Source organism: Eupeodes corollae, chromosome 2 (assembly GCF_945859685.1).
Source record: "Eupeodes corollae chromosome 2, idEupCoro1.1, whole genome shotgun sequence".
Classification (NCBI taxonomy): domain Eukaryota; kingdom Metazoa; phylum Arthropoda; class Insecta; order Diptera; family Syrphidae; genus Eupeodes; species Eupeodes corollae.
In genome coordinates this window covers 82,932,702-83,076,880 of record NC_079148.1, presented here as the reverse complement: position 1 = coordinate 83,076,880, position 144,179 = coordinate 82,932,702, and the positions used below count along the sequence as shown (strand labels likewise).

At 36.9% G+C, this 144,179-nt stretch overlaps 5 protein-coding genes, 4 long non-coding RNA genes and 2 pseudogenes across 12 annotated transcripts; 7 read left to right on the top strand and 4 right to left on the bottom strand.

Moving 5' to 3' along the window:
• Nucleotides 1–4,163: 4,163 nt before the first annotated feature.
• On the bottom strand, nt 4,164–4,568 carry LOC129945087 (uncharacterized). The gene has a single exon (XM_056054746.1). It carries the CDS (start codon nt 4,566–4,568, stop codon nt 4,164–4,166), a length of 405 nt encoding a protein of 134 aa, XP_055910721.1.
• Nucleotides 4,569–37,978: 33,410 nt separating this feature from the next.
• Nucleotides 37,979–38,735, top strand: LOC129945086 (tyrosine--tRNA ligase, mitochondrial-like; annotated as a pseudogene).
• A 6,765-nt stretch (nt 38,736–45,500) lies between these two features.
• Nucleotides 45,501–125,083, top strand: LOC129945085 (tyrosine--tRNA ligase, mitochondrial-like; annotated as a pseudogene).
• Nucleotides 48,709–49,703, top strand: LOC129947989 (uncharacterized). The gene is made up of 3 exons (XM_056058791.1): nt 48,709–48,858; nt 49,043–49,410; nt 49,466–49,703. Exons 1-3 carry the CDS (start codon nt 48,828–48,830, stop codon nt 49,661–49,663), a joined length of 597 nt encoding a protein of 198 aa, XP_055914766.1. The 5' UTR covers nt 48,709–48,827; the 3' UTR covers nt 49,664–49,703.
• Nucleotides 50,456–51,312, top strand: LOC129947993 (uncharacterized). Its single transcript, XR_008781813.1, has 2 exons — nt 50,456–50,987; nt 51,047–51,312. It is a non-coding gene; the product is annotated as an uncharacterized LOC129947993 (long non-coding RNA).
• Nucleotides 52,354–54,763, bottom strand: LOC129947992 (uncharacterized). Of its 2 annotated transcripts, XR_008781812.1 has the most exons (5): nt 53,664–54,763; nt 53,323–53,607; nt 52,881–52,977; nt 52,733–52,826; nt 52,354–52,673 (listed from the first exon to the last, which is right to left on the bottom strand). It is a non-coding gene; the product is annotated as an uncharacterized LOC129947992 (long non-coding RNA). The 2 variants fall into 2 exon arrangements; XR_008781811.1 differs by having other exon boundaries at nt 53,323–54,763.
• LOC129947988 (D-aspartate oxidase) lies at nt 57,818–60,398 on the top strand. 3 transcript variants are annotated; one of them, XM_056058788.1, is made up of 6 exons: nt 57,818–57,859; nt 58,317–58,495; nt 58,548–58,757; nt 58,822–59,118; nt 59,990–60,183; nt 60,251–60,398. In XM_056058788.1, the coding sequence occupies exons 1-6, from the start codon at nt 57,833–57,835 to the stop codon at nt 60,367–60,369; spliced, it is 1,026 nt and encodes a 341-aa protein (XP_055914763.1). In that variant the 5' UTR covers nt 57,818–57,832; the 3' UTR covers nt 60,370–60,398. The 3 variants fall into 3 exon arrangements, with proteins under 3 accessions (XP_055914763.1, XP_055914765.1, XP_055914764.1); XM_056058790.1 differs by lacking the exon at nt 57,818–57,859 and adding an exon at nt 57,968–58,236; XM_056058789.1 differs by lacking the exon at nt 57,818–57,859 and adding an exon at nt 57,968–58,236 and having other exon boundaries at nt 58,302–58,495.
• On the bottom strand, nt 60,189–80,758 carry LOC129947987 (protein polybromo-1). Its single transcript, XM_056058787.1, is given in 19 exon segments — nt 60,189–60,611; nt 61,789–61,876; nt 61,937–62,052; nt 62,109–62,377; nt 62,439–62,837; nt 62,891–63,281; nt 63,348–63,514; nt 75,056–75,394; nt 75,458–75,856; nt 75,916–76,105; nt 76,166–76,327; nt 77,150–77,367; nt 77,487–77,619; nt 77,681–78,213; nt 78,311–78,370; nt 78,437–78,666; nt 79,267–79,468; nt 79,559–80,284; nt 80,460–80,758. Coding segments are annotated over 19 exon segments (4,971 nt in total). The 5' UTR covers nt 80,586–80,758; the 3' UTR covers nt 60,189–60,388.
• On the top strand, nt 113,049–117,217 carry LOC129947990 (uncharacterized). Its single transcript, XR_008781809.1, has 2 exons — nt 113,049–113,641; nt 113,726–117,217. It is a non-coding gene; the product is annotated as an uncharacterized LOC129947990 (long non-coding RNA).
• LOC129947991 (uncharacterized) lies at nt 122,967–123,744 on the top strand. Its single transcript, XR_008781810.1, has 3 exons — nt 122,967–123,178; nt 123,248–123,361; nt 123,426–123,744. It is a non-coding gene; the product is annotated as an uncharacterized LOC129947991 (long non-coding RNA).
• On the bottom strand, nt 124,722–131,697 carry LOC129945084 (nuclear transcription factor Y subunit beta-like). Its single transcript, XM_056054745.1, has 4 exons — nt 131,125–131,697; nt 130,883–131,046; nt 125,549–125,636; nt 124,722–124,763 (listed from the first exon to the last, which is right to left on the bottom strand). The coding sequence occupies exons 1-4, from the start codon at nt 131,695–131,697 to the stop codon at nt 124,722–124,724; spliced, it is 867 nt and encodes a 288-aa protein (XP_055910720.1).
• Between the last annotated feature and the right edge of the window lie 12,482 nt (nt 131,698–144,179).

Here is a 144,179-nt window from a genome sequence, read left to right as displayed (position 1 = left end):
CATTTTAAAAGCTCTTTTTTGAATACTATCCAAGAAGCTTAAATAAGTTACTGGAGTTATTTCCAAATAGGGGTTCAGGAATAGTGTAGTCTATGTACTTTGGTAAAGAACCAAAGAGGTTCAAAATGATGGAGTGCCCCACATTGTTGTTAGTCCATTGAGATGCGGTGTTGAGTCTTATCGCTGTACTCGCTGCCACTTGTTTACTGAAGATGTCGAGGGGTGTCAGATAGAGGAGAGTGTCTAATGCAGCTGAGGGTGTGGTTCTAAATGCCCCGCTTATGCAGAGACATGCAGTGCGTTGGACTCTGCTGAGTTTATTTATTTATTTATTTATTTGGTCTATAAGTACATGCTACTTTCTTAGACATAGCTTAAATTAAATAAAGAAAGAAAAACATTGCGTGCTAATAATAAACAATAGAATTAGGTATGTGAAGGGATCGCACCAGCGATCACTTAATTAATTGCCTCAAACCTCAAAACAATTAATAGAACATTCAACCTGCTTCGATGTTTAATATGCATATTCCCATCGCATTACATTTCATGCAGCTATAGCAAAACCAAAGCACAAACAATACAACACTCATATTTCCGTTGGCACACTCAGTGCATTGTGCATATAGCTAATAATAAATGGTCATATAGTTCAACTGGCACCTTCAGTGCACAAGCTATATAATATGACACCAAATATACAACAACACTTTCAGTGATTGAAGAAAAACAAACATAATTAAGGGTCGCTGACTTATGGTAGTAAAATATGCATCATAAGCAAGCTAGCCCAAAACTCTTCAAGTGCATGGCTATTATGCTGATGCTACATTTTATGGGAATTCTTATTGAATATCGAAGTATTGTTGAATATCAATACAGGCATTATTTTATTGACAAATTTTGTATAAAAAGAGAAGATGAAAATTAAAAGAGTCACTTCTTATTCTACATTCAAAGATTGTGTTTTACTTAAATTAGCAACTCGCTGGAGTCAAACTAATTTTTGATAGAATTATAGTGATATAGACGCCCTAAAGAGCTACTCGCTTTTGGGTCAAGGTTTACAAGGCTACTCGCCGGACCACGTCTGTATTACTAAGACTAAAAAAATAATTACTACAAGCGTTATCCAGCCACAGACTTTGCAGGTATATTATAAATAACGTTAATCAATTAGGTACATAAACAATGGTGTTCATTGTTCTTTTTTTGAACAATTCTTTAGAACAGTCAAGTTCGATTACATCGGCATATTTGTTAAAAAATTGGCACGCTTTAGTAACCGGTTCATTTAATCCGTAATTCGTCGAATGATGTGTGATGAAGAAAAATTGATTAGCTCTTGGCCTAAGACAACGAGCTGGTGTATGTTTTATAAACATTTCAACCAAAGGAGCACAATCAATGTGTCCTGTTATTACATCTCTAGCAAGTGCAATCAAGAAATAAATTCTCCTAGTTTCTAGAGGTTTTATATCGATTAACGCGCACCGATCTTTATAAGTTGGTAAGGTCAAAGTAAATTCAAGTTTACGAAGAGAATATTTTGTGAATCTTTTTTTAATTCTTTCAATTCTATTAGAAGCATTTTTGTAGTAAGGAGACCAAACTACACAGCAATATTCCAAAATTGGACGAACAAAGCTGACAAAAAGTGATTTAACAGTATAAGGACACTTAAACTCATAAGAATTTCTAAACAAAAATCCAAGCATAGAATTGCCTCTAGATACAATATAGTCAACATGCATTCTGAAATCAAGCCTGGAATCAAAAATAACTCCTAAATCCTTGTGATTGGAAACTCTTCGAAGTACGTTCTCAGATATAGAGTAGTTAAAGACTACTGGATTATAACATCTTGTAAATGTCATTATACAACATTTTTTGATATTTAAATCAAGGTCATTAAACATACACCATTTTGATATACAAGTTAAGTCTTTTTGAAGCTGCATACAATCAGAGAGCGAATTTACTGATCGATATATCTTAAAATCATCAGCAAAAGACAGGCAACTTGATTTTAAAACAACATTAGGTAAATCGTTAACAAAGAGTAAAAACAAGAGGGGGCCCAGATGACTACCTTGGGGTACTCCTGAATAATTAAAAATTAATTCCGATTTAATTCGACCAACTCTAACTGCTTGCACTCTGTTTTCTAGATAGCTTTTAACCCAATTTAACATCTGAGAGTGAAAACCCAAATATCTATATCCAGAGTATGCTAGGCTGTTTCTATAGATTTCCCTTTGCAGTAAGCATGCTGAGACATTGATAGTCTCTTATCAATGCTATTACGTATATGGATATCGATAAATCGTTCCAGAGTATTGAGAATGAATTATGATAGGCTAATAGGTATTAGGTCTTTAGGGTTGACACGCGAGCATTTTCCCCCTTGGGAATGAAAACCACCTTTACATCTCTCCATCGCTCAGATAAATAGACCAGATTTATACAACTTTTGAAGATCATCTCAATGATGGGCAAAGTTATATCAAGGGTATATTGTAGCTCAGCTGGTACGATTTGTAAGGTTTGAAACTATTCAGAGCCCATGCCAATTTTTCTTTTGTAATCAGACCTTGAGGAAAAATTAAGTTAATACCTGACCCAGGACTGTTTGTTGTATTAATGGATTGGGAGCTATCCGGAAATTGGGTGTCTAGTAGCAGGTTTAGCATTTATTCGCAAGAGTTAGTCCATGTACCATCTGAGTCTTTAAGACAACTAGGCATGGTTGGATTTGTCAAGAGAATCTTTCTTATTCTTGATGCCTCCGAGGATAATTCTATGGAGTTACAGAAGGATATTCATGAGGATTTTTTGGCTATTCTCAATTCTAGTTTATATTTTTTGAGGGATTCTTTATAGGCCTTCTGCAAACTTTCCTGAGTATATCTAGTTCAGCAGCCCACCAATATGGTTTCTTCTTTCCCCGCACTGTAGTGAGGGGGTAGGCAGTTTCCATGGCAGTTGAGTTCAAGAGCGCACAAGGGTGGATCCGAAAGTTCTGGTTTAATCAGTTTTTTTAGAGCCGCCCTATATTTTGGCCAATCTGTTTTTCTATAATTCTGGAATTAGATCGGTTTTGGGGTCCCATAAATAACTATGTATTGGATGTATCTATGATCGGCGAACGAGTTCTCCTTTGATACTCTCCAATTCAATATTTTATTTGAGAGATTTAAGGAGACAAAAGTCAGATCTAAAACTTCTTGTCGATTTTTAGTGACGAAGGTTGGTTCACTACCTATATTGCTTACTACCAGATTACTGGTTAGAATATAATAATATGAGACTCACCTCTGTTATTTACATCCGTACTATCCCATGGAGTATGGTGCGCAACTGATAATTAGGTTTGTTTTCTGTCTTGTTGATTCAGCGACCGTCTTCTCCAGAATGGTACCAGACAGTGGGTCCTGGTGGTGGTGGCCCAAATACTCTGATATCAGCCACTAGGTATGATTTTCTATTACCATACTGGCTGTGGTGACGTCTTTATCACTAAAATTAGAGAGTAAAAATACATTTAGATTACGTTTTACTAGTATGCAGGACCTTGGGTTACCTTTTCCTGTTACATATAGCACATAGTAGCCAGGAGCTCTCAATCCTCGAACCAGGGATTTCCCCTGACATCTTCTCCAGTTTTTTTCAGGCGGAGAAGAAGGGAGGCCGAAGCCGTTTTAGAGTGTTGGAGATTAATCTATAGTATTTGCAGTATTTTGGCTACAAATAGGCAGATCAACCTCCACCACTGTTAAATGCAGCTCATCCAGATCAGACGAATAGGAACCTAATAGTTCATTTTCTTTCTCACTGGGAAGAGCTTTGTCGTTTAAGTCACTGGTCTCCATTAGGGATAAACTTTTGACTTTTTCAGAAGAAGACTGTGCTGCGACAGAAGATAGCCCAGCAACATTCTCAACGACATCCAAGGATGGGAGAGTATGATAGCACTGGGACCCCTTACGTCTTGCGACACAGCTTCGGAAGAAGACTGTACTGCGACAGAAGAGGGCTCAGGTACATCATCATCAACATCCAAGGATGGGAAGGTGATAGCAGAAATGGGAACCCCTACGTCTTGCAACACAGCATTCGAAGGGGGTTGTGGAGGCTCGCATGAAGCGTCTTCCTAATCTTTTTTATAAACGTGGAGCGTGACTGACTCGATGCCGTATCTTATCTCGCACCAGAGAAGCCACAGAGTCTTTATTGATTACGATAATCGCACTTCGATAAAGACCCTTTGGCTCCTCCAGTTTCGCGACCTTCCAGCCGTGACAAGGGAGGTTCGGGTTGCTGATCCTGATCATTTCACTTATGTCATCTGGACAAGAGGGTTCTTTCGGGATCCATGCGTGAGCTCTCGGCCTGCAAGGAATATCTTCCTTTGCAACGATCTCGAGTTTTGCGCCTGGCCTGCCTTCGCCCAGCATGCCGACAGCAAGCGTAAAGAGATCACTCGACCTCTGATCGTTACAAGCGATGAGTTTGACATGACCTTGATGCCAACTTGTTACAGGTGGTGAACTCGGATGCTCTCTCATGACTTTGAGAAAACCAGCCGAGAGCCCCAGTTTCACCATCTGCCAACGGTCAGAGGTAATCGTGCCATCAATATTGCTCCTATCAATGACCACTACTATGATCTTTTTAGGTACATCTTTTAAGTACACCACTAAAAGGTTAAGTGAGAGGTACTCTAGCCATGTTGGGAGTGCTGGTGTTCTGCACTTTGGGCTTTTTAGGGACGGGAGTTTACTCCTCCAAAGACCTTTGTCGTTTTGACGTGGAATCGTAGCGACTAGTTTTATCTAGAATGGATTCAGCCCACTCCTGCCTCTTGCTCAGGATGGGATTACTTCCAATGTTGAACTAGGAGTTTTAGAATCCTCATCGCATAGTGTCGTTGTTTATTAGAGCTCCTAGGAGCATTCTGGAGAGTTTTACTCTCTTGAGTAGTGGAAAGATCATTATTCACGAACTTTCCACTACCGACCTGAGAAAGCGTTTTCGTCAGTGATACATCCTGTACCGCACTAGAAGATGTGCAGTGACTTGGCACAAGCCCTTCTCCGGTGTTTGGCACAGGAGTAACGACAGCCAACGTTGCCGCCGAACTGCCACCCGATGTAGATACAACCTGTACCACACACGAAGATGGGCAGTGACTTGGCACAATCCCTTCTCTGATGTTTGGCACAGGTGCAACGACAGCCAGCGTTGCCGCCGAACTGCCGCCCGGTGTAGCTGGAGTACCGGTACCGGTATGTATGCTTGAGCTCTTACTAATTTTTTCCAGTTTGAAAAACGTTTGGAGTCTATCTGTTCTTGATTGTGTACAGTATGATGAAACAAAATTGATGCTTTCAGTTCTTCCCGAGTTTCTTGAAGTTTTCACAAATTGAGTGGCCATTTGTTTTCGTCTTGCATTAGAAATGGTGGGCCTACAAACCATCGCGAAATTATATCAAAGTTGGGGATTTTTTCACATTTCGTGGCGTAGTCTGCTACGTTGTCTTTTAAAGATATATAGCGCCACTGATGAGTATCGGTTGTTTCCAGAATCTCGCTGACTCTGAATCCGACGTATTGCTTATAATTGCGATGATCAGACTGAATCCACGAGAGAACTGTTCTAAAAACTAGATGGTGTGATACTGCATGATGCTGTTCGCTAATCGTACATCGAGCCTTGTGGCGTCGAGTTCTAGCCTTGGTATGGAAGTTAATCGCAGAGGCGCAACTCGAGTTTTTGATGAAATTATTTTGCAATCAATAAGGTTACCTTTTGTTACTAGAATGAAGGCTACAGTGGCAAATGCATTGATGCTCGCGTCAACAAAAATATGAAGCTGGCATGTGTCGTGCTCACCATACATGATTTGCTTTAAATAGCATCTGGGAATATGTATTCGGTGAATGTTTTTTAGGTGATTGACCCAAACGCGCCACTTCTAGCATAGTTTCCCTTCAATCTTCTTATCCCAGCTCAGTTTGGAACGCCAAATCTCTTGCATTAAAATTTTGATATAAATTAATCAATTACCAATCAGGCCTAAGGGATCAAAAATGCTCATTATGACGCGAAGTATTTGCTTCTTCTTCTGAGTCTACGCTTTCAAGAAGACCGTCAACATAATGGCTGCGAAGGATGGAATCGACTGCTCTTGGATACTGTGCGGAAAATTCGAGTGCATGTTTATTCTTAAAAAACTGAGCACAGCTGGGAGAGCAACCGGCTCCAAACGTCAGTACCAGCATCACATAAATATCTGGAGTGGCATGTAAGTCATTGCTGAGAGTAGGCAAACAAGTTGATCAGGTCCTTTTAACATTACAGAGTTGAGTGACACGCCATTGACTTCGGCAGCAGCATCCCAGACTATCCGAGTCTTGCCCGGTTTATTTTGATTTGTTATAATAAGTATTGGAAGGTACCAAGTTCGAGGAAATTGATGTTCAAGTTCGTTTTTAGACAATTTTCGTATGTATCTCTTATTTTCATATTCTTTGATCTGATTTTTTATTTTATTGCCTAAGTCTGGGTTGCGTTTCAATTCTGTGCAAAGTAGTGGTGTCGTTTTAGGACCATTTGGAAGCTCTCTAAGAGTTTAATGTTTTCATACTTCCATAAAAGGCCTGTTGTAAATCGACAATCGTTTCTGATCGTAAGACTTTCAAGTATCTTGCAGGCACGTTCGTCATCTTGTGACCTTAGCAGCCCCTTTGGTTCCCCAACCCCAAAACTATCCAGAGAAAAGTAATTTTTTATCATGTTATGAAGGGTGTCGTCGCCGTCAAGTCTTGTCTTTGTTGCAACTGGATCTTCTTCGCCGCCTTCTACCACCTTCAGAGGAATTGCTAGCTTCAAATTACCCAGACCAATCAACAAGCGTGGAATAGACTTCTCGTAGGATTGAATTGGGTACCCGCACGCAGATAAGGGTACTTAGTGCTGAGTTCTTCGACATCCAAGGATTGTTGTGGCAAGTTAAGAGATTTCACTGTCCTAATGATTGGTATTTTAAATCTTTTATCTGTGGTGGGTGTTGCCTGTCTACTTTAAAAAGAGCGGTTGATTGATGCCTTTGAGATCCAATTCTTTTGCCAAGCAGTCTTCCATCTAGAAAGTCAAATGTTGCAATGTGCTTCTGTTCAGCATGAAGAACAACGCTGTAATTTATATTCTGAGTTGATCTGTGCGTGTTGCAGATGAAATTAACGTCGTCTATAGCGGGAGCTTGACTTGTTTCTGTCGTTTGCACTGTAATTGTTGATGTTCCTGTAACCATTGTGTCACTCGTGTTCTTGTGTAAGAAAGTATGATGTATATAAATACAACCCATCACACCACACAAAGTATTCAGTCTGCATCGAGATTGCGGATGAGATTTCAGCATGTACGGCAAAGTCTGTTTTGTTTTATTGCATTTCCTTTGTCGTTAGGGCTCATATTCTTAAATCTCTTGCATAGATCAACTCAGTAACAATCCTGAGAGCAAATTGTACAGCGTCTCTTGTCGGACATTGTTGTCTTTACATCTTCTCAGAATGTGCATTGAAGTGGTCTTTTTCTTTCTTGCGAATAGGTTTTCTCACATCTTGATTTAATGATATAGCAGGACTGATTTTAGATATATGTTATCTATTTACCTATTAGCCATTCGTCAAAGTCCAATAGGTATGATTTCATTCCTTCAATTGCTTTCGCCCAATCTAACATCAGCTGTGTCGGTAGTTTGCTCACAAGATCATCCAGGAGCTCTGCCTCGTGCAAATACTCCTGGAGATCACAGGCATCTATTGTCGAAATCAGATTTTATACAGCCAGGGAATACGATCTAATGGTCTCGACTTTTTCAAAGCGACCTTATTATGGCCTTTCGACAACCGTACATGATTCGCATTGTTATATGATGTTAGAAAATTATATGGCAACATAAATCTGTCACGCATTGTTTCAAGGACATGTCCTTTTAAACATTTTTGCAGCTTTAAGAGGTTTCTTCATTACTAAAACCACAGAGCCGTGTAATTCGATCGTAAGTACTGATGAAAAGAGGCCACTCTTCAGGGCTGCCATAGAAATTCGGCAAATCCCTTGACATTGAATGTCTGATTGCAAATTGAACATTATCGGGTTATGCGGACTCTTGCTGTTGATTTCTTGGATTTGCTTGATCCAGTGATGTTGATTTGGCAGGGTTGTGTGGCATGGTGGCGTTAGGAATATGGATGCCGGATGTTGATTTATTTGTGTTGTTATTTGCGCACTTTTCATTGTATTCACTGTAAGTGCTTTATGTTGTACATCATTCTGGTGTTGAATCCAATTTTCGACATCTTTCGGATCTTTATATGTTTCGGAGCACGCACTTTATTGACTTCCATTTACGAGCAAATCCAATTTCTTTCTTAGATATTCTTCATCTCTTTTCTTCTCTAGTTTGTTGTGGACGCCTTTCATTAACCGCATCCTCAATCCTAAGGTAATAAAATAAAAAGAATAGTTAAATAATAATCACATAAATTTCTTACTTACCCAAATGTAGTTAAACATTGTTTATGTTTTGTAAGTGATGCAGCTGTCACTTGCCTCATGCGGTGCGTTCCGGAAGAGATCGGGGTTTGGTGTATTGTCGTTTAAGTTGGTTGAATTGTTAAGTTGCATGTGAATGAAACTTTGTTTTATGTCCGTGTTTAGTTTTCAGTATTGACGGTTAATGCATGTCATTGCGGTGATTAGGTGATTCGTATTCATACGTTTTGTGGTTACTTTGTCATTATGTGTATGGATTTTTTTTTAAATGTTCTGGTTTTATGTGGTTCTGTGTTACAGGTCTCTCCGATTTCGACCGTGGAACACACCCTTAGTTCTTGGGACACTGATACCCCTATTCTGTTGGAAGTGTACTAATACCTACGTGGTTTTCCACTTTTTGAGTGTGATGATGTTGGTTGGGGGTATACACTGTATGGATGGGTGGATCGGATGATGTGGTCCTGTTAGAGATAGAATACATCATCCGAATATTTTTTTTGCAGGTGTGGATGGGATGATAATTTCAGCACTCCCTCATTTGGCCTTCTACCACACAGTGGATTAAAAAGTGAGTGATAGTGGTAAAGTAATATTCAAATATCTCAAAAAAGAAACAGTTGGATTTGTTTCAAATGCAAATATGTATAAAAATTAATTCCTTATAGGAAAGAAAAGGTGTACTAAAATAGTGTAAACTAAGGTGAATGTAAATTGGTGCCAACAATTTTGGATAAAAGAACCCAGCAAGTAACAAGTAAAGGTGGTGAATCTGTTAATTTAGAGAAGAATAGGAATTTACTTAGTATTTTTTTTTATAACAGTTTAATTCCCGGCGGCCCGAATTAAATTTTAAATAAAACAAAATTCAAAAAACTTTTGAAATTAAATAAAATTAAAAATTTTAAATTAAATAAAATTTGAAAACTGAAAAAAACCAAAGAAGAAAGGTTAAGTTAAAGAAAAAGGAATTACAAAGAAAGAAAATGTGACCAACAACATATACGAACATCTACATAGCATATATATTACCATACCTACCCGGTGGATCTTTTTGTGTTTGTGATTGTCCTATATATAAGTTTTTTTTTAATTTATCAAATTAATTCGTTAATCATTAATTAATCATCGGCGTGGAAGTTATTTTTTTTGGTTTATTTCCATAATCTTTTTTTTTGTATGTTTTTTTTTATTGTGAGGTGCGAAAAGAAACGGTTATTGTAAATTTCGTGTTCGGTCCCGTAAGTTTTTGTTGTATAGGGTCCTAAAAGATATCTCCTGAGAGCTCTTTAGGGGTAGGGAATTAGGCCTCCGTTAATCGATGGTATTCGCTTGATAATAAAATACCAAAAAGGGTACTTCTACGCAAAGGTAGAAACAAATAAAGACGTAGGACTACCCACCTGGCTTTTTTTGTTACCATTTTCTTTTTCTTGTTTTGATGTTAATTTATTGTATTTATAAATCTGATGATGATTACGCTGTCAATTAAATAAAATTAAACTTCCGACAGAAACGCCGGCAGTAGAGATGAAAAGTTTTTTTATGTTTCCCCCAAGCGAAACAATGAGAGCTTGAGTTTTATTTTTTCAGGGGTGGGTGGAATTAAGTTGACCTGAACCCGATCATCGACCAACAATATTGGGGGTATCCAACACTGGCCGCGGATACCTAAAGGTAGGGTGGGTAATGGCCTCACTGCACAATATCTGCAGTGCCCTGATGTGCTAATAGTCCGTCCGTATATGTTTCCTTCCTTTTCCTCATTGCTTGGCCTGATTTATGTTTTTGTCTGCAGGCGAGGTTGAGTTTCGGGGGCAAGATCCCCCCGTCCGACGAGCTGACGCCGTGCACCGCAAGCAGGCCACGTCAACAATCCCATCTAACCTATTCCAAATCTTCCTATCTCTTTTTCCTAATTCATCCTTATCCTACCCTTCCACTTCACGCGCCCAACGTCATTAAAGGGTGTTCCAACCTAGTTGGAACATTTTTTTGGCTAATTAGTTATGTTGTACTAGTTTCAGTTTTTTCTATGTTGTATTGTCTTAACCAAACTTGCTGTGGATTTTGAAACCTCGTATGTCTGCGTCAGGAAGGCCACAGGCGTACCTAGTCGTATCGCGTTAAGTGATTGAAAATTCACAGTGACCGCGGTTAATGAATGTAATGTTCTTTCTGAAATTACTGGAGTTTTTGCAAAGGGCGTATGTCTGCACCAGAAAGGCCACAGGTGAACCTAGGTGTATCGCGACGTTCCTTTGCGAAAGCTTGAGTAAGGTCAGTCAGTACATTTTTCGTTTTGTCTTTTAACTATTCCCATCCTAACTTTTTTTTCTTTTCCTTCTTTCTAATTTTTCAATTTTCTGTTCCTAGTGTTGTTTTCTACTTGGACGATTGAATGTGCGATACGTGTAGTCCGACATCATCGTTTCAAAATTTTTGTAAGTTTTATCCTGCCGTGTCATGTCTTCTAGCAAAATCCCTTGAGACTGTCTAGGATCGCGGGAACGGTAGGGGAAAACTTTGTCATTTAAATCGTTTGTGTTCTTAGTAGTTTTTCTATCCCATTATAGTCACATCAGCGATATCGTTAGTAGGGTCGTACCATGTCGCTCATAAGCTACCTAAAGCACCCCGTATGTTTATGGAAACCGAGAAATTAAATTTTCATTTGTGAGTAACCAAATCGCTTACATAAATTCTTTTGTTTTAATTACTAGCTTTATTACTTATTTTTCTTTGATATATATTTTTTTGGTACATTGGTGAGTTATTTTTCAAAGTTATTCTGATATTTTTTTGATTTGATTTTTCGTAAATTTATTACAAAATTATTGAAATTTTACATTTTTCTTAATTTTTTTTTCTTTTGTTTTCTTAGTTTGTTAAGTTTGTTTTTGATAATTTTTCTTACTTCGTAGAATTAATTTGTTTTCATTATAGAAGACTGATTTAATTTTTTTGGTAAGATATAAAAATATAAATATAACTTTACAAAGTTTTCTAAAATAGTTTTTTTAGAATTACATTTGTTAAAAGGTTATCTATTGTTTTTCGTTTTTCATTTTTCTATTATTATTATTTTTTTTCTAATCGTTTCTTATTATTTCGTGAGTTGTATAATTAACAAGTTTTTTTTTGAGTTTCTTATTTATTTACAGTGATACAGTTATAGTTTTTTGTAAGTTTAAGTAATACAGGTTTTGAGAAAGTCATTATTTGTTTACAATAATTTTCTTTGCTTTTTTCGTTTACATTATTTATTTACTAGTTTTCGTTATTTATTACAAATTTCTTTAGTTGTTTATCATTTTTTTTGTGGTTATTTATTAAACTTTTTGTTATTTATATATGTTTTTGTTCCAACATTAGGTTTTGTTTAGTTCAAGTTTACAATTTACAGTTTTTCTATCTTATTTATTTATTTTTGTATACAGTTTTCGATAAGTTTACATTTATTTTGTTTGATTAATTTATTTTTCTTAATTTAGTTTTTTTTTCAATTTATCTTTTTCATTTTTTTTTCTGATTCAGTTACGTTAAATTTACATTTTGGCTCATCGTTACACTATTTATTTTTTCGCACATTTTTTTGTTTTTTTAAGATTAGTTGTAAACATTTAAGTTGCAAATTCTAATAGGTGTTTTTCTAAATAGAGGAATTTTTTTTTTGTATTAGTGAAGAAATTCAGTTTCTTAGATAAAGTACTTATTTTTTTTGCAAACTCACCACTTTTGTTTTGTTGTTTTCGTATTTCTATTTTTTTTTATTGATCGTTGAACAAATAAACGATGGCTTATTCCAATAAAGAAGAGGAAGATCGCATAAACCGCCTTATAAGGAATGCTGAAATAAATCAACCAATATTAACAAGGTCGGCAAGTCAAGGTTTAGATCATACCTCTAGACAGCAGATGATGTATTCTCCTCTTATTTCTGATAGGCAAATCCGAGCTGAATCCAACCAACCAGCTAGGGCTAGTATTCCTCTGGCTCGCGACGAAACCTATAGCACGGTCGATTCAGTTTCTCCTCCCCAGTTTAGTGAACTTAGTGGAATGAGAGAGGAGAATGCGCTTAACAGGGAAAGTATCGGATCGATGAACGATACTGTGCGACCAGCGACAGGTTTTGTGCCTGATACTATCAATATCAGTCCAGGCAGTTGGCTCAGGTAGTTCTAGGGACATCTTAGAGAGCTTAGCTCAAAGACCACCTCCTTCTGTAATAAAACCAAAAGAAAAAAGATTATTACCGGAAGACATAAAAGCTTACATTAACTTGGCAATGGTAGAAGGTTTGTCTACTACCCGCCAAGTAATGCAAAGGGAAATGACCAATACCTTTAAGAGTGAAATCCAAAATCAACTTGGTGAATTCCTTAGGAATTTAAATATAGAGCCAAACAATCGTTCGTCTACCGATCAGATGTCTAGACCCGTGCCGGCGACCCAGCCACCAGTGCAGCAGTATCCTCCAGTTGATCCGGGTGGAAGCGCTTTTGTACCGGTTAATCAACCGAGTTGCCGAATACATGACCCGACGAGAAGACCTCAAGATAGGGGTAATCTTCCCGCTGGGTATGAGAAAATCCCGTCAGATCCTTATGTCAACTCTTATCCTATGCGAACTCCTAACCCATACGGCTACCAACCGGAGTACTATGGTCCAACTCAACATCCTAGACCCCAGGGTCCAATAAGATTGGATAGGTGGGGCTTGAAGTTCAATGGCCAACCAACGACTATGACCGCTGAGGATTTTGTTCTTCGGGTTGAGATCCAGCGGAACAAGCATAGATGTTCATGGGCAGAAGTGCTAAGAGATTTTCATCTACTTCTCTCAGGAAATGCTACCGAGTGGTACTGGCAGTTTCAGCGGACAAATCACCGTCATGACTGGCTAGCTTTGAAGGATGCCTTGCTGCGTCAGTATAGGAATACTTGCTCGGACTTCGAGATAATCCGAGACATCATGGATCGCAAGCAGCATTCCTGGGAGAGTAGTGAAAATTTCTTCATGGCCATAAACCGGATGAAATTCCAGTTAAGGGTCCCAATACCGGATGTAGAGATATTGCGAATTCTGAAAAGAAATCTCAATGAAAGGATAGGGAAATTAGTTTACCCACAGGCCATCTTTACCTCGGATCAGCTGAGGACTGCGTGCAAGGATGCGGAAGTGGCATTTCCGAGAAGGAATTGCCAAAAACCTTTGCCAAACCACCAGGCAAATATCCGGTTAACGAACTGGAATTGGAAGAGGAGTACCAACCGACTGATGAACAGGTAGCTGGTTATCAGTTTGGTACGGCTCGACTAGAAGTTGCGCCTCTCAAATACGCGGACAATACAAAATTAGAATGTTGGAAATGCAGAGTGCAGGGCCATATTTACTTTGATTGTGAGTCTGATGTGCGAAACTTGTTTTGCTACAAGTGTGGTCTAGAAGGCGTAATAACTTCACGTTGCCCACTATGCAATCAGGGAAACCGGTCACGGGACGCGATGGGTACGTAGGAATCGCGTGCCAATCCAAATCAGAACCCCCAATAGATTTAAAAAATTCCACCTCCGCTGATGGAGTGATAAAAACCCCTCCTTTGCAAAAGGGTGAGATAAAAATAAAAAATTTAAAACGAGAAGAAAAAGGAGATATTATAAAAAAGTAACTGAAATAAAGTTGTATGAAATCAAACCGTTACATGTCCGTCTTCAGGAATACGAGAAAGCTCGGGAAAGAATTTTTAACGGTGCAATTAGCACACCTCTGAAAATATTTTAAGGGCAAGGGCGAGATTCAAGGACCGTAAAGATACATCAAAGAAGATATCTTCCACGATTTCAAATTTAGAATCTGACCCTCGGCCTTATGCTAAAATTAAAATATGTTCGAAAGAGTTTTTAGGCTTACTAGACAGCGGTGCTAGTGTAAGCATATAAGGGAAAAATTGCGAACAGTTGATTGAACAACTTGGTTGTCCTATTACACCCTTTAGTTCCGGCGCAAGGATCGCTGACGGAAAAAGACAATCAATTGTGGGCAAAATTTCCATTAGAGTCACGTATAAGGATAAAGAAGAGATGATGACCTTCTTCCTCGTTCCCAGACTTTTGGAGAGTGTTCCAGTTAGCTCCGGGAATTATAAGTAGTATCTCGGTTGACAAACAATCGGATTCTCCAAATGCTCACCAGTTAACCTCGGATCAACAGGCCAGGCTGGATGCTGTCAAAGATAAATTTTTAAGTTTCGAGCGCGATGGTCTTGGAAAGACTACCATGATGGAGCATGTAATCGATACAGGAGATGCTCTCCTTGTGAAACAGCGTTACTACGCTGTCTTCCAGCGATACAAACATTGTTGTACGATGAATTGGATCAGATGCTGGAACTCGGTGTGATTGAGGAGAGTGAAAGTCCGTGGTGATCGCCAGTGGTTCTTTTACGGAAAACCGGCAAAAACCGACTGTGTTTGGATTCTCGTAAGGTGAACGCACTGACGAAGAAAAATGCCAACCCTCTTCCTCACATCGAAGGACTCACCAGCCGATTTCCCGACGCGATTTATATGAGTAGCATCGATCTTAAAGAGGCCTTTTGGCAAATTCCGCTGGAGAAACAGAGTAGAGAAAAGACTGCCTTGTACCAGTTCACTGTGATGCCGTTTGGGTTGTGCAATGCAGCTCAACGGTTGAGCCAGTTGATGGACAAGGTGATTCCTGCACGACTAAGGGAGCGCGTTTTTGTGTACCTCCATGACTTGCTTATCATGGCACCGGATTTTGATACCCATATCAGCGAAGTAGCCTAATGCTTACGTAAAGCCAATCTCACCATCAACATGAAGAAATCAAGGTTTTGCTTCAAAGAGTTAAAATACTTGGGCTTCATAGTTGGTGGTGGGAAATTTAAAACGGATCCGGCGAAAGTAGAGGCACTTGTGGATTTCCCGATCCCAAAAACCCCTAGGCAGATCCGTAGGCTACTTGGAATGGTAGGCTGGTATCGGAAGTTCATAAAAGACTTTTCAACTTTGACTGCTCCTTTGACTGACCTGTTGAAGAAGAGAAGCGAGAAGTTCTTCATGACGGATGAAGCTCTGATGGCATTCGAGAATCTGAAGAAAGCGTTGATCTCAGCGCCGGTTCTTTCGCGCCCGGAGTTCACAAAAAGATTTTATATCCAATGTGATGCTTCTGACGCCGGGATCGGTGCTGTACTGGTTCAGTTGGACGAGGAAGGAGAGGAGGTACCGATCGCGTTTTTCTCTCAAAAATTTAATAAAAGTCAGATAAACTACAGTGTCACCGAGAAGGAGTGTATGGCCGCGGTGATGGCTGTGAAGAAATTGAGGCCGTATGTCGAGGGTATGGACTTTACGATCATAACGGACCATTCCAGCCTCAAATGGCTAATGAGCATGAAGGACCTTAGTGGCAAGCTTGCCAGGTGAAGTCTTTCGTTACAGTCCTATACCTTCAACACCCAACACCGAAAAGGAAGTCAACACGTCGTACCGGATACTCTTTCTCGGGTACATGTGGATTCTCTGACTATCGAGGACGTTGCCCCGTTGATTGACTTGAAGTCAGCATAATTCCTCTCCGATGAATATTTAGACCTCATCGAGACGGTTAACAACAATAAACTTAAAATACGAAGACGGATATGTTTATAAAAAAGTTTTTAAAAAATTAGGCGAAGAAGAAATCTGGGAACATTCTTGGCTCCTTTGGGTACCATTCTTCTACTCTGAACGTCGAACTTGTCGAGTTGTAGAAGCTGAGTAAGGTCAATGATTATCGAGAATTTTCTCCAGATGAGTCTTGAAACTAAAGGACGTTTTTATCCCTCTACCTTCCCAAAATCATCATCCACTCCCACATAAACAAGTCATACCAGGCTACGTTTATGTCACCAAGTCCCATCCCACCTCCCACGTTTGTAATGGCGAAAAAGCTAGCAACGGTCCTATCTCCTATACTCCTTCTCACTCTAGGTAACCTAGCTGAATTGCTGTTACCGAATCCCAATCTTTTCCTTACACGTCAGAATGATGAATTAACGTCAACTGACTCCCCACCCTTTCTCTTCCTCCCCAACCACCTCTCATCAATATTGGGCTGGATCTAAGGTGTTAAACGACCCGTGCCGATGATCAGTCTGGCTGGGGACCAAATATGTACAAAACAAACAACAAAAACAAAAACACATGTGAGACCGATATCTCTTCAGGACCGGGCGGCAGCTTGGTGTCAAAGCCTGCTGCCGTATCTCTTGCTGCCAACACAGAGAAGGGAGTAGTGGCTAACCATGGACCCTCCTCTGCTGTTGGTAGCAACGAGAATAAAAAGGTAGCGATACCTAACTTCATTAGTGGCAGGGTTGTGAAAAATGGCCCTACCACTACTAGTGAGAATACTTCCAGAAATGGAAAACTCTCTAAAGGCCTTTATAGACAAAGGCGCTAGCGTCGAATGGGCCAAAAGCATACTTGCTTCAAAAAGATCCAATAAGGACTCTACGTCCAAGAGAGAAAAGTCTCTTGAGGGGGCCGTGCCGACACCAAAACGGCCTCGGGTGCACAACACTAGCACCCTCCTCAATGCAATCAAGAAACAAGCCAGTTTCAGTGACGTCGCGAAGGGCAAAATCATGTTTGCGGTCATTGACAGGAGTGATGGTGATGGCACAATATCGGCTGATCGTTGGCAGTTGGTCAAGGTTAAGCTCTCGGGTGGCTTTAAGAGCATTTTGAGAGAGCTTCCAGGACCACTTCCTTCCATAACCGATGGGGGTTGGCATCAAGCCCATGTCAAACTCATGGTTTGTGGCGACCAGAAATCTTGTGACCTTTACAATCTTGCTGTCAGCCGGTTAGGTGAAGTTTGGCCAGGTGCGAAGCTCGAGGTTGTCGCTGTGGAAGACATTCCTAGCAGACCTAGAGCCCGGATCTGGATACCGATCGAACCTGCTGGTATCGAGGACATTCTCGAATGGTTTCGAATCCATTAAAATTCGAATTTATAAAAAAGATGAGGTTAACGCGGAAAGCGGTCCACGGATGGATTGTAGGATCCGTTGTTCAAGGACTCAGGACTCCTGGATACTACACACTTTGTGTGACAGATAAAGGTGAACCTAGGTCTTGCATACTAGTGAAATACCACCGTAGCTAGGCTGGAAACAACCAAAGGAAGTTTCTGGCTGGTATCGGCGTATCTTGGGCATGACCACCTTGGCCCTCTCCCTGGAAAAACCCTGGAGAAAGTCGTAGCTGAAGCGGAAAGGCAAAGGACCCGCCTAATTATTGGGAGCGATGCTAACGCTCATCATACTGTATGGGGCAGTTCGAATATCAGATGTGAGTCTCTTTTTGATTATATTCTTGGTTCTAACCTCTTAGTAAGTAATGTTGGTAATGAACCAACCTTCATGACTAAAACTCGACAAGAAGTGTTAGACATAACTCTTGTCTCAGATAGTATACATATACACCATATGATCTTGGACTGAAAAGTATCCAAAGAACACTCGTTCTCTGATCATAGATATATACAGTTCAATATAAATGTGGATGATAACCCGAGTCCATTGACTTTTCGAAACTATCGGAAAACTGACTGGGCTTTATACAGGAACTCATTACAGAGTTTACTAGAACCTGGACTATCTAGTCCTTCCTCTAACGCTAAGCAACTTTACAACAAAGTCAATGACCTTATCTCAGCTATGAACAGATCGCTAGAAAATGCTTGTTCACTTATACGCATAAGAGGAAAGAGGAAACCACAATAGTGGACCTCAGAGCTTCACTCGCTCAGAAAGGAATGCAGGAAACTTTTCAACCGGGCCAAAGCTGCAAGACTAGCCTCTTATTAGGACTCCTACAAAGAATCCCTAAGAATCTACAAGAAGGCACTAAGGAAATCCAAGCGATCTTCTTGGCGATCCTTCTGTTGCATGATAGAAGAAACTTCTGAAGCCCTAGGTTACGGAAAATTCTTTCAACTAATCCAACTATGCCAAGCTGCTTGAAAAATACAGACGGCTCCTGGACAAATTCAAGTAATGAATCGCTGACACTCACTTTTCTGGTAGTTCTCTTACCGAAACTTGCAACAGTTTTATACGTTAAAGTTCAAATTCAACATATCCACAAGGTCTAATCACAAAGGATAAGCTACAATGGCCTCTCAACAGCTTCAAACCATTTAAAGCTGCAGGACCAGATGGTATAATACCAGTCGAATTACAAAAGGCTTCTGATATAATTGCACCAATCCTTGAGGCGATTTTTACCAGCTGTCTTTACCTGGTCCATGTTCCCTGGAGGAGAGGAGATACAAAATTCCATTTGTCAACTCTCCTTATATTAAAGGAATCCAATTAAAATTCTCAGACGAGGCTAAATACCTAGATCTTGTCTTAGACAAAAAACTAAATTGGAAACGCAACGTACAGGAAAGAGTCAAAAAAGCTACTGTAGCTCTCTTCTCTTGCAAAAAAGCTATTGGTAATAAATGGGGTTTACAGCCCAGAATCACGCATTGGCTATACACATCGGTAATCAGACCGATTTTAACGTACGATGTGGCAGTATGGTGGACTGCTTTAGAGAAAGGTATAAACAGGGATAAGTTAAATGAGTCAATCCACTTTTACATAGATGGCTCAAAAACCAAAGAAGGGGTTGGTGGTGGTGTGTACTCTGAACGACTGAAATTAAGTCTCTCATTCCGCCTTCCCAATCATTGTAGGCGGAACTTTTGGCGATTAAGGAAGTCTTGTCTTGGCTCAAAGAAAACGTGATATCAACATCTGATATCCGTATTTTTTCCGACAGCCAGGCCGCTATCAAATCTCTGGACTCTGTCTCTACAAACTCTATAACAGTCCATAACTGTCGAGCATCTCTAATGGAGATGGCGCAACAGTTTAATATTCACCTTTTCTGGGTGCCGGGCCATATAGACATCCTGGGTAAGGCAGATGAACTCGCCAGGAACGGTACAGTACAGCCTATGCTACCACGTTTGGCAAGTGCTGGCATACCAATCGCTACTTGTAAACTGCTGCTAATGCAAAACGCTGTGAGAAGGGCAGGCACGAGGTGGAACAACGTCACAACGTGTCAAGCCACAAGAAACATCTGGCCAACACTGGATTTAAAACGTTCAAGGTGCTTGCTCTCTCTCGCATATAAGCTCGATAATAGGTATCATAACCGGACACTGTCCAATAGGAAAGCACGCCTTGAGACTAGGCGTATTCTGAAATGACTTTTGCAGAAGCTGTATGGACGAGGAAGAGGAAGAAACGGTTCTTCATCTTCTCTGCACATGCCCTGCTCTAGCTCGGAAACGCAAGAATTACCTAGGAGAATTCTTCTTTAACGATCTAAACGATGTAAATCATATCAGTATAATCAGCCTCTCACGTTTCGTAAGGGACTCGAACTGGTTCCATTGAGCTTAGGAGGAAGCCTCATGATTCATGTGGTATCACAATGGGCCATTAAACTAGCCTAAGTGTGTCCGTTTCCATCTTGGATCTAACCTAACCTTGGGTACCATCAGGTTTAACCGAGGAAATTATAAAGAAGGTTCATGATCCTCCTAAATCCGCACATGGCGGCATAGCAAAAACCCTAGCTAAACTTAGAAATTATTTCTACTGGCCTAATATGACCGTGCATGTTCGTGAATACGTCTCCAATTGTAGTGTGTGTAAACAAAGTAAAGCGTCGAATGAAGTATCGCGTCCTCCTATGGTTACGTCATATTGTAGTAATCGTCCGTTTGAAAAAATATACATTGTTTGTCCAAATTTGTGTTATTGAAAACGTTACGAAAAGCATGTACTTCAAGCGTCATTAAATTTTTAAAAGAAGACGTCTTTAATATGTTTGGAGTACCCAATATCATCCATTCCGACAATGGAAAACAATTTGTATCCAAAAAATTCGAATCGATAATAACTAAATACGGTATAAGGCACTTTAAAACCGGTCACTATGCACCGCATTCGAACGCGTCGGAGAGGGTGAACCGCTCCTTGCTGGCTGCTATTCGATCGTACCTAAAAGACGATCGAAGGTATTGGGATATGCACCTTGTTGCGGTTAAATTTACCACAACAAGTTTCACTAGCCTATCTCATATCCTTTTTCCTTTTTTAACCGTCCTTCCGTCGTTGCGGCTCCAAAATATTTTAAGAGTTCAGTAGAATCCGGCTTTCCATCAGTCAGTGACCTGCTCTTATTGTATTTTGGAAAAGCAAACAAAATAGGTTTCAATTGCAATGCGGTTGTGTGACAGAGGGTTTACATATTCACTTTAGAAATTTGTGACGGGCGGTCACTAAATACACAATTGTGTGACGGATGAGTCACTATTACGGCCTATTGAGTGTGTGACAGTTGGTTCACACAAGGAAAAAACGAAAGTGTGCATCCTTTGTATAATTGGCACAACAACCTAAAATTAGTATGGCTTAATGCCCAACGTAAAGTGTCGGCATACTAAGTAAGGTCACCTTGCGATGTGTTTTTCCCTTTCCCTAAAATTGTCTGCACGAAAGTCTAAGGGTTTAAAGTCTAAATTTCAAACTATCGGATTCTGCCTCTTAATCTTGGTTGAAAACGCTTTCCTCAAGTTATTAAACTTGGCCGGTTTGGGCTGGGGAATTTTATTCGCGAACTTTCAAAAATTGTTCGTTTACTTTTTAGACCAATTGAACTGAACTCGTCCATTAAGCCAAGGTTGGTGTTCAAATCACCAATGTGAAAGAGACCACAAAGGTTTGACTGGTTTTGAATCGGCATGCACCTTAGCGAAAAAGCCGGGTGCCGCAATTAGACCGAAAGAGAAAACCAGATCATAACAAAAGGTCAGAGTAGGATGGCAAACTTGTCGTGGCCTTTTTGGATAAGGAAAGTTCGCCATGAATATGGCACTTTTTAGAGAAGCTAAGAAGAGTGAGGTTAAAAAAAGGAAGTAGTGAAACATTTTTGAGAAAAGAAAAAAAAAGAAAGAATCGTGTTAGTTTTGGCGTGGGATACAACTAAATTAAAATTATTGATAAAGAAACCAAACAAAATTTGTGAGGAAGGCGTTTTAAATAAGGAAGAGGCAGGATCGATTTTGTCAAATACAGAAAGCTAAGTATTTTTTTGTTGAGTGAGTTATGTGTTTTTTTTCTACCTTTACTTGTAATTTGTGGTTGGCTATACAGAACAAACATTTAACCCGATAGAGTTTCGATTGATTTCTTTGTCTCCCGAGATTGCGGGACCCGCGACTTTTGTTCTTTTGTTCTTTGGGAACTTTCCCAAGGTGACCGTTTCTTTGTGTCCTTTGTACACAACCAATTGTTCTCTTTTTCTTTTGTTCTTTCATTTTAAATTGTACAAATTTTTTTTGAAAAAATTCTGGGTTTTATCCCTATATTTATAAAGGTTTCCCAGATACAAAATAAAATATCTTAACCTTTCTAGGTGAAGAATTAATCTTGAAGTTTATTTTATTTTTTTGGGAAGTAAATTTTCGCTTTTTTTAATTATTTATCTTGATTGGTGATGGTAAGTACCATAATACTTCCTGGCGCCCATTTTCATTATTTTTTTGCTGCGTTAATGTGTAGTGCCTTTTATTAATTTAATAATTAATTTCGATTTTATTAATCGAGTTCGATTAGTAAAATCTACCTTTTCCAAACCCACCCCCAAACTGAGCTACTGGGTGACAGCACTGTTTTTGCTGTCGGTGGTAAAATTAGCAAACCAACCTTTTTGAAATTTGACATTTGTTGATTGTTTTCAATAAGTAGGTATCCACTCGTGCGCGCCACCTACCCATTGTTGTTTTATAAATCGTTTCGTTTTTCTTACAATTTTGTTTTGTTTAATTTGCGGATCATTTTTCAAACAGCATTTTATCAATTGCGAGTGATTATAGTGTTGTCTCGTTCATCTAATCTAAATCTGTTAGCGCAATTTATATAAATTTTTAGTAGTGTTGTATCGAATCAGTGCTGTCGCATCAGCATATTAACTAATATTTGAATAGTACTTTTATTAATACTTTTGAATATTTTGAATATTACTTTTGCAATAGGAAGCAATTTATTTTTCGTTTTGTTTTTTGTTATTTTTTTTAGTAAATATTCTTTTTCACTTTCGCTGACAAGGAGATTCGGGTTCAATTTTTGTTTCTTTCTTTTCGTTTAGTATTTTAAGATAGATTAGTTCTTTTTACTTTCGCTGAAATGGAAGTGAGTCAGGTTAATAGGTTATCTCAGGACGAGATAACCTATGAAATAGAATTTCGAGGTTTAACTGTGGGGACAGTGGAGTAGATGCGCAAAGCGCTCAGGGTAGCATTAAAGTTAGAGCGTAGAAATTCTTTTATTCCTCCCGCTTATCCGTTTACGTTTGAACAGGATTCGATTGCGGTAGAGACAAAATTGATAGAGATAGGCAAGTTGCTAGAAACTCCGCCGAAGTCGGAAACTTCAAAGGAGTATTTAAAAATAATTACAAAAGTTGAATGGGGATTACGTAGGATGGATAGGAGCATTCCAGAGAATGAGAATCAGGAAAAGGGAAAACAGGTTCTTAAAAATAAATTGGTAATGGCCATGACTGAGTTAAAAGGGGATGAGGAAGACGAGGAAGAGGAAGAAGATGAAAGCGATGATGAGGAAGAAAATAAAGATAGTAAACAAAAAGGAAAATCGGGTGGTAGAGTTAGTGATGTTGAAAAGGAGCTGAACCTCAGCAAAGTATGTCGAGTAGTACAGCTGCCGGTAAGTCGAAGAATTTGGGAGTGGCAGATGAGAATAGGGATAGAATTAGAGATAGTGAAAATCAGGTTAGCTCGGATAAGTTTTTCAATATAAACAAGTGGGACGTGAAATTCCCTGGGGAGCGCTGTGGTGCTTCAGTGCACGCGTTCTTAGAAAGGGTTGAAGAGATTCGTTCTGCTAGGGGGGTTTCGCAATCCCAACCTTTTAAGGCAGCTGTTGAGCTTTTCGTAGGGAAAGCTTTAATTTGGTTCAGGGCAGTTAGACCATCAGTTAGTTCATGGTCGCAACTCATTCGAGAGATGAAGTTGGAGTTCTTGCCACCGAACTATGATGATCAACTGTTGGATGAGATTAGGCGTCGCACACAGGGCAAAGATGAATCCATCGGAGTCTATGTGGCGACAATGCAAAATTTGTTTGGTAGGTTAACTGAACCAATATCGGAAAGTAGGAAGTTGTCAATGATTCAAAGAAACTTGACACCTTTCTACCAAACTCAGCTTGGTTTGGTTAAACCAAGTTGTGTGTCCGACTTGGTCGCATTAGGTATGAACTTAGAAGCAGTTAGGGCAAATGCGGAATCGTATCTTCCACCACCTAGTGTTAGGGATAATAGGAATCTGCTAGAACCGGATCTAGCATATGTAGGTGTAGAAACTCCAATGGTTTCGGTTATTGTAGGGAATGACCAACCAAAAATCAGACCAGTTCTGGGAATCAAAACTCTTCGCTGAGATGCTATAATTGTAATGGATTAGGCCATTTTTCAAATAGGTGTACAGCTCCTAAGCGTTGTTTTGGTTGTGGGCAGTTAGGGGTGAAGAGACAAAATTGTCGTCGCTGCTCGGGAAACGGGCAACGGGCTCTTGCGTTAGCAGGTCGGGAAGTCCGCAGGAATTGAACAGGTTGCCTGCTGAGAACCAGCCGGCAGATCAAATTCATCTAGGTTTTACTTTGGAGGCAAACGGTAGTGATAGGAGACGATTTTTATGTATTAGAATTTATGGTACTAGATTTTTAGGTTTATTAGATTCAGGAGCTTCTAGAACCATAATAGGTAGAGATGCGTGGAACATTCTCCAAAACTTAGGTCTTTCTTTGAAAACGGATGGTGTTCACTGCGTTCGTTTAGCAGATGGAACAGGTGTAAGAGTGCTAGGGACTGTATCTCTTCCAATAGTTGTTGAGGATAGGGCAATCTTAGTTGACTGTATCGTCATACTCAATTTTAGATAGGCTTCGAGGGGCTAGGTTCTTGTCTTCGCTAGACATTAAATCAGCATATTTGCAGATTCCTATGGAAGAGGAATCAAAGCCATATACTGCCTTCACTGTACCTAGTAGGCTTCTTTTGCAGTTTAGGAGAATGCCTTTCGGTCTTCACAATTTGCCTGCGACTTGGCAGAGGTTTATCGACACAGTTTTGGGTGCCGACCTCGAACCATACGTTTTCGTCTATTTAGACGACATCATCATCATTACAGAAAATTTCGAAAAACATCTTGAAATTCTGAATGAGGTGATGAAAAGGTAAAGTTAAGCCGGATTAAAGGTTAGTAGGGAAAAATGGAACTTTTGCATGCCGTCACTTAAATTTTTAGGGTACATAGTGGATCGAAATGGTTTACACGTAGATTCCAGCACCGAGGAATGTTGGTCGTTTTGTACCAAATTTCGCTGAATTGCTTAGGCCGTTATCAGATTTATTAAAAACGAATAGTAAGTTCACTTGGACTCAAGAATGCGAGGATAGTTTAAGAAAGGCAAAAGAGTGTTTGGTGACAGCACCTATACTCACTTGCCCAGATTTTAAACGACCTTTTGTCGTTCAAACAGACGCGTCAGATTTCGGTATCGGTGCAGTTCTTTCACAGAACTTTGAGGAGGGAGAAAAGGTTGTCTGTTACCTTAGTAGGTCTTTAAATAGAAATGAAAGGAATTACTCTACGACGAAGAAAGAATGTTTAGCTGTATTGTGGGCTATTGAGAAGTTGCGGCCGTATATCGAAGGTGTTCGGTTTACGGTTGTGACCGATCACTATTTATTGGTATGGCTTAACAATCCTAAAGATCCACAGGGTAGGTTAGCTCGTTGGGCAATAAGGCTCCAACAATTTGATTTCGAGATCATTCATCGCAAGGGCAAGGAGCATTTAGTTCCAGATATGCTCTCTCGGGGAGTGCCGTAGTTGGGTGGTATCTCAGACGAGGATTTAGACCCTTGGATTAGAAAAATGATCTTAGCAATCAATTCTAATCCGCTTAGGTATCCGGCCTGGATAGTTGAACAAGGTCAGTTGTTCAAACTGGTGAAGGCAAATCATGTGATGAAAACAGTCAGGAAAACAGTCAGGAAAACAGTCAGGAATGGAACAGAGTCTTAGGGAAAAACGAAAGGTTAGGGATTTTACAGGAATACCATGATGGCCTTCTAGCGGGACATATGGGAGTTAGGAAAACTTTTTCTCAAATTGGAGCAAAGTTTTACTGGCCAAAGATGAGGGCCGATATAACCAAATACGTTAGGAACTGTAAAGTTTGCCAACAGGTAAAACCGGTGAATGAGAAACCAGCTGGGTTGCTGACTGAGAGGGTAGGAATCAAGGCACCGTGGGAAATGATTTGTGTTGATTTGGTAGGTCCACTTCCTAAATCGAGTAGGGGTTTTATTTATATCCTGACGGTGGTAGATTATTTTACTAAGTTTCCACTTCTGTTCGCTTTAAGGTCGGCCACTGCAAAGGCCATAGTTAGGGAACTTGAAGATAACGTTTTCCTTTTATTTGGCGTACCAAAAGTGATCGTGTGTGACAACGGTCCCCAGTTTCGATCTAAGGAACTGGAAACGCTTTGCCAGGTGTACGGGTCACAATTAAAATTCACAGCCCACTATCATCCGCAGGCGAATCCTGCAGAAAGAATAAATCAAATAATTAAGACGACGTTGAGGGCTTACGTCGCTGAAAACCACAGAATGTGGGATTCACAGTTGAGTAAGGTGGCGTGTGCTGTACGCACTTCGTAACACGAGGTTTTGGGAGTTTCGCCGTATTATGCGAACTTTGGTAGGGATATGGTAACTTCAGGTCGAGAAGTACCATTAGTTGAGGAGGTTTCGGGGAATGTTCAGGATCTGAGAAAAGATCGCTGAGCGTTTTAAGGAACTTAGGTTAGATATTGGGAAAAAACTGGGAGTAGCATCCAAGAGAGCTGCTCAGGCCTACAATCTCCGGCGGCGTGATGTTCAATATCACCCCGGCGATCTTGTATGGAGTAGAAACTTTTCGTTGTCGGATGCCGCGAATTATTATGCTGCCAAATTAGCACCGAAGTTTGTCGGTCCGTTTGAAGTTAAAAAGCGTGTGTCACCTTGGACATACGTGTTAAAAGATAGTAAAGGTAAAGAACGCGGAACATGGCACGTTAAAGATTTGAAACCGTATGCCGATGCATCCGAGGTTTGATAAGTAAAGTAGCTTATTTTTTTTGTTGTTATTGTGAATCATTTTGTATGTAACATTTTTTTTATTTGATTTTTTTGGATGGAAAATCCCTTATCGTGTTTCCATTACCTTGGCAGCCTTTAGAAAATGTGTTACAAAACTGTAAGCACGTTTCCTAGGATGTAAGGGTGGGATTTGTTGCGGTAAAATTTACCACAACAAGTTTACTAGCCTATCTCATATCCTTTTTCCTTTTTTAACCATCCTTCCGTCGTTGCGGCTCCAAAATATTTTAAGAGTTCAGTAGAATCCGCCTTTCCATCAGTCAGTGACCTGCTCTCATTGTATTTTGGAAAAGCAAACAAAATAGGTTTCAATTGTAATGCGGTTGTGTGACAGAGGGCTTACATATTCACTTTAGAAATTTGTGACGGGCAGTCACTAAATACACAATTGTGTGACGGATGAGTCATGATTACGGCCTATTGAGTGTGTGACAGTTGGTTTACACAAGGAAAAAACGAAAGTGTGCATCCTTTGTATAATTGGCACAACAACCTAAAATTAGTATGGCTTAATGCCCAACGTAAAGTGTCGGCATACTAAGTAAGGTCACCTTGCGATGTGTTTTTCCCTTTCCCTAAAATTGTCTGCACGAAAGTCTAAGGGTTTAAAGTCTAAATTTCAAACTATCGGATTCTGCCTCTTAATCTTGGTTGAAAACGCTTTAATCAAGTTATTAAACTGGGCCGGTTTGGGCTGGGGAATTTTATTCGCGAACTTTCAAAAATTGTTCGTTTACTTTTTAGACCAATTGAACTGAACTCGTCCATTAAGCCAAGGTTGGTGTTCAAATCACCAATGTGAAAGAGACCACAAAGGTTTGACTGGTTTTGAATCGGCATGCACCTTAGCGAAAAAGCCGGGTGCCGCAATTAGACCGAAAGAGAAAACCAGATCATAACAAAAGGTCAGAGTAGGATGGCAAACTTGTCGTGGCCTTTTTGGATGAGGAAAGTTCGCCATGAATATGGCACTTTTTAGAGAAGCTAAGAAGAGTGAGGTTAAAAAAAGGAAGTAGTGAAAAATTTTTGAGAAAAGAAAAAAAAAAAAAAGAATCGTGTTAGTTTTGGTGTGGAATACAACTAAATTAAAATTATTGATAAAGAAACCAAACAAAATTTGTGAGGAAGGCGTTTTAAATAAGGAAGAGGCAGGATCAATTTTGTCAAATACAGAAAGCTAAGTATTTTTTTGTTGAGTGAATTTTGTGTTTTTTTTCTACCTTTACTTGTAATTTGTGGTTGGGTATACAGAACCAACATTTAACCCGATAGAGTTTTGATTGATTTCTTTGTCTCCCGAGATTGCGGGACCCGCGACTTTTGTTCTTTTGTTCTTCGGACACTTTCCCAAGGTGACCGTTTCTTTGTGTCCTTTGTACACAACCAATTGTTCTCTTTTTCTTTTGTTCTTTCATTTTAAATTGTACAAATTTTTTTTGGAAAAATTCTGGGTTTTATCCCTATATTTATAAAGGTTTCCCAGATACAAAATAAAATATCTTAACCTTTCTAGGTGAAGAATTAATCTTGAAGTTTATTTTATTTTTTTGGGAAGTAAATTTTCGCTTTTATTAATTATTTATCTTGATTGGTGATGGTAAGTACCATAATACTTCCTGGCGCCCATTTTCATTATTTTTTGCTACGCCCCTGTGTAGTGCCTTTTATTAATTTAATAATTAATTTCGATTTTATTAATCGAGTTCGATTAATAAAATCTACCTTTTCCAAACCCACCCCCAAACTGAGCTACTGGGTGACAGCACTGTTTTTGCTGTCAATAAGTAGGTATCCACTCGTGCGCGCCTACCTACCCATTGTTGTTTTATAAATCGTTTCGTTTTTCTTACAATTTTGTTTTGTTTAATTTGCGGATCATTTTTCCGCCAACATAGAATAATAATAATAATAATTTGGGTTTGTTAATTTTACAACAACCTTAGCGACATCGCGTGTGCGTTAAGAAGCGCGGTTCTTAGCTCTACCGGCGGCGTATCACCGTATTATGCATTATTCGGCACTAACATGATGACACACGGTAGCAGTTATGAACTTGCCAAGAAGTTGCATGCGCAGGACGACAGCGAGCTGTTAACTCTTCCCCGACAAGGTCGATTGCAGTGCATACGAAATCAAATTCGCGAATACAAAATTAAAGCCAACGATAAATCGTCAAAAATTTATAATGTCCGTACTAAAAACATTCAATTTTCACCCGGACAAGAGGTGTATAGGAAAAATTTTGTGATGAGCAATTCGTCGAAAGGTTTATCAAAGAAACTCTCACCCAAGTATATTAAATGCCGCGTAGTTAAACGAATAGGAAATCAAATGTATGAGTTAGAAAACTTAACCGGAAAAAGACTTGGAATAGTCTTAGAAAGTTTTGATGTACTTGATAGATTTAAATTAATAAATAAATAGATAGAATATATCTCGCAAGAATTTTAAAACAATAAGTAGAATGCTTCAAAAACACGTTTGTTTGTTTGTTTTAAATACAAGCCGTAGTTATCATTGTTGCTATTCGTATCGTTTCTGTTTGTTATTTGTTAATTTATTAAATTATCCGTAAGTATAACTTATTATATTTATTTAGCAACAGTTCGAAAAAGAAAATACCGAAATACACTATAACAAAAACCACAAGTACCTGGAACTGTTTAATAAACAAGGATATTTTAAGTATATGTGTATTTATTATATTCATTGCATGCCTTATGTTCTAAATGTTACTTAATGTTAAATGTTCTTATTTATTTATTAATATTTTAACTTATTTTATTAAACATCTGTGATAAAATGGTTCAACCATCCCAATTCTGATATTTTTACTTATTTTATTAATTTTACTAAGCCTAATAGCTTTAAAATTTTTCTTTATCTGTGATAAAATGGTTTAACCATCCCATCTGTGATACTTTTACTAACTTTATTAATCCCACTAAGCCTGATAGCTTTAAATTTTTTTATCTGTGATATTTATATTTTCTTTTTTATTTTAGCTTAAGTAACTTATCTTTTAAAACTTGTGATACTTAATTTACTCATTTTACTAACTTAAATACTATCCCCAATGATTGAAAACTACGATCTGTGATATTTACAAAAGTTACTGATTTTAATAATTTATCTACTATTTATTTATTTATTAACTTAGTAACTTATTTATTAATTTATTAATTTTTGTGTTTAACTAGAATCTAATCAATCAAAATAAGCTTATAAAAACAAAAAGATCACTCACCAACAATCACTTGAATGGTGAATGGGTACTGTAACGTAGAAATTCGTAGTGGTGGCGGATAGAGATGGGGGACATCAATAATAAGTGTTGATTGATTGCATAGCAGGATTCCTGAAAAACAAAATACATTTAAATTAGTAGGTACTCCCAATTAAATAAACATTGTTTTTTGTATACACTTTTTGCTTAATAGATGACATACTAGCTCGGTTTTTTCTCGCCAATCTCGGACGAACTCCTCCGATCCACATATCTAGAAGTGTACCTCCCAGCAGCCTTAACTTTGGTACACCAGACGCTCCAGCAGATAGGGGTTTCGACAAAAATCCTGAAAAAGTAATGCTAATTGTTAAATGTGTAGATAGTTATGTATATATGTGTAATTTCAGGTGTCTAGTTGAATAAATACTAATTATAAATAAAATGTAATTCGTTTTTCCCTTCACTAACGTCGAGGTAGGTCGGCAACCTACGCTGGTTATTGTTAGGGTCATTGACCTTCCCAAGGTATGGAAAAATAACTATAGAAAGAAAAAACAAAATGGAAGCCGACTTATCTTTATAAGTTTAATACTAACCTCTACTAAATGGTAGGACAATAGTTTGCCCGGCCTAAATCGTGGGTTTTTCCCAACAATTATCCAAAAGCTCCCTTAATCTAGGAAAGGAAAAGCAAACAAATAAGATCCAATAAAACTAATTGTGCTTTTCAAAAAACTCACCCATCTCAGCATCCCTTGTACCTCCCGTGCTTTGCCGTCATCCGAATCCCCTTCCATTTCCCAGGCATCCAGAATCCTTGTTTTTTGCAGCTGTCACTTGCCTCATTGTTGGTCTCCATGGAAATTCTCCATAACTCAGTGGAGAGAAATTCCATGGGAAAGCAATGGGTGCGTTCCGGAAGAGATCTGGTTTTGGTGTATTGTCGTTTAAGTTGGTTGAATTGTTAAGTTGCATGTGAATGAAACTTTGTTTTATGTCCGTGTTTAGTTTTCAGTATTGACGGTTAATGCATGTCATTGCGGTGATTAGGTGATTCGTATTCATACGTTTTGTGGTTACTTTGTCATTATGTGTATGGATTTTTTTTAAATGTTCTGGTTTCATGTGGTTCTGTGTTACAGGTCTCTCCGATTTCGACCGTGGAACACACCCTTAGTTCTTGGGACACTGATACCCCTATTCTGTTGGAAGTGTACTAATACCTACGTGGTTTCCCACTATTTGAGTGTGATGATGTTGGTTGGGGGTATACACTGTATGGATGGGTGGATCGGATGATGTGTTCCTGTTAGAGATAGATAGTTCATCCGAATATTTTTTTTTGCCGGTGTGGGTGGGATGATAATTTCAGCACTCCCTCATTTGGCCATCTACCACACAGTGGATTAAAAAGTGAGTGATAGTGGTAAAGTAATATTCAAATATCTCAAAAAAGAAACAGTTGGACCATCAGATTGCTGATATAGTAAGTTTTTTTCATTTATTTGTTTCAAATGCAAATATGTATAAAAATTAATACCTTATAGGAAAGAAAAGGTGTACTAAAATAGTGTAAACTAAGGTGAATGTAAATTGGTGCCAACAATTCTGGATAAAAGAACCCAGCAAGTAACAAGTAAAGGTGGTTAGTCTGTTAATTTAGCGAAGAATAGGAATTTACTTAATATTTTTTTAATAATAGTTTAATTCCCAGCGGCCCGAATTAAATCATGGAGAGCGGGGCAGCCGCCCAAAAAAAAATTTGAAATTAAATAAAATTCAAAAAAATTTTGAAATTAAATAAAATTAAAAATTTGAAATTAAATAAAATTTGAAAACTGAAAAAAAAACCAAAGAAGAAAAATTTGAAATTAAAGGAAATTTTAAAAAAAAAAAACTTGAAAGACAAGAAAATTTAAAAGTAAACAAAATTGAAGGAGAAAAAAAATCAAGGTTAAGTAAAAGAAAAAGGAATTACAAAGAAAGAAAACCTACATATCATATATATTACCATACCTACCCGGTGGATCTTTTTGTGTTTGTGATTGTCCTATATATAAGTTTTTTTTTTAATTTATCAAATTAATTCGTTAATCATTCATTAATTCGTGGAAGTTATTTTTTTTGGTTTATTTCCATAATCTTTTTTTGTATATTTTTTTTATTGTGAGGTGCGAAAAGAAACGGTTGGTGTAAGTTTCGTGTTCGGTCCCGTAAGTTTTTGTTGTATAGGGTCCTGAAAAATACCTCCTGAGAGTTCTTTAGGGGTAGGGAATTAGGGCTCCGTTAATTGATGGTATTCGCTTACTAATAAAATACCAAAAAGGGTACTTCAACGCAAAGGTAGAAACAAATAAAGACGTAGGACTACCAACCTGGCTTTTTTTTGTTACCATTTTCTTTTTCTTGTTTTGATGTTAATTTTTTTGTTAATGTATTGTATTTATAAATCTGATGAAACCAAGCGAAACAATGAGAGCTTGAGTTTTATTTTTTCAGATGTGTCAAGGGTAACGGAGTAGACGTGGAGTTAAGATGACCTGAACCCGATCATCAACCAACAATATTGGGGTTATCCAACACTGGGCGCGGATACCTAAAGGTAGGATGGGTAATGGCCTCACTGCACAACATCCCTGATGTGCCAATAGTCTGTCCGTATATGTTTTCTTCTTTTTCCTCATTGCTTGGCCTGATATATGTTTTTGTCTGCAGGCGAAGTTGAGTTTCGGGGGCAAGATCCCCCCCGTCCGACGAGCTGACGCCGTGCACCGCAAGCAGGCCGCGTCCCCCGGATCTCAACAATCCCACCTAACCTATTCAAAATCTTCCTATCTCTATTTCCTACCTCATCCTTATCCTTCCCTTCCACTTCACCCACCTCCACACCTCCTCTTGCCTTGCAACAAGTTCTCTAGCTTCTTCAAGGATCTGTAATTATATTTGTCGGCGATTTGTTGATGACGTCTTCTTGAAACGTACGAATCTGCCTTCTTTACGTCTTCTTGAAACGTACGAATCTGCCTTCTTTTGGTTTAGACATTGCGCGCAGCTCCAATCTTCTTCTTCAATGGCCGCAGTCACGTTGACACAATTGAAATGGTACCATTGTAAACATTCGTCGCACTAAACCATTTCTTGCGTGTTGTCTAGGTCGCAAAATTTGCATCTATCATCTTCTTTGGCGTTGTCGATTCTATGACCCCCTAGTCGTTTACTTCTCCTTATTAATGGAGTTTCGTCAGAAGACATCTTTATCTTTTACTTATAATGTAAAAGAAATTTGTAGAATTGTTGTTCTTCCATATTATTGTAACAACGTGTTGCTTATTCCAAAAAAAAAATTAAGTTAAATTTGTCCGTTTCGAATTATTTGTATTTAAAGTAGAAATTTTCTTCGCAATTCTTGGGTTAGTTGGTCTTCTCTCGATGACTGCTGAAAAACGTTTGCCTGAAATTTAAATTTTTCGTTTCTTCTTGTTTTTGCAGTTGGTATTGCTATGGCTTGGATTTTATATCTTACGTTTTGTATTGGTATGACATTGAAGTTTGTATCTTGAAAGTTGTCAGTCGAAGATATAAGTCACAGTGATGCCCATAGAGGAAATATATTATCTAGAGTCCCGACTTAATAGGTTTGCTCTCTTTCGGTCTACAAGCTAAATTGAGAGGATTTTGTCCATAAGGATAAGCATGTGTTAGTTGTCCCGTGCATTTCTTATGAGACCAAGCCATTATGAATGTAGTTGTTATTTCCCCGCGGGTGAAAAAACTATAAGGTGAACTCAGCCGTTCAAAAAAGAGATCCATTGAATTTAAAAATTGAAAAATTAATGCAATATTTTAAGAAAAATAAATTTTGCAACTTCTTTTTAGTGAAAACTGTGCTAAAAATAATAATTGACTGCTTTTGGCAAACAAATTCTATGATTTTTATGAAAAGTTTCGCTAAAAACAGAAAAAATCATGCCGAAAGTATAGCCGCACCCTAGAACTGCAATGCGAACGTGGCCCAATTTGAGTTGTTTCCAGTTTTGACAGATCAAGAACGAGGTGAGTATTTTGACAACAATAATTAAAAGGAAAACAAAATACAATTTCTGCGATTTAAATAATTCAAAACAAAATACAAAAGTCAAAACTAATAAAAACAAAGTTGTTAATAGTACTCCTTATTAACAATTTCATACAAAATGATCCAAAGTCAACTATTTCATCGAACTAAAACGTGCCTTCATCATATCCAAAGAAGTATTTCCCAACGTAACCTATTGGCTCTAGCTGATAGAGGATTCTTTCAGGATCACTTTCCAGACAACGCTGGGTAAGTTGTATATTGTTTTGTATGTTTATAAAAACTACAAGAAATCGTAATGAACTATATTCTGTTCTTCTTAAAACTGTTGTCCGGAAATGACAAAACTTTTCACAAGTAAACATCAAACGATCTTACTTACTTACTTAAGGTGGCGCTACAGTCCGGGGCGGACCTGGGCCTCAACCAACAAGCGTCTCCAGCCAGCTCGGTCCCTAGCTAGCTGTCTCCAGTTTCATACGCCAAGTTGGTTGAGGTCCTCTCCCACCTGGGTGCGCCACCTGATTCGCGGTCTTCCTCTACTGCGCCATCCCTCGGGATTGGATTCGAAGACCTTCCGGGCTGGAGCGTTGATGTCCATCCGCTCTACATGACCTAGCCATCTAAGCCGTTGGACTTTAATTCTGCTAACTAGGTCAGTGTCGCTGCACAGCCCGTACAGTGCGTCGTTATATCTTCTCCTCCATTCTCCATCTATGCGTACGGGACCAAAAATCACCCGAAGAATTTTTCTCTCGAAGCATCCTTAGACGCTCTCATCTTTCTTTGACAGAGAACCGGGATGATGAGTGTCTTATAGATGGTGATTTTACATACTCGAGAGAGGACTTTACTTCTCAATTGCCTTCTAAGTCCAAAGAAGCAGTGAATTGCAAGAGTTATTCTTCGTTTGATTTCAGCGCTGGTGTCGTTGTCTGCATTAATAGCGATGCCTAGGTAGACAAAATCATTAACTACCTCAAAGTTATAGCTGTCCATGGTGACGTTTTGTCCAAGACGTCGTCGTTCAGTGTCCTTTTTTGATGACAGCATATACTTGGTCTTGCCCTCATTGACCACTAAACCCATCTTCTTCGCTTCCGTCGCAATGCTCAAAAACGCTCCACTGACATCACGCTTTGATTTTCCAATTATGTCAATATCATCTGCGTATCCGAGTAATTGGATGGATTTTCGGAAGATTGTGCCTCTAGTGTTGACGGTTGAGTTTTGCACAATTCTTTCCAAAACGATGTTGAAGAAGTCGCATGACAGTGCATCGCCTTGTCTAAAACCTTTTTTGACATCAAATGCATCGGTAAGATCTTTTCCGACCTTGATAGAGCAGCGTGCATTCTCCATCGTCATTCTGCACAAACGGATAAGTTTGATAGGGATGCCAAAACTAGAAATTGCTCGGTAGAGCTCTTCCCTATAGATGCTGTCATACGCGGCTTTAAAATCGATAAAGAGATGGTGGGTATCGATTTGAAGCTCCTGGGTTTTTTCCAAGATCTGCCGTAGTGTGAATATTTGGTCGATAGTGGACTTTCCTGGTCTGAAGCCACACTGATAAGGACCAATCAGGTTGTTGACGAATGGCTTCAGACGTTCACATAATACGGCAGAGAGGATCTTATACGCAATGTTAAGGAGACTGATGCCTCTGTAGTTGGTGCAGTTTAGAGGGTCTCCTTTCTTATGTATCGGGCACACTATGCTGAGATTTCACTCATCGGGCATGCTTTCTTCCGACCATATTTTGCAGATGAGTTGGTGCATGCTCCTTACCAAGTCATCGCCTGCTGCTTTGAATAGTTCGGCGGTGATGCCGTCAGCTCCAGCAGCTTTGTTTGACTTAAATTTAGATATAGCAATCTTCACTTCGTCAAGGTCGGGTAGGTGGAATTGTTGATCTGCGTCGCCGAGGTTGAGTGGTTCTATCTCCCTTACAGCGGAATTCGGTTCTTCATCGCCGTTATATAATTTGGAGAAGTGATCTTTCCATATTCTCAGCATCGACTGTGGTTCTACTACGATGTTCCCTTGATCGTCTTTACAGGCTTCGGTTCGTGGCTGGTACCCTTGGGAGGTTTTTTTTACCTTTTGGTAAAATTTACGAACCTCATTCCTGTTGTGAAATCCCTCTATCTCCTCGATCGCGCGCTTCTCATGCTCTCTTTTTTTCCGTCTAAGAAGCCGGTGTTCCTCTCTCCTCTTCTGCTCGTAGAGCTCGCGAGCAGCTCTAGTCCTTTTGTGCAGCGCCGTTTTGTATGCCTCTTGTTTCGCTGCGTGAGCTTGCTGGCATTCGTCGTCAAACCAGGGGTTTCGCTGTGGTGGCCGTGTGAAACCTAGCACTTCAGAGGCGGCATCTCTGATGGCTGCAACGCAATGTTGCCACTGGTTTTCAACACTTATTAGAGACTCGATCGGAAAAGGACATGGCAGTCTCTTGCGATTGTAGCCGTCTAACGTCGAATCTTCTCACAGTACTTCCTTGTTTTGGCTTGGATCGGGATATCCGTAGCCGTACCTTGGCTACAACGAGGTAGTGGTCCGAGTCAATGTTGGTCTCTCGGAATGTTCGGATATCCTGGATACTGGAGAAGTATCGTGCGTCGATCGCAATGTGGTCAATCTGGTTGACGGTTGATTGATCAGGAGATTTCCATGTCCCCTTGTGGATATTGAGATGCGTGAACTGCGTACTAGCTACCAGAACGTCTCGCCCCGCAGCAAAATCGACCAGCCTGAATCTGTTGTCGGAGGTGGTGTCGTACAGGCTGTATCTCCCGATTATGCCACCAAAGATGTCTTCTCTTCCTAGCTTGGCATTAAAATCTCCTAAGACAATTTTAATGTCATAGCCAGGGCACTGCTCATATGTTTTGTCTAAGAGCTCGAAGAATATGTCTTTGGTGTCTTCATCTTTCTCCTCTGTTGGGGCATGCGCGCATATTAGGCTTATGTTGGCGAATTTAGCCTTGATGCGGATTGTCGTGATGCGCTCGCTCACACTATTGAAACTCAAGACTTTTTGCCTGAGCCTAGTTCCAACAACAAATCCACACCCAAATAGACGCTGTCTTTGTTCTCGATAGCAGTCTCCGTAGTAGATATCGCAGTCTTTAAGTTTGAGTTTGCCCGGTCCATCCCATCGCACTTCTTGGATGGCTGTAATATCTGCCTTGCAGCAGTTTAGGGCTTCCGCTAATTGTTCGGCTGCACGTGGTCTGTTAAGGGACCTAACATTCCACGTACATATCCGAAGTTCGTTGTCCTTATTTCGTTTGCGTGGGTTTTCAACAGTGAATCCGTCCGTATCCGAGGCTTGTTGTTGCTTCGAAACTATGATGTTTTTACGTGGCCAGGAAGTCACCCCGACGGCACAACCCCCAACCTGGAGGGCCAGATCCTTAGTATAACTCCAAGGAAGGGGAGCCGGATGAACCGCTCCTTATAGGCCTGGGCTCCGAATATGTCGAAGAAGCCCTATAAGGTGTTCACTAAGTAGTTCGACCTTACTGGAACTGTAGACGCCACCGTTGATTCTATCTCGAGAATTCGTCCGCTGCCGCCTGGATAAGGAGAGGTGCCTTAGTGGAAACACCTCTCCCCTTCTCTCTCGTTTGCTGCCCCCAACAACTTTCCACTGGGGTTGGAACCCAATCTCCAGTTGAGGTACTAGGCACCCGATGTTCACCGCGGGGAGGTGAGAGTAGGAGTTGATAGACACAGGTGGGTTTTGAGAAAAACCTGTGGACGCTTGTGTCATCTTGAATGCACATGTCTACCATTTGAACATCAAACGATCTAAGCCGGCTTTGATCCAACTGCCGATAGTCTGCACTTTGGTAATCTCATGGTAATAATGGGACTTCTGCATTGTCAACAAGAAGGACACAATCCAATTGCGTTAGTTGGAAGAGCTACGGTTCGGCGATCCTAATGGAAAAAAAAAACAGAACGAAACCAACTAGGGTCGTCGGTCATTGAGACAAATTAATTGGCTATAGAAAAACAGCTTAATAGAATATTCAAGAATCATAAGGATGTACTTTGGGATACTAGTAAAAACAAAAGTTACATATCTCTTATTAGGTAACTATAATAGAAACCTAATGCGCTTTAAAAACTCAATCGATTTGATAATTTTTCTTTCAGAGTCGTCAACAATGCATCATGGTACGAAAATCTAAATGTAGTGGACTTTGTTGCCAATATGGGAAGACACTTTCGAACGGGATCAATGCTCTCAATATCGTCAGTCCAGTCGCGACTTGAGAGTGCAGCTGGAATGAGCTTTACCGAATTCACATATCAAATTTTCCAAGTTTATGACTGGTTGCATTTGCTTCAGAAATTCGATTGTCGCTCCAAATGGGAGGCAGTGACCAAATAGGCAACTTAATGACTGGCCAGGAATCATCAGCAGAGTAGAAAAAAAGAAATCAGTATTTGGAATGACACTGCCTCTTGTTACCAACGAAGAAGGAGAAAAGTTTGGAAAATCTGCTGGAAATTCCTTTATTATTAAAGTAAAGTAAATCATAAATAATGTCGAATAAAAATAATCCTAGTCAGCAAAGAAACAGTAGAATATACAATATATACAAAATTACACTATAGCAACAAGTTGTTTGCAAAAAAGAAATAATAAATTCGTTTTTTTTTATTGTATTAAGCTGAATTGTAAGGACTTAAGTCGTTTCGTAATTGGAGTTAAGTCATGACTCAAGCTAGAATTAAACAATCAACTTAAAGGGCCAACGCGTTGACTTTGTGACGTCATAAAATTTATTTAAGTAATCACGTTACAAAAATGATATTTTAATTTTAAGGAATTTAATTAAGGAATAAAGATCAAAAAAATTTAACATTGGATAAGTACACATCAAATTTCAAATCAAAATTAGATTAATTTTTTATTTCTATGTAACTAAATCTTTGTTTTATTGATTTATTTGTATGGTGCTAACATCAAATCAACTAAAAACAAATTTTAAATAAGTGACCATTAAAGCTGTTATTTGAACATGAACACTGAAAAAAATATCGTTCATAATATCAATAAACAGCGTTTATTGACTTGTTTTTCATTGGCTCAATACATTTTTTCTTGATATTACAAAAAATTTTGGATTACAAAATTGTTTTCTTCAATAAACGATTTACTGTTTTAAGTAATCGCCGTTTATTGAAAATGGAAATTTAAAAATCAATTAACTATTGCTCCTACATTGAGCCAAACAATATGTTTATAAAAAGACATTTTTCACTTTAATAAATGCGTTTATTGCCTCAATAACCTATTTTTAAAGGTCAATAAACTTTTGTATTAATATTATATGTGTTTTTTTTATTTTCACAATAAACTCATACATTGCTCCAAGGAACCGTTTGTTGGGACAATAGTTTTTACTTTCTTGACATTGATAAACGCGTTTATTGGCGCAAAAAAAAACATTTTTAAATTCCAATAAACTTTTTTATTGAAATGAACCATTTTTAACTGTCGCAATAATCTCATACGTTGCACTAACGAACCATTTTATTGGGAAAATAATTTTAAATATCTTTCCATTTATAAATGCGTACAAAAACTGTCAATTTAATTTTTCTCATAATTTTACCAGATGTCAAAAACGATATTTTTCGTTACATAAAATTGTTTTGGGGATAAAATCATTTTTAGTTCATATAATTTTCGAGGTGAAAAATATTTTGTTTTTTAGTTTTTTTTTTATTTATAAGAAAATGTTAATTGGATTTTTTCCAAAAAATATATTTGTTTGGTATCGTTCGTGAGATATTTAGGGTTTACCAAAATATTTGCCTTTTTTTCAAATTGCTATGTCAAAAAAAATACCCACTCAATTTTCTTGAGAGAACTTTCTGCATTATTATCTGTATAACAAAATTTATTTCAAGTCCATATCTCTACTGGTTCTTGAGCTGTGGACGACTAAAAAACGTCGCGAACGCACACACGCAAGCACAGACAACTCTCTAAAAATCTTTTATTTCGACTCTAGGGACCTTGAAACGTCGAGAAATGTCAACATTTTAAATTTGACAAATCGGTCCCATTACAATAATTTTCTATGTTAGGTTAAGAATGTTCGCACTATTATTTCAAAAAATCAAATGGGGTGGCGCAACAGTCCGTTGTGAACCAGGGCCTAGTGACTTACAACTCTCAACCATTCCTGTGTGCGAGTACTGTTGTCAGGAATGGAAGGGACCTACAATTTAAGGCCGAATCCGAACGGCTAGTTTGAGAAAGCACTTTTTCATGACAAGAATTACTCTTGAAGGATTTGTCAATTCCTCGCAAGAGGCAGTACCCGCGAAAATTGTTTTTTTAAATTAAGGGATTGAACCCAAGACCCCTTGCATGACAGTCCAACGCACTAACCATCATGCTACGGGTACTACTCGCACTATTATTTGCATGGTTTAAAAATATTTGTCTCATTTGAAAATGATTCGAAAAAATAGGGAAAACCTTAATTTTTCTAATTGGCAACCACAAAAAGTTTATATTCTAATTTTTATTCTATTTTTTGTATTGTGTGCTTTTTTTAAATGATTGCATTGCCAATCAACCAATCAAAAAAAAAAAAAAAAAACAATTATACAAAATATAAATACAAAATTATAACAAAAATGTATTTTCATTGACTCCCTCGAACTTTCACTGAATTTGTATACATTCTTCTCTATCTTCTGTTTTTTTAATAATCTTTAAATTTATTATTTTATACTGGAATTCTTACTCATTTTTGCCCCCACCCCAATGCATTCCACATGCAAAACATGTGGAACGAATTGTTTAGGAAGACGTAAAAAGATGTCAGGTCGAGGGTTAATCTTCATGATAGTACTATTCAAATATACATCCAGAGAAAGGAGATTTGTGTTTCGATTTCATACATTCAAATGGCAGATCTTTGTCAGACAAAATTTTTTCGATGGGTTGCAATCACATTTTTTTCAATGACAAATATTTACAATGATAGCTTTTAAAACGGAATTGAGGATTTCAATAATAAAAACTAACTAAGTTACCTAAAGAAAATTCTCATGAATAGTCATCAAGAGTGCATCTATACTCTCTGATCTACAGTCGAAGATATAAGTCACAGTGATGCCCATAGAGGAAATATATTATCTAGAGTCCCGACTTAATAGGTTTGCTCTCTTTCGGTCTACAAGCTAAATTGAGAGGATTTTGTCCATAAGGATAAGCATGTGTTAGTTGTCCCGTGCATTTCTTATGAGACCAAGCCATTATGAATGTAGTTGTTATTTCCCCGCGGGTGAAAAAACTATAAGGTGAACTCAGCCGTTCAAAAAAGAGATCCATTGAATTTAAAAATTGAAAAATTAATGCAATATTTTAAGAAAAATAAATTTTGCAACTTCTTTTTAGTGAAAACTGTGCTAAAAATAATAATTGACTGCTTTTGGCAAACAAATTCTATGATTTTTATGAAAAGTTTCGCTAAAAACAGAAAAAATCATGCCGAAAGTATAGCCGCACCCTAGAACTGCAATGCGAACGTGGCCCAATTTGAGTTGTTTCCAGTTTTGACAGATCAAGAACGAGGTGAGTATTTTGACAACAATAATTAAAAGGAAAACAAAATACAATTTCTGCGATTTAAATAATTCAAAACAAAATACAAAAGTCAAAACTAATAAAAACAAAGTTGTTAATAGTACTCCTTATTAACAATTTCATACAAAATGATCCAAAGTCAACTATTTCATCGATCTAAAACGTGCCTTCATCATATCCAAAGAAGTATTTCCCAACGTAACCTATTGGCTCTAGCTGATAGAGGATTCTTTCAGGATCACTTTCCAGACAACGCTGGGTAAGTTGTATATTGTTTTGTATGTTTATAAAAACTACAAGAAATCGTAATGAACTATATTCTGTTCTTCTTAAAACTGTTGTCCGGAAATGACAAAACTTTTCACAAGTAAACATCAAACGATCTTACTTACTTACTTAAGGTGGCGCTACAGTCCGGGGCGGACCTGGGCCTCAACCAACAAGCGTCTCCAGCCAGCTCGGTCCCTAGCTAGCTGTCTCCAGTTTCATACGCCAAGTTGGTTGAGGTCCTCTCCCACCTGGGTGCGCCACCTGATTCGCGGTCTTCCTCTACTGCGCCGTCCCTCGGGATTGGATTCGAAGACCTTCCGGGCTGGAGCGTTGATGTCCATCCGCTCTACATGACCTAGCGATCTAAGCCGTTGGACTTTAATTCTGCTAACTAGGTCAGTGTCGCTGCACAGCCCGTACAGTTCGTCGTTATATCTTCTCCTCCATTCTCCATCTATGCGTACGGGACCAAAAATCACCCGAAGAATTTTTCTCTCGAAGCATCCTAAGACGCTCTCATCTTTCTTTGACAGAGAACCGGGATGATGAGTGTCTTATAGATGGTGATTTTACATACTCGAGAGAGGACTTTACTTCTTAATTGCCTTCTAAGTCCAAAGAAGCAGTGAATTGCAAGAGTTATTCTTCGTTTGATTTCAGCGCTGGTGTCGTTGTCTGCATTAATAGCGGTGCCTAGGTAGACAAAGTCATTAACTACCTCAAAGTTATAGCTGTCCATGGTGACGTTTTGTCCAAGACGTCGTGGTTCAGTGTCCTTTTTTGATGACAGCATATACTTGGTCTTGCCCTCATTGACCACTAAACCCAACTTGTGCCTCTAGTGTTGACGGTTGAGTTTTGCACAATTCTTTCCAAAACGATGTTGAAGAAGTCGCATGACAGTGCATCGCCTTGTCTAAAACCTTTTTTGACATCAAATGCATCGGTAAGATCTTTTCCGACCTTGATAGAGCAGCGTGCATTCTCCATCGTCATTCTGCACAAACGGATAAGTTTGATAGGGATGCCAAAACTAGACATTGCTCGGTAGAGCTCTTCCCTATAGATGCTGTCATACGCGGCTTTAAAATCGATAAAGAGATGGTGGGTATCGATTTGAAGCTCCTGGGTTTTTTCCAAGATCTGCCGTAGTGTGAATATTTGGTCGATAGTGGACTTTCCTGGTCTGAAGCCACACTGATAAGGACCAATCAGGTTGTTGACGAATGGCTTCAGACGTTCACATAATACGGCAGAGAGGATCTTATACGCAATGTTAAGGAGACTGATGCGTCTGTAGTTGGTGCAGTTTAGAGGGTCTCCTTTCTTATGTATCGGGCACACTATGCTGAGATTTCACTCATCGGGCATGCTTTCTTCCGACCATATTTTGCAGATGAGTTGGTGCATGCTCCTTACCAAGTCATCGCCTGCTGCTTTGAATAGTTCGGCGGTGATGCCGTCAGCTCCAGCAGCTTTGTTTAACTTAAGTTTAGATATAGCAATCTTCACTTCGTCAAGGTCGGGTAGGCGGAATTGTTGATCTGCGTCGCCGAGGTTGAGTGGTTCTATCTCCCTTACAGCGGAATTCGGTTCTTCATCGCCGTTATATAATTTGGAGAAGTGATCTTTCCATATTCTCAGCATCGACTGTGGTTCTACTACGATGTTCCCTTGATCGTCTTTACAGGCTTCGGTTCGTGGCTGGTACCCTTGGGAGGTTTTTTTTACCTTTTGGTAAAATTTACGAACCTCATTCCTGTTGTGAAATCCCTCTATCTCCTCGATCGCGCGCTTCTCATGCTCTCTTTTTTTCCGTCTAAGAAGCCGGTGTTCCTCTCTCCTCTTCTGCTCGTAGAGCTCGCGAGCAGCTCTAGTCCTTTTGTGCAGCGCCGTTTTGTATGCCTCTTGTTTCGCTGCGTGAGCTTGCTGGCATTCGTCGTCAAACCAGGGGTTTCGCTGTGGTGGCCGTGTGAAACCTAGCACTTCAGAGGCGGCATCTCTGATGGCTGCAACGCAATGTTGCCACTGGTTTTCAACACTTATTAGAGACTCGATCGGAAAAGGACATGGCAGTCTCTTGCGATTGTAGCCGGCTAACGTCGAATCTTCTCACAGTACTTCCTTGTTTTGGCTTGGATCGGGATATCCGTAGCCGTACCTTGGCTACAACGAGGTAGTGGTCCGAGTCAATGTTGGTCTCTCGGAATGTTCGGATATCCTGGATACTGGAGAAGTATCGTGCGTCGATCGCAATGTGGTCAATCTGGTTGACGGTTGATTGATCAGGAGATTTCCATGTCCCCTTGTGGATATTGAGATGCGTGAACTGCGTACTAGCTACCAGAACGTCTCGCCCCGCAGCAAAATCGACCAGCCTGAATCTGTTGTCGGAGGTGGTGTCGTACAGGCTGTATCTCCCGATTATGCCACCAAAGATGTCTTCTCTTCCTAGCTTGGCATTAAAATCTCCTAAGACAATTTTAATGTCATAGCCAGGGCACTGCTCATATGTTTTGTCTAAGAGCTCGAAGAATATGTCTTTGGTGTCTTCATCTTTCTCCTCTGTTGGGGCATGCGCGCATATTAGGCTTATGTTGGCGAATTTAGCCTTGATGCGGATTGTCGTGATGCGCTCGCTCACACTATTGAAACTCAAGACTTTTTGCCTGAGCCTAGTTCCAACAACAAATCCACACCCAAATAGACGCTGTCTTTGTTCTCGATAGCAGTCTCCGTAGTAGATATCGCAGTCTTTAAGTTTGAGTTTGCCCGGTCCATCCCATCGCACTTCTTGGATGGTTGTAATATCTGCCTTGCAGCAGTTTAGGGCTTCCGCTAATTGTTCGGCTGCACGTGGTCTGTTAAGGGACCTAACATTCCACGTACATATCCGAAGTTCGTTGTCCTTATTTCGTTTGCGTGGGTTTTCAACAGTGAATCCGTCCGTATCCGAGGCTTGTTGTTGCTTCGAAACTATGATGTTTTTACGTGGCCAGGAAGTCACCCCGACGGCACAACCCCCAACCTGGAGGGCCAGATCCTTAGTATAACTCCAAGGAAGGGGAGCCGGATGAACCGCTCCTTATAGGCCTGGGCTCCGAATATGTCGAAGAAGCCCTATAAGGTGTTCACTAAGTAGTTCGACCTTACTGGAACTGTAGACGCCACCGTTGATTCTATCTCGAGAATTCGTCCGCTGCCGCCTGGATAAGGAGAGGTGCCTTAGTGGAAACACCTCTCCCCCTCTCTCTCGTTTGCTGCCCCCAACAACTTTCCACTGGGGTTGGAACCCAATCTCCAGTTGAGGTACTAGGCACCCGATGTTCACCGCGGGGAGGTGAGAGTAGGAGTTGATAGACACAGGTGGGTTTTGAGAAAAACCTGTGGACGCTTGTGTCATCTTGAATGCACATGTCTACCATTTGAACATCAAACGATCTACGCCGGCTTTGATCCAACTGCCGATAGTCTGCACTTTGGTAATCTCATGGTAATAATGGGACTTCTGCATTGTCAACAAGAAGGACACAATCCAATTGCGTTAGTTGGAAGAGCTACGGTTCGGCAATCCTAATGGAAAAAAAAAAAACAGAACGAAACCAACTAGGGTCGTCGGTCATTGAGACAAATTAATTGGCTATAGAAAAACAGCTTAATAGAATATTCAAGAATCATAAGGATGTACTTTGGGATACTAGTAAAAACAAAAGTTACATATCTCTTATTAGGTAACTATAATAGAAACCTAATGCGCTTTAAAAACTCAATCGATTTGATAAAATTTCTTTCAGAGTCGTCAACAATGCATCATGGTACGAAAATCTAAATGTAGTGGACTTTGTTGCCAATATGGGAAGACACTTTCGAACGGGATCAATGCTCTCAATATCGTCAGTCCAGTCGCGACTTGAGAGTGCAGCTGGAATGAGCTTTACCGAATTCACATATCAAATTTTCCAAGTTTATGACTGGTTGCATTTGCTTCAGAAATTCGATTGTCGCTCCAAATGGGAGGCAGTGACCAAATAGGCAACTTAATGACTGGCCAGGAATCATCAGCAGAGTAGAAAAAAAGAAATCAGTATTTGGAATGACACTGCCTCTTGTTACCAACGAAGAAGGAGAAAAGTTTGGAAAATCTGCTGGAAATTCCTTTATTATTAAAGTAAAGTAAATCATAAATAATGTCGAATAAAAATAATCCTAGTCAGCAAAGAAACAGTAGAATATACAATATATACAAAATTACACTATAGCAACAAGTTGTTTGCAAAAAAGAAATAATAAATTCGTTTTTTTTTTATTGTATTAAGCTGAATTGTAAGGACTTAAGTCGTTTCGTAATTGGAGTTAAGTCATGACTCAAGCTAGAATTAAACAATCAACTTAAAGGGCCAACGCGTTGACTTTGTGACGTCATAAAATTTATTTAAGTAATCACGTTACAAAAATGATATTTTAATTTTAAGGAATAAAGATCAAAAAAATTTAACATTGGATAAGTACACATCAAATTTCAAATCAAAATTAGATTAATTTTTTATTTCTATGTAACTAAATCTTTGTTTTATTGATTTATTTGTATGGTGCTAACATCAAATCAACTAAAAACAAATTTTAAATAAGTGACCATTAAAGCTGTTATTTGAACATGAACACTGAAAAAAACATCGTTCATAATATCAATAAACAGCGTTTATTGACTTGTTTTTCATTGGCTCAATACATTTTTTCTTGATATTACAAAAAATTTTGGATTACAAAATTGTTTTCTTCAATAAACGATTTACTGTTTTAAGTAATCGCCGTTTATTGAAAATGGAAATTTAAAAATCAATTAACTATTGCTCCTACATTGAGCCAAACAATATGTTTATAAAAAGACATTTTTCACTTTAATAAATGCGTTTATTGCCTCAATAACCTATTTTTAAAGGTCAATAAACTTTTGTATTAATATTATATGTGCTTTTTTTTTATTTTCACAATAAACTCATACATTGCTCCAAAGAACCGTTTGTTGGGACAATAGTTTTTACTTTCTTGACATTGATAAACGCGTTTATTGGCGCAAAAAAAAAACATTTTTAAATTCCAATAAACTTTTTTATTGAAATGAACCATTTTTAACTGTCGCAATAATCTCATACGTTGCACTAACGAACCATTTTATTGGGAAAATAATTTTAAATATCTTTCCATTTATAAATGCGTACAAAAACTGTCAATTTAATTAATAATTTTACCAGATGTCAAAAACGATATTTTTCGTTACATAAAATTGTTTTGGGGATAAAATCATTTTTAGTTCATATAATTTTCGAGGTGAAAAATATTTTGTTTTTTAGTTTTTTTTTTTATTTATAAGAAAATGTTAATTGGATTTTTTCCAAAAAATATATTTGTTTGGTATCGTTCGTGAGATATTTAGGGTTTACCAAAATATTTGCCTTTTTTTCAAATTGCTATGTCAAAAAAAATACCCACTCAATTTTCTTGAGAGAACTTTCTGCATTATTATCTGTATAACAAAATTTATTTCAAGTCCATATCTCTACTAGTTCTTGAGCTATGGACGACTAAAAAACGTCGCGAACGCACACACGCAAGCACAGACAACTCTCTAAAAATCTTTTATTTCGACTCTAGGGACCTTGAAACGTCGAGAAATGTCAACATTTTCAATTTGACAAATCGGTCCCATTACAATAATTTTCTATGTTAGGTTAAGAATGTTCGCACTATTATTTGCATGGTTTAAAAATATTTGTCTCATTTGAAAATGATTCGAAAAAATAGGGAAAACCTTAATTTTTCTAATTGGCAACCACAAAAAGTTTATATTCTAATTTTTATTCTATTTTTTGTATTGTGTGCTTTTTTTAAATGATTGCATTGCCAATCAACCAATCAAAAAAAAAAAAAAAAACAATTATACAAAATATAAATACAAAATTATAACAAAAATGTATTTTCATTGACTCCCTCGAACTTTCGCTGAATTTGTATACATTCTTCTCTATCTTCTGTTTTTTTAATAATCTTTAAATTTATTATTTTATACTGGAATTCTTACTCATTTTTGCCCCCACCCCAATGCATTCCACATGCAAAACATGTGGAACGAATTGTTTAGGAAGACGTAAAAAGATGTCAGGTCGAGGGTTAATCTTCATGATAGTACTATTCAAATATACATATATAGAAAGGAGATTTGTGTTTCGATTTCATACATTCAAATGGCAAATCTTTGTCAGACAAAATTTTTTCGGTGGGTTGCAATCACATTTTTTTCAATGACAAATATTTACAATGATAGCTTTTAAAACGGAATTGAGGATTTCAATAATAAAAACTAACTAAGTTGCCTAAAGAAAATTCTCCTGAATAGTCATCAAGAGTGCATCTATACTCTCTGATCTTTTCATTTCTTCTGTTTTCTGTTTTGTCCAATGTTTTACTTATTTATTGTTTATTGTAATTTCTTCTTTTTTTTTTAAATAGCGTATTAGGAGATCAATTGGTTGACAGAATTCAACTGAAAAAATATAAACAAAAAAGAAAGAAAGCATTTCAAAACAAATAATCGAAGTTGATTAGTGGCCGATGAAAAGCAGTTGTTGCTTCTTGTTGCCGACCACTATGTCTGGTGCATAATGTTTCAAGCCTATTTTGATTCATATGGCTGCCTTCTTTTTGATCTGTCAACTGTCAATCGAAAAATTTACTATCAAAAATCAAAATGTTGAGGTTACCAATTAAAATATCGTCCTGTAAGTTTTAATTATTTTAATTTTATTATAAATATTATTAATCCATGATATAATAATATTACTTTGCACTACAAAATATATACTTATTTTCCTTTTAAGTATTATTTTATGTTATGCAATAAACTTGAAAATAAAATATGTACTAATAATATGTCACGCTTACAAAAATTATATCGTTTTTTAGTTATTACAAAGTGGAGTCGAAATTTGCACTATGTTAGCCCAACAGTTCGACCATCTTTAACTATAAATCAGATTACAATTTCCCAGATTCCTGCAGTCGAATGTGTTTTGAAGTTTTCCCTTACTCCTTTCAAAAATAAGATCATAAACGATCTACCCTTGAATAATGTAATAATTGAAAACCCAAGAGACTCACTTTTAAATGAAATAAGAGATATAATCAAAAATGAAAACATAAAACACATGCCAGGTCAAGACAACAATTTAAATGCGATTCAGGCGGCAAGACTTATTGTCATTAGAAGAAGGAAGATGAAGAAACACAAGCTCAAGAAACTGAGGAAAAAGATGAATTTCGAATGGGCAAAGGTAAAGATTTCATTTACTATGTTCTTTATTTGAAAACAATTTTTAATATTATCAGGTTCGTCAAAGGAGGGAAATGAGAAAGGAAAAAGCATTTCAGGCTGGGCTAATATCACAAATTAAGACAGCTGAGAGGTTCTCCGCAGACCAATACGTAAAGTCTAAATTGCAAGAAGCCAATGAAACTCCAATTCCAAGGTTCTGGAGGGGTAAACGATTGCCTCAGTTCATTATTAAGCAGAAACTAGGACTTTAATAAAAAAGATAATATTAAAATAATATTATTATAAAAATTATGCACTCTTTTATTTTTCAAATCATTTTGAATTTGGATTATATACTACTATTTTCCTTTTCGAACCTCAATTAGTTGCGTAGTTCTGATTTTTTGGTGAGCTGTTAGTCTAAATATCCCATCCAAAAATCAGAACAAAACAGTTTTTTCATGAGCTATACAATAATAAAGTAGATTGGTCCAAAAGAAGAAGATGTTTATCTTGTTTTAGAGGGACACTGTAGATATTTTCCGATCGTGTCGCTAATATTGATTTTTTTTACTGTAAGTAATAGCGGCTTTATCAGGTATTTTGTAAGATTTAAATTTTGCGAAAACTGAAATAAACCGAAATTCAAGAAAAAAACTAAAACCATTTGGATTTAATTGTCAAACACTTTAAGCCAATTTTGTGATAAACTTTATTTATAAATTGTAGCTAATTTCTTGGAATATGATGCTTGTAGTTATCCAAAAATCATAAACAAAACAATTTTGTTTTTGGAATATTAAGTGTTAGTTTTGTTTTAAATTTAGCACAACCTATTATAATGAAGAGAATACAAGGTTACTCCAATGAATAAAAAGTAAGTCAAATTGCAGTGAAGGAGGTGTAACAATTATCGATTTATTTTATGTCTGTGCGAACTGTATACCATAATGCAAGAAGCAACTTCACTCAAAAAGTGTAAAAGATAAAGAAAACAAGGCGCTGATTTACATGTAAGTATTTTAATATAATATTTTTTTTAAGGAAGAAATATCAATGTTTTTAACTCCAGACACTGGCCATTGTGTGCTAATTTTTGTAAGAAGCGTTAGATTACATTTCTAAACAACTTGTGGCGATTGTGGACTTAAAGGTACATTTCTCTGTCCAGTACTCAATTGTTGCTGTATCATGTTCGGTAACATCAGGCCATAGCTGCCGCAGGCGTTGACGGCGGAGGTGTCACCATCTCTACCAAAAGTCAAATACTTTCAACGCAACAAAACCAACAGCAACAACACCAAATCAATGATGCAAGTAGAAACTTCGACATTCAGTATAGCCGACCGCTAACGCCCTTCTCCCAGCAGCTGAGTGATCATGCTGAAACGATTCAACAGCAGTAACAGCAAGTGAAGAGTAGTCAAGCAATTCAGGAGAGTTTATTAACTTACGAGTTTACAGGAATATTTTAAATTATATGATTTTTTTAAGACTTCCAACATGCTCGGACTATTCATCAGCTACCAAGAAATATAATGCAAGCCGCTCAAAAAAAAAACACTGTTGCAGTGGCAACAAAATCATCATCTTCTGGTTAAGTGCGAATCGAAAAATTTATATTGGGATCAACTTGCTTAACCTTCCTTTTTTAGGTCTAAATCCAGACTTAAAGTGCCAAATGTCTCACTATCTCGCTGCCACAAAAGCGCTACAAGGATACTTATCTGGCTAAGCCAGCTACTACTTTTGCCGCTGAAGCTGACACAGACGATATAGAAGAGGTAGCTGAACCGAATGCCGGTTTAGAAGCAACTTTTTGGGACATTAAAAAACCTCCTAAATGATGGGAGTCAGAAAAAATTAACAAGCCTTCTTAAAAAATAAATTATAAATAAATTAAATAAAAAATAATCTCTTATCAGTTTTGTATGTACTATTTTAAAATTCCCGGCAGTTTAGGTAAACTTAAGGACTTAGAAAAATTCCCTGAATTTATTGCATCACCAAAACTAAGTACCTTTGGAACTGACTTGGATCACACAGATTAACGTCGACATAGAAATGTCCCTAAAAATTGCCTAATGAGTGGCTGAGCATAGAGTTGTAAGCCTACAACCTGCACCTAAATTAAATTTGCCTCGCAAAAGAATGTTAACGTAAACGACTTAATAAGCCACAATTTTTCAATCTATGGATCGACTTACGAGCCCTATTCCGTTAACATTATCAATTTCATTGTGCGTTCGTTGGCCAGAAGGCCCATGATAGCAAGACTACTTCCAAGTTTTAGTTTTCCCAAATTACTCAAATTAAATATTAAATTAATGAATAACTTCTTATTTGTTTTGAATTCTTGGGAAACAATATTTGTAATCCTTATTCTTCTTATGGGTTGGTTCATCACGTTCGTTTCGTGTCTATTCTTTCGCAATTTCATGAAGTAAAAAGATTCATGAGTTTTCATTTGACTCTATCTAAAGTTTTGAAAACATTGATTGAAATCCTTTTATGGTTTTAAATAGTTCGTTTAAGATTCAATTATTGATGCTGATTACGAATCTGAACTTTGATTTTAGCTACGTGTTCTTAAACTGACACATTTTTTCAAAATTATTTTTGTATTTTTTCAATTTACTGCAAGAACTTTATGTTTTAACCTTATTCTGGTTAATAAAAGTCATCACAATTGTTTTTTTAAAGCTAGTATCCAAAAGCCTTATATGTATAATATGTCAGTTATTATAAGGTTGGATATAATATAAAAATATATTTTTATTTTATTTTAAAAAAATAAATAAACATGATTAACAAACCAAGAAGTCTACATATTTAATGATTAAAATAATTTTTTACCACAAACAAAGAATACAATATTGTAAAATTCGGTTTGACTCAACAATTAAAACTTATTCACACTTGTAAATAAAACACAAATTTACTCTATTTAAAGCGCTCCAAACTTATTTATTCAAAACTTTCAACAATTACTTTGCAAACGCAGTCTTTACTTTCAATTATTACTTTTCAAACATTCTTTACTCTACACAGTTCACAATCAATATTGAACTGCTTCGCTTCCGGCGCCTATTTATACACTTCAAATCGGTTCGAGAAACTACTTGGTTCTTGTAGGCGCCAATTATTCTCGATGCTTAACGAAGCGTGTTCTCCTCTTAATCACTAGATGTTGCCCCTTATTATAAATGTAGAAAAGGAGACATTTTAAATGGATTGATTTCAAATCGATATGTATGCTTTATATACATATACTCGTATATACTATGAACAAAAGAAAACATAAGAAATTAACAACTAGAAAATCATAATGGTAAACTTACTCTTTTTACTGCTTAACGTTTATTAGCTATTTTATCCTCTTGACTGATGAGGATCATGATGTATCCGAACAAGAACCACTAGATTTTGAAGATCCTCAAGATAAGAAAAGTTATACTTGAGATAAATTTTGAAAATACAAACTCTCACCTCAACCGGAACAACTTGCAACACAATGCTTTCTCTTCGTGTTATTGGTTAAAGATTTTTTGGATGGGATGGTCTTCTCTTTCGTTTGGGCTGTAGGCTTTTGTATGGAATTGGAAAAGGTGAGGAATGTCTATGTATAGGGTGTCCCAAAATTAACGCAAGATTTGAATTTGCCGCCATTTGTGCAGTGAAGTGTTGGCAACCCTGAAAAGCTAACTGTATAGTGTCCGATGTGTTATTCCATACATAACCCTATCCTATGTACTTTACGAGTCAGTAAAAATATAACTATCAAAAGACTAAAAACGGCGTTTTCTATTTAATTCAAATCTTGCGTTAATTTTGGGACACCCTTTACATATGATATGCAACTATAGAAACATAAATAAAAGCATAATTTAAATAAAAAAACTTACCACAAGAAAATATAAAATTAACTTACTTGGAGGACGCCTGGACTTGGTAATTTAAGACCACTGCCAGTTCGACCACCAGGGAATTTGGAATGCATGAAAGGATCATTCACTTCACGAGTTGGACGCACTACTCTCTCGTCCTCATATTGAGGCATCCTATGTTCTGGCAGTTCTCTGTATCTAGCTCTACGGCCATAAGGATCTAAATCTTCGTAGATTGGTAGTCGTGGTCCTACGGTAAAGGAGGTGGAATAAGGCTGGTTGGTTCTTTATAATTCTGACGTCTTGGATATTGGATATTGTGGAACAACCTTTAAATGATTAATTCAATCAATTCGAATCCGTTTTGGATCTTAAATTAACTAACTTCTTGTTGTGTAGCTGTTCTTCATATATATATATATCTTTTTCAAAAATCGGACTTGTTAGCATCTTCCTTCTTCTTAGCACCTTCGAGATCGATTTTTATCCCGTTCCTCTTTGCTTACTTCAATATCTCGCCACATTTTTCTTAGATTATTCAACAATTTCACCTGAATCCTCGTCGTCTTCTTCTTTATCGTCTTCGTCTCCGTGATTGCTATCTAGTTTCTCCAGTTACTTGCTCCTAGTGTTCCTCTTCCTCTATCACTAGTTGCCGTTCGGGTTAGTTTGTATTTGACAGAGATCCGTTCATTTTCAATAGACATTTTACTGGTTTCTTTGATCGGTTAATCGATACGCTTTTCGGAATCCACTCAGTTCTTCGTGGCTCATGTTAATATCACAGTATATTCCACAGCACAGACACCCTAGTTCCTTTATCTTCGTGATTTACGTCCCTTTAACTTGACGTGATTTAATTTCCTTGAACTTCGTGATTTACATCTAACAGTTTTAGTGGATTGATTCCGAGATACCGCGCCCGGCCTCTGTGCATACTCTTTCCACTGATAGATAAAGCAGGTTTGCTGGACAACTTGCTTTTCTCTTTGGCGCTTCAAGCTTCGTCAACTTTATTGCTTAGTAATGACGACGAAGACGAAATTGAGTTGAATTGGATGATGACTTGATGAACATGAACTTACGCGCGATTATGCTCGTTCCTCAATCCAAATGGGACTTGCGAATTCCAACTTTTTCGATCCGGATTTCGTTCATGTTAAATTAAACAGTCCGTTGCGAACCAGGGTCTAGTGACTTACAACTCTCAACCATTCCTGTGTGCGAGTACTGTTGTCAGGAATGGAAGGCACCTACAATTTTGGTCCGAATCCAAACGATGAATTTGAGAAAGCACTTTTTCATTACAAGAATTACTCTTGACAATTTCATTATGTGGCTTACTAAAAAAATGCAGTTATCTTCTGGTTAAAAGCAATAATTAATGCTTCTCAAAATACAAATCTGCATAAATTATATTTTTAAAAGAAAAAATATTCTATACCTAGACTTTTTTTGTTTTGATTTCATTTTTGTTATCAAAATACTCACCTCATTGTTAATCTGTCATAACAGAGACTTACTCAAATTGGGCCATGTTTGCATTGCAGGGTGCGCCTATACTTTCTGCATAATTTTTTCTATTTTTAGCGAAATTTTTCATAAAAATCATATAATTTGTATGCCAAAAGCACAATTAATTTTTCTTTAATTATTGCATTCATTTTTCAATTTTTAGATTCAACGGGACTAGATATATATTTTCTCTATGTTTTAATTGTCGAACATATTATGTTGGGAGTAAAAATGGGCAAGAACTCCAATATAAAATAATAAACGTATTCAAACTCAGCTAAAGTTCGAGGGAGGCAATAAAAAAGACATTTTTGTTATAATTTATTATTTATATTCTGTGTAATTGGGTTTTTGATTGGTAATGAAGAAAATTTAAAAAAAAGAAACAACAATTAGAAAAATTAAGGTTTTACCTACTTTTTTGAAATGATTTTCAAATGAGACAAATATTTCTTAACAATGCCAATAAAGTGGGAACCTTTTTTGTTTAATTGTCTTTTAAGGATAAATAATTAAAAAGAATGACTTATACAAGGTACATTAACTTCAGAAATTTCTTGAGAAAATTCAAATGTTATTAACTTCCCATAGGAAGTTATTGTAACTGGTCCGATTTGTCGAATTGATATTTGAAGGTCCCTAGAGTCGAAATAAAAGATTTTAAGAGAGATGTCTATGCGTGTTGTGTGTAGGTTACTAATTAGTTTTTTATCTCTCGTACGTACGTCCGTGCGTCCGTATTTCCGTAAGTTCTGGAACTTTTTTTCGTCGTTCATAGCTTAAGAACCAATGGAGAGACTTCAAATTAGTTTTGTTATGCAGAAAGATGCAAAAACAATACTAAAACTTGGTAAAAATTGATTTGAGACTCAAATATCTTTTTAAGAATTAAAAATATTGGCTTCAAACTAATTTTATCTCACAAAAATATTTTTTTTTAGATTCAGCTTATTTTTATAAAAACCCAACAGTACATTTTATTAAAAAAAATAAAATCTACAAAAATAGTACGCGAATAGTACTAAAATTGTTACAAATTCTTTTTTGACTAAAATCGAGTTTAAAAAATACATTTTGAAATCAAAGCATTTAAAGTTATCAGTGTGAGTCACATCCCAGCAGCTTTTTTTTTTAAATATGTTCATGTTCAAATAACAGCTTTTATGGTCACTTATTTAAAAACCCTTTTTAGTGGATGTGATGTTTGCACCATCAAAACAAATCAATAATAATTGAGGTGAAAATTAAAATTGACAAAGATTTAGTTATATATAAAAACGTTAAGCTAAATTTAATTTGAAATGCATTTCATCAATGTTAAGGTTTGTTGATCTTAATTCCTAAATTAAAATCCCTAAAATTAGAATGGAATTTTTTATAACGTGATTACTTAAATAATAATTTACATCTGACAAACCAAAAAACCAAAACCATTTGCGCTTTTTCCTAAGAACGCAAGAAGCTACTACACTATCTTTACCCATTTGTCCATTTTTTTTAAACAACAAAAAATGAGGGTGAGGAGAATAGTGGGTCCTTAAACTAATTTTGTTACTTTTTTGTTTTAATACATTAAACAAAATTATTCCCTAGAAACTTCCTTACATTTTTATCTACGCAACAACTTGCCAACTTAAACAGACACTATCATACTTATTCATGTACCTATTTAAACTCTGGACCTATATGCTTCCAAAAGGATAAATATAGAAAAATATGTTTCCAAATACGTAAACTTGCATAAATTCTTAATTTTTTAAATTTTAACACAGTTGTTTCGCACTGCAAAATATTAAAGAAAAAAGTATGAAGCTACTCTTAGAAGGTCAACGCGTTGAATCTTTGATGTAAAAAGACGTCATTTGTAGGTCTACAATTAAAAACCAATAATAATTATGTAAAAAGCTTTCACTGTACTAATTTAAACATTCTTTCACATCCTAATATAAAAAATAACGTTGGCTTAAATAGATATTATTTTGTCTAATCGTGTGATAGTCAACGTCTTAAGCATTGACCCTGTGTACGTTGACACAGAACATTAAGATGTTTTTATGACTTCAGAGAGTCAACGCATTGACCCTTTAAGTTGACTGATTAATTTTAGCTTGAGCCATGGCTTAACTCCAATCACGAATAAACTTAAGTCCTTACAATTCTCTTTAATTCACACCAACCTACCCTCCTTAATACTTACTTTACTACAAACCTACCCACCTACCTACTTTTCTACAAACCTACCCACCCACTACATACATTACAATAAAAAATATTTGATATGGAAAAATTCAAAATATGGCATTGTATCAAAACTTAAATTTGAAAACGTTCATTTTAAATTTTCAGATTTCACGAAAATAGAAAATCTGAAATCAAATGAATACAATTTTCTGCTAACAAATCTAAAACACATACAATCAAATGTAGTGTTTATGCATATATACCTTCTATATATTGATAGGTATGAATAAAACAAATCTCAGGTAATGTTGGCAACGACTGATTTTTGTTTACATTTGAGTAATTTATTTTATTTATTTATTTTAATATTTTTATACTTGCAGTGGTTCTTAGATTCCACACTTAATTTTCGTACAGACATCGCCCCATGGTCCGCCTTCCGTAACAAAAAATTGTGTTTCATGATAGTACTATTCAAATATATGTATGTACAAAGCACCTGTTCAGAAAAATTAATTTTCGCCCAAAATATAAAAATATATGTACATGTATATGTATATGACTTTAATTTAAATTTTTTTTCCGGATCAATTTCAATGATAGCTTTTACTGGCCGCTTAGATAAAGATAAATGCGCAATTAAACTTTTTTTCTCAACAAAATTCTTTGTGTGATTTCCGATCGAACAGTAAAGAATTTTCATTTCTGATGAAAGGAAAATTTTTCTCGGATCGATTTCAATGATAGCTATAACTGTCTCCTTAACATTAAAACGATTATAATAAACAATGATTTCTTTATAAAACAATAACGAATTCTTAATATATCATACATCAATTATTAATTTTCCGATAAGCGATGAGATTCGCATCTTGCATTTTCCAGGTCGTACGTTAAGACAGCCGACAATTTGTTTGTAGTTATAGTCGTTTGCACCACACATACGCGTTTTAATTGTGTGAAGCTTCATGCGCAGATTAATTTTTCTTGCTTACTCCTTTGTTATTTTATTTGGTGTGCGAATATTTTTTTAATATTGCATTCATTAAAAAAAAGAACATACTTGCTTTAAAATTATCAGTTCTTCTAGTAAGGTTTAATGCTTTAGAAACAAATTATTACTAACAACACGTAAGATTAATGAAAGAGATTAGGGAATTTAAGTTTGGGAATTAAATATGTACATGTACATATACATATACATACATGCATATTTGGAGATACACCCTACAACTTTTCATTATCGCTTCTAGATAAGGAAGGTACTGAAAAGGCGATAATAGCTACATACTTTAAATTTGCTAAATTTTAATTAATTGATAATAAGTTCCCAAAAATGCAGGTCGCAGTTCTAGGAGGTGGTATAAATGGATTTTGTTGTGCAATACAAGTAAAAGAAAAGTGGCCAGGAGCAAAAGTTTCAATAATATCAGATCTCTACACCCCTAACACAACTGGAGACGGATCAGCTGGGCTATGGGGACCATATCTCATGGGTGATACTCCAGCCGGCAAAGTCAAGTAAGAATCAAAAAACAATTTAAATTCGAATTACAAAAATCATACTTCATAGTGAATGGTCATTGGGAATGCACAAATTTCTAAAGCAAATATGGATTTCCGGTGATAGTGGAGAGGCTGGCGTTTGTCTAATTCCATGTGTTCGTCTAGCAACAGGAGGAAATCAGCTCGATGTTTCTTGGAGAGATATAGTGTACGGCTGCAGAGCAATGAAACAAACAGAATTGGATGCATATAGTGGGACACGGTCCAGTAAATTTACGTATGTAATTTCATATACTAGAGTCAAAATTTCAAACTTATAGACTAATAAAAAAAACTCTTAGATCCGGTTTGCACTTTGTCACTTATACATCGGAACCGGCAAAGCTCTTGCCCTACTTAGAGAAAAGGTTTAGGTCGTCTGGAGGCAATGTTATTAAACAAAAAATAAATGACCTTGAGGAGCTCATAAGGAACTCCAATTATGATGTTTTTGTCAATTGTGTAGGGCTAGGTGCTCTTGACTTGGTCAATGATAAAATGGTTCATTCGATTCGTGGTCAAGTTTCAAGAGTTAAGGCCGACTGGATATATTATGCTATTTTGGACGAAAGTTTTAATGGAAATTACATTATTCCAAAGTGGGTAAATGAATTTAAATTTTGTGAGTATGATGGTATTTAGGTGAATTTATCATGATTAAGTCGTATTTTACTATCTTTGATAACTTTTAAGCATTTTGTGAATTTTACCTGATATACTAAAACAAAAACATTATTATTTCATAAGGACTACTTTTTTGATTTTCATAAGAAATAAACTTAAAAATCCTGAAACAATGTGTCATATCCTGCATTAGCAGTAGTTTAAATGCAGCGATTGGTATGCATTTTCCTAACCTGGTAGAATGTGTTGCACTGTACCGTTCCTGGCGAGTTCATCTGCCTTACAGTTACCTGGAATGTCTCTAGGCCCGGCACCCAGCAAAAGTGAATATTTAACTATTGTGCCATTTCCATTAGAGATGATCGACAGTTATGGACTGTTATAAAGTTTGTTGGGACAGAGTCCAGAGATTTGATAACGGCCCGATTATCTGAAAAAATACGGATATCAGATGTTAATATCACGTTTTCCTTAAGCCAGGACAGGACGTCCTTTATCGCCAAAAGTTCCGCCTGGAACACGCTACAATGATTCTGTCGAAAGATAAACGAATTGTTCCACTGATTCGTCTACCATTTTCACACAACTCCAGACAGATTTCCGTTAGTAAAAATTTGTCGGTGGATTTCAATCAGGAATCTTTTTTCAATGACAGGCATTTTTAATGATAGCTATAGCTGTCAAAAATTATTTGTTTCAATGATGAAAACCAATGATAACTATAGTTGGCACCTTACTATTGGAAAACGCGATAAATTATGTATATTACCTATATATTTTTTTCACGAAAATATTGTGTTCAAGGTCAACATATTTTTTTATTGAATTACACTTAATTCTTTCCAGCTTGGATTCAGTTGTATTAGGAGGGACACATCAAGAAAATAATTATAATTTGAACATTTGTCCGAATGACAAATCTTTTATAATAAATGGATGTCAGATTCACCTTCCTGGCTTAAAGCATGCACAACATCTAAAAGATTGGGTTGGTTTGCGCCCTGGAAGAAAACAAGTTCGTTTGGAAATGGAAAAAACCTGTAAATTTAATTATGGTTTTGACTTTTTTTTAATACTATTATTTTTATTTTTTATCATAATTTACAGATAATAATAAAATTTTGATTCATAACTACGGACATGGTGGTTGCGGTGTTACTCTGTCTTGGGGATGTGCATCTGAAGTAGTTGAATTACTTCAAAAATCAATGAAATCAAAATTGTAATATACCACTTAATAAAAAATTAAAAATAACTGCGTTTGATTTCCATAACATCTTTCATCATAAAATCGCGTAAATGCCAAAGACAATTTGCTACTTCATCATGTTGATCTTTGGCATGCTTACCCAGCCAATGTGATGGTAAGCGAGTTGATTCAACACTTGGTGTTCTTTGTTGAGTTGCTTTTAGGGTTTTACACCATGATCCAATATGTGGGCTATTATTTTGTAGTCCTTCAATATAACTGAAATAAAATATTAATTAATAAACTTTTACTTCGGAAAAAAAATTAGAATTTATAAGGTATAAGAACAAAAATTTTTTTTTTCAAAAAAAAGAAAAGTTTAAAATTTTAAAAGAATTTTAAAATATAAATGTGTTTAAGATAAGATTTTAAATACACAAAATTGCAAAATTTTAACATTGTGTTCGAAATATTTGTGTGGTTCGAAGTTTTTATAGAAAATCAATAAGATTTAAAAAGAAATATGAAAATAGTTACATTTTATAATGAAAACATTGATAAAGTTTGATTAAAATAGTATATAAAATATAGTATAGTTCTTTCTCTAAATAGAAGTCGCCAATAAAAATGCCACCTAACACTCCTTTTATGTATATGTCAAGAGCTTTATCAATGATGATTTTAAAAAGTACACAACGAACATTGGAGCTGTTCAAATACTCTCAAGCTCACACAATAGTTGCGAGTTGCAAATCATTTATTCAAACAAAAATATTTTTTATAGTTAGAAGTTATTGTAATCGGTCCGATTTGTCGAATTGAAAATGTTGACGTTCCATGCAGATAACACAGAAAGATGAACACAAAACTTTTAAAAAAATTATTTTAAAATAAAAAAAAATTTTCGAATAAAAACCGAAACAAATTATTACTAAAATTTGGTAAAGAATGGGTTCGTCCTTGGGTATCTCGAAAGAAAATTAGAATATTTTCAAAATAATTTGATTTTTTTTTAAAGATGGATGGTTATGGTGAGCAAGTGTTGCAAGGAAAAGGTTTTAGTTTTTTTTTTGAACCACTTTTTATTTCGTGACTTTAATTGAGTTAGTTTTTAAAGAAATACAAATTCAAGAAAAGTAAAAGGCAATTTTATATATATTTGACAAATTTTAAAATGTCAAATCGGTGCGTTGGTATACTTCATTATTTATTCTCAGAATCCTATAGCAAAAACGAAAATAATTTCTGATCGGAAATTTCTTCGATTACAACTTATAAGTTATAAAAATTGCTTTTCGACTTAAGTATATTACTTTCAAACCGATGTTCCATAAAAATGTATTCAAATTTATACCAACGTTTAACGCTTTTTAAAATCGATTATGAACAATATTTGTTTATATAGTTGTATGTTTATGCTTGTAATACGAGACAAAAAAAATGGGAATATAATTACCGAATATATGCTTCACTATGGAGAACCCTCTGAGGTCTTGGTGGAACTGTAACAAACATTGGTTCTGGAGGAGGTGCTGCAAGTATAACTAAAATTCAAAAATAATGGTAAGAATTAAAAATCAAATATATTTTATATTGTGTTTCACTTTGTTGTTGTGGTTGCTGTTGCTGCACAGGCCTTGGTGAGATAAGAGGCCCAGAATTGGTCTGAGAATTGTGTACATTACTTTGATGATGTGGCATTTTTCGGTGAAAATAGTTTCTATAAAATAAAAACCATTAGGTTCAATTATATATAATTTAAAACAAAAAGCCTACTTGTTTCTATCAGCGGGTAATATCATTTTTCCTCCTTTATTAAGGTGGACTTCGCGGACATGCTTGATTAGTCTTTGTAAATGAGGAAAAGCTGCCATATTTTTCTTAGCACGAATACAATTTTTCCATAAACAATGAAATTCAGCATCATTTCCTTGATGAACGTAGGACTTTTGAACATGTCCATCAACATCTTGAATGCAATGCTCCATACAGTCAACGGCGTCTTCAAATTGATAATCACAATTTTCCCATAAACACTCAAAGACCTTAAAAATCAAAGCTAAGCTATTTTTCCAAACCATTATTATTCTATCAGCAATATGTTACTTGATTTTCAACTGGAGTAGGACTTCTGCAGTTTAATTGATCTTCAATATGCTTTGCTGCATTTTCCTCATTCATTTTTGTAGCTTTATCCTCCCAGGTTTGCCTTACACTGGCTGGAAGATTCTTCCATTCATTACCTACCATTCGAGATATGTCACCAAACGTAGATTCTGGATTACTTTGACAAATGCCTTTTCGAACTTCACATGAGTACAAAATATACCCAGTCAAGACTTTAGATTTACTGCTTTTTATAGGCTTAAGCTTGGATGAAAGTGGAGTGGAGGATATTGATTGTGCTGGAGAGGATGTAGCTATGTCGGAATTCACCGAAGGAGGCCCGCCGTCTAAGGAATCTTCTAAAACACCTAGACTATCATTTGTTTCAATTTTAAGATCCTTGAAGAACAAATATGTATGATAAAAATAGTAAATATGTATAAAATACATACCGAACATTTTATATCTTGGGAAATATTAATCTTTTGTTCCCCCTTTTTCACAGGTTTTATTATTGTTTTAAAATGGAATATTTCATCTTGTGTCACTAGCGGCCCATGAATGAATTTCTTGAGACCAGTGTTAGGGTTCAATTTGCGAATAGACTTCTTCAATTCATCGTATACAGATTCGCAAATGTACACGTCGCTCTCTGAGATCTCAGTTGGGCGGCATGATGAGTATTCGCTGTATTCCAAAACAGCACAACGTCCAACTATTGCGATTATTGGACTGATTTCCTGCACTGTGGACAGTAGTAATTCTTGTTGATAAAAAGTTTTATTTGGTGGCGATACGATTTCATTTGGTGCTAACAGCCATGGTCCTTGGAAATAAGATTTTCTAATAGAAGAAAAATTATGTGTCAGTTTTTTAAATGAAAAATTTAATTCATCTAATTAAACGAACCCTGATGATTCCCATATTGAATGAATTTGAGCAATTGATTGTTTTCCACTTTGTGTGGCCACATAAATAAAGTCACCTAATTTAATGACGCCACTGCATATAGTATTGTACTGCTGGTAATAATTACTATTTGCTTCTCCACCAATTGGAGTGGGGCATTCGACATTCTAGAATTAAACAAAAATAAACATAGCTAAAAATTGAATAAAATATTTTTTAAGAACGGACAACGACCTAGTCAAGATCCAATAGTTCACCGAAATCAAGAGCCAGTGAGTGCGGCCGGAAGAAAGATGGGTTATCGCTTGAATATCTTTCGTAAGCTGTTGTCATATGTTCTTTCTTCCTAAAATTTGCCGTTCTGATTCGGTCCCTTCTATCCCTGACATGACTTGCTCACAGGAATGGTTGAGAGTTGTAAGTAAATGCAACAAAGTTTACAATTTAAATGCATACACTGTAACCACCATCATGGTTGATAGTTCCTTCTATATTCTCGCGAAATCAGGCGAAATAACACAGAAAGTGTACCTGAAAGAACAAATGTCAACATCATCCCACCGCATCCCCCCATATTCCACAAATTTCTGAGCTTCCAGTAGCGACTCCGTTAATAAACAATTCCATCCCTATTAAAGCTGTGTTGAAACGAAAAATTATTTTCATATCACTACTGGACCCAGTAACAACCAGAAAATAAAACTTCGCACTTAGTATCTACCAAGAGCATACCTTGTAGCTCATCCATTAGGTGTACTAGGTTAGGTTAGGTTATAGTGGCTGTCCAAGATGGAAACGGACACACTTAGGCTAGTTTAATGGCCCATTGTGATACCACATGAATCTTGAGGCTTCCTCCTAAGCTCAATGGAACCAGCTTGAGTCCCTTACGAAACGTTAGAGGCTGATTATACCGATATGATTTAGATCGTTTAGATCGTTAAAGAAGAATTCTCCTAGGTAATTCTTGCGTTTTCGAGCTAGAGCAGGGCATGTGCAGAGAAGATGAAGAACCGTTCCTCTTCCTCGTCCTTACAGCTTCTGCAAAAGTCATTTGAGAATACGCCTAGAAGATGAGTAAATAGCTATGTTTCCTCTTTTAAAATAGTAACGAATCCTACGTCCTTCGATTCCATTTGCAATACAAATATATGTCCCGCAGAGAAGTAGGTCAAAGAATTTACAAAAAGTCAAAAACGAGTTTTTTTTTTAATAATAAGCGCACACTCAAGGGGATATATTACCCTTATTATGTAGACACAGTGTGAGCACTAGGAAAGGGAGAGAGGGGTTGAAAGGACATGTCGGTGCACATTGGTTTTAAATTCCTGAATATTGCAATAGCTGGGAAAGACAGAGAGTGGTAAGGCATTCCACATTCGCATAGTACGGCTAAATAACGGTTGAACTGTTTAAGGGGAGGAATGCAGCTGGCTATTTCTCTAGAGCATAAACCATTAAAATAACGGTAAAACAGGGTGAGACAAGAAACATTTCGACGATGTTCAAGTGACGTAAATGATCTTATGATGGTAATATCACCAATCAATCTAAAAGCTCTACGTTCAATACTATCCAAGAGGCTTAAGTAAGTTGCAGAAGCACCAGCTCAGATATGGGAGTTATACTCAAGCTTTGGACGTATATAAGACTTGTAAATAACAGCCAGATCAGAGGGGGAGAAAAACTTCTTGCATCGCCTTTGAAAACTAAGTCAAAAAACCTAACAGGCGTTCCCTCTTCTACCAAAACGTAAGGGGACTTCCTAGTAAGACTGCTGACATTTTTCTTAACTCCCAATCATTCCCATACGACGTATTCGTTTTAACAGAAACTTGGATTAATTCAAACTTTTCCGATACTGAACTTTTCAGTCAAGAGTTCGAAATTTACAGAAATGATCACCATGTTGGTAAAGCAAGGGATTTAGGTGGAGGTGTTCTCATAGCGATAAAAAATACACATTTCTCTTTGAACTATCAATTGAACTGGTCTGTGGAAAGTTAATGGTACAGGCTAAGACTATTTTCATTGTAAACGTTTATATACCTCCAAAAAGTTTAGAGTCTGTTTATAGCGAACTCTCCTTGGCATTAGAATTTCTTATTAGTTTGTCCTACTGAACCAATATTTTACTTCTAGGTGATTTTAATTTAAAACGCATTGACTGAATTCCATCCAAAGACGAATCCTGCTTTGAAGGCTTCCTTTCTTCTTCACAATTGGAACTATGTCTTCTCGATAAAATCCCTCTTACTGGCTTACAGCAAACAAGCTGTATTAAAAACTTAAAAAATCGATTTATTATTTTCTTCTGACCCTATTAGCACTCTTTTCCTAGAATCTAGATCAGGAATTACTAATATCACCCCCCTTTAACATTTTTCTTGACTTAAGTAATCACCTTCCTGAACATAGTAATTCCTTTGATTGCTTATATAATTTTGACTTCAGAAGAGCTAATTTCCAGTTGTCTGAAGATTTAACCATTTCTGGAATTGCTGATACTTCAAAAACGTAAAACGTATCTCAATACTCTGTCTCCAATCAACTTCTCTGTTTATGTTGAATTCTTTTATGAATTTAAGTCTATTTCTAATTTCTTATACGCTTGTTATGTTACTAATATGGGCACCTCTTTGAAAGAGAATGTTGGAATCTTGTAAACTTAAAGAACAAATCAGAGGGCTTTCCAGTTAACTTCACTTACAAGAACCTTCAATTAGATAAAACTATTGATATCTGTAATGCTTTCGCAACAAATTTCCGTGAGTCATTTGTTAATAGCCCTGAAGAAGTTGACGAAGTATATATTCATAATCTTCACTCCTTCTCGCAAACTAGCTGTAGTCACATCCCTGTGCTACAGAGTACGGTCCTTGATATCTTATCCGCGTTGGTATTGAAAAATTGTAGTAATGCTTTAGTTGAACCCCTTATGTTCTTATTCAAATAAATTGGGTGGCGCAACAGTCCGTTGTAAACCAGGGCCTAGTGACTTACAACCATTCCTGTGTGCGAGTACTGTTGTCAGGAATGGAAGGGACCTACAATTTTATGCCGAATCCGAACGGCTAGTTTTGAGAAAGCACTTTTTCATGACAAGAATTACTCTTGAAGGATTTGTCAATTCCTCGCAAGAGGCAGTGCCCGCGAAAATTTTTTTTTTTTTAAATGAAGGTGGCACAGGCAGGGATCGAACCCAAGACCCCTTGCATGACAGCCCAACGCATTAACCATCATGCCACGGGTACTTCAAAAACATGAACTCAAGTGGTTTGAAAAAGTTAAACAATATATTAAATATATACATAAAGTGAAATATACAAAGTATATTTCACATTCAACTCATTGTTGCACATCCCGACAATGTCATCTGCATTAGCCAGTAATTGTTTGGACTTGTTAACGATTATTTCTCTGGAAGAATTTTTCAGAGTTTTGGAATGATTCCGAACGCCAAGTTAAAGAGGAGGTATTTGTCGGAGTCCATTGATGTCATATGGTAGACATGTGCATTAAGAGGGCACAAGCGTCAAGCGTCCACAGGTCCACCTTTGTCTATCAACTCCTACTCTTACTTTACCGTGGTGAACATCGTGTGTCTAGTACCTCAACTGGAGAATGGGTTCCAACTCCAGTGGAAAGTTGTTGGGGGTAGCAAACGAGAGAGCTGTTTCCACTAAGGCACCTCTCTTTATGGCTCATATGACCGCCCCCCCCTGGATCGTCAGTAGGTGAAAAGTTGATGAATTTGTGCTGCGTTTTTGGAAAAGGCTGAATTTCCGATTCATATTATGTTCTTGGTCTAGTCCTCAGTTAAAAGTAGTACTTTCTTTTAGTAACAAAGTTTAAGGAAGTAAAATACAAATGTTGTTTTGATATACAAAACAAAATATTTTAAAATATAATGGGGGTCATATCCATTAACGCAATACGATTAGTTTTGAATTGAAGGGAATTCCTACGAAAAAGAAAACAAATTATCTGGGGTCATGACCCCCCCCCCCCCTGGATCCGCCTTTGCCACCGGGTTGGGGGTTGTGCCGTCAAGGTGGCTTCCTGACCACGTAAAAATATCCTAGTTGCGAAGCACTAACAAGCTTCATATACGGATGGATTTACCGTTGATAACCTACGCAAACAAATTAAGGACAACAAACTTCGGATATGCACGTGGAATGTTAGGTCCCTTAACAAACAATGTCCAGCCGAGGAATTAGCTAAACTGCTATAAAGCAGACATTACCACCATCCAGGAAATACGATGGGATTTGCCGGGCAAAAGAGGATGAAAAACTGCAACATTTACTAAGGTGACTGCTCTTGAGAAAACCAACAGCGCTTATTTGGATGCAGCTTAGTCATTGGAGACAGACTAAGGCAACAAGTCTTGAGCTATAGGTGAATCAACGAGCGCCTCATGACCATCAAGGCTGAATTCGGCAACATTAGCCACTTCCGACAACGGATTCAGGCTCATCGACTATGCTGCGGGCCGAAACGTCATGGTAGCACGCGTTTTTCACACCTCAAAATCCACAAAGTAACTTGGAGTTTTCCAGACTAATCTACAGTCAAGCAGATTGAACATATTGCGATCGACGCTAGACACGCTTCCAACATCATGGATGTCCGAACTTTCCGAGGACATGCTGGATTTCAAGCAGCCACTAACAAGGAACCCCTTATTTGATGAGAAATGTCGGCAGCCAAACAACAGGCACGCAAAGCGAGAGCTGCTCATGAGCTCTATGAGCAAAAGAGGCGAGAGGAACGCCGACTTTCCAGAAGAAAAAAGAGAGAGCACAAGAAGCATGTGGTCGAAGATGTTGAGAGGTTTAAAAGCAGAATTGAAGTTCCAAGGTTTTATGAACAGGTGAAACAAAATTCACAAGTACATAAACCTATAACGGGAGGTTGCAAAGACGAAAGTGGAAACATCATAGTGGAACCGCAGTCAATGCTGAGGATATGGAAGGAGCACTTCTGCAGACTGTGTAACGGCGACGACGAACTGAATTCCGCTGTCAGGCAGGATGATCCATTCAACATAGACGACGAAAGCCAACAATCCTGTCCTCCCGACTTAGACGACGCACAGTGGCAATATGCAATACTGATTGCAATATTAATTTTTCGAGTGGGTCTATAATGCAAAACTTTTTAGTTAACTGGATTCACAAGTACTTGGAGCTCGAATAATCGAAAAATTATTCAATTTGGGTTGTTGGTGTGCCTTATAGAGCAGGCTAAAGTTGAAGATTTTTTATGATGATAATTTTTTTTCTTAACTTTGAATGTGAAACCAAGAAAAAGGGGTTCGAAATGCTTTTCGTTTTTGTTTTCATAATATGATGTGCCATTATTTTGATCCCAGTCACCGTCTGACATTCAAGCCGTTAACTTGTTTCTTAGTTTAGCTCGCTCTATTTTCTTAAAATCCACCGTTACGTTTGTAAAACCTATTGTTTTATTTTTTCTTTTCTTCTTATCTCTTTCCACAATAATATATATATATGTATATATACCGTGAACAGTCGTGTTATCAATCATGGCCCCTGGGCCAAATTTGCTCTCGGGCAACAGATTTGAGTTGCTTGATAAAGAGCAGCAATCTGTGCCTGAAAATGTGAAAAAAAAAGAAAAATAAATAATAACCCTACCTACTTTGACCTAGACAAATCACTGCAAATAAATTCCACCCTTTCTGATTCTAAGTTTATAACAATTTCTTCAATTGATGAAAAAATACCTTTGTCGTCTATAAGCATATTTTTAGTTAAAAAAGCTATTGATGGTATAAGCACCGCGTACGAAAATATAACGGAATTACTTGACGGCACCCTTCTTCTCCTTGTAAAATCCACAAAAAAAGCCAGTCTTTTCCTCGCTCAGAAACAACTAGCAAACCTGTGTCCAATCTCAGTAATAATATAATTAATGAAATGAAATCCCAAGGTGTAATTGATGTATATAAGTTCAAAAAAAATACACCGGAGAAAAATCTTCGCGCCACATAAATGTTCCATGACGGATGCAAAAAAAATGTATAAAGAAAAAAATCCCATCCCCCTCTTCACCACAACATACTCTCAAGCTGCACAAAGCAAATCAGTGTAAAACAAACAATTAACTACTTGAGCTCCGCCAAATTCTACCTGCTCCCCGCTTGTATCGCTCCCATCCACTTCTTTCACTTCACAAAACAACACATCTAAACCAGTTCCTATCACACCATCTACCAAGATAATTAATCGTCTTCCACCAACTATTAATAGTACAAACACACCAATAACATCAGCCCATACTGTAAAAATCAATCCCTCTATTATCCCCTCATCCTCCTCTCTTCCATACACACCCACTGGAAAAATACAATCACACACACCCATAAACAAATACTACTTAATTGACAACCAAATGGATCACGAAAATGATGAATCCATATAAAAATAAACCTGTTTGCCAAAATGACGACCCCGCGGCGGGGGTGCTGAATCGGGGTGCTCTGAGTGTGCCCGCCCGCTTCAGTATCCACGTCGCGGAGTCATAATGAACACCCAAACAAAAACACCAAAATCAATACCCCAAGCTAAATAACTTTACCTGAAATGAAAATAGCCAATGTTTCACTGTTCTACAATGGAACCTCAATGGCTACTTGAATAATATACACGAATTACAAATACTAATGAAAGAACTCCAACCAAAAGTCATCTGCCTACAAGAAACCTATTTCGCAGCCGATCTCCATCCTTTTCTTCCCAAACAATATTCGATATATTTGCACAATGTTGACTCTGTGTCGACGTCTAAGCAGGGAGTTGGAATACTCGTCCATAACTCAATTCTACATTCATGTATCAGAATTAATTCTCAAATATCAGCACTATGTGTCCAAATCAACATTAACCTTCAATTTACAATTATTTCCCTTTACATCCACCCCGATCAAACCTTTTCAACAAATGACCCGTAAGATATCATCAATGGTATTAATAATCCAGTTTTAATAACAGGTAATTTTAATGCATGGAGTCCATCTTGGGGCTCTGAGAAACTAAGTAAACGCGGCAAAACAGTCGAGCATTTTATTGCTAGCTCTGGGCTTGGTACAATTTTAAAAAATCACCTACTGAACCAAACCTTATTCTTTATCAGTGAAATTGGAAAAAAAGCTTGTTTTGAAAAATTTACTTCAAACATAAACCCTAGCTCAACTTCCCAAAAACTTTGGGCGGATATAAAAACATTGACATTTACATATTCTCCACACAAAATAGAAACTATAAAAACAGGAACCACAACGCTTAAATGCCCTTCTGGTGGTGCTTAGATCTCAACTGAATTCAGAATCCTTAAATAGTTGTTAACATAATTCGGAAAGATCAACTGCGTCATTTTGCATCGAACTGAGCTAGAGAGATTTGAATTGATGAAGTCAGTAATTTTTCCCCTCTTTTTCCATGGAAAAGTTTTTAGAAGTACGATTTCTCTGTTTTGAATATGTGGTGGATTTAAAAAAAGATGATATTATTTTAAAAAAGTTTAATCATTTTTTTTATGTTTATTACCTAAGATTTTCAAGAGCCTTAGAGCGAATTTTTTTAAACCTGTAATAACATTTTAAATAATACATTTCTTCATTATGTTCCAAAATGTCAAGAGACTAGTGACATCATAAATACCACAGCCAATAATATTAAAATTCAAAAATAGCACATGTTCAACCAACAATATATAAACTTAATCAAGAAACAACTATATCTGTGAATCACGAGTGATTTTTAACTATGATAGACGAAAAAGTATTAAAAGAATTAACGGAATCAAAGTCTACGCGGTCATGTCCGAAATGCAAAAGGACACAAAAGAACTTCAATTAAGATGAATCAATTGAGGACGAACATAATTACGAATATGGAATCTCTCCACTGCACGCTACAATCAGATGCATGGAATTTATTTTGAAGCTTGTGTATACTCTCCGACAAGAAGGAGAAGGTACTGATGAATCGGTTGGAACCAAGGAGGCGGAAAAAAGAAGAAAACAAGAGATCCAAAGGCGTTTTCGTGATGATATGGATAAACCAAAGCAAGGGTTTGGAAACACTAATGACGGAAACACAGAAAGAAGATTTTTTGAACAGTCAAATTCAACCGCACGAATAACTGGAGTTAATGGAGAAGTTATAATGAGGCTCAAACCAATATTGAACGTTTTGAATTGCAGAGAAGTAGTGAATGCAGTAAATTCGGGGAGCATACTAATACAATGGCAGAGCTTTTAAAACAAAAGTATCCTGAAAAACTACTCGCACCTACTCCATACAAAATATTGGTTCATAGTAAAAATAGCACTTGGAGAACTGACAGAAGAAGCCCAGGAATGCAAAAATAAAGACTTCAAGAAATATCGATTACAGAATACGTTTAAAGTTTCAAGGATTCTGCAGAATGAGGACCTATTTAACATGCTTGCAACCTCTTCGGATACACTTATTTCTTTCTTAAGGCATGTGAAAAGCCAAAAAGATCTGAAAGAATGATACTCTCCAGAAATGATGAGTTTATTACACATTTCCCCGGACTTGGATGATAGTTTTCAAGAAATTTAGTGTTTATATATTAAATTGTTTTGTCTTTTTCCACTGTTTGACTTCTGATATATCACCAAAATACATTATGTACTCTTGAATACTGGAAAATACAAATGGCTGAAGTTTATCTCCTTCACAATACGCCTATTCTAAATTATATTACCTGTATGCTAAAGCATAGAGAAATCAATAGCGAACTAGGTGGTATAGAGATCAAGGTATCAACATTCAGAGGAACACCTTAATGAGCAGGAGGTCCTCTCACTTCTTTCTGTATTCCGGCTATGAACGAAATCCTTACCAAACTAGAATACAGTGATAACAAAACAGTTACCTACTCTGATGACTTAACGCTACTGACGACGCACAGTGGCCCGTTTTGACTTTTTTGCTTTAATTTTTTTTAACTTCAAGGAAATTTCCAAGGCTATACAAATTGACTTTCAAAAAAAAAGTTGTTTTTTTTTAATTTTAAGCCACTTTTTGTATTTTCCAGTATTCAAGAGTACATAACATAACAAGAGTACATCAACAGTGAAAAAGAAATAAAGACAAAACAATTTAATATACATATAAACACTAATTTTCTTCTGACAGTTCTCCAAGTGCTAGTGATGGATATTCAATGATATTTTGACTATGAACCAATATTTTGTGTGGAGTAGGTGTTAGTAGTTTTTGAGGATACTTTTGTTTTAAAAGCTCTGCCATTGTATTAGTATACTCCCCAAATTTAACTGCATTCACTACTTCTCTGCAATTCAAACGTTCAATATTGCTTTGATCCTCATTATATCTTCTCCATTAAACTCAGTTATTCGAGCGTTTGCGTCTGGCTGTTCAAAAAATCTTCTTTCTGTGTTTCCGTCATGCATCTGATTGTAGCGTGCAGTGGAGAGATTCCATATTCGTATGTTTGTCCTCGATTGATTCATCTCAATTGAAGTTCTTTTGTGTCCTTTTGCATTTCGGACATGACCGCGTAGACTTTGTTTCCGTTAATTCTTTTAATACTTTTCCGTCTATCATAGTTAAAAATAACTCGTGATTCACAGTTGTAGTTGTTTTTTGATTAAGTTTATATATTGTTGGTTGAACATGTGCTATTTTTGAATTTTAATATTATTGACTGTGGTATTTATGATGTCACTAGTCTTTTTGACATATTGGAATATAATGAATGTATTATTTAACATTTTATTACAGGATTAAAAATAAATCGCTCTAAGGCTCTTGAAAATTTTAGGTAATAAACATAAAAAAAATTATTAACCTTTTTAAATAAAATCATCTTTTTTAAATCCACCACATACAAAGCAGAGAAATCGTACTTCCAAAAAATTTTCCTTTAAAAAAGAGAGGAAAATTACTGAATTCATCAATTCAAATCTCCCTAGCTCAGTTCGATGCAAAATGACGCAGTTGATCCTTCCGATTTATGTTAAAAACTATTTAAGGATTCTGAATTCAGTTAAGATCTAAGCACCACTCGTTGAACCTTTTTTTTCTATCCAATTTGAAGTCGAAAAAGTGTGCAAAAAGTAGTGTTTCCAAAACCATTAAATAAAAAAAAAATTTTTTTTTTAATTATCGATCAAAATAATGGCACAGCATATTATGAAAACAAATCCGAAAGCGTTTCTAAGCCCTTTTTTTCTAGTTTTTACATTCAAAGTTAAGAAAAATAAAATGATCATCATAAAAAATCTTCAATTTTAACCTGCTTTATAAGGCACACCAATAACCCAAATTGAATAATTTTTTCGATTACTCGAGCTCAAGGAACTTGTGAATCCTGTTAACTTAAAAGTTTTGTATTATAGACCCACTCGAAAAATTAATATTGTAAGCTGTTTTGCATAAACGGGCCACTGTGCGACGTAGCTCTAATTTCTAACCACTATATCTGAACAAATTACCCAAGCCTTATCCAGAATTTATACATGGACAAAAAACAGTGGCTTGATAATTAAATCCCTCAAACAGATTAAGTACTCTTTACAAATAAGAGCAAAGCACCAGATAATACAATTACCAGTAGGAAGAACCCCAATTAAATTATAAAATTAAGCTAAAAACCAAGGAGTAATCCCAGATAAAAAGTGAGTAGGTACAGGTTCTTTTCTGAACCACTCAATTTTGCAAACTCTGTCAGACCCTCCGATCAAACCAGTGTCTTCCAAGGCTAGATGTTGGCAGTGACAAACGATGCACAAAAGGTTTTAATGATAGGGTTATCACGAGCTGATATCACCATTTTCATTGATAGCCAAGCAGCAATACAATCAATTTCTGCCCCAGTAATCATTTCTGCCCCAGTAATCAAATCGAAGCTTGTAAATTCGTGTCGGAAATACCAGGTCACAGTGATGTGCCTGGACCCGAGAGGGCTGATGCGCTGGCGAGGACAAGTACAAGAGCAGGAAGATACAGCCCACTTCTTATGCCACTGTCCCGGGCAGTACCACACTTAAAACAAAATTTTATGCAGATACTTCTTCAATAACCTTGGACAACTGGTAGGTATTTCAGGAAACCACCTGTTATGCTTTATAAAAGCCTCTTAATGGCTAAATGAAGAGAACTCATAGACAGCATAGGTTTTTATATATCATTTTCAGGGAGGTTTAATACTGCGGAGCATCAAAATGAATCTATGTAGATCTAATGAAGTGTGGCGATAACGTCATCAATCGCCGGCCTACTTACCTAACCTAACCTGATCATTTGAACTTCCCCTATGTCGATGATTTGCCGTTAGCTTAGATATTTCAGAAGGATTTTCGGATCGACAAATTTTGGTTTAAATCTTTTAATATAAGAGTTCTGAAGCGTACTGCTCAAATTTCTTATTTTAAACCCTAGACAATTTATAATTTAACAATCGAAGAGGAGTTAAATATTAAAGTATTCGAAATACATGTTTATAACCGACATTTTTACGAGTGTCATTCAAGAAGTCTTTTTGTTTTTAGTTAGATTTTAGATATCTACAAATTATCATATGCAACAGTGGAACTTTTAAAAATAGATTACAACACTTAAACAATAAAAAAAACATTATAAATTACATAAATATATAGTAATACAAGGGAAAGAACTTACTGGTTTATCTTTTTCAACAAGCGCCTCCTGAAGCTTTAACTCGGCTAATTCACCTTTGTGCTTTTCAACGCGTTCCTTAAACACCGATATAACACGTTTTAACTCGAGTGGAGTTTCTCTCGGAATAAATTTGACTGGGTCATTTTCTCTCACAAAATTCCAATATTTAATAGTCTTAAACATTTTTTGTCTAACGGTGTACCGAGATTCACATACGTAAACATCTTTGTCAGCAAATCCTTCTGGTTTGTATTTGATATAATCTTTTATGTGCATTACATAGCACTTGTTAAGAACTTTGGCCAGAGGTACCGTTACAACATGTGTATTAAATACTTCCTATATACATATTTAAGTTTAAGTTTTTTTAATACCTTCAATTTGTAATTTTAAATTTTGTACCTGCTCCAAAAACGTTCTCGTTGTTAAATGATAAGTTTCGTGGGGCCTCATAAACAAACGAATCTGCATCATCTTTACATTTTCATTTGTTGTCCACAAACGTTCAATGTATGCAACGCTTGGGATTTTGTTTTCTGATGACTCAACGTACACAAAATCTCCAGGAGAGTAAACCCTCTGATCAATTGTCAAACTTTCGCCTTGGGTAGCCTTTCATGGATAATAAAATTGTTTTAAAAATGTATTTGGATCAGAAACTACACAACTTACTGCTTTATCTTCATCATCTTGATCTTGTTCTTCTTGAAGTAGCTTGGTTTGTCTTACAGCGTCAACATCAGCTTCTAAATGAGAAGTTGTGTACATCAAAGCCGGTGAGCTGAGTATATCCTTGCAAAGCTGTTAATAAAAAATAGTTCAACAACCAATTTACCCGAAATATTAAAATATTGATCTACCTGATCTCGTTTCTTAATATAAAATGATTGAAGTTCGATAGAATCTTCAAAAATGTCTGAGTCAGTCCTTGATAGTTTACGTGCACGTTCCAAACACATAAATATATCTTCTTGAAATATATCTAAGCGTTTATAAACTCCTTTATCTAATCGACGTTTTATTAAATCCAATGAGATACCACGCTGTTTGCTGTAAATAATTGGAAAAACGTTTTTTAAAGAAAAAAATCTTTTAATTATTTTTACTTACTTATTTCCATCACTAGAAACTGAATCGTATTCTGGTAGCTCTGACAATGAATCAGAATAGCACCGACCTTCTGCATCTTGATGATTATACATTGAAGAAAATAGAGAAAGTAACAATTCTTGTACTGCAAGTGCGACATCAGGAAGTATTTCATCTCCTTCTCTGTATACAAATACATACGCAATTGTTCGGTTAGAGGTTTAAATGGGTAATCATTTTAGGTTTCTTCAAGGTCCTTTTATTGAATGCATGGGTAAAGGATCAACTTTCAAATACTTTATAAAAATAATTAAATTGTTGTTCATATAAGTATATTAAGACATCAGATTCAAAGATGATCAACTAAACCTAATGGATAGTTTTTTAGAATCAAAATTCCTATTCAGCAACACACTAAAAACAAATACCAATTCCACAATAAATTGACTGTCGGTTAACTTTTAGGAACGCAAGTAATGGATACGGATATAAAACTTATATAGTCTTTAAATTCGTTTGTACCTAATTTTGAATTAATGAACATTATGGGAAATGAGACAAATTAACTCTGATTAATTTATATAAAATTAATAATAATCAGTAACTTAGTATTACTCAAAAGTGTATTGTATACTTTTGTAAAGGAATTATTTTGACGGTGTCTTTTTTCGTTATCGTATTTGGTTAAACCGTCTCGTGTCTCTCATCCCATCAAGATGTCAACATTTTAAGAGCTTAACCTCATTTGAATGGTAAAAGCTTTTCTCCTGTATACGGAAATCTATCCAATGATATATCTTAATTTTGTGAGATTTTTCTTAAAACTATTTTGCATACAATGCTAGCAAAAGCTCAAAAGAATGAGACTTAAAACTAAGATAAAGCATTTCTCCTTCCACTGAACAAACATGATGCCTAATTTGTATGTTAGGAATATTGGATTTTATTTACGAGTATTGTGCCCATTTGAATACAATCTTCCATAATTTACAATTTAATACGTACCTCAATGTTTGCTTCATTTGAATAACCAGCTGTTGCAATACTAATGCGTCTTTATAAATTTGTGAGTCTGGTTCGTTATATTTGCAAGCATTTTCAAGCATTAACAAGAAATCTGCTGTCAGTTCGTCGATACTTTCATAAGAACCTTGTCTTAATTTTTGAGAAATTTTTTCCATATCAATAGGGTCTTTGATTATATCATAGTAGTCTGGGTATTCCTAAATATTAATAGTAAAGTTATGACTTTGTCAAAGTTAGAAAATGAGATAGAAAAAACTCGCAAACAAAATTTTAATGCTATAAGCTTTTGATTTATGAATCCTTTCGAAAAACTTACATTTTTAGATGGGAGTTTTGTAAAAATCAAAGACAATTGTCGCTTTCCTTTGGGTTCTTGGAATTCTTTTATTGTTTCGTAATACATCCAAAGTTTGTTTATAAGAGGTTTCTTTTTACGGCCAAATTTTAATCTTAGAAAAAAAACATAGTTAAATATTTTGTTCCAAAAATTTGCAAACATTATTCATTTACTTGGAGTTTGGTTTCTTGGACTCGTTTAAGCCCGGATATTCGTTTAACTTTTCATTTAATGCTTTTTCCAAAACATTAGCATCCTCAAAAATTTGGGAGCCTTCTTCGTTGTATTGTCGGCAATTTGAAAACATTATACGGAAATCAGATATCAACTCTTCCAAAGTGTTATATTTTTCTTGGCGAATATTACTTTCAATTGTGGTCATATCAATTGGATTTTGAATTACATCATAATAATCAGGATACATTTTTTTGGGGGGTTTTTCCATAAATAATTGTGCAAGATTTCGTCCATCAACTGTATATTCTGCCAAATACTTTTGAATCGCAACCATTTTCTTTCTTATTGCGGAAATAGCTGGAGTACGACTTTTTGGTGATAAATTGGATTGACCAGCCGATGACACACTTGGTGGTACAGATGTTGGCGAATTGATGTTAGAATTTATTCTAGGGCGACCTTTTTTCTTCGGTTGTATAGCATTTAAATTTGAAGTGTCACTAGGTGGTTCCTCAATATCGCTCATTTCCTATAAAAAAATTTATACCGTACGTATTTGCATTTGATTTACAAAATTGTCAACCTAGGATATTAATTAATTTATTTATTTGTTTAAAATGACTTACCGCATCTAAACCTTCTTCAATAAGTTTTGCGTTCATTATTCTCAACATCTTTACTGCGTCCTACATAAAATTCAGAATGTTGAAGCAATCAGTTTTAGAAAATCGAAAAATAAAAATGTATATAACCTTGTGAGTGCGATGTGTTGGGGCAAACGCTTTTTTAGCGTTATCTAACATTAAGTATAAGTCGGCAGTTAAATCAGTTATGTTCGCATATACACCTTTCTTAAGTTTTGTCTGAATTTGACACATTGAAATTGGCCGTTTAATCAATTCAAAATATTCAGGATGGAATCGTCGGTAGGGAAGTTTCCATAATGATGTACCAAGTGGAGCGCCGGTTGCATTAGGATGATCTATAAAAGTTTGTTTGTTTCCAAAGTGTATTTGAAACATAAAATGAAAATAAAAGGCAAAAACTAAATTAATATACAAAATAAGTACATGTGAATAAATTATTACATTAAATAATTGTTTACTGAATCAATTTTAACTAACTAAATTTCAGTTGACATTGATTATCACGAATAATAATACAAAATTATCGTTCTTTTAATATTTATTCTTTTTTTTTAATAAAGAGCTTCCGACAAGGACAAGAAATGGTTTCTCGAAATAGATCACAAGATATAGCAAAAACAACTGTGATATGGCTGAGTTGAAGCAGTCGACTGAATACTTGACGAAAACCGTTTAAATATCTCAAAAGCAAACAAAATTAACTATACAACTTCCATACTTTCGGTAACCCTGATTGAAGCTCATTGCATATAGGAAATCGCACAACACTAATCCAACTATTTATAAACAAAATCACCCTTTTTACGATTGACGTTTTAAAAACGATAGCAAAACAATACAAACGATCAAATGAAAAAGAACCTTTGGTCTTCTCATCATCCTTCCTTCTTTTATGATGTAATATATGAGTGAAGAGTCTTAGAATGATAAATTACCCGAAGAGCTTGCAGCGTTGAATAAATGATCAAACAATGCCCACATAGGTCCCTCTCCTTTTTTATCTGTGTCTTCATCGTCTGAAGTATCAACTTCGACTTTTAAAGAAGAAATTGCAACACTAGGGCATATTTTAGCTTTTTTTGAAGTGGTTGCCTTAGCTCGGCCGGTTTCTATGTCCAACTTTTTTTGTGTAAAAATCTTAAATAAATTTGAAAAGAATGTATGTACGTAAATATATAAAATTTACTATATTTTATGTATTATCAATCTTAATTTCTATTTCCAAACCTTTTTCAGAGTCTTAGCGTCCTTGTAAATTTGAGATCCAGGCTCATTAAATTGGCATGCATTTTTTGTCATTTGTAGAAGATCTTTTTCCATTTCCATAAGATTCGAATAAGCATTAGTTTGGATCTTTATGGCAATCAATCTCAAGTCAATTGGATGCTCTATCACATCATAATAGTCAGGATAAACTTTTTTCGATGGCAATAATTGGAACTCTCTGTGTAAGGCACGATCATTCGCTGTGGGATCAGTTGCAGTCATTACTGATGCAAAAAGCTCTTCATAAGGATCGAAATCTTCATCTAATTTGTTAGAACACTCTGAGGTTTCGCTTTCATTTGCTGTGGATCTGCGTGGGTTACGACCAACGCGCTTTGACCGTGGTTCTTCTTCTATACCGGCGGCGTCAAGTATTTTTGATTTATTTGTTGTGAAAAATTGCCAGAGTGAACATGCGTCTTGGTATTCAGGCGAATCGACTTTATAAAATGCTTTTGCATTGTTTACTAGAAGTTCAATGTCATGCGCGAGTTCGTCGACATCATCGTATGAATCTGTTTTTAGTTTCTGTTGGACTTTAAGCAAATCAATTGGATTTGCCACTACATCATAGTATGATGGTTCCTGTCGCCTCTTTGGAGCTCGAATAAAAGTGTCGCAGAGCATGGAACCGTCTTCTTTTTTGATATTTCGAATGGAATCGTAAAGTTGTTGACACAGCTCAGACTGTAAGTAAATCGATAATACAAACATTTTGAAACAACCCACGAAATTGGAACTAAGCTTTTTTGATTGATCTGGTTTTGGTAATCTTTTAATTAAAAAAGACGGATTGAATTGGTACATAACATTAAAATGCCGTCGTTTTAACTTACTGAAATTTTTTTTCATCAATACTTACTGGATCAAGGCGCTTCCTCTTTCTTCCACCCGTTTGTACTGGAGATTGTTCTGGTGTGGAGTCATCCATTATTTCTTCGTCTTGCCTGCTTGCTACAGAACTACCTCTTCGTCGACGATTTATCATATCAAAAAATATATAGAGGAAATGTATATATATATATACATATATTGAGGAAATAATAAAACAGTTTATTAATTTGTTTTCTAATAAATTCTGGTTTGTAATAGATTCGGTTGAGGTTGCACTTTTAATCTAATGGTGGTGTGGTGACTGTTTAATCCTTGGCGCCGTCTTCTCCTAGCGATGCTATTAAATAAAATACAAATGTCAAAAAAGCGCCACCTTTTGGAAAAGCAAGTTGTTTAAGATTCTCAATGAATACGTTCAGCGCGAATTTGTATGGAAAAAATTCGATCTCTCATAGTCTTTTCACACCAAATAGAAAACCGGGTTTTTGGCAAAAAGTTTTCGAAAAGCCGACAATCATTCACACCGAACATTTACACGTTTTCATTTGACGTTTAAATTTGTTTAACACCGGCTGTCAAATTTTGTATTGATGAAAAAAATTTCATTTCTGAAGACAAAGATCTATACGAGCTCTGAAAGAACGAATGGGATCCCATCATTGAGTGGTTTAACAAAATTTTCGATACAAAAAACTCAAAGTATATCCCCACCCACTTGATGCGCAAAAAATTAAAATATCTAGATAATTCCTTTTACACAGCGAAGTTTTTCTATATCTTATGTATCCTCTCAAGATTCAATTTTTTGAAAATTCTTGAAATGCTAAGGATTTTTCTTTGCCGTAGACACCCTTAAGCCGATAATCCTTTCCTGTGCTGTCATAGAGCAGCATATCAGCACAGACAAGCCCGTAACCCTAGCTCATCTCCAAGAACAATTTCAACTGAAGTTCCAACAAGAACTAAAAGCTCGCTTGGTTTCAGCTATCCTCTTTGTTCACTTCAACCGGTCCGAACAATTCACTAAGGAAAAGTTATTTGTCCAGAAAATATATCATAAATTCAACATCAAACAAGAATGTTACCATACAAATTAATTTTATTTAAAACATTTTCTTCTTCTTTCACGACAAATTCAATCCAAAATATTGAGCAATCCAAAATATTGCTTCTGTTGGCCAAATATGCCTTCAGAATCGCCGTATGTTGTGGCCGTCCGAACACCTTATAGGCCTGGTTGAGAAGATTCTAAACGTTTTCGTGTTCTTATGGCCGAAAAGGTCAGCAGAAAAGGTCAACTCCTAGTTTCAGACTCGTACACTCATCCAGACCGATCACTGAAGCTGTAATAATAGGATATCTCTTTGGCTTTTTCCTTTGAAGACTCGTCTGGCTTGTCCAAAGCATTGAGAATCTTCTTGATGTTGGCATCGCGATATTCCACTGTTGTGGTTTTAATCACTGGGTAAATGATTCCCACATTGTGGAATGTTTTGGCACAAATTTTTCTAGACCAGTGCGACTTAATTATGTAAATAAAAAACAAAATCAATAATTCTTATTTTGTAAGGAAATTGTATAAATAATATTACTTACCACGACCTAATTTATTTCCAAATTGAAATATTTGTTTCGACAGCAGCCATCAGCTGTTTTGTTTACATTAATTTGAGCGCTGAATGTTTTGAAAGGTTTGTTTGCTTAGTTCAACTTTGAATTGCTACTAGTTTTCGAGAGGTTTTATATAAAACTTGTGGTTTTTCAAAAATGTGTGGGAAAACTTAAGTTTTCGATGTAGGTTTTCGGCCAAAACCGATAATTTCGCGGAAATCGGGTTTATATTTACTTATATGATCTAAGAGATTTGCGTATTCTCAGAAATATAAACAAACTTTCTTTCTTGCAAAATTTCTCTCTCGCACAATTATAAAAATATGAAAAGAAATACAAAACTAATTTGATCGCCAGGTGAGAATGAATACGAATAGTAATCGGTGTTTATAATCTCAGAAATCTTACAAATATAAACAAATAAAAATTCGTCGAAAGTAATTCACGAACACTTTGGGATATATAATTTTCAAACTTTGTATTAAAAAGTAATGAATGATTAAACGTGCTAGTGTTTTGTCAGAAATTAATTTGTTTGTTTACAAAATAAATTATTTTTTTCATGACTTAACGGTGTTTCCTCGCCTTGAAATTTTAAACATGTTCTATTGAGACCCCTACGTAACTGTACAAAAAAAACCAGAAGGAAATTCGTACTGCGGTAATCGAAAGCCGCCCTCGACTATTTTTAGAATTAATATGAAAATATTAATAATTAAAAATATAAGGATATGGGTGGACAAATTCAATTCTAATTTGACAACTTTTGCCTGAACTTAAATAACTATCGAAAGCCATTGTTGAAAAACATAAAATGTAGATACACGTTTTTTTCGAATTAGTTTCCACTTGCTGGACATATAATGCGAATGGTTAACGAAGTTAATTTCATCAAGACGGCGGCGGCGTTAGGTGACACGCAAGCAAAGAAACAACGACAATTTAGCAAAACAAGTTTCTTGCCCGTTTTACAATTATTAACAATTGAGATATTGTAATACGACATATTTAGACTTTATTTTTCGAAAATACGTGATAGATAAGTTCTATATTAATATTCACAATCGAATTCATTCACACTTTTATACAAATTTAGTGCTGCCACCGTAGCCGTGAAGGTAATTCGATTGATATCGTATTCTATTTCTTTTTATCATAAACTTGTTTAATATTTACGTCTTAAGTTCATTTAAGTCTTTGTGACTAGTTCCCGTCTTATAGTCTGCTTTCAATCATCAAGAATCTGATTTAACGTTATCGTGTTAAAGAATTTATCTTTAACACGATATTATTTTATTTAAATTGAGGTTGAAAATGAAACCATGAAATGGTATGTTTCAAATATTGTTGATTTTAGATACGATCTCCACATAAATACCGGACAAAAGTCATTATAACGTTTGAAAAAATGTATGCAAACGTTTGTTAATTTTCATACTTCATATTTTAATTTACATTTTTTGTATTTGTGTAATCCATCTCCATCATCCAGAAGACAAATTATATATGCAGTCTCGTAGAATATTCTTCTTTTTCCAAAAAAACTTTGTCGGTTATCATTTTCCCTCTTTTTAATAATGGAATCCTGTTTGCCTTGATTAATTAAAGGAATTCATATTTTTTACACAAAAATTAATTACCAAACCCATTTTTTGAATTTAAAGGTTGTTTATTTGACATCCATATATCTAATCAAAATATCAATATAACGAAAAACACAAATTATATATGCAGTGCCGTAGAATATTCTTCTTTTTCCAAAAAAAACTTTGTCAGCTATTATTTTCCCTGCCTGGCAAAAATCCTGGTTTCAAACCCTCCCAGTGGGTGCCGGGGGGTAATGGTCACCACAGTTGTCTTGCACGTTATCAAGATGGAGATCAGCTAAGGTCAGGTTGAATTGCTGAAGTTTCCTACTCCTTAATAGTAGCAAGCATTAGCAATGCAATTTGACCATAGATACGGGGTCCCTAATTTCAGTGGTGGTGTGAGCGTCTTACAGAATCCGTGCCGAAGAATGAAAGGCTGGGAGGCAAACCGGTCGCTAACGAGCTCATTCGGATGCCTTGGCAGGGTCCGTCTTATCTTCTGCCTTACCCCGGTATATTTGCTCTGCAGGGGCTGACCTCTTTTGTCCGACCTACTCGTGGGACCAACATTTAACAACTTTTATAAAATGCACGAACTAGACATGACAACGTAGATTCATCTTCTTCCATCCAGGAGACTTTGAAGGGGAGCTCATTCAGCGCTGGTAGTTCCAGCACTTGCGAGCAACCCAAAACCACAGGAATAGCACCATACTTACTAAACCGTATACAAAACCGAAACCCTCGAGTAGCAGTGCAACTACCATGTTAGAGAAATCCTAGTTGGACGACCTCACGAAAGCTCTCAGCATGCTTATCTTAAGGGCAAATCTACGGAGACTGCCCTCCATGAGGTAGTGCGTACTGTAGAACAAACAATCCATTATAAAGAATTTACTTTTGCCACCTTCCTAGACATAGAAGGTGCTTTTAACAACGTCCTTACCGAATCCATAGAAGAATCGCTCGTTAAGTTCTGTGTAGAAGACTTCATTCAAGAATGTATTACCATGCTCAGTGGTAGAAAGATTCGAGCCACTCTAGGCAATACAATCGCAACAAAACACGTGAGTAGGGGGACACCCCAGGGTGGTGTCCTTTCACCTCTTCTATGGCTTCTGGTCATGGATACAATTCTCGTTAAATTAGAGAGATGTGGAGTGAGGGCGGTAGCCTATGCGGATGATTTGGTGCTATTGGTGTCAGGAAAGTACACCTCTGTGATTAGTGAAATCACGGAGTCAGTTTTGAAGAAAGTTAGCAGCTGGGCCACGAGTTATGGACTAGGAGTTAACCAAAGTAAAACTGAACTGTTGCTTTTTACCCCCAAAATTAAAGCACCTCCCTTCACGCTACCTCGACTCAACGGTCAAATCCTATCATTGTCTTCCAGTGCAAAATATTTGGGAGTTATACTCGACCATAAACTAAACTGGAAACTAAATATTGAAGTACGGGTTAAGAAGGCCTGTGTTGCCTTCTACGCCTGCAGCAAAAAGTGGGGACTTCAGACGAAGATGATTTTATGGACGTCCACAGACGTAGTACGTCCAATCTTAACATATGGTTCGATTGTGTGGTGGCCTGTTCTTAGCAAAGCCTATAATATTGATAAGCTAAAGAAGGTTCAAAGAACAACTTGCGTTGGAACCGCAGGGGCCATGCGTACTTGCCCAACGGACGCCTTAAACGTTATTTTGGATTTTCTACCAATCGACCTTTTTATTAAATACATAGTTTCCTGCAGCGCTATTAGGCTGAAGGAATCAAACAGCTGGTTGTAAAAACCTTATGGTCACAGCAACACAACGAAATTGATTCCCTCAGATATTATCTCGGTAGACACTGACTACTGCACTCCTACTTTGAGCCTTAGTAAGGGTTTTAAGGTTATTTTCCCATCCAGAGAAGATTGGGAGGATGACATCGTACCGATATGTTTCGACACAATCATCTTTACTGACGGCTCAAAGATGAAGTGCGGAGTTGGTTCTGGGATATTTTATGAGTCCCTAAATGTAGCCAAATCCTTTAGGCTTCCTGACTTTGCTAGCGTTTTTCAGGCTGAACTGCTGGCAATAAGGGAGGCATGTTGGATACTTAAACAAAACCCAACCCAACTCTTTACAGACAGGCAGGCAGCTGTCAAAACCATTAACTCGGCCATATCCTCATCTAAATTGGTCCAGCAATGTCGCGATAAGCTTGCGAGCCTGGCCATAGTGGTATCGTGGGAAATGAAAGGGCTGACGAGTTAGCCAGGAAAGGATCGGCCCTTCATAGCTCACTCACAACATTCCTCTTGGTGCAATTTACCCAACGATCTTCTGTGCAGGCCAAGACAAGACATAGCCAGGATTGTTGCGGTTTGTACCGGACATTGGCCTATAGGAGTTCATGTGGAAAAGTTGGGTATCTACTACAACACCTTTTGCGTAGTTGTAGTGACCAAAGAGAAAGTGAAACGGTAATCCATTTACAACACTAGAATGAAACACTTTCGTAAAGCATTCTTTCACGAACTTGAAGAGCTATCTGAGACAAAGATTAGAGACCTAATCTTGTTTCTCAATGCAACAAAATGCCTCTAACATAATCGCTATGAAGCTTCTCTATAAATCTGTCCCTTTCAATAAAAGTCAAATGAGTTTTTGGTATCAAAACGGCGCACTACAACGCTGATTGGATCTCAGGGTAGGTTGCCTTGAGATCGCCAGTTCTATTATTTTTCCTCTTTTTAATAATGGAATCCTACTTTTGATTATATTCAAAACTCATTTCCGATTCCGTTGGAATTTGGTTTAATTTGCAGAAAAGGTTTGTACATATATATGTATATGGTAGAGTGTTTGGACTCATTCTTAATGAGAAATATGTATATACTTTTGTTTTGGTTTTGTTAAGAGTTATCGTTTTTCTAAAGACGGGTTTATGTTCTTACTTAACACCAAATCATCCGTCATGACTACACGCATTCGATTATCATTAAATTATCAGCAGCATTGACATTATTGGCAACAGGAGGTTACCAACACCAAATTGGTGGTGCCAAGAACGCTGAAATTGCACAGTAAACCATGTCAAAAATACTTGCCGAAGTTTTGACCTCAATCGAAAGAGTCATGTGAACGCTGATGATGAATTTTGAAATTCAAACGCTATTTTTGGAAAAATCACGAAATTGGTGTGGTAGATGGAGCTGATATCATTTTATTTAAACCTTGACAAAAAAAATTTCGCTCGCAAACAAATTTGTTGTAGAACGATTATTTTCCCTTGTTTTGAATTCTACTTTCGAGTTACGTAGTTAATCGTTTCTTTGAAAGTTCATAAGAATATAGTTGGCCCTACTAGAACTATTCGATTCTAGTTCGTTCGAAAGTAGTCAAATAGATACATAGTACCAGTTTTTCGAATTCGAGCAATTTCATTGTAAAATCTAGTTACATAGTAGGGCCCCTGTTTGCCTTGATTTAAGGAATTCCTATTTTATACACAAAAAACTTCATCACACAGTAAAATTTATTTGGGCTGCAAGTCGCTTAGTTGATACTAAGACCCTGACCATCAGGTTGCGTATCTAATTAATTAAAAACATTAATGAGTTTGTGATTATTAAAACAGTATTATTATCTACCTATGTATGATTAAGAAGTTAATGTTTTGTTAAGAAAAAGTATGCTATCTTTAAAAACATCCTGACTAGAGATGGCAGAGTAGATTACGTCAGGTAATCTACTCGGTAAACTACGTGTAGTTAATTAGATAAACTACGCGTTTGATTTGTTTCATTAACTACCCTACATGTGTTACGTGTGCTACCTTCACAAAAAACGTTAAATTTCAAAAAGAATTTAAAAAAACGAGTGAATAAGTAACGACTAATGAGTGAAAAACACTGAACTATACATAAGAACCAAATATCTTGCGTAAATGAACTAAATCCAGTAATTCGAAGTTTTATGAAAGAAAAAAGCAAATTAAACGAGAGTAAGTTTTTCACACTTACACAGTTATCTTTTAGATGCAATTTGTCAATTTGGTGGTTGAATGGACATTTCAAACTACGTTTTGACGTCTACCGCTACGTCTGCTACATTTAACTACGTTAACTACATTTAATTACATTAACTACCTCATTTATGTAGCAGACGTAGCAAATGTAGTAAATCACAAAAAATCGCATTTCTGCCATCTCTGATCCTGACCTATCCCATTTCAACTGTTTATTCTCTTTAAAAATCTTAAGAGATTTTAAATGTGAACTGAGTTTCTGCTGTTTAAATTAATAGGCGTGTACCATCAACTGAGCGCTCAGTGAGCGCTCAATGTCAGATTGACGGAGGCAGAATCGTTTTGTGGGACAAGAATCTCCGTACAAGCATGTGGGACGACATCTAACAGATACATCGTGATCATTCCGTTTGCACCCTTAGTGTCAAACATAGATCTCATTCCTTTTAAACTATCTTCCTCTTTTCCCAAAACTATGTCTGCCATCATTCCCAAAACTATGTCTGCCATCATTCCCAAAACTATGTCTGCCTTCATTCCCAATTAGTATCTGATAGAATAAAGTTCATTTTTAATACACAAAAGACAATTCTTTATCTTTTTATTAATTCATTTGTGAATTATAAGTTTACATGGTGCCGAAACCCAATCAAATTTAAATCTACAAATTTGCAATAAATTTCGAGTAGACGAGTAAAAATCTACAGATTTTGCAATCAATTTCGTATAGACAAAAAAAAAATAAAAAGATCCTTTGAGATCTCTGGGTACACAAAATGGCAAATCCACCAGCTGCAGTCGAGAACGGAAATATAAATCATTTTATCCGTCCACCAAAAGCTCTCATTATAGAGCATGATAAAGACGGCTAGAACATGGAAATTGTGGAAACAACAATACACATATTTCGAGACGGCGCGCCGGCAATGATGGTTAGTAAACCACAAAATATACAGATTGCGACGTTTATGTCCACAATCGGCCCAATAGCTATTCAACTGTATAACACATTGCCACAACCCGACATTCCTGCTGGAGGAGAGTTCACGTTGATTCAGGTAAAAAATGTTTTTGAAAATTACTTTATACCAAGAGTAAATGTTACGTTTGAACGATATAAATACCACAAGATCTACCAAAGTGATAATGAAAGCATCGATGAACTAATGTCTAGATTAAGACTTCAGGCACAAAATTGTGCATTCGAAAATTTAATTGATGGGATGTTGCGTGACCAGCTAATTTTAGGGATTAAGAATAACGAACTGCGAACCCGCCTTCTTTCCCAAGATATCACATTGGAACAGGCAATTGAAAAATGCAAAGCCACAGAAATCGCACAACAACAAACTACGCACATCACTCAGGAAACTGAAAAAAGTGTCTCATCGGTACGCAATCAATCAAAAACAATCAGTCTAGTTGGAGCTTTTAGCTGTGAAAGACTTCTTATCTCACTCGTGTGTTATGTTGATACTTCTTTACAATCATTCCCAAACGTGTAAGATCCCCTAAGCCTGAGGACAATTTATTGTCCTCAGATAAAAAACTTTGTACCAATAATATGGAAAACGTAAAAAACATTCCGCATAATTGGAAGAGCCCCAAATTCTGGACCCCTTTACAATGTCAGCCAGAAGCTGAAGTTGATGATGACATTGAAGAAATGGACGATATTATATCGCCTAGTAGTACTAAAAAAACTTATGTGCCACCAATTAAACTCTTGCAAAAATCAAGTGATTATGTTCACAAAATGATGAGCTCATTAGACATTAAAAAATATTGCATACAAAATCTATCCATCGGTATCAAAATTCAATGTGATTTATTAGAATCGTATTTAAAAGTGTTGGCTAAATTAAAAGACGAAAATTGTCAATATTTTTCGCATGATCTCAAATGCGCCAAAGCTTTCAAAGTTATTCTCTACGGGTTAGGAGAAATTAATGTAAATGAACTTTAAACTGAACTCATTAAACTCGGCGAAAGAAACTGCCACGTAAAAACATATTGTGCAAACTGCGCTGGCTCACATAAGACTGCTGAATGTGTCAACCCCACAATGTCTAAATGTGCAAATTGTAATGGAAACCATAAAGCTTCTGACGTTACGTGCGGAAACAGAACACAATACCTGCAATTGAGAGATAAATTAGCTAAGAGAACACACCCAAGAACTCTCTTAACTACACTATCATCGCGATTGCCAGCAGCAGCAACAGCAGCAGCGACAACAACAGCATCATTTGGTGCTGGTCATCATATTTCAAACCAACAAATCTCACTACCGTCTATGGAAGATTTCCCGTCTCTCCCTCAACCACGGCAGCGTCACTGGTCATCAAACAATGTGCAAAGTAATGTAAACACACTCTCATCAAATGTTTCAGGTAATCTTCCTCATCTTCCAAATTACAATAACGTGCATACAGATGCAAACTACAACAGTGGAACACTTTTTTCGCTTGAAGAGCTAAATTCGCTACTTATGGAAATAGTTACTGAATTATCAACATGTAAGACTAAGCTAGATCAATTTAACGTTATCGCACATTTAGCAACTAAGTTTTTGTACAATCATGATAAATAACGTAACAGATAGATACATAAAAATTATTACTTGGAATGCTAAAAGTATTTATAACAAACGTTTAGAATTTATTTATTTCTTAAACAAGCACAAGATTGACGTTGCTTTAGTAACGGAAACTTGGCTTGATAACGATATTCACTTGACTTCACCTAAATATAAGTGCTATCGAGTTGATAGAACTGAAAAACAGGGTGGTGGAGTTGCAATTCTCATCCGAAAATCAATTCGACATTCGCTTTTGCCAGTAATTCGAACTAAACTCATAGAAAATATTGGTTTTGAAGTCCAATTAATGAATCGTAGGACAGTCAAAATATATTGCGTGTATTTTCCAGGTGGCTCATCATCGTTGGAAAAAAGATTATGCTTGAATCACGACTTGAGAAAACTTTTCGCTGTGGGTGGAGACTTTCTTATTGGTGGTGATTTCAATTGCAAACACACAGAATGGGGTTGCATTAGGGCAAATTCCTTTGGAAATATTTTATATGATATGTCCAATACTTTACCAGTAAATGTGTTGTTTCCTCCAAGCCCTACTTATGTCCCCAATAGTTCTCGTGGAAGTCCCTCTGTTCTCGATATTTTTGTAACAAATGTGTCTAGTCAATTAACCTCACCTATTACTTTAAATGAGCTCAGCTCTGATCACTATCCTGTGTTATGTGAACTTCTTTGGTCGGGAATAAAACAAGAAATACATTACCTAGATTTTAAAAATGCGAACTGGACACGTTTTAGGTCAATTTTAAAAAGTAAACTTCGTAATATTCCTACTGGTCTAGAAAGTGTAAGCAGCTAGAATGAAGTTGATAACATTGTGCATAACTTTACTCAAGACATTATTGCCTCTGTTAACCGATGTGTTCCAAAAGTTATTAAAAAACCATTTCACCAAAGTCTCTCGTCTCATATATTGGAACTTATAAAAAATAGGAACATTCAAAGAAGAAACTGGCAAAGATATCGCCAACCTATTTTTCGTGATAACGTTACATATTTGAATCGCCAAATCTCTTATGAATTACTAAACAAAAGGAATCTTCTTTGGAATAATAAAATACGTTCCTTAGAGAAAAATGCAAAACCCTTCTGGAATATTGTAAAAATTGTAAAAAACAAACATCGACAGGTTCCTTTTCTGAAAAACGATTCAAGAATCCATTATACCGATTTGGAAAAAGCTTATGCTCTTGCTCTTAGTTTCTCCCAAAACCATTCTGTAGCACAACACCTAGGCGATGTTTCGACAGATCTTATGGTAGATACAACTATTCAAAACTTAAACCAGATGATTTTTGACACACCACAAAACATGTTCGCAACTCAAGAAGAAGTAGCTGCAGTTGTTAACACACTTAAAACAAGGAAATCTAGTGGGCTTGATCAAGTTAAAAATCTATATTTAAAAATGTTGCCTAAAATCGGAATATTCTTCCTTACATTCGTCATAAATGCTTGCTTGAAAATGCAATACTTTCCTACTACTTGGAAAATAGGTAAGGTAATACCAATTCTCAAAGCCGGCAAAAACTCTGTTAGGACTGAAAGTTATAGACCAATCAGTTTACTCAGCAATATCCGCAAAATACATGAGAAAATAATTAAAAACAAAATTGTTAAAACAATAACTGATAACAACTTATATCAAAATGAACAATTTGGTTTCAGGAGATACCACAGTACATCTCATCAAGTGCTTCGTATAAGTAACTTAATTAAAAGCAATCGCTCCCAAGGTATGTCTACTGGAATGATATTGTTAGACATCGAAAAAGCATTCGACTCAGTTTGGCACAATGGTATTATTTATAAAATGATTTCCCTCAATTTTCCACCTTATCTGTGTAAAATTGTTCAAAGTTTCCTTTCAAATAGATGTTTTATGGTACATGTAAAGAGTAGTGTCTCGGAAAGAATACATTTTGATTTTGGTGTCCCTCAAGCTTCTGTCGTTGGACCGACCTTGTATAACCTGTATACCTCTGACTTTCCCAAATTACCATCAACATTGAGACGAACTTAAATAATGCGATGAGAATATTATCCCAATATTACAATCGATGGAAAATCAAACTTAATGCTGACAAGTTACAAGACATCTTTTTCACAAGAAAAAGAAAAGCTTGTTATCTCCCAAGCAATAATTTGCAAATTTTAGGTAGAGCGGTTTCTTGGGACAATCAAGTGAAATATCTCGGTATCTTCCTTGATTCTAAATTAACATTCAATCACCATATTTCACAATCACTAAAAAAAGTCAAGATAGCAACCAAACTGCTGTTCCCTTTTATTAATAGGAAGTCTTTACTTTCAGTCGAGAATAAAACGATAATTTGTAAGGTTATATTTCAGGCAATTCTTTTGTACGGTTGTCCAGTATGGAAAAGCGCAGCTAAAACTCATATAAAAAAACTACAAACTGCTCAAAATAAAGTTTTAAAAATGATGCTTAATCTACCCTGGCATAATTCCACCTTAGATCTCCACGTAAAGGCGAATATCGAATTGATCGAAGATAGAATCATTAAACTAACAACAAAATTCCTTGATCGACTTGATCTTGCTGAGAACAATTTGGTTAGTGAACTTAATAATCAAATTTAAAAATTCTATTTTTTTGAATTTTTTTTTTTACCTGTGATATATTTATTTATTTATTTATTTATTTATTTATTTATTTATTTACTTATTTATTTATTTATTTATTTATTTATTTATTTATTTATTTATTTATTTATTTATTTATTTATTTACTTATTATTTTTGTTTAAATTATTTATTTTATTTTATTCTATTTATTCAATTATTTACATTTTTTATGTAATTTATAAAATATTTATTCATACTTATTGTTAACAAACTATTATTTATTCATTTATTGGTTCATCTGTTAACCTGATAGATTTTATACCCTTACTAGTCATTAGCTTTATGATTTTATTATATTCTTACATTAAATGGAGGTTTTTATTGTTTTTTCCTCCGGTCAAAATTAAAATTATAATTATGTAAACCTTATTGAAAATTTAGAAAACTTATATACATACTATTTTAGCTGAAAGATACATTGTATCAAATCACTATATTGTAAAATGTGCGGTAACAAACCATTGTAAAATTTAAACAAAATCAATAAACTATCTATCTATCTATCAATCAAAAACAAATAATTTAATCGATTGTCGAAACTGTGCCAAAAAGCACAAACTCCGAAAATGCCCAGCATTTAGACACAAATGCAAAATCTGCAACAGAGAAAACCATTTTGAAGCATGCTGTAGTAAGCAACAGTCAAATAAATCTTCTACGAGTAAATTCTCTTACAACAAAAAAAAGACGGTGAAAGCAGTAGTTTGCGATCAAAAAAGCGACACAAGCGATGACAACAGCTGGTCATTCATTGGAAAAGTTGTCATTCCAAAAAAACCAAAGAAATCAAATCAGGATTCGAAGCTATGGACGGAAGAAATTCACTTCGAATTTGGAAAAAAGTGCAACATACATCTCGACACTGGCGCGGAATGTAATGTACTGCCAATAAAATTGTTAAATGGCTCTAAAAACACCTTGCTACAAAGCATAATAAAGTCACTCCGTTCATTTGCCAACCACCAGATTAAAGTGCTAGGAGAAGTCATACTCCAGAGCACTATTGCTAATCAAAAGTGCAAAATAGCATTTAAGGTGGTTGAAGAAGACATCATGCCAATCTTGGGCGCAAATGCATGCGAAAAGCTGGGTTTTGTTCGTAGAATTTATTCCATCAAAGAAGAAGACATATTTAATGGACTTGGCTGTATAAAAAACGTCGAGTATGAAATTGTTGCTTGACCTTATACCAAATCCGTGTTTTGAAATTTGCACTCCAAGAAGAATTCCGTATAAGATAAGAGATGATGTCAAGAAAGCTCTAGACGAAATGGTTAATTTGGATGTCATTGAACCAATTAAAGAGCCAACACCAGCTGTTTTTCCCATGGTAGTGTCAAAAAGAACAACAAAATCAGAATCTGTATTGACCCGACCATTGTCAATAAGAATATTTTGCGTCGACATCACCCGATGACAACAATTGAAGACATCGCTGCGAGAATCAATGGATCGAAGTTCTTCACTCTATTGGACTACAGGAGAGGCTTTTGGCAAGTTCGAGTCTCAGATCGTACCAAACGTATACTTACGTTCGCAACACCTTGGGGACGATATTGCTGCAAACGTCTTCCATTGGGCATCTCCTCAGCCCCAGAAGTATTTCAACGGATCATGCAAGAACTTTTTTCTGATCTCAAAAAGGTACAAGTAGCAATTGACGATATCCTAATACACGCAAGAACAATAGAGGAACTCAGACGAAAAAGTTCTAACGATTATCCAAGAAAACTGTCTGAAACTAAACAGAGACAAATGTCAGTTCGAGCAGTCAAAAATAAAATTCCTCGGACATATTATCGATCGTAAATGCATGTCAGCAGATCCAGAAAAAACAGAAGCAATCCGTCGACTAAAGCGCCCAACTAACCGAAAAGAACTCCAGCGCATCCTTGGTAAGTTCACATATTTAAGTAAGTTTATACCAAACTATTCGCAGATGATGACACCACTTCGAAAACTCCTTGAGAAATCAACTCAATGGGTATGGGATGAATTCCAACAAAAGTCATTTGACGAATTAAAAGAAATTATCACAAAGCCACCCGTACTCAAACTTTACGACGTAAATCAAGATGTCAAGCTTCAAGTTGATGCAATTTCTTCAGCCCTAGGAGCCGTACTTTTGCAACAGGGACAGCCGGTAGCATATGCATCCAAATCGCTAACCGAATGTCAACAGCAATACTCTCAGACCACAAGCCTTTGGAATCAATATTCCAAAAAACTTTACATGCATGTCCAGCTAAGTCGCGATGTTGAAAATCCACCTCCAGTTAGTTTTACAGATTTACAGAACTTCATCCAAAAATGTGCATCTTGTCAAGTTCATCAGCGTAGCAACAACAAACACCCCATAGAATCCAAAGTGGTACCCGAATTTAAATTTGAAATTGTTGCTACCGACCTTCTTCATTTCTTGGGAGAAGAATACATTGTTCTCACTGACAGTTATTCAGGATTCATCACATTGTATTGTTATCAATTTTTTGAAACACATTTTTGCTTACCATGGAATCCCGAAAGTGTTGGAATCGGATAATGGTCCACAATTTTCATCTGTTGACTTCAAAAATTTCGCAAAGCTATGGCAATTCGACCACCGTACCAGTTCACTACATCATCCAAGAGGAAATGGCTTGGCAGAAAGAGCTGTACAAACCACTAAACAACTATCGAAGAAGTGTCACTACGACAATATCGATTATCACCTGGCTATCCTTAATTTCATGAATACACATAGAGGAAATATCGGTACACCAGCCCAACGTCTATACTGCAGAAATCTCAGATCACAAATACCAGCAACAACTCAGTCACTTATACCATTTAACATAACATTTTCTTTAATCTTGATAATACCTATTTCCTCTGTACTTTGAATTAAAGGATAAACAATGTTGTTTTTGGCAAGAATGAGAGAATAAATGTTATTGCTTAAATTATTTATTATAATCCTATTTCTTTGTGACATAACTGCACTTAATTTGTCATAGTTATCAGCCGAATTAGGTTTCTTAATTTCGTTTATATTTATTGTATTTATTATATCAGTTATCTCGTCTATTTTTGCCGTGAATTGCGTGTTTATTTCAATCTGTCTGTTGTTAGCCCTAGTTAGTTCGTCTTCCTGGGTTTTTAACAGTTCCATATCTGCGTGATCAGGAGTACCAGCAATAAATTTGATTGCGGAACCTAAAAAGTCTATCGATCGCGTCTTTCTCGTGGAAGGTCTTAGTAATGTTAACAAGCGTTCGATTTCATTTATGTCCTGATGCAGTATTTTTTTGCATTTTGCGTTTTTGATTTTATTTAATATACATATTTCTGCAGTATTTTTTTTCATCTTTCGTTTTTGATTTCATTTAATATATTTCTATTTTCTGACATTATTGTATCAATATCCGAAAAATTTGTAGTGTGTTTAAGGTAGAAATGGTTTTCGTAAATGGCAACTTCTCCTGCAGGAATAGGAATGAATAACGCTGAAGAGTAGTCAACAATTTTTGCGTCCGGCGCCTAGCCATATTTTCATAAATCTAGAAATAAAATTTTATCTTAGATTATTTTTATGCGCTTGTCTTGCATCAATTACTACAGCTGTGCCTAAATCAGCTTGAATAGTTTTTTGGTTATAAAGTTTGGATAATTTATTACCAATTCTTTTATTAGTTTTTACATATACCTTTTCACCTGGCCTGAAATGTTTAGGCGTGGTATTTTTATTGTGGAATTCAATGTCTTTGAACTGTTTAGTTTTTAATTTTGAGATAATTGCATTTGTCAATTTTTAGAGATATCGTGAAAAATTTCTGAGGGCTTATAATTATAACCTGTTACCGAGTGAATTGAGTTGTTATATTTGAAGGTTGATAGTAGCATTAATTTAACAATATCTGTTGTACTATCCTTTGTACACCTAGCTATTTCAGCAAGAGTCGAATGAAATCTTTCTACCTGTCCATTGCGTTGACTGTGGAGTGCTGGTACAGAATGTGTAGAAATGTTAAATTCCTTTTTTAGCAATGCTTGCGTTGTAATTGATGTAAAAGCGCCTTCATTATCTATAACTATTATTTTCGTATTTCTAAGTTGGGAAATTAAGGGTTTTTTATGTTAACAGAATTTCTGGATGGAATATGTTTTATAATGGCAAATTTAGAAAATTTTTCTATACATGTTATAAAATATTTTCGACCAGTATTGTAAATATATAAATGCAAAATCTCACCTACATACGTGGGAATTGGTGTTGCACCGATCGGATGTTGCACTGGTCTACGGTGGTATTTATTTTCTTTAAAAATTTTACATTTAGAAGCGTATGTATTACATAACTTCATAAGATTTGGAAAATAGTACTCTGAGATTATTTGTTTGAAGTTTTCTTTTGGTCCTCTATGTGCTCTGTTATGCTCGTTTATGATAAGTTCCTCTTGATCGTGTGTGTTAAACACATCTTGAACAAGTTTGTTTGCATATTTAATTTTTACTTTGGGGAAAGCAACCATGAGGTCATTTTGTATTTTACCTAAAGTTTCAATGTCACAATAGATTCCATTGACTAAATCCGTATGAAGAACATCACGTAATATTTCGATAAGTTCTCTGATGGAGCTGAATGTTATTGTATGTCTAACCTGTTTTTGGAAAAGAATTTTAACTTTTTTGCTTTTCTGAGAACCTTGACTGATAAAGATTTGATTTTTGAAACAATTAATTGGATTTTCTACCGAAGGTATTACTTTTGTTAAAGATTCCTCGCTATGAACAGTTTCTCCGGAAGTAGAGTGCGTGTTAATATGTTGTCGAGATAACGCATCAGCTACCTTGTTTTCTTTACCAGGTTTATAATGAAAGGTTGGAGAATATTCTTCAATAAATGCTCTCCATCTCTTCAGTTTGGTGTTAGGATTTTTTCAGAAATCGCAAATGTGAGTAGTTGGTGATCTGTATAAATATGAATATCGGGAGCTCCATATACGTAATTTCTCAAAGATTTCAATGAACAAACTATTGCTAGCATTTCACGTTCATTTGTGAAACTTATTCTTCAGACTTGCTTAAAGTTCGAGATATCATTGTAATAGGTCTACCACCTTGAGAAAGAACGGCGCCTAATGCTTGCGATGAAGCATCGGTAGTTAAGTCCAAAGGCTTTTGAAAATCAGGATAGAATAGTAAAACATCTTCTGAGGCTAAAATGTTCTTTATTCTATTAAAGGCACATATAGCCTCAGTATTTAGATACATTTTTATGTTCTTAGACTTATTCGTTCCTATATTTCCGTTTTCTTCTCTTAGGTATTTTGTTAAAGGTTTGGTTATTTGGGCATAATCTTTAACAAAGCGACGGTAATAACCAGACAGACCCAGAAAAGATCTTAGTGCACGAAGTGTTTTACAATGTCTTTGACTTTATTTGGGCAGGTTTTAATGCCGTCTCCAGAGAAAAGAAATCCTAAAAATTCAAGTTCATGCTTAAAAAATTAACATTTTTCTAGAGATATTCGCATGTAAGCTTAGAAAAAATGTTCCTTATGTCTTCTAGATGATCTCTTTCTGTCTGCGAAAAAATGATTACATCATCTATATAAACATGACAACATTTGCCTATTTCATCTCGCAATATGTTGTCTATTGTTCGTTGAAAAATGCTGGGAGCAGTTTGGAATATATTGGTTCTGAGTCTATTGTTTTAATGGTTGCTTTTATTTTTTTGTTAAAAGGTAATCTCTCATCCGGTTGGGCGAACACTTCTGATAATTCTTCGATTAATTCCTTAAATTCACTTTTGACGGTGTTAGGAATTGTTTTCATATCGATTTCTAAATTATTAACCTGTTCGCATTATAAAAATTTGATTTCCATCTCCCCATTTTCGTAAACTAACAAAGAACGTTTTGTATCAATTTGCGCTTTTCTCTGCGCGAGAAAATCATACCCTATAATCGCATCGAAGGTTTCTAATTGGGGAAGGATAAAAAACTCTGTTATTATACCACAAAATTGTATTTTACATTTGTGAGTTATTTTATTTTCACCGTGGAGGGACTTAACCTTAAAATGTTTACTATTTGGAATGACTTTTAATTGCGGAATTTGTTTGATATAGTTTTTGGCTGTACCAGTGTCTACTAGGATTCTCAATACAGTTTTGCCATTGAGTTTCTTTTCAACAAATGGTAAAGCCGACTTTAATCTAAGAAATAAATCTGATCTTCATATTCCTCATCGAGGTTTTCATAATCGTCTTCGTATTCGTCTAGAAAATTAGTTCTCTGGGCTTTCGATAGTGGTGCCCTGCAGGACTCTAGTGAGCGCTTTGATGCTCTGTTCTCAAAGGTTTGCGGCTATTGCCTGGTAGTCTGTTTGCTGCTACCTGGCACCGCTGCTGGTCGATTTTGCGATTTTTTACTGCGTCGCACACACGGCAAAATGACTAGTTTAGGAGGCCAAAAAGTTTATCAAAATAAAGGTAGAGTCTAAATAAGCTTGTATTTTTTTAGTCAGATGGTCTGTGAATCACAAAGAGCATAAGTCGCCTCTGTTATGTTTTTTTTTACACTTCAGAATTTCAGAAAGTAGTAAGCTTAAAGCAAGCGTCAAACTACGCTCAGAGGCTCATCATAAGTGCATGTGTTAGTTGTTAGTAAAAAATAATACAAATATAGCCTAACACATGCACAAAATAAAAAACAAAATTAGCATTTAACTATTATACAACAAAAAATAAAATGAGAACGTTTACGATAGTGGAGCACTGGTTCTAAACAATGATTTTAATCCCACCTTATTTAAATTTAAATCTATCTATTAACAGTTTAAGTTATATAAAATGCTCATTCGACGTAAAGCTTCATTCTTACCATAGTTAGTTCTATGGAAGTCAACATGTATAAATTCAAAAATACGCAGGTGATGAGTTCCGCCTCGGTAATTTAAATGTACACAAGATAGCAAAAAAGGTGCATCAATTTCACCTTTAATGAGTTAATGAAGAAATATTAAGTCATTATTAACACGCCTTTGATGGAGAGATTGCATTTGAAGAAGCAGAATACGATATTCATAGGTAGGCAGATCATAAGGATCATCCCAAGGAAGAACCTTTAGGGCAAAGCGAATAAAATTATGTTGAAATGATTGAAAACGTTTTTTATGAATTTCGTAATAGGGAGTCCATACTTACGAAGCATATTCAAGATAAGGACGAACATGGCAATTATACAAAGAAAGGGTAACATAGGGATCATTGAACTCCTTTGCCCAGCGTTTTATAAAACCAAGCATAGAACTTGCCTTATTAACAATAACATTAATGTGATGTGTAAACTCTAAGTTGGAACAGAAATGTATACCTAAATCTTTAAATGTGGAGACACGACAGAGTTTTTGCTGTGATATACAGTAGTCAAATACGTTACTGATTAGTTTTTTAGTGAAAGTTATAGTCTGGCATTTTAAAGGGTTGAGTAAAAGGCTATTTTTCCCACACCAAAATGTGAAACTATCAATGTCGGCTTGTTAAAGAATACGATCATGGTTGGACTTTATTATTTTGAAAATCTTCATATCGTCAGCAAAAATGAGAAGTTCACTTGAGCGTAGGCATGACGATACATCGTTAATAGACAGGATGAACAGAAAAGGGCCAAGATGGCTTCCCTGGGGAACACCAGATTGAGCAACAAAAGGTTCAGAATGACAATTTCTAAATTTTACCTCGTAGGATCTGTTTTTAAGGTATGACTTAATCCAAGCTAAGAAAAATGGTGGAAAACCAAGAGCCCCTTAAGTTTAAATAAAATAATTCCGTGGCTAAGTTGGTCAAAAGCTTTAGAAAAGTCAGTGTATACACAGTCAACTTCATAACCTTGTTTTAAAGCGTTTGAACATATGTTTGAGAATGTGAAGAGATTAGTAACGGTTGATCTTTTTTTCACAAAACCATGTTGCTGTTCGCAAATGATATTTTTACTAAAATATGCTACGCTTTCACAAACAACTTGTTCAAATACTTTAGGAATGCAAGAAAGCTTTGCAATGGGCCTGTAGTTGCATATATCCGACTTGTTACCTTTCTTGAAAATTGGTGTTAGAAATGACTTCTTCCATATAAGTAAAAGTAAAACGCTTTTATAATTTCTAAGTATAGACTTTTATTTAACACTTAAAGTAAAGAGACACTTATGCTTCGAGTGGCGGCTTCCAAAAAAGTAATCGCCGATTCCCCAACCACTAAATACTTGTCCAGCAAAAAACACTGCAGAGCAGCGATTATACAGTTGATGTCAAAAAAGAGAGCATGACCGTACGGTTTACTTATCAGCTTCTGCGCATAATCCAGCAATTGAATAATAAAATATGTCTTTGCTGTAACTTTTATAGCAAATAGCAAATTACAGGGTGTTAAGGTGTTAACTTATATTGGGAAATTTGCCTGTTTTTAGAGAAAGTTTGAATAAAAACGTAAGGGGCTCAACTAAAGCATTACTACACTTTTTTAGTACTATCGGGGGAATACCATCAGGACCGGCTGAGCAGTCATCATTCAACGCAGATAAAAGATCAAGGACCGTACTCTGTAGCACAGGTATGTGACTACAGCTAGTTTGCGAAAAAGTGTGAAGATTATGAAAATATACTTCATCAACTACTTGAGGGCTATTAGCAAATGACTCATGGAAATTCGTTGCGAAAGCGTTACAGATATCAAAAGTTTTATCTAACGAAAGGTTCTTGTAAGTGAAGTTAACTGGAAAGCCATCTCATTTTTTCTTTGAGTTTACAAAATTCCAAAATTTTTTAGGATTCTCTTTCAAAGAGGTACCCATATCAGTAACATTTCTTTTGCTACGCAGTAAACGCAATTCTTTCGTGTACCAAGGATGGCTAAAGTTCGTATTTCTTGGTTTCCTTATCATTACATTTTTTTCAAAACAATTATTAAGGATCCTATAAAAAGTTGAAACTGCTTCGTCAATGTTAGAAAATGCTAGTGTATCAGCAATTCCAGAAATGGTTAAATCTTCAGACAACTGCTGGAAATTGGCTCTTCTGAAATCAAAATTATATAAGCAATCAAAAGAATTACTGTGATTAGTAAGGTGATTACTTAAGTCAAAAAAAATGTCCAAAGGGGGGTGATATTTGTCAATATTAGTAATTCCTGATCTAGATTCTAGAACAAGAGTACTAATAGCGTCAGAAGAAAAGACTAAATCGAGAATTCGATTTTTTGAGTTTGCTGTAAGTCAGTAAGAAGGACTTTATCGAGAAGAGATAGTTCCATTTGTGAAGAAGAAGGAGAGGCTTCAAGGCAGGATTCGTCTTCGGATGGAATCCAGTCAATGTGTGGTAAATTAAAATTTGGAGGAATGTTAACGTTTAAAATGAAAAAAGTCTTAGTCTGTACCATTATCTTTACACATACCAGTTCAATTGATAATACAAATGGAAAAGATATAGAAGAAGAGAAATATGTATTTTTTACCGCTATGAGAACATCTCCACCTAAATCCTTTGCATTACCAACATGACGATCTTTTTTGTAAACTTCGAACTCTTGACTAAAAAGTTCTGTGTCGGAAAAGCTTGAATTAAGCCACCTTTCTGTCAAAACGAATACGTCGTGTGGAAATGATTGGGAGTTAAGAAAAATGTCAGTAGTCTTGCTACGAAGTCCCCTTACGTTTTGGTAGAAAAGCGCAAGCCTGTTAAGTTTTTTGATTTGTTTTTCAAAGAAAAACCCTGTTTTTGACTTTGAGTAAATTCTTTGACTAAAGCCTCTGCGGGCCATATATTTGGGTTGCAAATAGAATCAAAGTAAGTGGGATTCGTTATTAATTTAAAAGAGGAAACAAAGCGTTTTGGTTTACTGATCTTAGTACACCTGATAGATGAGCTGGAAGGTATGCTCTTGGTAGATACTAAGTGGGAAGTTATATTTTCTGGCATAAAATAAAAGACTACGAGAGTCCGGCAAATGAGCTAAGTGATGGTACGGTTGATTGCTCACTTAACCGTCAATGAAACATAACGCATTTTTTTTCAGTCTCGTGGTAAAATATACAAAGTGATCAAGAATATTTTATCTACAGGTATGAATATTTAATAAGGACTGTTAAATAAAAAACAATGTGATGGTAAATATTAAAATATTATATTGCGGTCCTAGACAAATTTTACTTTAAAATTCATGTTTACTGAAGCTTGCAACAAAAGTTCCGCTAGGTTCCTCTTTCTGTCGTTGATATTTTTATTAAGTTGTTTGTTGACCGTTATTATTGTGAATTTTGAGAACTCAAATCAACTCATTGCGATACTATCTTCTTTTATTGATAATTAGTCGGAATGATCGAAGTCACTCGAAATTGCATATAAGGAAAATGGATCTGATTTCAGTGCTACAAAACGAAAATTTTTATAAATTATCATCATCTAAGTGTGTGGAACGATTAACAAGCTATGTATTGGACAATTATAGAGTTTATGAACAGTAAAAAGACAGTGCTTTACAAATTAAAACTGTTCTGAAAGTGTTTGTATCGAAACTGTTGAGAAAGTGGAGGAACTCGAATTGGAAAATTGAGAGATTCACCCTGGCTTATTCAACCTGGTTAAAAAACGACTTGGTTCTGCCAGCAGTGAAACGTGTTTCAAAATAAGGTGTATGATGATCCAAAGACTTCTGGTATCACACCCTACTCCCCTGAGGAGGCTTTAGCCTTTATCATTGACTCTGCCATGAGTAAAGAAGATTACATTCACATGAAGTGTCCAATAATTAATATATTTATTGTTAACTGTCTAACCTACTAAAGAACACATATAAATTATAATTGTTTAGTGAAATATGCTTTTTTTCTTTTCTTTTTAGTGCAATGTGCTTTTTTTCATTTTCTAAGTTCTTATATTTTCTTTATTAAGTTAACGGTTCTATTTGTTTTAAGTGTACCGTGTGTCAATTAATTATTTTTAATAATGTATCGGTCATTAACCTATTGACGAGTTATCCACGCTCATGTGATCGTATGGATCTGATTGATGGTTTTGCTTCTGCTGGTTATCAGTCGAGGAAACTTGGGCTTGGGGGGCTTGGGGTTTTACTTGAACAACACGTTTATAGTGAGGGTTACTTCTTGGAAAACCACTTGTACTAGCATATGATACATTTTTATCAAATGCTCTTGCAAATTCGTACCTGTGATGATTACCCTCAAGCTCCTGTGCCTTTGCTAATGCAGATGGCAGGTCTTCACAACCGGAAGAAAATAAAATATTGCAAATAGGCTTATTAAGGCCTGAAATAAATACTAGCAATGCATCTGCTCTGTATTTTGATGCTAATGAGTTAATAAGAACATTATTGCCTGAATATTCCATTCAGATTTTATTGGAGGTAGACGTGAGATGTTTTTCTATCTTGTCGTAATACTCAGAGATCTATAAATGTCCTTGCCATAGAATGCTCATTTGGTTTTCGAGTACGTGTAGTGAGCGTTTGTCAGAATATGCATTATCAAGGCGAGCAATTATTGCATCGAAATTAAGAACAGTGTTGAATGACGATAAAATTAAATCGGCAGATCCAACAACTTTGTTCCTAATTATTGCAACGGCTTGATAATACCGCTCTGATCCATTATATGATCGAATAGTGCTATTGCTGTCTTGGCCGCTTGACGCCACGAAATGTATCTCTCACGTTCACCTTTAAAATGTGGTACAGATTTCACTACATCGAGTGATATATGACATACTATTTCGGGTGTCGCGACAGAAATGGGTTGGTAGGGAACAACTGTTTGCGGTAATTGAATAGAATTTAATTTTTCCGAAAGCTCGAAAATTTTTTCGTTTAACCGATCGTTATTATTTTTATTTTCTACCCCTAAATCCGCCATTCTTCTCACCATTGTTTCACAAGCTGCTTCGACAGCCACCCGCACGGCCGATGCTATTGTTTGCGCGATTTCAGACATTTTTCAATAACAATAATTCTAAGCACAGTCACAAAATTAGCAATAAATATTTATGTACATATATGAACTTAATGTATATGGTAATAGATACTCGTAGATAATTTAGAACAAAAGTTGCATAAATATAAAAAATTAACAGTTACACAATTAATAACTTTATCTGCATTTCGTTTTTTTTTCTGTATCTGATGTGGGTTCTTCTCTGGTTTCGTTTGTTTTTCTGTATATGTGGGTTCTTCTCTGGTTAATTTTCTGGGTTCTTCTGTCGGTTCTTCTGTGATCGATGTTTTTATGATTTATAATTTTAATTGCTCTCGAATTTTAAAGTTGGGCGCCAGTAAATAAAAGACCTATAGTCGTTCAGTTCTGTTTTTAAACTGACTTTATTTAATATATTTTTACTTCATTCTATTTTCGCTTGCAAAGCGAATAAAACATTTTGGTTTTGTATTTGCAAGCTTTTCTTAAATTACATTAAAATTATTACAATATGACACTTCGCGTGCAGGAAGTGGACAAAAAGTAAGGTGCGAGAACGTGGGAAAATAAGAGATACAAGTAGAGATAACGAATGTGGGAGAACGTGGAATAATAAGAGGTGCAAGTGGAGATATGGGAATGTGGGAAATATATTATTAACTTATGTATATATAGCAAAACTATGAACTTGAACAAGAACGATTACAAACAGAAGAAATGGGACAAAATCTAAACCGAACTTGTACGAATGCAACTACTAATCACCAAATATAAACGCACTGACGGCATTCGATTTGTACGAAAGAACGCAAAAAGTTGCAAAAAGTTGTAAACCGTGTCGTGGAGCATTTTATTTTTTACCGTCAACTAATTATAATTATACATATGTATGCACATAAATTTCAATAAACAAACAAAATTACAATAATTTACCACAACAAAAAACCACGCATTAATTCACAAGTGGTTCCGAAGCAAAAAAAAACAATAGTGCATCCCCAAATAAAACAACAATAAAGTAATCACGCCACTCAAGAACAACAGAAAAAAACACCAATAACAAAAAATCATAAGCCACTCAGCACAGCACATCACAGTGAGTACCATCCTTTATTTACTCTCCCCTTTTTTCACGTTGCACAGCCTAGTTTATGAATCAATTACGATAGGAATTAGTCGATATGGTGATTGTGTTTCAGCAGATTATTTGAATTGAATTTTCTCGTCACTGCTATGGCATAATCTAGTAGTGAAGGGTATTGATAATTATTCTGTGTTTCAATTCAGTGTATTTTATTGCTCATCTCTATCTGTATTGGTTTAACATCCTGCTGAATTTTGTATTCATGGGCATAGCTTGGTGCCTTTATTCTTTTCCCATCATGGCCTGGCCATATACCTCAAGAATGATGTTGCTTATCAGCTCTTACCACAATATGGTCTTTGCACCAATTCCTTTTTTAATAATGCGTGGTTTAAATTCTCCGTAAATAAGCAAATCATTCACTACTGCTTCCTTTATCGAAGCCCTAATTTAGACTGAGTATCAGCTTCTCGTGAATTTGATGCTTTGTCTGAATGCATCCAAGGAATTGTTTCATCCTATCCTCGCACTGAAATCGTTGTTACGGGTGATTTCAATATACACAATTCTTCATGACTTCAACATTCAGGCCAGGCAACACCCGATGGAGTGTGTGCAGAAATCTTCACTGAATTGAACCACCTAACTCAGCTGATCAACGAGCCCACCCGAATGTCGGACGTTGAAGGTCGAGCAGAAAACACTCTTGACTTGTTTCTTACCTCTGACCCTGATGAGTACACTGTTAGTGTTCTATCCCCTCTATGCACATCTGACCATTGTGTCATATCAGCAAATTTCTCGTGTCAAAACTGTTTAGTTAAAGAAAGAGCTCCTAAGAGAACCGTTTGGCAATACGAGAAAGCCAACTGGTACGGTCTCAATAATTATCTTTAACTGGTCACTATGCTTCCTCGATAGTGACGTTGACGAAAGCGCTGATATGACCACAAGTTTAATTGTCCTGGTAATGAGAACAGGGTTAAGGTGGTTTGATGCGAGCTGTTAAGAGGTTATAAGGGCCAAAGAGGTTAGTTTCCGTTGCTATAAAGCCAACCGTATTGAGGAAAGCCGGAAAAATTTAAAACAAGCCAGGAAGGCCTGCAACGCCCATATTCGATAGACCAAATTTTTACATGACCAAAAATTATGGCAAAAAATACTGCAATGTCCCAAAGGCAGGACAAATTTTTGGTCATTTGTAATTAACATAAGGAATTTTTCCTCTTCATCGGTTTCTACGTTTGTTGTCAATGACACTCCTTTTGTAAGCTTTTTAGAGAAAGCTAATCTCTTTGCTAGGCAGTTCGCCGCCAATTATACGCTACTAGTGAGTATTATGACTCCGCCTGTACTTGAACGAGTAAGTGATTCTATGGGACCAATCCTTCTTCGCACTCGTACTGTGGCAAGAGTCCTTAAAGATCTAAACACACATAAATCCGCTGGTCCGGTTGGTATCCCCGCTATTGTTCTGAAGAGGTGTTCTTCAACGCTGACAAAACCGTTGCGTAAGATTTATTATCTGTCCTTTTTTTCGCCAAAAAAGGCGAATATTCTTTAACCGAATGAACTTACGTCCCTTCTTTCCAAGTTTATGGAAACGCTGATTAATTATAAGCTCAAGAAATATCTTGAAGATCGAAAGCTTCTTAATGACCGTCAGTACGGCTTTCGAAGCAATATGTGCACTGGTGATCTCGTGGTTCATCTCACCGAACAGATGAGCAAATCTTAACATCGCTTTGGAGAACGTAAGATTATTGCACTATATATTTTAAAAGCATTTAATATGGTTGGTCATCAGGCTATCTTATCGAAAATGCTAGCTTTCCGTTTTCATGAATCCCTGCTTCATTGGATTAGTACTTAATTTTCGTATCGTTCAATACAAGTAGTATTGGATGGATTAAAGTCTTACTTACTTACTTAAGGTGGCGCTACAGTCCTGTGTGAACTAGGGCCTAACCCAACAAACTTCTGCATATTGCTCGGTCCCTAGCTAGATATCTCCAGTTTCGCGCTCCAAGTTGGGTGAGGTCACCTTCCACTTGAGCGCGCCACCTGCTTCGCGGTCTTCCTCTACTGCGGTGTCCTGTGGGTGTGTATTCGAAGACTTTCCGAGCCGGAGCATTGGTTTCCATGACCCAGCCATCTTAGTCGTTGGACTTTTACCCTTCTGTCTAAGTCTACCGCGCTGTACAGCCCGTACAGCTCTTCGTTCTATCTTCTCCTCCACTCCCCTTCGATGCATACGGGGCCGTAGATCACATGTAGAACTTTTCTCTCGAAGCGACCCAAGGTGCTTTCATCCGCTTTTGTCATAGTCCATGCTTCTGCACCGTATAGCAGGACGGGGATGATAAAGGTCTTATACAGCGACACTTTGGGCCCTCGAGAGAGGACTTTACCACTCAATTGCTTTCTTAGTCCAGAGAAACCGCGGTTAGCAAGAGTTATTCTGCTTTTAATCTCAGCGCTGGTGTTGTTTTCTGCGTTTACAGCGGAGCCTAGGTAGACGAAGTCCTTGACTACCTCAAAGTTACGTCTGTCGATGGTGACGTTTTGACTAAGACGTCGGTGATGTATGTCCTTTCTTGACGACAGCATGTACTTTGTTTTGCCATCATTAACCGTTAAACCCATTTTTGCCGCCTCTGCTTCAATACTCAAAAAAGCCCCATAGACATCACGTTGAGTTCTTCCGATTATGTCAATGTCATCAGCACATGCCAGTAATTGGACCGACTTTTGAAAGATAGTGCCTCAAGTGTTGACGTGTGAGCTCTGCACTATTCTTTCAAGCACGATGTTAAAAAAATCACATGACAGCGCATCACCTTGTCTAAAACCTTTTTTGACATCGAAAGGTTCTGTTAAGTTGTTTCCCACCTCTATGAAGCAGCGTGAATTCTCTATGGTCATCCTGCACAAACGGACGTGGATGGTGGGTGTCGATTTTGTGTTCTTGGGTTTTTTCCACGATCTGACATTATGTGAATATCTAATCAACTGTGGATTTTCCTGGTCTAAAACCACACTGATAAGGACTTATCAGGTTGTTGACGATGGGCATTAGACGTTTACATATTACGGCAGAGAAGATTTTATAGGCGATGTTAAGGAGACTGATTCCTCTATAGTTGGTGCAGTTTAGAGGGTCTCCTTTTTTCAGGATCGGGCAAACAATACTGAGGTTCCATTCATCGGGCATGCTTTCTTCCGACCAAAAGATAAGTTGGTGCATGCTCCTAACCAACTTATCTCCAGCTGCTTTAAAGAACTCGGCATTCAAGTCATCCGCTCCAGTGGCTTTATTAGACTTCAACTTAGATATGGAAATCTTTATTTCGTCTAAGTCGGGAGGACAGGATTGTTGGCTTTCGTCGTCTATATTAAATGGATCATCCTGCCTGACAGCTGAATTCAGTTCGTCGTCGCCGTTACACAGTCTGCAGAAGTGGTACTTCCATATCAGCATTCACTGCGGTTCCACTATGATGTTTCCACTTTCGTCTTTGCAGCCTTCGGTTCTAGGTTTATGTACCTGTGAATTTCGTTTCACCTGTTCATAAAACTTTCGATTTTTATTCCTGCTTTTAAACCTCTCAACATCTTCGAACGCACCTTCTTATGCCCTCTCTTTTTCCTTCTGAGTAGTCGACGTTCCTCTCGCCTCTTTTGCTCATAGAGCTCATAAGCAGCTCTTGTCCTTTTATGCAGCGCCACTTTGCGTGCCTGTTGTTTGGCTGTATTTGCCTGCCGACATTCCTCATCAAACCAGGGGTTCCTTGTTGGTGGCTGTTTGAAACCCAGCCCATCAGAGGCGGCTTCTCTGAATGCATATTGGCAATGTTGCCACTGGTTTTCGATACATTGTGTTGACGGCAGAAAACTTCGAGAAAGGTTACTTGTAACTCGGTCGGAAAAGGATTTGGCGATCTCTGGCAATTGTAGCCGTTTGACGTTGTACCTTTTTCCAGCACCTCCCTGTTTTGCTTTGGGTCTGGAAATCCGAAGTGCTACCTTGGCTACAACGAGGTAATGGTCGCGTGTCTGGCTTCGATCGCAATATGGTCAATCTGATTGACGGTAGATTGATCTGGAGAAGTCCAAGTACCTTTGTGGATGTTGAGGTGTGCAAAACGCGTACTAGCTACCATCACGTTTCGCCCCGCAGCAAAATCTATGAGCCTTAATATGTTGTCGGAAGGGTTGTCGTGCAGGCTGTTCTTCCCGATTATTCCACCAAAGATGTCTTCCCTTCCTAGCTTGGCATTAAAATCGCTCAGGACTATTTTAATATCGTAGCTAGGGCACTGCTCATATGTTTTGTCCAGAAGTTTGAAGAACATATCTTTGGTGTTGTCATCTTTCGGAGTGCGCGCATATCAGGCTAATGTTGCCGAATTTAGCGTTGATGCGCTCATTGTTGCACCTATAGCTCAAGACTTCTTGTCTATGTCTGGCTCCAAGGAGGAAGCCGCATCCAAATAAGCGCTGTTGGTTTTCGTGGTAGCAGTCACGATGGTAAATATCGCAGTTTTTCATCCTCTTTTTGCCCGGCTCATCCCATCGTATTTCCTGGATGGCGGTGATATCTGCTATATAGCGGTCTAGGGCCTCCGCTAATTCTTCGGCCGCACTTGGTCTGTTAAGGGAACTAACATTCCACGTGCATATCCGAAGTTCGTTGTCCTTTATTCGTTTGCGTTGGTTGTCAACAGTAAATCCGTCCGTATCTGGAGGGCCAGATCCTAAGTATAGCTCCAAGGATTGGGAGCCGGATAAACCCGCTCCTTAACGGCCTGGGCTCCGAATAAGTCGAAGAAGCCCTATAAGGTGTTCACTAAGGAGTTCAACTTTACTGGAACTGTAGACGCCACCGTTGATTCCATCTCAGGAATTCCTCCACTGCCGTCTGGATAAGGAGAGGTGCCTTAGTGGGAACACCACTCCCCACCCCTCTAGTTTGCTGCCCCCAACATATTTCCTGTGGGGTTGGAACCCAATCTCCAGTTGAGGTACTAGGCACCCGATGTTCACCACAAGGAGGTTAGAGTAGAGTTGATAGACAGAGGTTGGTTTTGAGAAAAACCTGTGGACGCTTGTGTCCTCTTGAATGCATTTGAACATCCAACATCCATTCAAGTTTTTAAACCATAAAATAAATGCTGGTGTGTCCCAGGGCTCTGTTCTATCTCCGATACTAATTCTCGTTTTTATTAATGATCTCATGTCTGCAACATCTAATCCAATACATTGTTTCGCTGACGATAGAACTCTTAGTTTTTCATATTCGTTTTCAGACTCATATCTCTCTTCTTCGGATATGGAACAGCAACTACAAAATATGATTAGCTCATTAAATTCCGACCCAAACAGCTTTGTTGGAATTTAATGCTTCAAAAACGCAATGCTGTCCTTTATCGTTAAAGCAAGATATACCCCCATTGCCATTATCCATTTATGGTACTTGCATCAATGAGACTGAACACCTCAATATTCTCTGTATTTGTGTCACCAACCACCTCTTGTGGAATGATCACATACGCGATGTCGCCAAAAATGCTGCAACGTGTTTGGGTTTCCTTAGGCTATGCAAGAACTATTTCACCCCTTCTGATCTGGCTGTTATCTATTTACAAGACTTATAGACGTCCAAAGCTTGAGTATAACTCCCATCGCTGGGCTGGTGCTTCTGCAACTTACTTAAGACTCTTGGATAGTATTGAACGTAGAACATTTAAATTGATAATTGATAATATCGTCATAAGTTCATTTACTTCGCTTGAACATCGGCTTATGCTCTAGTGAAATAGCCAGGTGCATTCCTCCCCTTAAACAGTTAAACGGTAATACTCGTGCTTCTAGGAATGCTCATCAGTATAACCTCAAGTCCAGCTTCGGCGATACTGTCAAGTACAGATATCGTTCTTTAGCCGTATTACGCAATATTTAATGCCTTACACAACTCTGTCTTTCCTAGTCATTGCAATATTCAAGAATTCAAAAATAATGTGCATCGACATCTCCTTTTAAAAACTCTCTCCTCTTCCTAGTGCTCACACTGTGACTCTGCATAATAAGGGTAGTAATATTCCCTTGAGTGTGTGCTTATTATATATAAATATAAAGGGTAGTAATATTCCCTTGAGTGTGTGCTTATTATATATATAAAAAAAAAAAAACAATGAGTGTTCTTGCAGATGGTTTGTCAGAAATGTACAAGCTGTTTGAAAAGAACATGAAAGAGGTGAATTCGAAATTATTTAGTTTAGAAAAGTCCTTGACAGTTCAGAAAGACACTATGAAGGTATAAGACTCAGAACAAAACACCATGAGTACTAAAAGTAACAAAAGACTGTCAATCCATTCGATGAATGATCAATCGACATTGCATCCGTCTGATAGAAGCTCTTCATTTAGAGATACCAATCGAAGTGAGTTAAATTTGACGGTTCGTCAAAGAGTATGTTGGTTTTAATTTTAATTTTCTTCATTGAATCAAACTTCTTTTTTCTTCTTTGAATTTTCTTCTGATTACTAAAAAGTTTCCTTTTTTTGGCGGCAGCCCAGCTTTCCGCCAATGAGTTCGTGCCGCCGAAAATCTAACTGGTATATAAAAAAAATAACTATATTTAACTTCCTATACTACGAAAATTCACTGGACTCACCACCTTTCTTTTGTTCTTCACTTCCCTTCTTTTTTTTCTCCCAGAGTTATTGGCTGAACCACAAATTAAACTATATTTCCACTATAGACAATCAACAATTAACACTTTCTTTACTATAAGGAATTAATTCAAGAAACATTTTTTTTTATTATTCAAAACCATTTAAATTTAGGAAAAAAATGTTGCTTAAATTTTTTTTATAATATTTGAATTTGAATTCGATTAATGACTGTCTTTACACGCCTCTGTGTGGTAGTCGGCTAAATGAGGGTATGCTAAAATAACAACCCACACCGGCAAAAGTATATCCAGACGACGACGATCTCTAAAAGGAATATCATCCGATCGCATACCCACCTTCACCTAGTGTATTCCTCCACTCACATCATCAAACCCAAATAGTGGGAGGCCATGCAGTAGGTCAAAAATTGGGGAGACCTATAACACAGAACCACATGAGACCAGAACACTACAAATATCACATTACATAGTTAAGAAATAATAACCAAAACATATAATCCATAACAAACAATAACATGCAAAAAATGGTCGTTCACGAAGTTTGAATACGAACATAAGACAAAACTAGTATCATAAGATTTCAGGTCACACGCAACTTAACTAATCTAACACGCAACCCAACTCGCCCTTGAAACACACCTATTATTTTGCATCCGTGTGGAGATTGGAGAACTGTCAGTCACCGACACCATTCTGACACACAACGCAGCTAACGTTAAACCGAAGCCTGTGCCAAAGACCTGTACATGGAACAATTTCATCAGGTGACCAAATCTGCTTCGTTGCTGACCGGATGCATTTCACGCGCGCATTGAACAACACGCGCAACTCCAATAATGCTGACGCATCTGGGAACCAGGGTTAAGGTTGTTTTATGAATTAGGTTTAGATATGGCTTTGATTCAGTTAGTTCAGTTAGTATTAATTTGGACTTGACAGAGAATAGTCAATTAAAATATAGATCATTAAAACTTAAAAGCTTAACTTGTGCTTTCCTCTGGTAAGTTTATATTTTCTTTTCCCTTTTTTTTATTCTTGTTTTTTATTTCATATTTTGTTTATTTTCATTTCTTTTTTTTTTCAGAAATTACAACCCTAAGGACCTGAGGATGTCCAGGCGTCCGCAACAGTCGATCGTTCATTATTTCGTTTTTAGGGCCTTTTTTGTGTGTATTATGAAGGAGCTCTTCCAGATAAAAGAAAACAGCGAGTTACTTAAGGACGTGTTGAAAAGAACACATAACGGGTGTGCTAAATACGCAGCACATTTCTTTAAAATGGATGATGATACACTGTCGGGACCAGGACTAAAACATTCGTCAAGTTGTAGGATACTATTAAGGACAGTATCTTCACTAATAACGAAATTGATAGAATTGAAGTGGGGAAAATTTATAACAGTGGTAGATATGTTGGGAAAACTAATAGTATTATAATCTACAAAAGCATCTTTGAAGAAGTTTGCAAACATGTTCGCAATTATTCTCGGCTCATTACTATTTGATGTCGAATAAATCATTAAGTTAGTTCAGTTACGATTATCTATCTTCTATCTAACTATCAGGATTAGTTTTAATGTTTAATTCAATTTTCTGAATGTAGTCATCATACATATAGGATGTTAGAGTAGTCAGTGAAAAGTTGTTTTGTTATAATGAATGTCCTGTAATCATCATCAGTTATTGTTTCATTGTACTTTATCCAAACTTTATTTCTTTTGTTTTTTAAATCTTGTAAACTTAAAGAAAAAATCAGACAGCTTTCCAGTTAACTTCACTTACAAGAACCTTTCGTTAGATAAAACTGTTGATATCTCCAACGCTTTTGCAACAAATTTCCGTGAGTCATTTGTTAAGAAGTTGATGAAGTATATTTAACCTTCACTCTTTTTCGCAAACTAGCTGTAGTCAAATCCCTGTGCTACAGAGTACGGTCCTTGATTTTTTATCCGCGTTGAATGATGACTCTTCAGCCGGTTCCGGTGGTATTCCCCCGATAAAAAGTGCCGTAATGCCTTAGTTGAACCTCTAACGTTCTTATTCAATCTTTTTCTTAAAACAGGCAAATTTTTCAGTACATGGAAGAAGTCATTTCTAACACCAATTTTCAAGAAAGGTAGCAAGGTGGATATAGCAAACTACAGGCCCATTGCAAAGCTTTCTTCCATTCCTAATATTGTTTTTTTTTTTCTTTAAGAAAACGAAACAACTTTTTTAAGAAATCTCTTTGTTAATATAAACTTTTCTTTTATTTTTATTTTTGTCTAGAGCACTAAAAAATTCAGTGTAGCTTTCTCTCTTCCTATCCGTCTTCTCTCGTTGAGCTGCAAATATGATTTTGTTTAAGCACGTTAATTAGTGGATGCGTCCAGCGAAAAATCCTGTGTTTCTCTGCAAATTTCACAGCTGGTCTCTCCATGACACAGTAAAGAGTCTTCACGATACCGCTGCGATGATCCTTCTTTCGGGTTAGTTATTTCTTGCCAAGTCCTTATCGACGACTATCACAATATCATCTACTTGCAATGGTAACACTGGTAAAAAACCATTTGGAGTGGAGTGTGAGTTCGGGCAAGTATCTTTCAACAAAAATCTTCCAGAATTGGTTATTAAAACGTTCTTTCTGTTTATAATTGGTCCTTAGAATCTTTGGCTCATGTTCCGGATTCCCTATAGGTTTGTTGTCACCCGAAAGCAGTCCAAAAAATGATTGGGTGTCAATACGTCGTCTTGTTCGTTGTCCAGAGGCACATACGTCAGTGGTCTGGAATTAATTATGTTCTCTACCGATATTGAACAGCTTCTTAGCAGTTGCTCTGAAGGAGTACTCTCTGGTAATGAGGCATATAACGTTTTCTTGAAGCACCTCACCATCCTTTCGCAGGCTCCACACATGTGTGGTGATGCAGGCGGGTTAAAGTTCCATCTTAATTTCGTTTTGACGAATCGCCTAGCCAACACTTCGGGGTCAACTGCCTTTAGTTCTTCTCTCAGCTCCAATGAAGTTTGTTCCTCTGTCACCGAATATTTGAGCAAGGAAGCCACGTCTGCATATAAAAACGGTGAAACACAATATAAATGTATCTGAATCCATTTTGCTTGCAATTTCAATGTGCACGGCACGAGTGGTCATGCACGTAAAGAGTAAGCCCCATCTCTTCTCAGTACGTCTTCAAATTTTCACCATCATTGGTCTAAAATAATCTACTCCCACGTAAGTAAAAGGAGCGGTATAAGCATATAAGCCTAGCAGCAGGAAGCGGTGCCATTTGTGTAGGAATTGGTTTTGCTTTTCGCATTTTGCACAATTGGCATTCACTTATTCTTAATTTTACCTCATATCGAAGTTAAGGTATTCTATATTATATATATATTTATATATAATATATATTATATTGTTTCCGATTGCGATAAGTTCATGTTGTCTACTTCGAGATGTTGATAGAAGCTTTGTGGCGTTTTATTTTTCTTTTGAACTGGCGGAGTTGTCACGCTTTCTTTCGGAATCCAAGTAGACGTCGTAGTCATGCTGCATTCATCGGTTGCGATTTCGTATACCCATTCAGATAATGTATGCAAACTGTCTGGATCACTTGAATAACGCTTACTCTGTGCCCAGTTAACTAACCTTGTTGGAGGTTATCTGTCTTGCAACTCTTTAATAAGCATGGGGTTACTAATATAATCCTCCATCCCAGCTTGAGATAAAGTAGAGCAAATATTCTTGACACCCATGGCAAAGGCGACGAAACTTTCCAATTTCTCAATCTTAGGAGCGGACATTTTACGCAAACGCTGTATCTGCTGATCCAAGACCAACTCAGGTCTACCAAATAACATTTGCAATGTGTCTATGATGTCTTCCACGCAACCTGGGATTCTGATTTGATCCTCCACCATTGTACGTGCCGTTCCCTGGATACTATGCTAGAGTCGTATCAGATTTTCATAATTCTAAAATCCACAGGCTATTGTAGTTTGCTTATAGCTGTTTATAAAAATTGGCCATTCACTTGGATTGCCTGTGAACACTAGAAGGTTCTTGGGCAACGCTTGCCTAGCTGCTAATTGCCGTGACGAAATCTCACCTTCATGCAATTCTTGAAATGGCATTGTTCGTTTACGTGGAACCTGATGAGTAATCAAATAAGTACTGACAATTTGTGTCGGTCGTTGCACCTCATCAGTCTCACTCTGCTTTTTTGTTCTTTATGAATTTCTGTATTGGCCTTGCTATGCACAGAACTACGTTCCTTTAAAGAGCAGTTGCTGAGTTGTTCCATTAGCTCTTGTTGTTTTTGCAGGATAACTTGTTATCTTTTCAGGATGTCTTGCTCATCTTGCATTAGCTTCAGTTGTTCACGCATAGTACGTAGAGATGAAGTCGACAAAGAATCGCTTCGCTGAAGACTCGTTGATTTCACCGGTGGTACATTAGTTTTAGTTTTAGTTTTAGTTTTATTTCATCAATCAGATTACAATCTTTATAGACTAGATACTAAATAATACAATTGTTGGGGGCTGTATGCTTATATAAATAAATAAATTAAATAAATATTACAATAAGTTATACATTATTATTCGTAATTTTACAATTAATAAATATAAGTTTATGAAAAAAAAGATCAATTCTTTAAATTTATTAGGAAATTACAGTTTAATATTATTTAACAAATATTTTTTAAATAAATCTCTCGAAACATCAATATTAAAATCAATCCTATTGCAAATTAAATTCACTTCTCTAGTGCAACGCGCGATTGGTTCATTACATTAATTATTATAATAAGGGTTCCAAACAATGCTACAATATTCAAGAACTGATCTTACTAGAGAATTGTAAAGGGATTTTAAAGTATATGAATCTGAGAATTCTTTTGTGTTTCTTTTAAGAAAACCAAGCATTTGATTTGCTTTGTTTATAATAAAATCATAATGCGGTAAAAAAGAAAGGTTTGTATCTAGAATTACCCCTAGATCTTTCTTCCTAGTTACACGTTCTAAATTTGTGTAGTTGATATTATAGTCAAACACTATAGGATTAGAATTTCGGAAACACGACAAAACTTGACACTTGGAAACATTTAAGAGAAGGTGATTTTGCTTACACCAATTGTCAAGCTTCGACAGATCTTCCAAAAGAAGAAAACAATCAGTTTGACAAGAAATCTTACGGTATAGTTTGAGGTCATCTGCGAAAAGAAGGCAGTTTGAATTTTGAAATAGATCAGGTATATCGTTTACAAATAACAAAAAAAGTAATGGACCCAAATGGCTTCCTTGCGGAACACCAGATGGAACAGAAACAAATTTTGAGAGCGAATTACCAACTTTTACTATTTGAACTCTACCAGCTAAATATGACTCAACCCATTTTAATAGAAAAGAGTTAATACCTAGAGAAGTTAATTTATTTAACAAGATTTGGTGGTTGACTCTGTCAAATGCCTTAGCAAAATCAGTAAAAATAACATCAGTTTGGAAACCATTTTCCATATTTGTTATGATGTTATTGCTTAATAATGCTAAGTTTGTTGCCGTTGATTTCCCTGCTACAAACCCATGTTGAAAAATTGAAATATGATTATGAAATAGCTCAGTCAACTTATTACAGACAAGTTTTTCAAATACTTTTGGAATACAAGAAATTTTACATATGGGTCTATAATTGGTGATATCCTGTTTTGAGCCCGATTTAAAAATTGGTGATAAATAAGAAACCTTCCAGCAATCCAAGAATAGCCCTTTGGCTAATGAAAGATTAAAAATCCACGAAAGTGGTTGAGCTAGTGCAATACAACATTTCCTTAACAAAATAGCAGGAATCCCATCAGGCCCTTTACTCTTATTAATATCCAATTTAGATAAAACCTCTTTAATTTCAAATGGACTAAAAACTAAAGAACCGATATTGACAACTCTACTTATATAAGGTAACCTCTGGATAGGGGGAGTATCTGAAGAGTAAACTGATTGGAAATAGTCAGCAAATAAATTACAAATTGTAGGTATATCACTTGTGATTGTATCCTGATACTTCATACTACTAGGAAATCCACTAGATTTACGCTTTGAGTTTATGAAATTCCAAAAACGCTTGGTATTTAATTTGAGGTCACTTTCGACAGAAAACAAGTAATTACGATATAAGAATTTATTGAGACAATCGAATTCTCGTTGACAATTTAGATAGTTTAAACGCAGTTCAGAATTATTTTTGTCAGATTTATACAATTTGTATGCCTTATTTTTTCTGTTTTTAAGATTGGTCAACCTTTTATTATACCAGATAGGGCAAGTATTATTTTTAGAAAGCTTTTTAGGTACAAATTCGTCAACTGCCCCCATCAAAATACTTAAAAAACAAGAATACACGCTATCTAATTCAGATGAACAAAAAACGTTATCCCACGAAATAGACAAAAGATAATCAACCATACCGTCATAATTAGCTTTTCGAAAATCATAAAAAATATTTTGGTCGTTAGATACCTTTTTTAAATAATGATAGAAATGAATATTTCCATCAATGGCTATATGATGAATTGAATTTGCAATAACTGGAAAGTTACATTTATCAATACAAATAAGAAAATCATTATCAACAAAAATCAAATCAAGAATTCGATTAAGAACGTTGTAATGGGAATTGATTTGGATTAAATTATATTGACCAAAAAAGTCTATAACTACACATTCTATTTCAGATGAAACGTTAAAAGGGACTAAACATTTGTCCTCGGTGTCAAATATCCATTCAATATGACTAAGATTAAAATCTCCTGTAAATAATACATGTTGTGAATATTTTAAATTTTCTAAAATGGATTTTGAGTTATTTAAATGAATTTTATAATAATCCAAATCGCTCTTTGGAGGAATATAGCTTACAAATACAAATAATTCAGATTCACCCATTTAACCACTTACAATAAGCTGATCAATATCAAGGTCAGAAATAGTTTTGAACATATTTGTTCTTGTATATATATATATCCTTTGAAGAAGGCACATATAGGTATTCAATCTTTTAGAATTTAAAGAAGAGAAATGTAATGAATTTTTTAGAATACTGTTTTTTTTTCTTTAAGAAAACGAAACAACTTTTTTAAGAAATCTCTTTATTACTTTTTAATATAAATTTTTCTTTTATTTTTATTTTCCGTCTAGAGCACTAAAAAATTCAGTGTCGCTTTCTCTTTTCCTTTCTGTCTTCTCTCGTTCAGCCGCGCAAATATGATTTTATTTGAGCATTAACTGTTTTATGCGTCCAGCATGTGCACTGTTCTCGGCTGCGGTTTTTGGCAACACCTAAATTGTTTGTAAAAGTGTAGCATTCTTTAGTAAAAATCTCATTTGCTAACAACAACTTGGTTTTGTGAAAAAAAGGTCAACCGTTACTAATCTCCTCACATTCTCAAACATATATTCAAACGGTTTAGAACACTATTATGAAGATGACTGTGTATACACTGACTTTTCTAAAGCTTTTGACCAACTTAGCCACGGAATTATTTTATTTAAACTCAAAGCTATTGGTTTCCCACCATTTTTCTTAGCTTGAATCAAATCATATCTTGAAAACAGATCCTATGAGATAAAATTTAGAAATTGTCTTTCTGAACCTTTTTTTGCTCAATCTGGTGTTCCCAGGGAAGCCATCTTGGCTCTTTTCTGTTGATACTGTCTATTAACAACATATCGTCATGTCTACGCTCAAGTGAAGTTCTCATTTTTGCTGATGACATGAACATTTAAGATTAAAGATTAAAAAGTCCACCAATGATCGTATCCCTTTAAAAGCCGACATTGATACTTTAATATTTTGGTGTGGGAAAATAGCCTTACTCTCAACCCTTTAAAATGCCAGGCGATAACTATAACTAAAAAACGAATCATTAGTGTATTTGGCTATAATATATCACAGCAAAAACTCTGCCGCATCTTCACATTTAAAGATTTAGGTTTTTATTTCTGTTCCAAATTACAGTTTACACATCACATTAAGTTCTATGCTTGGTTTTATAAAACACTGGGCAAAGGAGTCCAATGATATCTAATATGTTACTTTTTCTTTGTACAATTGCCATGTTCGTCCTCATGTTGAATATGCATCGCAAATATGGACTCCTTAATACGAAATTTAGAGAAAACGTATTGAGCCAATCGAACATAATTTCATTCGCTTTGCCCTAAAGGGTCTTCCTTGGGAAGATGCTTATGATCTGCCTCCATATGAACATCGTATTCAGCTTTTTTAATTGCAATATCTCCGTCAAAGGCGTGTTAATATTGATTCAATATTTCTTCATCAGCTCATTAACGGTGAAATTGGTGTACCTTATTTGCTATCTTGTGTATATTTGAATTACCAAGCGGAACTCATCACCTCCGTTCATTTAATTTTATACTATGTGAAGAATGAAGCTTTAAGTCAAATGTGCATTTTATATAACTTAAACTGTTCATCGATAGATTTAAATTTAAATAAGGTGGGATTAAAATCATTCTTTAGAACCATTGTTCCACTATCGTAAACGTCTTTATTTTATTTTTTGTTGTTCTGAATTAATTCGTGTTAAATGTTAATTATGTTTTGTATTTTGTGCGTGTGCTAGGCTTTAATTATATTATTAGCTTACAAACAACTAACACATGCACTTATGATGTTTGAATCTTGCTATAAGCTAACTTCTTTTTGAAAAAAAATCTGAAGTGTAAGTAATGCCTGGAGTCGGGTTTGAATTGAATTGAATATGTTGACGGCTTAGACAACAATATATCATAAAAAAATTGGAAGGGATTTCTATTAAATTCAAAGACCTAAAATTCAAATTAAAAAGATAGGTAAAATTAAGATGCATAGTTCCTATTTTATTATTTATACAAATATCCTTGCCAGCTGCATCACAGAATGCGCCAAAACATGTACAAGGAAGATATTTATCTGCGAATTTCTCCAAAATTACATCGGTATCTTTAAGCATCATCTCATCATACTTTTGAGTATAGTGAAACAGAGCAATTGGCAAGTTATCTATGGATTGCATATGTATACTAAATCAACGATTGCTCACATTATGAGGAAGGGATTGTGTACACTGCAATCCTTCACTTGTCGGTAGCTGGCTGAAAGAAGTACTTTGCATTGCACAGATGGTGACACATGACGTGCCTGTTCTATTGTTATCAAATGCTTCAATTCACCCAGCTTCTTTTTGATCGAATTGGCTTGGCTATTAAAGACCAGGGAAAGTGTTCACAAGTAATCGATCCCTTAACTTTATAGCCACATTTTCGACATATTTATTTTTTTTGACGAATAAAGAATGTAAGACCGATTTCATTGCGAAGCTTTTCAGTCTTCTGGAATATCGATCCCTTCGCTGTAATCAACCATTCAAATTTGTTCAGGTTTGGTATCCACATGCGGTATCCATCTCATTTTTTGTTCACATACCCAACCAACCTTCCATAGTTCAAAGTTCTTTTCCATACAATTCATATGGAACCTTTTTTTCGATTGTTTCCGGTCCTGTGGGGTTCATAACATATGCTGCTGTATCACATGTTACAACCCACATAGATTTTAGTAACTTTCTTGTGATTCTCATACTTCTACTTGTTTGATTTTCAGGTTTTGCGGCTCGATTTTGTTGTGGCGTTATAAGAGGGTCCAACACATTCTTACCTCTTAATCTCTCCTCCCATCACATCTCAACTTTTTGACAATGTGTCCGTTGGCTTAGGCTTTATTCAAGAATGTTTCAAATGATTTACATACATCGTTCTTCTGCTTAAAAAAAGAGCCTTCTAAACTTGCTGAAATCATGTTTGAAACAAACGTAATATTGCAATTCGTCTGCTGATTTAGTTCCAATGGGGCTTAGAACATCTACATGGATTAACTCACCAATAGAAACTGGTCAATCACTTCTGGACTTAAAAGTAAATCCATCACACAACGCTTCACCTTTTTCGGGAAACCATTTGTTCATCTGCTAGCAAGAACTCTCTTCACATCTTCACATGGCAATTAATCTGGTGAGCATATCTTTTTTGGTATACTTGAAAACTTTTTGAAGCCTCTGATATTTTACAACCTGTATTCCAGCAGCATCACCAATCATCGCTATTAATATTTTGCTTCGTTTCTCTTCTTTCAATTGTGCATAGAGGAAATATATTGTCTAGAGTCCCGACTTAATGGGTTTGCTCTCTTTCGGCCTACAAACTAAATTTAGAAAATTTTGCAATATTTTTAGAAAAATGAATTTTACAACTTCTTTTTAGTGAAAACTGTGCTAAAAATAATTTTTGAATGCTTTTGGCACACAAATTCTATATATTTTATGAAAAATTTCGCTAAAAACAGAAAAAATCGTGCTGAAAGTTTAAGCGCACCCTAGAACTGTAATGCGAACGTGGCCCAATTTGAGTTATGTCCAGATTTGACAGATCAACAGCGAGGTGAGTATTTTGACAATTCTACGAAAATGTAAACAAACCAAAATTCAGTATCAATAAAGCAAATGAAGGTAAAACAAAATATTATTTATTGAAATAAAAATATATAATGAATTTAATGAATTTAATTGAATCCTCAGATAAAGAAGAAACCAAGGATTACGTTGCAACAAGAAAAGTGGAAGTGGAAGCCCCGCGTAGGAAGCCAGCAACGCCGACATATTTATTGTGGAGTGAATAGGTACAAATTGAAGGTAAATGTTTTCATATTAATTTTTAACTCAAATTATATGAATATTATTTTGTTTTGTTTTTTAGTAAAAAATTACACTTCTCAACAAGACTGGCAATCAAATCGCTCTATTCTTATGGCTTATATCCTCATGTTTAACCCTGTAGGAAAGAGAAGGGCCGATTACAGCGAAGGGATCGATGTCGCAGAAGTCGGAAAAAATTCGCTTTGCAATCTGACATGCTTCATTTGACGAGATGGATACAAGTCCAGAGTTATTATAAAGTTGAGGAATCTCTTTACTTGGTGGTCATTCATAGCCAATCCAAATACAAATACAAGTTAAATTAATAGCAGTAGCACATTCATGTAATGTGCCACCATCATTTCAATGCAAAACACTCATTTCAGTCAGCTACGGATAGGCGAAAGATCGCAATGTATGCAAGTCCTTCCTCATCATGTGAACAATAGTTAATTTAATCTACAGTCAGTTTTTCAAGACAGTACCTACCACCGACGATTGGCCAATTGATCTGTTTCACTATGTTCTTTTTTGGAGAAATTCACATTTAAATATCTTCCTTTTACATTTTTCGGTGAACTCTGTGATGTAGTTGGTGAGGATGTGTTTATAAATAATAAAATAAGAACTATCTTAATTTTCGCTTTTTCTAATTTAAATTGTAGGTCTCTGGAATTCAATTGAAATACCTTCCTTCATTCATGATTTATTGCTTTCAATGCCGTCAATATCTTCAATTCAATTCTGCCTCTTGTTACCAACGAAGAAGAAGACAAGTTCGGAAAATTTGCTGGCGATGGTATTTGGCTGGACGAAGAAAAAACGTCGTCTTTTTCTCTTTATGAGTTTTTTTGAAAATGCCAGATTCTGAAGTCGAGAATCTTCTCAAGTTGTTCACGTTGTTCAAGTAGTTTTATCTCACTGGAAGAAATTGCATTTCTCATGGAACAACACAAAAAATCACCAGAGAAGAGAAAAGCACAAACGATTCTAGCTGAGGATGTGAAGCTTCTAGTCCATTGAGGTGATTTTTAATAAACAAATCAATCATTTCTTTTAGCTTTTTAAGTTTTTCTCGAAAAAGTCACAGAAGTGCTCTACAAGGCAAATGTTGAAGGACTAGGTGAATTACAACTAAATCCTATCGTTAAGATTTTTCCAGAGCCTAGACTATCCATTCTTGATCTGGCACTAAAAGCTTAATGTTTTACAACAGAGAGTAAGTGAAAACTGTTATGTTTTTGCTTGAGGTAATTTATTTTATAATTAAAAATCTTCTTTCAGCTCATGCGATGCGAATCATCACAGCTGTAGGGTTCTATATCAAGCAATGCGAACTCAAAACTTCGCACTAACATCACACTAACTCATCACCACAAACATCACATACCATTTCTATCTATTAGTTCAAAATGTTAAATGTCTCCTGTAACGACCTATTTGCCTTCTTTTGATCCTTGCTGGCAATTTATTGAACCCTTAGCTCAGTGGTGGGTGTGATTCTTGGACCCTTCAATGTCGATACAAAAAAAAATATTGCCAGACTCTGCATCCTGGTGTTGATGATGCGCGAGACATCGCCTCTACCCTCCCTACCTTGGTTAACTCCCTCGCTAGAGTAACCCCTTTGAATGGCTTCTTCCTCCCTCAAGCCATTACCCTTCTCATCTTCATCCTCTCATCCTTTATACAAAAAAAATTACTCCATGATTATGTACTTATCATTCAGAAATAAAAAGATATGTACGTCTTAATTTCAGACATTTAAATATATTTTTAATTAGAAATTTGTTATTTTATAAAGCTACATATATCATATTTAAACTAATCTATTTAAATTTAAGTTACAAATACTACTTCATTAAATTGATTCAATTAGGTAAGTGCACTAATAAAGAAAAATAATTCAATCTATATTGGCAACGCAAAGCACAAAATCTTAAGATTTGAATTCAAAAGTATAACCGCGTCTTCGGCTTATTACAATTTTTTTGGATTTGAATTCCTTTTTTTTTTTTGTTTTCTTTTTGATTATTTCACTTTAAGTCAAAAATCCCCTTTTCAAACCCACCCCACTAATTCGCGCAAGTGTTAAAAGAATATATTTTGTATTATATATACATATAGGTATAAGTGCAGAATAAATAATTATCAAGTTAATCAAAAAGATATGTACAAACTTACCCCTTTATTTCTCGAGAAGTGGCCACTGCTGTTGAATAGAAGGTTTGTTGTACCCTGAGCAATCTTTCGATGCACTTGATGTTGTTTCCTTTTTTTTTGTAGATATTTGTTCACTTATATTCATGTATATATTTCACTTCCGCGATTAGCTTTTACTTTTAACTCGGTTCGCGTGGTGATACTTCGAATTAACACCTTATTTTTTTTACTCCAAATTACCAAGTTAGAGACGTTTTTCGAATATTAAATTGATGTTAAAAAAATGAATTTACGTTGATAAAAAAATTTGAATATAAAAAAATTAATTTATGTTAATAAAGAAAATTTGAATGTAAAAAAAAAATAATTTATGGTTTTGACGGAGACTTGAACCATGGACCTCTGCTTTGAGCCCTTAAAAACTATTTTTTTTTTTTTTTTTTTTTCTTTTTTTTCAAATTCATTTTTATTTAATTCAATCTTAAACCTATCTTAAAGCTAGACAAAAATTCATAAAACTAGCCTAATTATCCATAACTTACAACTAACTTAATGGTCCCATACGGACACTCTAAGCTAAACTATAACACTAATTACTAATGCCTTTCGGCCTTAAGATCTATTTTACTTCAATTTAAATTTTATTTGTTTTGTTTTTATTAGAAAATTTTGAAAAAACTAATATCAATAACCTTTTTTATTTATTTTTACTTACAAACTACTTAAAATTAGGTCCTTAAATAAAACTTAAAAACTAACTTAAACTACCTATTTTACCTATAAACTACTTAAAACTAGAACAACCACAGCAGCAAATCTAACTATATAACATTTTTGTTTTTCATATTTCGTTGTCTTTTTTCTTTATTTTTATTTATTTTTTTTTTAATGTTTTTTTTTTTTTTTTTTTTTTTAATTTTTTTTTTTTAATTTTTTTTTTTTAATTTTTTTTTTCGTGCCACCATGCCTATTCTACTTAAAACTAAACCCTAAAACTATAAAACAAGTATGTAAGCCGGCCAAGGCTTAAAACCCCATCCCGACTACCCAATATCAAGTGCCGATTGAAGCCACCAAAACTGGTTCTCCTGCTTCACCCTATCAGCTCGGTCCCGTTCGGACACAGCCCTACTGAACCGAAGGAGCTCTGCTCCGCCTTGTGCCATGACGTCCTGATTGTACAGGAGTCACCTATCCACGGTTCTTCGTCTGACGTGGTAGATTAACGGAACTGCCAATCTATCCTGTATCAGACCGCATCTATCTAAAAAGAGGAATGCCTCTGGGGGAATGAAGCCGCTCAAGCGTGCACTCTCAAAATACTCGTCGTTCGGATAGAACGCCCCGAAAATTAAATTGTTGGTCGAAGACATAGCTCTTGCAATGTGACCTCGAACGAGTTTTATCACGAAATTGTCAATTCTGTTGATTCGAGCCCCGTTGTATAGGACCTCGTTGGAATAGTAATGCACATAAGAAGATTCGGCTGTTCGATATAAGCCGGTACAGCGTCGTAAACACTGCCGCTCGAACACCCGAAACTTCTCCATCTGGGAAGGGGCAACGTTGAACCACACAGGACAACCATAAACTATCATTGGCCGTATGAGGGCCATGTAGCAAATTACTTTCACTCTGGGGTCAAGCCGACTGCTAAAAAACAGCCGTTTCGTCAGAGCAAATTCTCCTCTGGCCCTGGTCATTTATATGTCTGTCGAAATATAAATACTGATCTAACCAGATACCGAGGTACTTCACTACACTTTTGCTCGCTAATGGCCGCCCATGAAGATCAACGATGACCATCTTGCGCCAATTCTTGCACGTATCCCTCGTGGCCCTAGCCAACGGAGTCCGGAACAGAATTGTCTCCGACTTCTGGACATTTATTTTCAGTTTCCAGTCGTCGCAATATCGCTGAATCTTGTCGAAATCACGCTGCAAGAGAATTCTAATAACCTCAACCTTTCGGGCCGTTCTGTACGCAATTAGATCGTCGGCGTACGCAATTGCCTTTGTAAGACTACCTATCAGATCGCTGGTGTAAATGTTGAAGAGGATCGGCGAATTCACCGCTCCCTGTTGAAGACCATTTTTAATTGAGAATGTTGTGGTAGAAGTTACATTGCCACTTTTGACAACAAACTTTCTACCGTTAAGCATATCATAAAGTATATACAACAATGGCTTGCTAATGCCAAACCTGCTTAATTTTAGGTAAAGACCCTCTAACCATACGGTGTCAAAGGCCTTTTCCAAATCAACCAGGACAGCACCTGTGCATTGTTGTTTTGATTTATTCCATTTGATATCAGAAACGAGTTTAGACGCAGCATGAATTGTGTCATGACCCGCCTTGAACCCAAACTGTTTATCCGGAATTATTTTGTTGTCCGCAGCCCACTTAGTCAGAGCCCTATTAATGATCTTTTCGAAAACTTTGCTGATGCTCGGAAGAAGACTTATCGACCGAAGATTTGACGGGTTGGAGTTGTCCTTTCCCTTTTTCGGGAGAGGATGAACCACAGCGGTTTTCCAATGCACTGGATAATATGCATTATTCAGTGCATTATTGAAGAGCGTGGTGTATATGTCAATTTCTTCCATCGGTAAATGTCTGAGTACAACGTTGGATATACCATCGACACCTGCTGACTTTTTGTTTTTTATTGAATTAAAGATGAGCTGAAGCTCAACCTTCGTCACTAACAAGGGACTTGGTCCCGTTTGCTCGGTGATTATGGCATTTGCCAAGGAATCGTCATTGAACCGCATGAAACCGCGGTTCTCAGATCGCCATTGTGTCATATCATTTCGAAGGTAAAAGTGATTAAGTAGGGCTCTGTTTTCCAGGTCGTGGTTGGGGCGAATGCTAACATTCACCTTGTACACTTGCTGGAAAGCAGCTCCCACCGCCTCCACTTTTTCCTTCGGATCTTCAATTATATAAAAGTCATCGTCAAAGATGGCTTCTTCTGGATCTATTTGCGCTGTCATGAGTACGTCTCTGTTTTCTTCGGTTCTTTGGAGTTTCAGACTCGGAAGGTCATTGTCGTTCTTTTTTCTGAATATCTTGATGATTTTAGGGAACATACTAGGGTCGCTCGAATTAACTGACCGGATCTTGCGGTCCCAGTACTTGTTAATTGAAAGCCTGTAGTTCTCCTTAATCAACAGATTGACATTTTTTATTGACGACTTCAGTGTCCTAACCTCCAAGTCGCGTGGGTCTGTAAGTCGTCTGTGCACGTTTTTGAGTCTTGTCAGTAAGCCACTTTTGTGCCTACGTAGTGCGTCAATTGTCGCGTTTCTGTAAGCGTCCATTTGGTCCCGTTCTTTGTACTTTGGGATTGTCCGTTCCATCGTTCGTTTTATTGTTTCATCCATCTGTTGTAAGTGTTGGTCAATTTCTGTATTTGTCAAGTTTCTGTTGTTTGGTGGGGCTATGTCACTCGAACGAAGTTCTCTCGCTAGGGCATTGGTGAAACGAGGCCACCGCATCTTACTGTAATTGTAAGAGTGCGTTGCAACGTATTCCTCCAACTCCACGCGTTCGTTCGGAATCTGCATTACAGCAGCCAGTCCGCAGTGATCACTGTCGTACTCGACTGTCTGTAAGCAGTTTCGAGGGTGATTACCCACTTTGTCTGTTACTGTCAGTCTGGTGTCGTACAGCAAAAGATCCAGAAAGGAGCCGCTTCTTGGATACGATGGCCTTTCAGTAGCCAGCAGGTCGACGCCATATTCAACGCTGTAAAGATTCATCAAATTAAAAAGATGATTACCTCTGGGATTACTATGTTGATTTCCCCAATCTTCATGTTTTGCGTTCAAATCACCGGCCAAGATGAAATAGTTTTCTTCCAAGCTCAGTTTAAGTTCTCTAAAAACAATCTCGAGTTCTGATGCAAAGTAAGTGACCTGCGGAGCTCCAGCCGCATAAGCCGCAATCATATGCATTTGCTTCCCTTGAGTGAGAGAGATGCATACAACGCAAACTTCTAGCGTCTTGAGCTTTCGCAATTCATTGTTGTATATGACTTTATAATTAATGCCTTTTCGTATAAAGAGAGCGACACCACCCCCTTGAGTGGAGTCGGGCCGGTCCTTTCTTACGATATTGTAATTTTTATGAGTCAATTTGTGTTTGTGGTTTAGCTTAGTTTCGCTAGCCATAAACACATCGGGACTGTAGTCTGTCAACAATTGGAACATATTGGCTCTTCGTTCAGTCCTAATCAGTGAATTTACATTCACAGCTAGGACTTTAAGGCGCGTCTCCGGCAGCGCGCTCATTATGATCTAAATTGCGCCAGGCCAGGCAACAAAGAGTAGAGATGATCTACCCTTTTGCCTTGCTCCTTTATCTGACTTTGCAGTCCTGTTAGTTGACCTTGAATGCTCAACAACAAGGCTACAATGTCAGGCTGCACCTCTGGTGACTTAGGCACAGGGGCCTTTGGGGCAACCGTTGGTGGAGCCTGTCTCGTGTTCCCATTCCCTGACACCATTTGGGCGTAGGAAAATTTGGGATCTACGAATTTTTGTGTTGGAGCCTGTCGACTTTTTTCGGCTTTTTGACTGGCCTGTTTCTGTTTCATTTCCTGGACCTTAGGGCAACCCCTATAGTTAGCCGGGTGCCCTTGGTTTCCACAAAGGACACACTTGAGCAGGGTCAAATCCTCAACCCGCTCATTCCCCAGCTTGCACTCTCCTTCTTTGTGGGTTTCTCCGCACCTGACACAACGCAACTGCATATTGCAGTTGGCATTGGCATGGCCAAACCTCTGGCACTTCGTACATTGTAGAATGTCGTCGTGCCTTTTTAATGTATCCCAGCGTACAGCTTGATTGTTGAGAGTTGTGATTCTCTCGACACTATTCAAACTGCTTTGGGGCGATAATGTTACGAGGAACATTGGCAGCCTATAACCCCCTCGTCTTGACTTCACCGTAGTGAAAGGCTTGACCCCGATAAAATCGAGATCGTCACTGGCTTTTTGGCGGAGCTCAGCTAAGAGCTCCTCCGGTTCCGTGCAGGAACTTATGCCCTTCAGAAGGACCGTCTTGAATTTTTCGCTTTTAGGCGTGTAGCTGAAGAACTCAGCTGTGGCCTCTTTTAGCAACTCTTTAACTAACTTGTATTCGGCCAGTGAGAAGCACTGGACCGAATAATTCTTTTCTTTTTCGTTTAGAATTTTAATAAGAAATTTGCCCTTAGTGGCCGACTTACATACCTGTTTAATGTCTTGTATGTCAACCTTATGGGTCCTTATTGGTGGTATTTTTTCTTTGTTAGGCTGTGGTTGTTTCTGGTGTTGCTGCTGCTGTTGCTGCTTCTGCGGCTTTTGTTGCTGTTTCTGCTGCTGCTGCTGCCTTGCTTGTAGCTCTTGTTGTTGCTGCTGCTTGGCCTTACTCGAGGTAGATGGGCCCTCATTCATTGGGCCTGTCACTGCTGGTAAAGCCTTCATTTTTTGCTCCGCTCCAGTGATTTTGGTAGCGGGCTTTGGTTGTTGCTGCTGTGGTTGTTGTTTTTGTTGCCTTGTTTCTGGCTTTTTTTGTTTCGTCTGTTGCTGCTGTTGCAGCCGTTGTGTTACTTTTTCCTCCTTCTCAGCTGCCTCTTTTTGTCGGCGCGCTTCGATTTTGGCTTTCAGTGCACTGAGAAGGGGCTCCATCTCCTCCTTCAGTTTTTTTAGCTGGTCCTCATAGGCATCTATTTGCTGCTTTTTTGCCTGCAGCACTTGTGCCAGCTCCACTTCACCGGCTTCGTTGTCGTTGGGGGCTTCAGGCACCTCCATCTCCCTTTCTTTAGGCTGCTCTGGCGACGCTAGGCTTGAGAACCTATTTTTATTTTTATTTGTAGGCGACCTATAGTGCCCCTCTCCACCTTCGGAGACGTAGTCAATGTCACCGTCTGACGACTCGCTTTGTGACGTCATCTCTTGTTGTTTTTTTTGCTGCACGCCTTGTCGCATCGCTCCGCGCTTAGCAGCATTGTTCCTTTCCACAAGGTTAGGCTTGAGTTTTCTCTTAACATTTAATTGACTATCAGACTGGTGGCCTGATGATGTTGCGGTGAATTTGTGTACCGCTGATGGCACCACATTGGCATCACCTGATGAATTGGCAGAGGTATCTTTCGATAACCCTGCTTTCCGCTCCTTCTCCATTTGCTTTTTTTCCCAATCTATAAAATCGACGATTTCACGATTGTGAAAAAAAGCTTCTATATTTTTGGTGCGCTCCGCCCGGGATTCGAACCCACGACCCTTGGTATTGTGTTCGGACGCCACTTTTTTTTTTTTTTTTTTTTTTTTTAATTCATTTTTATTAGTTCAATCTTAAACCTATCTTAAAGCTAGACAAAAATTCATAAAACTAGCCTAATTATCCATAACTTACAACTAACTTAATGGTCCCATACGGACACTCTAAGCTAAACTATAACACTAATTACTAATGCCTTTCGGCCTTAAGATCTATTTTACTTCAATTTAAATTTTATTTGTTTTGTTTTTATTAGAAAATTTTGAAAAAACTAATATCAATAACTTTTTTTTATATATTTTTACTTACAAACTACTTAAAATAAGGTCCTTAAATAAAACTTAAAAACTAACTTAAACTACCTATTCTACCTATAAACTACTTAAAACTAGAACAACCACAGCAGCAAATCTAACTATCTAACATTTTTGTTTTTCATATTTCGTTGTCTTTTTTTTAAATTTTTTTTTAATGTTTTTTTTTTTTTTAATGTTTTTTTTTTTTTAATTTTTTTTTTTTTGTTTTTTTTTATTTATTTTTTTTTTTTTTTTTTAATTTTTTTTTTTCGTGCCGCCATGCCTATTCTACTTAAAACTAAACCCTAAACATAAAACAAGTATGTAAGCCGGCCAAGGCTTAAAACCCCATCCCGTCTACCCAATATCAAGTGCCGATTGAAGCCACCAAAACTGGTTCTCCTGCTTCACCCTATCAGTTCGGTCCCGTTCGGACACAGCCCTACTGAACCGAAGGAGCTCTGCTCCGCCTTGTGCCATGACGTCCCGATTGTACAGGAGTCGCCTATCCACGGTTCTTCGTCTGACGTGGTAGATTAACGGAACTGCCAATCTATCCTGTATCAGACCGCATCTATCTAAAAAGAGGAATGCCTCTGGGGGAATGAAGCCGCTCAAGCGTGCACTCTCAAAATACTCGTCGTTCGGATAGAACGCCCCGAAAATTAAATTGTTGGTCGAAGACATAGCTCTTGCAATGTGACCTCGAACGAGTTTTATCACGAAATTGTCAATTCTGTTGATTCGAGCCCCGTTGTACAGGACCTCGTTGGAATAATAATGCACATAAGAAGATTCGGCTGTTCGATATAAGCCGGTACAGCGTCGTAAACACTGCCGCTCGAACACCCGAAACTTCTCCATCTGAGAAGGGGCAACGTTGAACCACACAGGACAACCATAAACGATCATTGGCCGTATGAGGGCCATGTAGCAAATTACCTTCACTCTGGGGTCAAGCCGACTGCTAAAAAACAGCCGTTTCGTCAGAGCGAAGGCTCCTCTGGCCCTGGTCAGAGCAGCATTTATATGTCTGTCGAAATATAAATACTGATCTAACCAGATACCGAGGTACTTCACTACACTTTTGCTCGCCAATGGCTGCCCGTGAAGATCAACGATGACCATCTTGCGCCAATTCTTACACGTATCCCTCGTGGCCCTAGCCAACGGAGTCCGGAACAGAATTGTCTCTGACTTCTGGACATTTATTTTCAGTTTCCAGTCGTCGCAATATCGCTGAATCTTGTCGAAATCACGCTGCAAGAGAATTCTAATAACCTCAACCTTTCGGGCCGTTCTGTACGCAATTAGATCGTCGGCGTACGCAATTGCCTTTGTAAGACTACCTATCAGATCGCTGGTGTAAATGTTGAAGAGAATCGGCGAATTCACCGCTCCCTGTTGAAGACCATTTTTAATTGAGAACGTTGTGGTAGAAGTTACATTGCCACTTTTGACAACAAACTTTCTACCGTTAAGCATATCATAAAGTATATACAACAATGGCTTGCTAATGCCAAACCTGCTCAATTTTAGGTAAAGACCCTCTAACCATACGGTGTCAAAGGCCTTTTCCAAATCAACCAGGACAGCACCTGTGCATTGTTGTTTTGATTTATTCCATTGGATATCAGAAACGAGTTTAGACGCAGCATGAATTGTGTCATGACCCGCCTTGAACCCGAACTGTTTATCCGGAATTATTTTGTTGTCCGCAGCCCACTTAGTCAGAGCCCTATTAATGATCTTTTCGAAAACTTTGCTGATGCTCGGAAGAAGACTTATCGACCGAAGATTTGACGGGTTGGAGTTGTCCTTTCCCTTTTTCGGGAGAGGATGAACCACAGCGGTCTTCCAATGCACTGGATAATATGCATTATTCAGTGCATTGTTGAAGAGTGTGGTGTAAATGTCAATTGCTTCCGTCGGTAAATGTCTTAGTACAACGTTGGATATACCATCGACACCTGCTGACTTTTTATTTTTTATTGAATTGAAGATGAGTTGAAGCTCAACCTTCGTCACTAACAAGGGACTTGGTCCCATTTGGTCGGCGATTATGGCATTTGCCAAGGAATCGTCATTGAACCGCATGAAACCGCGGTTCTCAGATCGCCAATGTGTGATATCATTACGGAGGTAAAAGTGATTAAGTAGGGCTCTGTTTTCCAGGTCGTGGTTGGGGCGAATGCTAACATTCACCTTGTACACTTGCTGGAAAGCAGCTCCCACCGCCTCCACTTTTTCCTTCGGATCTTCAATTATATAAAAGTCATCGTCAAAGATGGCTTCCTCTGGATCTATTTGCGCTGTCCTGAGTACGTTTCTGTTCTCTTCAGTTCTTTGGAGTTTAAGACACGGAAGGTCATTATCGTTTTTTTTTCTGAATATCTTGTTGATTTTCGGGAACATACTAGGGTCACTCGAATTAACTGACCGGATCTTGCGGTCCCAGTACTTGTTAATTGACAGCCTGTAGTTCTCCTTAATCAACAGATTGACATTTTTTATTGACGATTTCAGTGTCCTAACCTCCAAGTCGCGTGGGTCTGTAAGTCGTCTGTGCAAGTTTTTGAGTCTGGTCAGTAAGCCACTCTTGTGCCTACGTAGTGCGTCAATTGTCGCGTTTCTGTAAGCGTCCATTTGGTCCCGTTCTTTGTACTTTGGGATTGTCCGTTCCATCGTTCGTTTTATTGTTTCGTCCATCTGTTGTAAGTGTTGGTCGATTTCTGTATTTGTCAGGTTTCTGTTGTTTGGTGGGGCTATGTCACTCGAACGAAGTTCTCTCGCTAGGGCATTGGTGAAACGAGGCCACCGCATCTTGCTGTAATTGTAAGAATGCGTTGGAACGTATTCCTCCAACTCCACGCGTTCGTTCGGAATCTGCATTACAGCAGCCAGTCCGCAGTGATCACTGTCGTACTCGACTGTCTGTAAGCAGTTTCGCGGGTGATTACCCACTTTGTCTGTAACTGTCAGTCTGGTGTCGTACAGCAAAAGGTCCAGAAAGGAGCCGCTTCTTGGATACGATGGCCTTTCAGTAGCCAGCAGGTCGACGCCATATTCAACGCTGTAAAGATTCATCAAATTAAAAAGATGATTACCTCTGGGATTACTATGTTGATTTCCCCAATCTTCATGTTTTGCGTTCAAATCACCGGCCAAGATGAAATAGTTTTCTTCCAAGCCCAGTTTCAGTTCCCTAAAAAGAATCTCGAGTTCTGAAGCAAAGTAAGTAACCTGCGGAGCTCCAGCCGCATAAGCCGCAATCATATACATCCGCTTCCCTTGAGAGAGAGAGATGCATACGACGCAAACTTCTAGCGTCTTGAGCTTTCGCAATTCATTGTTGTATATGACTTTATAATTAATGCCTTTTCGTATGAAGAGAGCGACACCGCCCCCTTGAGTGGAGTCAGGCCGGTCTCTTCTTACGATATTGTAATTTTTATGAGTCAATTTGTGGTTGTGGTTTAGCTTAGTTTCGCTAGCCATAAACACATCGGGACTGTAGTCTTTCAACAATTGGAACATATTGGCTCTTCGTTCAATCCTAATCAGTGAATTTACATTCACAGCTAGGACTTTTAGGCGCGTCTCCGGCAGCGCGCCCATTATGGTCTTAGTTGCGCCAGGCCAGGCAACAAAGAGTAGAGATGATCTACCCTTTTGCCTTGCTCCTTTATCTGACTTTGCAGTCCTGTTAGTTGACCTTGAATGCTCAACAACAAGGCTACAATGTCAGGCTGCACCTCTGGTGCCTTAGGCACAGGGGCCTTTGGGGCAACCGAGTTCGGACGCCACCTCCACTAGGCTACCAATTAGTTAATAAAAACTGCGGCACAATGCCAACTTAGCAAATGCTCAACACTTTTTAAATTTAAATTGCAAATTGAAAAAAAGATTAATGCACACTTCTTCACTCGCTGGAAGTCAAAGAACGACTGACCTTGAAACTATCAACGGCTTAAACCTCTCAACTACGGCGGCTGTATAAATTTCGGAAGCCAATCTTAGCACTTATGTGACCTTCCAAATTCCTATGTGTGTTGTATTGAAGGTGGATATGGAGCGAAGTTCCTGCACTGCTCAAACTATACTTCGGCTGCCTGCTTTTTCCTTGTTACCCTGGTAGTTTTTATAGGTTGGCTTTTTCTTTGGGGTGTATTTAATAATTATTCCGGGAACCGGTATGAATATATCGGGCAGCCGTTATTTCCGACTGCCAATTTAAATTCTACTAAACAAAGAAGGTTACTATCACTTTCAAAAAAAAAAATATATCAAAATATTCTTACCAAGAAATATAAAATTACTTTTATGTAAGTTTTGAATTGCAACTCCTTCTTTGTTTCGGGTCTTTTTACCAAGGAAATTTTTAACGACAAAGAAAATCGCTAATTTCTTTGTCTCGACTGAAATGGTCGTTTAGACAATAACTATTCCGGTAATCGAACGTTTAATGGCTTTCACTGCTCAGAAGTTAATAAATTATCTACCTACGCCTTTGTTCTTAATTTCTCTTTTTTTTTAAAAAAAAAAAAAAAAAAAAGCTTTGCAGCTATCCAATGGCAGATAATCCTGCAAAACCCCTCTTTCCAGGATCATTGAACTCTATTGATATTGATATTTTATATTTGAGCTTAAGCTTTTCAAAAACCACCTAACTCAAGTTTCTGCTTAATTTGGCCAGTCACGAATTCTACACCCTACCCTCTCTTTGAGTTGCTGCTCGGAACGCACTCTTAAGCTTAGGAATGAAAAATCTACTACAATATTAGATAGTATTTCTTATACATTTTTCTTCTCAATCCAGTCATACCACTATCTCATTCATTCATGGTATATAGGAATAATTTAGTCATCCTAACCAACAAAATTACCAAACATAAACATACGTCTATCTGATCAAGTTGTCAGTGCCGTGCGACGCCTTTTCTTATAAGAATAATAATAAAAATATTCAAATGAATATTTCGGTAACACTCCTTTTTGTTGACAAGGATGAGCATATGAATAAAAACAATTTGTTTGGCTTATATCCATATTCAATTTTACATTAATTAAAAGTCATTAATAATAATATTGTATTCTTTTTTGTAATAAAAATAAATAATTTGAATCATTAAACATGTAGACTCCCTGGTTTGTTAATCATGTTTATATATTTTTTTAAATACAATGAAATTAATTCAAATATGTTTTTAAATTCCATTCGACACTCAACGTTATAATTGGTGACATAATATACATACTTACATTTAAGGATTTTTTAGGCTCACTAAATTCATGAAGCAGTTTTTTTTCAACAAAAAAAATGCGATGATTTCCGAATCTACAATATTTTTTCTTAAATTTGTTTCGTACTTTTCATCTAATCAAATTTATATCGTTTAAATGGGCGGGTAAAAATTCCAACGAACATTTTAGTTATGTAGGTCTTATTTTGTTCAAGGTTCGAGTTGTGCTGCCCCCAAACAACTGAAAATGTGATGTTTTATATTGGCTAATCCGATCAATTTGTACATTACCATTTATATATTCTTCAAAATTCACTTGATTCAACCGAATTCAACCCCTGAAGCAAATAATAAATAATTAATTTTGAATAAAAATAATCCTAGTCAGAAAAGAAACAGTAGATAATACAATATATACCAAATTACACTATATCTCAAAATAAATAAACAAGTTGTTTGCAAAAAAGATTATTTTCTAGATATACATAGAAATAAATCTAGGCTTCAAATTGACCAACTTTTGCAAAAACTTCGTGTTTTTGACGTCCTTTCTTTTCGGGCGTGTGTATGTATTCACAAAAGTATATTTCATCAAGAAACTAAGGGTAACATAATCGCCTGGTTTTAGTCCTTCTTCAGGTGTGAAGTTCAATTTGATTGTTACTTTATTGGACTTTCTCCAAGTGGTGAATCTATAAAAAAAATAAGAGATACAACATAAGAATTTCCAAATCGAATTTTTTGTTATTTACGTTGGTTACTTTCGTTGAACTTTTATTTGAAGTCGATCATTCACCGTTCTGGTTGGCAGTTTCATAATGGTTGTGGTCATATGGTACATCGTTGGGTTAGTTAGCTTGAGGATCAATTCAGTGGACGTGCCAGGCTTCAGTGGCTTTTCACAACGCACAAGCAGAACGTCGGGCACATGGTAGTTAGCAAACAATTAAATGCGATACTTGATCGATCCTGGATGGTACTCCGGCTTGATGACATTGTGTTCGCATTGTCGACAACACAGAGATCGCTTCCGCTACGAATAGAGGTTTTTCACTGTGAATGGTTGATCGACAGGTTGACCATGACAATGCTGAATTGTGGTGACTATAAAGAAATTAATTTTTATTATATAAGGAAATCTGAAATGGAAGTTGACTTACATTTTTTGATGTTGATTTTCTGTGTGAAAATCGATGGATTCAACTCGCCGACATCGTCAGTAGCTGCCGAGAGCCTGATCTAAATCTGTTTGGCTTCTTGGGGATTCTTGTCGGACCAGTTCATTTGCCTCCGAATGATTGCCCCTTTTTTTTTTTTTCAAATTAATTTTTATTTATTCAATCTTAAACCTATCTTAAAGCTAGACAAAAATTCATAAAACTAGCCTAATTATCCATAACTTACAACTAACTTAATGGTCCCATACGGACACTCTAAGCTAAACTATAACACTAATTACTAATGCCTTTCGGCCTTAAGATCTATTTTACTTCAATTTAAATTTTATTTGTTTTGTTTTTATTAGAAAATTTTGAAAAAAACTAATATCAATAACCTTTTTTTTATTTTTACTTACAAACTACTTAAAATAAGGTCCTTGAATAAAACTTAAAAACTAACTTAAACTACCTATTCTACCTATAAACTACTTAAAACTAGAACAACCACAGCAGCAAATCTAACTATCTAACATTTTTGTTTTTCATATTTCGTTATCTTTTTTTTTTTTTTTATTTTTATTTATTTTTTTTTTTAATGTTTTTTAATGTTTTTTTTTTTTATTTTTTGTTTTTTGTTTGTTTTTTTTTCTTTTAATTTTTTTTTCGTGCCACCATGCCTATTCTACTTAAAACTAAACCCTAAACATAAAACAAGTATGTAAGCCGGCCAAGGCTTAAAACCCCATCCCGACTACCCAATATCAAGTGCCGATTGAAGCCACCAAAACTGGTTCTCCTGCTTCACCCTATCAGTTCGGTCCCGTTCGGACACAGCCCTACTGAACCGAAGGAGCTCTGCTCCGCCTTGTACCATGACGTCCCGATTGTACAGGAGTCGCCTATCCACGGTTCTTCGTCTGACGTGGTAGATTAACGGAACTGCCAATCTATCCTGTATCAGACCGCATTTGTCTAAAAAGAGGAATGCCTCTGGTGGAATGAAGCCGCTCAAGCGTGCACTCTCTAAATACTCGTCGTTCGGATAGAACGCCCCGAAAATTAAATTGTTGGTCGAAGACATAGCTCTTGCAATGTGACCTCGAACGAGTTTTATCACGAAATTGTCAATTCTGTTGATTCGAGCCCCGTTGTATAGGACCTCGTTGGAATAATAATGCACAAAAGAAGATTCGGCTGTTCGATATAAGCCGGTACAGCGTCGTAAACACTGCCGCTCGAACACCCGAAACTTCTCCATCTGGGAAGGGGCAACGTTGAACCACACAGGACAACCATAAACGATCATTGGCCGTATGAGGGCCATGTAGCAAATTACCTTCACTCTGGGGTCAAGCCGACTGCTAAAAAACAGCCGTTTCGTCAGAGCGAAGGCTCCTCTGGCCCTGGTCAGAGCAGCATTTATATGTCTGTCGAAATATAAATACTGATCTAACCAGATACCGAGGTACTTCACTACACTTTTGCTCGCCAATGGCTGCCCGTGAAGATCAACGATGACCATCTTGCGCCAATTCTTACACGTATCCCTCGTGGCCCTAGCCAACGGAGTCCGGAACAGAATTGTCTCTGACTTCTGGACATTTATTTTCAGTTTCCAGTCGTCGCAATATCGCTGAATCTTGTCGAAATCACGCTGCAAGAGAATTCTAATAACCTCAACCTTTCGGGCCGTTCTGTACGCAATTAGATCGTCGGCGTACGCAATTGCCTTTGTAAGACTACCTATCAGATCGCTGGTGTAAATGCTGAAGAGAATCGGCGAATTCACCGCTCCCTGTTGAAGACCATTTTTAACTGAGAATGTTGTGGTAGAAGTTACATTGCCACTTTTGACAACAAACTTTCTACCGTTAAGCATATCATAAAGTATATACAACAATGGCTTGCTTATGCCAAGCCTGCTCAGTTTTAGGTAAAGACCCTCTAACCATACGGTGTCAAAGGCCTTTTCCAAATCAACCAGGACAGCACCTGTGCATTGTTGTTTTGATTTATTCCATTGGATATCAGAAACGAGTTTAGACGCAGCATGAATTGTGTCATGACCCGCCTTGAACCCGAACTGATTATCCGGAATTATTTTGTTGTCCGCAGCCCACTTAGTCAGGGCCCTATAAATGATCTTTTCGAAAACTTTGCTGATGCTCGGAAGAAGACTTATCGACCGAAGATTTGACGGGTTGGAGTTGTCCTTTCCCTTTTTCGGGAGAGGATGAACCACAGCGGTCTTCCAATGCACTGGATAGTATGCATTATTCAGTGCATTGTTGAAGAGTGTGGTGTAAATGTCAATTGCTTCCGTCGGTAAATGTCTTAGTACAACGTTGGATATACCATCGACACCTGCTGACTTTTTATTTTTTATTAAATTGAAGATGAGCTGAAGCTCAACCTTTGTCACTAACAAGGGACTTGGTCCCGTTTGCTCGGCGATTATGGCATTTGCCAAGGAATCGTCATTGAACCGCATGAAACCGCGGTTCTCAGATCGCCATTGTGTCATATCATTTCGAAGGTAAAAGTGATTAAGTAGTGCTCTGTTTCCCAGGTCGTTGTTGGGGCGAATGCTAACATTCACCTTGTACACTTGCTGGAAAGCAGCTCCCACCGCCTCCACTTTTTCCTTCGGATCTTCAATTATATAAAAGTCATCGTCAAAGATGGCTTCTTCTGGATCTATTTGCGCTGTCATGAGTACGTCTCTGTTTTCTTCGGTTCTTTGGAGTTTCAGACTCGTAAGGTAATTGTCGTTCTTTTTTCTGAATATCTTGATGATTTTAGGGAACATACTAGGGTCGCTCGAATTAACTGACCGGATCTTGCGGTCCCAGTACTTGTTAATTGATAGCCTGTAGTTCTCCTTAATCAACAGATTGACATTTTTTATTGACGACTTCAGTGTCCTAACCTCCAAGTCGTGTGGGTCTGTAAGTCGTCTGTACAAGTTTTTGAGTCTTGTCAGTAAGCCACTCTTGTGCTTTCGTAGTGCGTCAATTGTCGCATTTCTGTAAGCGTCCATTTGGTCCCGTTCTCTGTACTTTGGGATTGTCCGTTCCATCGTTCGTTTTATTGTTTCGTCCATCTGTTGTAAATGTTGGTCAATTTCTGTATTTGTCAGGTTTCTGTTGTTTGGTGGGGCTATGTCACTCGAACGAAGTTCTCTCGCTAAAGCGTTGGTGAAACGAGGCCAACGCATCTTACTGTAATTGTAAGAGTGCGTTGCAACGTATTCCTTTAACTCCACGCGTTCGTTCGGAATCTGCATTACAGCAGCCAGTCCGCAGTGATCACTGTCGTACTCGACTGTCTGTAAGCAGTTTCGAGGGTGATTACCCACTTTGTCTGTTACTGTCAGTCTGGTGTCGTACAGCAAAAGATCCAGAAAGGAGCCGCTTCTTGGATACGATGGCCTTTCAGTAGCCAGCAGGTCGACGCCATATTCAACGCTGTAAAGATTCATCAAATTAAAAAGATGATTACCTCTGGGATTACTATGTTGATTTCCCCAATCTTCATGTTTTGCGTTCAAATCACCGGCCAAGATGAAATAGTTTTCTTCCAAGCTCAGTTTAAGTTCTCTAAAAACAATCTCGAGTTCTGATGCAAAGTAAGTGACCTGCGGAGCTCCAGCCGCATAAGCCGCAATCATATGCATTTGCTTCCCTTGAGTGAGAGAGATGCATACAACGCAAACTTCTAGCGTCTTGAGCTTTCGCAATTCATTGTTGTATATGACTTTATAATTAATGCCTTTTCTTATAAAGAGAGCGACACCACCCCCTTGAGTGGAGTCGGGCCGGTCTCTTCTTACGATATTGTAATTTTTATGAGTCAATTTGTGTTTGTGGTTTAGCTTAGTTTCGCTAGCCATAAACACATCGGGACTGTAGTCTGTCAACAATTGGAACATATTGGCTCTTCGTTCAATCCTAATCAGTGAATTTACATTCACAGCTAGGACTTTAAGGCGCGTCTCCGGCAGCGCGCCCATTATGATCTAAATTGCGCCAGGCCAGGCAATAAAGAGTAGAGATGATCTACCCTTTTGCCTTGCTCCTTTATCTGACTTTGCAGTCCTGTTAGTTGACCTTAAATACTCAACAACAAGGCTACAATGTTAGGCTGCACCTTTGGTGCCTTAGGCACAGGGGCCTTTGGGGCAACCGTTGGTGGAGCCTGTCTCGTGTTTCCACTCCCTGACACCATTTGGGCGTAAGAGAATTTGGGATCCACGAATTTTTGTGTTGTAGCCTGTCGAACTGTTTGACTTCTTTCGGCTTTTTGACTGGCCTGTTTTTGTTTAATTTCTTGGACCTTAGGGCAACCCCTATAACTAGCCGGGTGCCCTTGGTTTCCACAAAGGACACACTTGAGCAGGGTCAAATCCTCAACCCGCTCATTCCCCAGCTTACATTCTCCTTCTTTGTGGGTTTCTCCGCACCTGACACAACGCAACTGCATATTGCAGTTGGCATTGGCATGGCCAAACCTCTGGCACTTCGTACATTGTAGAATGTCGTCGTGCCTTTTTAATGTCTCCCAGTGTACAGTTTGATTGTCGAGAGATTTGATTCCCTTGACACTATTAACACTGCTTTGGGGCGATAATGTTACGAGGAACATTGGCAGTCTATAACCCCCTCGTCTGGACTTCACTGTAGTGAAAGGCTTGACCCCGATAAAATCGAGATCGTCACTAGCTTTTTGGCGGAGCTTAGCTAAGAGCTCCTCCGGTCCCGTGCAGGAACTTATGCCCTTCAGAAGGACCGTCTTAAATTTCTCACATTTGGGCGTGAAGCTGAGGAACTCAGCTGTGGCATCTTTTAATAGCTCTTTCACTAGCTTGTGTTCGGCCAGTGAGAAGCACTGCACCGAATACCGCTTTTCTTTTTCGTTCAAAATATTTATTAAAAAATTCCCCTTAGTGGCCGACTTACATACCTGTTTCAAGTCCTGCAGGTCAACCTGATAGGTTCTAATTGGTGGCACCTTTTCCTTGGGCTGTGGTTGTTTCTGGTGTTGCTGCTGCTGTTTATGCTGCTCCTGTTTCGGCTGCTGCTGGTTCGGTTGCTGCTGCTGCTGTTTCTGCTGCTGTTGTTTTAGCTGTTGTTGTTGCTGCTGTTTGGCCTTAGCCGACGTCGATGGGCCCTCAGCAATTGGGCCTGTAACTGCTGCTGGCTTCTTTTTATTTTGCTCCGCTCCTGTGTTTTTGGGAGCGGGCTTGGGTGGTGGTTGTTTTTGCTGCTGTGGTTGTTGTTTTTGTTGCAGTTGGCGTTGCGCTGCCACTTGCTGCCGGCGCGCTTCCTGCTTAAGCTTAAGTTGACTGAGGAGTGGCTCTATTTCCTCCTTTAGTTTTTTCAGGCTGTCTTCAAATTTACTGATGGCGGCCTGTTTAGTTTGCAGTGCCTTCATCAGTTGATTCTCTTCTTGGAGGATTTGGTCCACCTCCCCCTCCAACGCTTTATTTGTTGGCGGTTCTGGCTCCGATAGGATCTTGTTCCTATATTTCGGAGACCGAAACTGCCCTTCTCCACCCTCTGAGACGTAATCTGGGCTCCCAGAGTCGTCACTCTCTGATGTTTCGTGCTCTGACGTCACACCTTTCGTCTTTTCTTCCATTTTTTTTATTAGCGTTCCGCTTGGCTATATTTGTACGCTTTACCAG

Bases quoted from the DNA above. Each gene is read 5' to 3' on its own strand.
- LOC129945087 (XM_056054746.1), bottom strand. From the start codon at position 4,568: ATGAGAGAGCATCCGAGTTCACCACCTGTAACAAGTTGGCATCAAGGT.
- LOC129945084 (XM_056054745.1), bottom strand. From the start codon at position 131,697: ATGGAGAAGGAGCGGAAAGCAGGGTTATCGAAAGATACCTCTGCCAAT. The intron at 131,047-131,124 runs GTAACACAACGG...CAACAACCACAG, and splicing joins CAGCTGAGAAGGAGGAAAAA to CAGCAACAACCAAAGCCCGC. The intron at 125,637-130,882 runs GCAACAAAAGCC...ACAAAAAAAAAG, and splicing joins CAGCAGCAGCAGCAGAAACA to GAAACAACATCAAGTGCATC.
- LOC129947988 (XM_056058788.1), top strand. From the start codon at position 57,833: ATGAGATTCGCATCTTGCATTTTCCAG. The intron at 57,860-58,316 runs GTCGTACGTTAA...CCAAAAATGCAG, and splicing joins TCGCATCTTGCATTTTCCAG to GTCGCAGTTCTAGGAGGTGG. The intron at 60,184-60,250 runs GTAAATTTAATT...CATAATTTACAG, and splicing joins TTTGGAAATGGAAAAAACCT to ATAATAATAAAATTTTGATT.
- LOC129947989 (XM_056058791.1), top strand. From the start codon at position 48,828: ATGTTGAGGTTACCAATTAAAATATCGTCCT. The intron at 48,859-49,042 runs GTAAGTTTTAAT...ATCGTTTTTTAG, and splicing joins ACCAATTAAAATATCGTCCT to TTATTACAAAGTGGAGTCGA. The intron at 49,411-49,465 runs GTAAAGATTTCA...TAATATTATCAG, and splicing joins TGAATTTCGAATGGGCAAAG to GTTCGTCAAAGGAGGGAAAT.